The 144,179-nt window shown below is 45.8% G+C and overlaps 3 pseudogenes; all 3 read right to left on the bottom strand.

Annotated features, from left to right (window-relative positions):
- Positions 1 to 42,585: 42,585 nt before the first annotated feature.
- Positions 42,586 to 48,421, bottom strand: LOC144129429 (uncharacterized; annotated as a pseudogene).
- A 734-nt stretch (positions 48,422 to 49,155) lies between these two features.
- Positions 49,156 to 110,189, bottom strand: LOC144129424 (uncharacterized; annotated as a pseudogene).
- A 7,368-nt stretch (positions 110,190 to 117,557) lies between these two features.
- On the bottom strand, positions 117,558 to 122,121 carry LOC144129415 (uncharacterized; annotated as a pseudogene).
- Positions 122,122 to 144,179: the final 22,058 nt, after the last annotated feature.

Here is a 144,179-nt window from a genome sequence, read left to right as displayed (position 1 = left end):
CCGTGTTACTGCGCTATACAGTTTCAGTCTGAAAAAATAAGCAAACCCGTAGGCACCATCGTATAATATTCAAACGCGCTGGGAAGCTCGTGTATTAACAGCACGGAACTGAAATTTGGGCACATTTCTCAGCTAACTATTCATTATACAAATCCGTGAAGCATTTTTTGTAGGTATTTTTGTTCACATTTTACGATTTTTTTGTACCCCTTCCCTTTCAGTTACGCGCCCTGCCGCCGCCACTGCCGGCAGATGGCGCAAGTAGTAGATGTGCCGGAAAGCTGCGCATGGCGGCGGAGGCCTTACCCTCCCCCCCCCTACCCCCATCTCCCCGCACGCTGATAGCGCGACTGATCAGCACCATCCGGGGAACTTATGGCAGCAGTCTGTTTCTCCCCACCCCCCTCGAAATACGCGATTCGAAAGTGGCCTAAAGGGAAGCTCCGTACAGCACGTCCTGAAGCTACGAAGAGGTGCGCTTGTGTTAAAAATGACGCTAGAAAGTTATACATTGGTTAACCCCATCTATTGGACAAGTCCGAGCGTTGACGACAGCAACGGCCATGTCATCTGTTCTGGAAAAACGTTAGACTTCCTTGATAGCCTGGCTTGCCTCGACATGCATCCGAACGCACTTTTTTTCTGGACCCTGACAGTGCATGTAGAGCCTACGCCTTGTGCTGTTTAGCGGTTGTGTGTCCGCGGAGTGATGTGCTAGTGTCTTCACTGGAGCGGGCTGTGGATCACACTCATCTCAGGATATGCTTAACAAGTACTGCCTGACCAATAGCCGGAGAAATTACAAATCGAGGCCCGAAAATCAGGTTTTCAAGTCTCGCCAGGATGAAGAAGCACAGAATGGCTGGATTAGGGTGCTATCACGAGCGAACGTCGCTGTATCAGAGCACTCCAGGGTAAGATGTCGGAAATTGTTTCAAATACTTGCCTTTGAAAAATATTATTCACTCATATTAAGCGCTGTATTATAAAAAATTTTCTTTAAATCAGGAAGCCTTTAAGAATTTTAAGCAGCAAATGCAGCCTTTCAAAATGTAATTCTCTTCTTAAGTTACACCTTCTCTTTATTCAAAGTGTAACATCCCCCCAGGCTTTCGAACTTCACATCATTGATGCCGAGAATGTGCAAAATGCCTCCCACATTAACGAGCTTACAAGCGCAATGCTATCGAAGTTTCAAGATTGCTCATGCGATCTTTCAAAGCCAAGCACCTCGAGGGATGACCCCAAGTCGAAGCGCATGCGTGTTGACCAGCTGCTTTAAAGAAAGCGTCTGAAGAGTAGACCAAAGTAGCCCGTAAAGAGCAAGAACAGTGGATGACATTCTAAAATTGAAAGACTTGATGGAATAAGTAGCAAGATAGAAGTTACATTGTGGCATGCTATTGAAGAACATGAACGTCCTATTTTACTGCACATCATTGAAGACGAGGCACCATGCTCAAATAGACAGGTGCCATAAATGCTTGCATTTCCATGACAGTATCCTTTGTAAAGACGTCGATAACTTAACTGGCAACCAGTTAATCCATTCCAACTGTAGCGAAACACCATGAAAACGGAGGTGGAGTTACTTGTGATGCATTGAAAACAGCAGTGTCAACCGGAATCAAAGTCCCAAATCCGCAAACGAAGGCATCTGCAAGCAAAATATTCTTCTTGCTATAGTGTAAATAAGAGGCCTGTGGAGGCCTATATATCTCTCTTGAAAGCGAAATTATTTAAAACAAAATCAAGATGATAAAAGATACACGTGTCCTCAATAAAACTGTACGTACAGCGCTGTGAAGGTATGAAGTGTTTTGCGGCGATAGCTACATCACGGCAGCATTTAGAGCCTTCAGCGTGGCGGCGCCGTGGCGGTGGTGGCGCCGCCACGCTGTCACGTGGTTGGTCAAGTGGTTCGGAGCAGCTGACAGAGCAGCTGCCAGAGGCGCGGCGCCTTGGCTGATCAGGTAGTTCGTCACGTGGTTGGTCACGTGACCAGCCACGCGGTACGGAACAGCTGCTGCTGCCGGCGAAACCGAGCTGCCACAACTGTGCGCATGCGCGGTGTCAAATGGGAAGAAGATGAGAGAACGCCCAGCGAAACGGAGCCGCGAAAGACTGACTGCAATTCAACTTAACAAGTTCCACTTGGCTAGCTGTAGGCCGCCGCGGTGGCTGAGTGGTTATGGCGCTCGGCTGCTGACCCGAAAGACGCGGGTTCGATCCCGGCCGCGGCGGTCGAATTTCGTTGGAGGCGGAATTCTAGAGGCCCGTGTACTGTGCGATGTCAGTGCACGTTAAATAACCCCAGGTGGTCGAAATTTCCGAAGCCCTTCACTACGGCGTCCCTCAAAGCCTGAGTGGCTTTGAGACGTTAATCCCTCATAAACCATAACCCAAACCAAACTTGGCCAGCTGTAGCTCTCGCGTCGCTCCAGGTTTAACCAGAGCTAAACCACCATCAATTTTTTTTTCATTTTTTTTATGGCTAAGCCTCATAAAATTTTAGGGAGAAAAATAAGGAAGTAAAAGTTCTAAAGCATAGGAAATTATACCTAAAGTAATGCATTAAAGGAAAACATTGACTAAGAAAGGCGAGAAAGCGCAATGCGATAGTGTTGCTGCCATCAGTAGCTGTACAATATTATAAAGCTGGTTTGCGGCCAGCACATCTAAACAAACGCCGTGCAAAGTACCTGCTCTTCATTGTAGCGTTTTAATGGAAGAAAAAGTGCTGATTTATCAATGGAAGCTTGCTGCTGTTAGGTGACCCCAGCCGCAATTCCTTCACCTCCGCTATAAGTGGCGGCTATATGCTGTGGTCCTCTGTTCGTAACATCAAGGCAGGAGTACTCACGCCTTCTCAAATTCTCTACATGTTGGACTGAAGAGCCACTACAGAAAAAGTGGGGAGAGTGGCGGAGGCTCGCGCCACCACCGGTAGTCCGGCCACGGAGCAGCCTCTTTCCACGTATTCCCTGTTTAGGTCTACCCACCGCTGCTTGCCACCGGAAACGGCCCAACAGACTCTTCGCCTTTCGTCGCCATTACGCTCCGCCGTCTCTGCGCGCGACGACCGAGAGCCATCGGTCGGCACCGGAATCACGCCGCGTTCTTGTGTCAAACAAACCAACTCTTCAGGCACCGCGCACAATTGAGCCGCACATGTTGCAAGGCAAAAATCTGAAACGGAGAAGAAACGCCAGGGAGAATATTGCGCTATTGTGTTTGAGAATATGGCGGCAGCGTAGTGTGAAGCCTGTTTGAAGCTTCCAGCACCTCGCTGCCAATCGTAAACGGCTGTTTGCACTGAGACTGTTGAACATTGTTTAGTTGTGTGCATGCATATTTAGTTTATTATTTTATTAACTGAATTATTTATAGAATTTTATTTTTATGCCTACACCGCACCCACAAGGATGCTGCAATGTATTCTGCTAAACCTCGGTCACAAGGTTCGGATGGAAAATAAGATATACTTTCGCCAAGCAATGGAAATTGCGCGTGCCGCAGAGCGTGCCTCCAACCTCGGTGTAATAAGGTCTGCTGCAGTTGTACATTCCCTTGGACGAGGTTGCCGGAAGAAAATTAGCAACTCTTTTCATGAAGTATCTTTTAGATTCAATTTAAATAACGCATTCTGCGCCGAACGTGCTTAGTTTGCTCTAATAAGTGGGATACGGCGCACGACCTTAACAACGAAGTGGCCTCTACAAGGAATGATTTTGGAAGCCCTTAGCGCTTCGTTATCAAGGCATTCAAATGTACAACAAATCTTTCTTTATTGTTCTGACGCAGTGTTTGTATGTGACATCCTGCAGCGTTGGCAATACGGTTCTTTCCATTCTAAAAGAATTGTAAAGCGTGCCCCAGAATAAGTTGTGTCATCCATGAATAACATCTGCAAAACAAGGATGACAATGCGGAACGTCGACATTGATTGATGGTCAGCCTGACAGTATATTAAAGACGTGAGAAAATTTGAGGATATGTCAGCTAAAATGGCGCCTCTATTTGGCACATTTTGAAGGACTCTTTTGGAGGTCGTACAAACAGCGGTAATGGGGCCTCGATTTGGCCAAGTGTCGCTACAAAGACAAATGCAAAGGACGGAGCGAGCATTGCGAGATGTGTCTGACCAGTACCTTTTTCCGGTGCAAAAGAGATCGACCGCTGACAGCGCTGTGAGAAAAAGGCAACCGTCTTGCCTGAGTGGAATCCCGAATGTAGTACGCTGCGTCTTTAGAATTGTTAAAATTCTGCGGTGCAGCAACGATTACACTCTCTTTTTTGTTAGTATGGGGACACTGGCGTGTCAACTCTTCTTCGCCTGCACAGAGTCTTTGTGCACCTTCTGCAGAATCCGTATTGCGGTTTCCGAGCTGTCAGCTCTGTTAATCCGACTGAGAGCAGGTTGACAAAACACTGTTCATTATTTCATTGCACCGGTCGACCAGTACCACGCACCTTGTAACAACAGCCGCGACGACTCTGCGAACAGCGTCCTTCTTCCAACGCAATGTAGTTAAGCGCTTTGGCTAACATCGAGTCAGAGGAAGTACGCTGTTCGCTCAGTCGCAGCGGTTCCTTCGACTTGGTCGCTGCTGCTGCCAGCATCGCTTCGACACTGTCAACTGTTCCTCGTCGTCATCATGATCCAACGAATTGGTCATGACAGCGAGTCGCTGTTTGCTGTCATTTCCAGTTTCCAGGCGCAATTCACGTTGACTACAATCAAGGCAAGTCCACCACGTTCCGGACGGGAGCCTTGGAGTGCCGTGTCTTCAGGACATGCGTTCTCGTCCACTGCGTCGTGCGCTCTCTTGATCCGTCACGAGTGCCTGCGGGAAATACATCGCTCCACTTGCCACGTGCTTTTTCACCCGCGGTCCCTTTCGTCGTGGTGACCGGTCTTGGGCCGGCCCACACGACTCTGCTCATCGAAATGAACGATCTATCTCATCTTCCGCCGGTTCAAAGTGCAGTACTTTATCCGGCTCAGTATTTTATCTTTGTCGTGTGACTCAAGTCCCTGTTGATCAATTCCGGGACGTCATTATGGCATCATGGAGTAACTAGCGTTTAATTAGCAGGCGCAGCTGGGAGCCTTCTAGTGCATACGGCCCAGAGGCATAGGCGACGTCACAAAGCAAGGCCACGCTTCCATTTCAATTGTGTTCAGGAGCCATACTACGAAAACCAAGGGTCCAGACATCGGTTTGTTCATAGCCGACAGAACAGCTAGTGCTCATTTGTAGGCCACAACAAATGTCGCTGTGGTATACTAGAAAATACTATCTCCGCTCCCACTGGCTCAGAGCGTTGATAGCGGCAGAGAGCTTTATTCTAGCCGTACACGGCAAAGGACACTCAAGCAGGGACACAAAGCTTTGAAAAATAACTTCATGGTGTCTCGTTAAGGCATTTCCCGCTAGACGTTTCATTCTCATATTTTTCTGTCTCCAGCAATTATCACTCTCCAACCGTCTATCGTTATAATTTATTAGGCAATTATGCCTATATGAGCTTTTTTTTACCGTGATTACCTGAAGGAAACAGACAACTGCGCGCATACTGCCTTTCAGACAGCTGGCAAACTGCACCGTTTTTATCAATAGGTGCGGCACAATATTTAATTTGTTGGATCTACTGTATTTCGCTCGCGCATAAGATTCCGCAAAAAGGAATGGCAGTCGTTAACCCAACAACGTGGCCCACTCGGTCAGGGGACCACGTGAAACTGGACGGCTCAACATAAATATTTCAATGCGAGCAAAAACCTGCAAAAGCGCATGCGTGAGGTGCTCTTACTAGCCGCCACTCAAAAACCACTAATCGTGACAAATCTTTTATAATTAATAGAGAGGTAACTTGAGTGTATCTTATCTTCCTCCAAATTTGAGTTAGCATCCTCTGTCTCGGTTTTCTTTTTTCCGTTCTTGTTTTTTTTTAACATCGGGCATCCTGACCTATGAATGAAAGGCGATCGGCACAAGCATTGAGGAGCCCCGTTCGTGGAGCATAGGGGAGGCAAGAGGAAACGAACCAGAAGGTATTATTCTGGCGTTGTTAAGGCCAACGACCAGAAGAAGAATAAAGTTCTAGTTAAAGAGGCACATACCACAACGACCAGAAGAAGAATAAAGTTCTAGTTAAAGAGGCACATACCACAAAAATGCGTTACTGAAACAAAAACACCTACAAGAAAATTGTGGCCAACCAAACAAGAAACTGAAACGAAGCAGTGAAGATCTTAAGCGGTTAGAGGCTAGCTTTGTTGGGTTGCGGCTAAGTACCAGAGGGTGCGGCACTATTTCTTTAATTTTTCGCTTTATTTTCTTAGTTCTTTTCCTGCTTTCCAGTGCGACAGAACGCGGAAACTTGTTCTGATGTCCACAAGCTCTTCTGGCCAGGGGAGCTCGTAATGGTCCGCCTGTCTCTCCCCTGGTGAGTTGCCGCATGACTGCTGCTTTCGTGGCGGAGTAAGCTGCATTCCGGATGTTTTTTTTTCGTGCGGTTGGGGACTCCACCGTACTGAATAACCCCGAGGCTGTAGAGGCAGCTCTGAGATCCAGCAGCCCGCACTGCATGAGGATGACTGAGGTCCGGGAGTTCGGCCGCGCCGCATTTGTTTGCAGATAGCCAGACGAGGCATGTGTGCACTTCCTGCGAGAATAGTGTGCACTTCCTGCGCCAGTCACCCGATGAGCGCGCTTTCGTACCTCCTAATCTGGCGTGTTCAAAAGGGTGAGTACGCAGTGTACAACCCCTGCTGAGCGCGTCTGAGACACCAAAGAAACTATCTCCGTCGGCTGTGTCGCCATTCACCGGTCTAGACGAAAGGGGACGGGGCGAAGATACGAAACGGGTATGTTATAACTCGTTGATTCCAATATTTTAAAATTTAACTGTTATTTTTTTTAAATATAATATACACACATCACTCAGTAGGCCAGCAGTGAAGTACCTGTTGTGAAAATGCTAATATTTGAGGAGAAAAAATTTATATGTGGAATAAGATGGAATCCATAAAGATTTCATGATGGGAGTCGTTTCATGTCTGAAAGGAAACTTTCAATGGCGGAGAGGACATTATTGTTGCTTTGCCCAAGGGTAGAGGCACCAAGAGAGAGAACAGCCCCAGCAGACAGACATTGACTGATCTGTCGTAACGGGCGTTCTAGCAGCCGGCTCCGTAAAGGGGAGTTGCGGCGGCCGCTGTAGGCCCCGGCGGCTGTAGGAGCCGAGATGGGAACTGATCAATACGAAACATAAATGGCCACACCTTGACTTCCCATGACCAAATCAGCCCGACAAATGTAGCTGGGTGATTCCACGCGAGAATAATCTGCCCAAACTTTTCCAATTTTTAATAAGCTTGATTATTTTTAACAATGTGCACAGATTATTCAGCAGACCAGCAGAAAATTTTTGTTTGTGAAAATTCTAATATTTCAGGAGAAAAAATCCGAAACGACATCGTGGCAGAGGCAGTGCTTTCACGCGCAGCTCACTTTTGCAACTTTGCAATGACGTAATAATAGAGATATGAAAGCCATGATTGTTGTATTTTCCATGCTAAAGGTATAGGTGAGAAAGAATAGGTCAGGCTTTTAAGCGCCATTGTGAAGAAGATGTCGCTTACTTGAAAAAATTTCGAGCAGAGCACGTATCAAAATGACGCTATATTGAAGATTTTTCTTTATCCGCAACGATAAAGAATATCGTTTTAGAATTTCCACAATAAATATGCACCGAGGTACTAAAGAAGTGCACACATTTTTATTGCTATATAGTTTTGGGAAGTGCAAGAAGTGTTGCCCTAAATCTGCAATGTTTTAATAATGTATTTTTAAATAATCCAAAGAAAAGATACCCTATCCTCATTTTTTTAACTCCTGAAACGAGTCCTTAGCAGGGGGCGAAAAAGGACACGAAAAAAACAAGTTTCAGCATTTTGTTTCCAGCAATGTTATACAAGCTCAAACTTGTAGCTTCCAGAGCATTGGCAGGAGCGCCTAAATGAGGAGGTGGAAGCTGCAAACACGCCTTCCGCTTCTCTAAAGTTTCTTCACATACCAAGACAGATCTTTTCCATCAAAAGACAGCATACCTAATTACATTTCGGACACAAACAACGATCTGAGACGTAAACAGGGTTTGGTGGCGATGGTATACAGGAGTGCGGGTAAATACTGGGAATGTGGCCCACAGGAATGCTTGTAAACAAAAGATCTCTACATACTTTTTCTGCCGCACAGTAACCTGTGTGATTGTCCTGGATTACGAAAGGCCGACTATATAGTAGAAAGGAACGTGGAAGACTACAACTTCAATTCAAAGCCACTGTTTTTTTAAACATTACTATATGGGCTTTGCAGAGCCGTTTTACAAATCCACATTGTGTATTGTAGGCTCCTCTCGTCTTTTATTTATGCTCCACGACCTCATAAGCACATTTTAGAGTCTCTGTAGTAGCCAAAAGCTTAAAGACAATTGTAAATAAGATGAGCGAATGCCTATACGCTCTTGCATACCTTGAACCAATTAAGCATATATCGAGCATACGACCAGCATTACCAATAAAAATAAATGAACTGGGACTAAAAAAGCAACAAAACTGTATCTTAAAACAAATGCCAATTAAGAAAGACGATTAGCCACGGTGTGCCCGTAGTGGAACGACAGGGGACGCGCATGTCATCCTAGATCAACTGTGCAGTAAGAAAATTACATTCAAAACTTTTCTTTGCATGCATCTCTAAGGGCTGCACTCCCATAATTGTTAGCAGCACTCGGCGATAGAGGCACCACCAAATCCTGCTTACGTCTTATATAGACCCACAATATTAATTAGCTATGATCTGTCTTGGTGGAGGTCTCACTCTTGAGATTATCGAATAATTTAGAGCAGCGGAGGATGTGTTTGCTGCTTGCGCCCCCTCATTTATGTGATCCTGCCGATGTCCATGAAGCTACAAGTATGATCTTGTATAGCATTGTTGCCAGCAAAGCAATGCAATATTTAATTTCGAGTTTATTCTTCGCCTCCTTCTAGAGAGTCGTTTCAGGAGTTTTATGAAAAACTGGGATAAAAATTTTTTCTTTTCATTTTTGAAAACCACTACTTTATTCAAAAATTCAATATGCAGACCATTGCCTCTTGCACTTCCCTATTTTATATAGCAATAACAATGCGTGCCCTCTTTCAGTACCTCGATGTTCATCAGTTGTGCAATTTGGAGGAGAGATTCTGTATATTTGAGCAGAAATCAAATTCTTGAAATAGCCGTATTTTGAGACGTGTGCTTTTCAAAACTTTCTCCCAGTAACAGCAGCTTCTTTAAAATGGCGCATAAGAGCTTGGCGTATTCTTTCGACCAGTACCTTTAGCATACAAAATACATCCATCATGGCTTGCATGTACCAATTCTTAGGTCACTGCAAATTTCCAAATTTGAGCTGTGTGTGAAAACTGCCTCTGCCACGATGACGTTTAGAGCTCTTTCTCCTGAAATATTAGAATTTTCAGAAACGATTATTCACTGTCGGCCTGCTGAATAATCTGTGCACAATGTATAAAATAATCAAGGATATTAAAAATTGGGATTCTTTGGGCGGTTTAATCTCCCGTGGAATCATCCACCTACGTTTGTGTAGCTGACTTGCCCACCTGAAGTCAGAGTGCGGTCATTGATTTTTCGTCTTGATCAGTTCACATCATGACCCCTACAGCCGCCGCCGCCTACAGCGGCCGCCGCTACTCTTCTTTACGGAGGCGTCTGCTAGAACACCCATTAAGACAGCTCGGTCAATGTCTGTCTGCTGGGGCTGTTCTCTCTCTTGGTGCTTCTACCCTTGAGCATAGCAACAGGAAAGTCCTCTCCGCCATTCAAATTTCCTTGTAGACACGAAATGGCTCCATCATGAAATATATCTGTATTCCATCTTCTGGCTGCTCAATTTCACAATTCACCTGTAGGCAAAGCGTCTTAAAATCTGCACGTTTAGCTCAGTTTCCATTTGCAGCCACCGATCGCACCGCGTTTGACATTTCAACTCAAATCATGAAATCTGTATTCCTTTTTTCTTTTTTGGAAGGTGTTCTCAGCACGCGTCAGTCGCAGCTTGTGTCTTGGCCAATCTTTCGCTTTGGGTATACGTGCCTTTATCTTCTTGAGGACAACAACAACCACAACAACTGTAGCTGCACATGGCAGTTTCTCAGGGACGCTGGCGTTGAAGAAAATTGTGGTCTTCTTCGGACCCTATCAGAGCGGCGGGAGGATGTGCCGAGGCTCCTTGGTCGGAAGCGGAGTCCGTGAGGTGCGGCAGCCACCGATTGGAAGCGCCGGCAGCGCGCGCTGGGCGGTTGGCGCGAGGGGAGGCAGTGCAGCAGCGAGCGCGCCTGTGATCTACCAAGCAAGCCTTCTTCATACCGCCGCCAGAGCCAGCAGTGCCGACACCACTCTGAATGGCAGAGCGACAGTCCTCAAATCTCCCTGCCCCCAAGGCCGTTCAAGAGCGGCGGATGTGTTGCTGAATCTGAGTACTCTTGGCTTTTCCATCCCCGCCAATGTCGAGACGAGCTGTAGATATAGGCCGGTACCGACCCATCGTACGGACCAGCCCTTTATAATAGCGCGGAGACAAAGCACGGTAGGAGTGACGTGAACGAATCCCAGGCAGGAAGATCCTTCTCCGCAGACTCTCGAAACCTACACTCGGAGCCTTCCGACCCTTCAGCGCCTCAGCTAATGCCCCGTATCTTACACGTGTTCCGACAGACTGCAACAACGGATCTTCCACCTTTCGTGGTCGTGATTGGACCTCACCACACTGCGAACTGCCCCACAAGGATTCATGCTTGAAAAGGGGGAGCATATACAGCATCGCAACAAGCCGGCGCCGTGAACCTTTGTATCAGGGGTGGGAATGGCAAGCCATTAATAATTAACAGGTTTTGGCCTAATACTAGGCCCTCGTCAGAAAATCCTGTTGTCGAGGGAGGACATGTTATCTGCTCTGGTTCCTAGGATGAGACCACACCCCAGGCCTAGTTATACATTCCCCTAGACACTCGGATATATGTTCCTTTGGCGGAAAATTTCAGCAGCTTAAGGTTGGAACCAGGATCCTTTTTCGCGCAAAGCTGATACCCTACGTCTACAGCAATGCTCCATATCTGCATCGTTCGCCACCTTTATACACAATGCTTCATGTTATCGAGCGTACCACAGTCTTGGAAGAACGCTAACATTATCTCAATCCATAACAATGGAGCGTCTACGACTTGAAAAATTGCGGACCCATGAGCTTGTGTCCATTTCCTGTAGAGTATTTCTAGAGTAATCCCTCATAGGGTCAGAGTATCCTTAGACTTAGTTAACTCTATGACCTGGGTGGCTAGCATAAGGGCTAATTGACAAGAGAAGGTAATCGCATCATCAATGACGTGATATAACAATGCGCAGAGTTTGACCAACACCTGCATCAGAAGTTAATTTTTTTTTATAAATAAGCCTAATCGGAACATGAAATTTGTCAAGTTCAGCAGCCATTGTAAGTTCGTCCACAGATCTTTTCTTTGAAAAGCTATGAAAATCAAATTGGTTTATATAACGAGCATTTTAATCCATACTACATAACAGCATCAAATGCATTGCTGCAGATAAAAGCTTCCGCGTATTACTTGGTGACTGCGTGGGTGGATTTGCTATTCCGAAAAAAAAACTTGCATATGGACTTCACAGATAACGAGAAACTATTTGAAACAGTCGAAACCTCAGCAGTCAAGCCGGCAATACGGATCCAGGGTGTAGAAGAGGAGCATGGACAAGTAGCTACAGCACAGTCACCATAGTCCTCCTTAGAGAAAGCAGCTAAAGGCTAATGAAGAAGGCAATCAGAAAGGGACTCACGATCTACCCAATCCTGTTCACCGCGTGTTTATAGGATGTAATCGCGGTGTTTACAAGCGGAACAGTTCGCGATAAAAGTTAGTGTAGAGCACCTTACTAATCTGCGATTTTTTTTATGACAATGCACAGCTAAGTAACTCAGGGAACGAATTACAAATCATGACCGAGGACCTAGATATTCAAAGCAGAGCAAGGATTCACAAAATTGACATGCCGAAAACTGAGCAATGTTCAACAGTCTCGGAAGCAAATGGGAGTTTACAATAAGCAGCGAAGGGTTGAAAGTAGTCAGGGAATACATCTACTAACAGCAGATAGTGACCGCAGATTCGGAAGACGAGAGTGAACAACTTTGAAAATAACAAAGGGGTGGAGCGCATTTGGCAAGTAGTCTCTGATCATGAATAATAGTTTACGCATATCCCTCAAGAGAAAACAAAATAAAAGCTTTACCTTACCAGTACGCACCTATGGGGCAGAACCGTACAGAAGAACAAAAAGGATTAAGCTTAAATTGAGGACAACGCGGAGAGCTGTGGAAAAGAAAATAAGTGTAACGTTAAGAGACAGGAAAAGGGGACATTGGGCGACGGAACAAATGTGAGCTAATACATCCTAGCCGAAATCACGAAGAATTTGGCATGAGCAGAGAATTTGATGCGAAGCCAAGATAACCGGTGGTCCTTTCGGGAGACGTAGCGGATTCCGAGAGGACAGCGTAGCAGGGGTCGGCACAAAATCAGGTGGGCCGATTACATGACAGGGATAATTTGAGAGATAGGGAAGAGTGCTTTGTCCTGTTTTGGGCGTGGTTAGGCCGATCATGCTGCTGCTTAATTACTTCCCTCTTAGCCTGAACTCTTGCTGCCGTGTGAAACCCTCTTTATAGAAAGTCAGTCGATTCTTTCAAACAGATATGCCTGAAGTGACGTCGATCACGTGCATATATTTGTCAAATCATCCACCCGCGTACAGTTTTTGTCCGCAATGGTGGTGCGCACTATGGAGTGCGAGCTCACATTAAGTTCAAGCCCCTATTGCAGAATAGCCGCTGTATAATCTATCAGTAAAGTAAATCTCCGCCCCTCATTTAATGCGCTGGTCGAATGTTGGGACTTTCTCAGGGCATTCAGTTGTCACTGCTGCAAAAGCACTACTTCTATAACTGCATGCAAAATGCGCACACTGTAAGCATAGCACTGAGTGCTACCCAGTTTGGGTGACAAAGCCACCACGCAAGGGTTAACCGGCCTGTGAGCAGCGTGCACGCTTTCTTCGGTCTTCCGCATCCTGCAGGTTGTGCGTATAGCGTAACCTACTGCACACGCTTTGTTCCCGTTGCCAGTTATGGCCGCCGATTGCCACAGCTTAGAATCAGCAGCTCCCGTCTCGAGTGGACACTCTTTTGCTGCGTGTACATGCCACTCGAGGTGTTTTCTTGGAGGAGCCCTGAGGACCACTGCACCAAATTTCATTCTTAACAAGATGCAATCATATCGTTTTCTGCGTCTCTGTTTATGCTCGTTAGGCAGCGGAAGGTGCTTTCGCCTCGGAGAAATCTGAATTTGAAAATGGTGTATTTTATTGCCACTCAACTTAAAACTCGCGGCGTTCATGGTCGTGTTAGCAACGGCATGGACTTCGTGATCCTTTGTTTAAGTGAATATAGATTTGTGCGGTCCAGAGTCAGAGACCAGCTCAAAACATGCGTTCATTTCACTGCAGTTTGCTTGTGAAGATTGGCGCTGGTGGTGACACCTGTGTTTCACTTCTGGCCATTCCCAGCTCATAAAACAATGATGTGCAGCGAGAGTACCCTTTTGCATCTCAGTACGGTAATCAAGTGACGGAGGCCAACTCGAATTTGTCCTCAGTCAAACAAAAACCCATGGTGACCTAGCTGCACTTAAGTAACGACGCTGAACACCACCATGACGGTGGCAAAGAGCACGCAAGAGTCGCGCGTAACGTGCACGACTCCGGCGCTCTACCAGAGGGCGCGTGTGCTGGTAGCCACCGGGCCTTATCCGCGCCCCGTTCGACTCCGGGGCATTGAATCGACCCGCGCGAGCTTCGCCAATCGTGGGCTGAGTGCGCGCTACGTCACCAGACCACTGAGGCAAACTTACGTGATCAGACAGGCGTTTGTCTGCGCCGGGCCACACGCGTTCTGAACGCAACACGACGCATGTGGCGTCGAAGAGTTCGAGGCCGAGACCTGCACCACGTTGAAGACATGCTTTCGTATACGGTCGACCGCTCTCCGGCGCCGGCGGAACTGTTGACTCAGGTGCGGAAAAATAAGAAGGTTCTATGAATTCACAACATGTGAAAAGAAAATTGTTGTGAGCAAGTTTTGGGGAGTGTCAAAAGGCTTGACTCGCTCATCATGGACTAGACAATATTAGATACTAAATGACTAGACGAGTACATTGATAACAAACCTTGCACACCGAATTCATTTTAGTCACTTTAATACGCTGGTCGTCTTGGTGGATCCTCGCGTATAAACTCGTTCTTTGTCCCGTGAACTGGTGGTAGCAGCAGTAAAAATTAAAATAGAGCTCTTAGCACTTTGCGCAAGCTAAACCAAAAAATCAAACGAAACTTACTGCGGCGTTATTTCTATCAATCTTTATCTAGGTCAGTCTCGCAAGCATGATTTCTAATAGGTGAGGTAAACTGCCCATTGACAAAGACAACCCAAGATTATGCTTCGTAGTATTGTCTCGTCCTTGTCATTAGCGCAGTTTCTCTCTCTTAGCATCGCGCACCAAATGGACTGCCCAAACGACATCTTAATGTAAGCGCACGCGTGACGGTATCGTTCGTGCCAGCGTTTATAGACAGCATCATTCATTGTTGCTGAGAACACAGGAACGCAAGTTGGAATTGGATCCCAGCTCCGTGATGCTTCACACGAGAGTGATGCCCCCACTATTAGGTATACACGAAAAAAGCGCGGGAAAGGGGACAGATCCCCGCGATGCCTGTGCCAAGTTACTAGTTCGCAAGTATGCAACATATTGCACATTCACGTTCACTCTAACAAGACGACCGTGGGCTCAACAAAAGTTTTTTTTTTATGCGCAGACAGGCGGTAAGGCTATCCGAATACCATTGCGTGATTTGCGTATGTGCGCGCCTCTAAAGAATAGCCGCAGTAGGTTTTCCAACAAGCAAGACAATGTTGGTGCACAATAACGGATTTAATTCGGATCCCTGCACTGTACATACTCTGATGGAGGGAGACCGCACCCTCAACAGTGCAACGCGATAAAACGGCATCACGACGCAACAGCTTTCAATAAAGGGTGTGACTGCGTCTGCAAATTGCCACTCTCTTTCAATGATGCCAACCTTTATGGACGGTCTGTGTTAAGTGGCCCTAAGCGTTTTTTGTCGTTATGCTGTTCGAACTTTACGTATTTAACGTCTGTTTTCCAAAAAAAAAATTTTTCCAGTTTCTAGTGGCTCCTGTTCTGTGTTGCGTCTTTTCATCCTATCATGTTGTTCTGCTCCGGCCCCTGGGATGTACGCTCCAACTCGTACAATTCGGCTTTTTCACTCCAAACACTAATTAGGCTATATGGGAGTGAAGTGGGAGTCAACTGACCTCTAGCGCACTCCTTTTTATGGGCAGCGCATTCCGCCGAATCCCCGGGTATAGATTGCCGTGACTACAAATACGGGAATTTTACGTTTGCAACGGAAACAAATACCCTCTACAAATATGCCAATTTCAAGCAGGACCGAAGATTTAGCAGAGGTTTCAGTCTCGTATATCTGGTAACCTCAGCACCTCCTGTGCCGCGTTTAAAAGCGCCCTCCCATTGCTAACAGCGCTAAGTTACTAGGGTTTAGGCTTCGAATACGCCTCCGTAGCCAAGAGTAAGCATTCCGTGTATCTAGTGATCGAATTCTACTCCGGTACTTTGGCAGCATATCCAGCCTATAAAAGGGTGTGCGCAGGTGGAGAGCTCACTCTCTCTGTACTCTCATATACGCAATTCGTCGTATGCGACTATACTACACATGGCTCTAAACAGATATAGACCAGTGGAATACATAATGACCTGTACGTCAACGTCCGCTGATGTAACCATGCTTTCTTGTGTGAGTGGCCATGTTTACGCTATTTTTTTCGCCCGCTTGTAAATTTCTTCGTACAGAACTTTAGGCAACGGGACGCACTATAGTGGTAGCCTACTTGATAGATTTTCACCTGCCAAGGTTCTTTAAAGTTCACTGAAATCTAGTCACACATCTCTTTTACAAGCTTTCTTTCACCGAAATGCGGGAATCGCAACCACTGTCGAATTACCAAACAGTGATCGATAGCCGAAAAGTGCAACCACCTGCGAACAATGCAACTGGTTGCAGCGGTTAGACCCACACCGCAACTCGTATCGTGTCCTACTTTGCATTCGTGAACAAAAAAAAGGACTAAACCCTCTGTCTTTCGCCGGTACTGAGTTTAGGGCAAATGCTCCTTTTCTGGAACGTTGGTGTTTAGAACTAGAAAAAATTCGGTGGACGCACTTAGATATCTCTCATCTGCAAGAACGCGAAGGACGTTTGAGACTCATTGCTCTGATTTGAATTTGAGTGGCGACGTCACGTTGCGTATGCGCAGTTGTTGCTTGGTGGCGGATCACGCCACTCGCCACACTGGGCAGTTTGCTCACTGTCCAGCTGGCAGATTGTGATAAGTCCCTAGGTCACGTGACAAGTTCACGTGACCTAGGTTGTAACGGACGGCCAAGGTCACGCGACCTAAAAGATATCAGACGGACACCGTCACGTGACCTAAAATGCAACGGACGGGCACGGCCACGTGACCTAAAATGTGACGAACAAGCAAGGTCGCGTGACCTAAAACATATCGGACGGACAAGGTCACATGACCTAAAATTAACGAACAAGCAAGGTCACGTGACTAAAATGTAACGAACAAGCAAGGTCACGTGACCTAAAATGTAACGAACAAGCCAGGTCACGTGACCTAAAACGTAACGGACGGGCAAGGCCACGTGACCTAAAATGTAAGGAACAAGCAAGGTCACGTGACCTAAAACGTATCGGACGGACAAGGTCACGTGACCTAAAACGTAACGGACGGGCAAGGCCACGTGACCTAAAATGTAAGGAACAAGCAAGGTCACGTGACCTAAAACGTAACGGACGGGCAAGGCCACGTGACCTAAAATGTAAGGAACAAGCAAGGTCACGTGACCTTAAACGTATCGGACGGACAAGGTCACGTGACCTTAAATGTAACGAACAAGCAAGGCCACGTGACCTAAAATGTAATGATCAAGCAAGGTCACGTGACCTAAAACGTATCGGACGGACAAGGTCACGTGACCTAAAATGTAACGCACAAGCAAGGTCACGTGAACTAAAATGTAACAGCAAGCAAGGTCACGTGACCTAAAATGTAACGAACGGGCAACGTCACGTGACCTAAAATGTAACGAACGGGCAACGTCACGTGACCTAAAACGTATCGGACGGACAAGGTGACGTGACCTAAAATGTAACGGACGGGCAAGGTCACGTGACCTAAAATGTAACGAACAAGTGAGGTCACGTGCTTTAAAACATATCGAACGGGCAAGGTCACCTGACCTAAAATGTAACGAGCAAGCAAGGTCACGTGACCTAAAACGCATCGGACGGACAAGGTCACGTGACCTAAAATGTAACGGACGGGCAAGGCCACGTGAGCTAAAATCATATGGACGGATGCGAGTATGAGCCATTAAAACAGACTGGTGGTGCTCCTATTGTAGAGCCGCGCATTACGCTGGCTGGCGTAATAAATGTACGCGCGCCGATTTGCCGACATTATCCGGTAGAGCGCCCGTGGGCAGCGTCCCAAGCGCCTGCTGAGCATGCTGGACAGGCCGCAAGCATTCGGGTTCTCACCTCCGGGCTGCGTCAGGTGTTACCACGGCTTCTGAACCGCTCATTGCGATAGAGCTCGCACAGTGAAAGAAAACCTTATTCAAACATAGTGTCTTTCTCTGTAATTGGCTTGATATAAATTGCGAAGACACTGCAGGCAGCTCAAAGTTTGTCTTCGATAGGAAGAAAAAAATTCTGTCTCAACGGACCAGAAAAAAACATTTAAGACGACATTAGCATTCTACATATCCGAAACGCAATTGTTAAAAAATCTAACTTGAAAAAAAACCACGCTCATTCAAAGCAGATGTGGCCACTTATTTTTTTTTCGCTTGTAATGAGAGCATATGAGAATTGAAAATAGAAACTTTGTATTTGAAACATGGCCTCATAGTGCGGCGTAAAAAGCGCTAAATACCAATCAACCCTATCTAGTCATACCCTTCACGCAGAGCATAAGTGTACCCTAGAATTTTTTCTCAGTGTTGCCTCGTAATATAGTGTCCAGAACTGCCGATATAACAGCGTTCAGTATCTCACGTTCGTTCTGCAGCATGCCTCCCGGTTCGAGGTAAGATATACCAGTTTTAGGATATGGGACCGAACCCTCGTACCTCTTCACACCTGCGTCTGGAGACGCCAGTTCGTACGCGAGAGACGCTGACGCCACGCCGGGAAAGCGCTGGTTTTTGTTTCTGGCTTTGAAAGTGTGCAAAGCAAGAAGGAAACGCCGACGGAGACGCAAGGGCCGGCAGGACCTGGAAGTTCCCGCGTGCGACGTGGAACAAGGCTGTGAAATGCGCGGAGACTCCAAGGAGCGCGGTCAGACAGATGAATAAAGGAAATCTAAGAATGGGCGAATATTTGAAAATATGGGGAATCGAACATCACACTACTCTATTATTTGAAGAAATAAACTAGGGTATAATCATTGTTATTCAAAATTAATCAAATAAGTTGTGAACGTTTCGAATACTTTCCGAACAATGGCACGAAGTTCGAATAAGGCCTGCCCTCTAAAGTGGAAAGCCTTTAATGGCTCATGCGGTCTCCGTCCGTCCGTCGTGACACTCTTCAACTCCATAACAAAAAAAAAACACCTGTGTGCACCATGAGTTACGAACCACCGTCCTTCCGTTCCACCGCTGAGCGTTCTAACGACTACGCTACTTCCTGCCAACGCATAGGTATTTCTTGTCTAGGACGCTGGAGTGTTTGCAGAGAGGCGTCTAATCAGATGGATGCCTCACAAATGCCCTCCAGTGTCTCCAGCATTTCAGATTCACAAAACATTGTGTCCCTTATTAACATATTAACCACACATCAGTGACACAAGCCTCAACACCGCGCTAAAGGCTTTCGCCTCACCGTACTTTAGCTCAACAAAGTGCCCCTGAATTTTTATCTTCGACGACTTTTCGAAATGCGGGACTGACAGCGACGCCGTGTACCATTCAGCCGAGATTAGTATACCTGGGATGGTACACCTCACAAATTTGGCAGTGGCTTAGCTCGGCTATGCCATGATGTACGTATCGAAAGCTAAGGCATAGCATGATTAGCCTTGGTTAATCTTGATTGCAAGTTCAGGTTTGTCTGGTTGATTAGCTATGATGTTATCGCATTAAAGACGACACTACTGTCGTTGCGGCGCACGCGAGCTCTCCTTTTCATTCATCGGACATGTTATCAGGCATGCCACGCAGCTGGCGAAGCGAGCGGAGGCACACGCAACGTCGAGGAACGCGGTGTGACGTCATACCAAAGGGCGGCGGCGGTAAGCCGCGCAATGTGACATCATGCCAGATGGCGCGGCGAGCGCGCAAAGCACAGTAACCGTCTCACATATCTCGGTGGACACCCGAGCAGCTCTGTAAAGGAAGGGATAAAGCAGGGTGGTAAATAAGGAGAAAACTGAAAATTGAAAGCTGTATTTTGAGGAAAGGCGCGGCGCAGCGCAGTGGCAGCACACCTGTGGCTTGTTGCTACTGGTGGCGCATGCGCAGTTGTGACTAAGGAGCGAGGGAGAGAAATGCGCCGTATGTCGGCATTGCTCCTCGCGCATGCGTAGCACGGCTCTCCAGGAATCACGCGAAACTGTTCAACCTGCGGCCAGTAAAGCTTTCGCTTTAAAACCTCGAATGCTCACATATACCCTCCAACAGCGGACGACGTGGCAGGGCTGAGGCAATATAAGCAAACCCTGCTTTTTATGCCCGATCTCGGAGGCCATGGCTACTACGTAGCTGTCGACTGGTCCAGTTTTCGTTTCGTCAGCAAGCGGAAAATGCAGTTATCTTTTATGGATCACATTGAGGTCATACAGTTAATATACTGGATTCGTGGTACGATTGCTTAGTGGAAATTAGTGTTGCACCTTTTAATTATACCACCGCACGGCAGCAAGTTCTCTGGAGCTTTAGTGTTTCGCACGATTGCTCTGTTTTGAAAAAATATTCGCGCAAGTGGCGAATATTAGCCCAAAACCTTCGATTCGACTCAGTTCAATCACATGTCGATTCGTATTGTATTCCGTTTTTAATTAAACTATTCGTATTCAATTCGCTTTAGAGAAAGCACCGTTTGCCCACCCCCAAAAAAGTCAGTTAAAAAATCATGCGACCACCTAGAGCTCAAGTTCGTCTCTCCAGGGATGAGCATCCACCTTTTAATTAAACTCACCTTTGAAAAAAGCACTATTTGCACACCGCTAACGAAGTCAGTTAAGAAATCATGCGACCACCTAGGGCTGAAGTTCGACTCTTCAGGGATGAGCATCGACAGGCTTTTTTGTTTTGTAGGACTATCGAGAAATGTTCTCAAAATTAACGTGACGAAATACTTAACAAGGTTTGCTAACTTGTCCACGCACCAGTTCAGTTTTCGAGCTAGTTTTTCTCCTAGTTTAGCTTCAATACCTTCACCGACAAGACAAAAACTGCCATTGACCAAGGTTATTATGCTCGTAGTGTATTCATTGACCTCACGAAAGCGTTTGACTAAACTAATTATAAATTTTTATTTGCTACGTGTGATGCTATCCGCAACAAGTTGCGTGTATCTCGGGTCAACTTTCCAACTAGAGGCAAACTAGGAAAGCAGTTCCGCAAACATCAATCCTTGCCCCTTTAAATTGCAATTGATATTAATGGCAAGATTGCATTATAAAGTTTGTTTTAAGCGCCTTATGCTGGTCTAAAACTACACTATGCTCTTTTAAAATAATTATTTATGGTAAAGTGGGCGCTAATATTCACTGCACCTTATGCGGGGCCTCCGCTATAGCTCGCACATTAGCAGAGCTGAAGCAAATGCTATGGTATTGTGTTCGTATCCTAATGATTTTTCATGTGCTCTGGTGATTACTTTTGAACAGCGTTAGATTCCTGCAAGCTAATAAGTGTACACTTCTTCGTGTCATTGTTCACATTATTTTAAAGTTTGCGAACATACTCATACAACGTTTAAATGGTAGTACGGAATAAGAACAATTCTTCGGACGTGAACTATTTTGAACAGTGTATGGCAATTTTGCCTTATGCATTCATTCACAGCAACTTATCAAACTGTATCACGTTATGGGGAAACACCTACCACACAGATTTATCACTGTTTTTAAACACATCCAAAATCAAGCCAGTCACATTACAACCATCCGCATACATCGCAGTGATGCCTTTTGTGATCATTGTATTTTACCAATTATTTTTTTAGTTTGATGCCCTCCCATTACGATTATTTACAAGTATGGCAATAAGACAATTTCACTGGTCTTATTTAACAAGGATGGTCTGATTAATCGGAACCTGTCAAGGTTATCCAATTACATGTTTCTACTACCACCAAACCGCACAAATTAGTGCACAAATACGATTGTTTTTTACTGATTTCACTCTGTGGAACAGCTCATGAGAAATTGTCAAACACTGTTCGTCGTGGCATATATTCAAGGAGAGACTAACAACTGCATTATTTGAGGCTTATAGGTGCCCACTGAGATGATTTACGAATAATACACCTACTGTGGTCCATTTTTTGGCCTCCATTTGTACGGACCATTCGAGTAACACTTTTTGTATTTCTTTAGTGGTTGCTTAATTTTTATGCTTATGTGTAACAGTTTGCTTTATATAGCTGAAATATTATGATTTTATATTATGTCATTCTTGTACGGCACTAATAATTGTTTGTACTCATAGCTGCTAGTTTTCTATGAATATTATTTGCAACATTCATTAACTACTTATGCATGACAACCGCTGGTGTTATTTTTATTTTACTGTTTTTACAATTTCACTAAGAGAAGTTGCCGATGGAGCCTTGAAGTATGACACCTCTCCCTGTATATTCACTTATACAACGTTCTGATGCAGAAATGAACTTTTTTTTATTTTATTGTAGCCTCCACTAAATGGGGTCTGAACTGCTTGGTATTCCATGTTTTCTGAGGTTTTCAAAAGATTCAGCTGCCTAGTGTTATTCAGACTGCCAAACACCGCATTGCTATTCTGCATGCCACTTCAGCTTACAGAAAACGCTGCTTTGCGAAACATTGCCGCAGATTCGTTCGGGACGCCGACCAGCAATGACCATCCACCTGGCTCTAATTGAAAGAAAAAAAAAAGACAAGCGCTTGCTGTTACTGGAGAAGCGCTCCGATACGCAAGGCTCTGCAGATATCTCTGTTGTTTCTACATTCAAGTGTTCGGGTACACAACTCTGGATGGGGCAAATGCGAGGTGCAAACCACTTTCCACCTGCTATCATGCGTCCAGGATGGTGCTTTCCTTGTCATTCCATGGGTTCGTGCAGCGTGAGAAGATCCATAACATTGGCTCCAACAAGAGTTTCATCGAGACCATTTTATTCACAATTCCCGTGTTCGCAGTAATCAAGGCTCTCGTCAATATCTACTATGTAACGCTTCGCTCGTCAAGACTCCTCGAATTCTTCCAGAAACACGACGGGTCTCTGTCATCCCAGTCGCCACATTTTCTTCAGAAGCAGTTTCTTCTTGGCATTCCTGAGAGTCGCTATATTGGCCGCGACAACGGCCAGCTTTCTATTTCTTTTGGGCGCACTGTTCGAAACGCCCTTGACCCCCGTTCGAGAAGAGTGGGACGAAGCGGTTGTAATCTAGAGTCTACTGGCCGTGCCGTGTTCGTCTTTTACGAGTGTTATGTACCTCGCCCTGAGCTGCACCTCAGCAGTTCTAGCGTGGTATGTCCGATCCCAGCTGCGGGCATTACAGGTGTGTTAGTTTCCCTAAAGACTGGCGCATTGTGACACTGAGATTGCCCCGTCGCTCGAAGCGATACGCAGCAACCAGGCCAAGATCCCGAAAATTAAGGTATTCCTCAACGACCCCTGGAACCCAGCCCTCTTCAAGTCTTCCGCGTGCCTGTGTGGAAGCAGTGCATCGGCCTTTAGTGTCCCTTCGTCGAAGCCACTGGCCGCTTGGACCCGTGGCTGGCGCGGCTCTACAGCTGTTGCTGTTTCTTCCGTTTCCTCGGGCTAGCGGTGAAGAGCCAGGATTTGCCACCGAAGAGGGACGTACATTACAAAGAACTGATTTTAGGAGTGGTTACCTCACTTTAAATGCCGAGTGTGCTACACAACAACTGACTACAGCTGATACCAGATATGCCGAAACCGGATATTTCAAATTATTGACTATATCAGACACAGAGATTAGTATCTTGAAACTTGTGAAAAGTATAGGAAAGTGGCGCACTATAAGCAAAAATTTTCGCCGGTCGCTCATTATATTGAAATGCGCTCCGCGCCTTAGGGACGCCCTTTCATTAGGTTTCATGCACAGAGACGGGACGACTGCGCGGACTTAGGGCCCTGTTGGCAGCGTTAGTGCTCTGAAACCATGTGACGAGGTGAACGTGAGGTGTGCCTGAGGGTGGGTTTCGATCTCTTATACCCATTTTCCACGACACATCGCTGCCCTGCGGTGAAGCCTACTTCAGTAAACCTGTCGGCGGCCCTCGCCTGGAGTGCTTTGTTCCCTTCGCTGCCGAAGGCGTTGTTTAAGGTGATGGTGATGAATCTCAACGGCGTAAGAGCAGCTTTGGCTAAAGGCCGCCATGGTATGACGTATTTTTCTGTTGCACAAGCTTGGGACGAAGAACAATTTACTAAAACATTTCACCCGCGACAGACTGAGCGCCATGCCGGTAAAAAACTTGTACCCATTATACCACCTGTGGGTACCCGACGGCACTGGGGATCGAACCCTGCACTTCCCGCATGCAAAGCGGATGCACAAAAGCTGCAGCGTTTTGTATTGTTAACTGTCCCTTAATTTGACAACGGGTTATTTTATTCATATTGTACTGGTTACAGGATTAGACATCCTACGACAGGCAGTGGCTAGTTCTAAGGAACCGTCAGCTGCGGCTTCCATGCTTAGCACGTTAGACATACCAGCGCCTAGCGAGCGGTGCGATGCCAGCTCACTGGCGTCCGGCGCGTCGCTGCAAGATTCTCATCACAAGTGCTGGTGGAATGCATTCTTTCTTCTAGGTTGCAAGTAACTATTTTGGTTGCAACTTTTATATATTTACCAATTTCCTGATATGCTTCGTGTACAAAATATCCAGTTTCGACTGTATTACATTTTTTTTCGTCTTGATCCGGCTGATGTGAATTTAGCGCACTATTTCTACCACAATGCAGTTCAGAAGGTCAAGTCATCTTAGACTTCGTTCTTAAAGTCACCAGCAAGTGGACATGAACCGTCCTGACGCTGTGCACGCAGATTTGCTTCTTCTATTATTTTATTATCCGCAGTGTTATCCGCAACAGTTGAAAGATAATGCACTTAGCTCAGTTTCGCTGCCGCGATGCACTTCAGTGTAAACAATTTTTCGGGCCCAAAAGGTCACCGACGCTGCGAAACCTGCGACCGTCGTTTGAGCAACGGATAGATACTTACAACATATGTCTTTCTTGGTGATAAGTTACCAATACCACCACGAAAACACCGGTAGAACTTCACTTCACCCATTACTTCATGGAACAGAATGGTCTATAGTTGGCTCTTAAATACTGAACTGTCCTGAAATGCTAACAGGAATCAAAGCAGGAAGGAAAGAGAAAAACATGACAACGATAGAAAAACCTGACAAAAAGATCATTGGTGGAATACGGTGAACAGGAAACAAGAACGCACTAAACCAAAAGTGAGTACCGCAACGATTATTCCGAACTGTTAATTGGGATATTTAAGTGATCATCAGTGAAAATAGGGATCGTATAAATGCGTTTCTAAAATAATTCATCCAGCACCAAGCCACCTTAGACAAAATGTTGCGGACGCGTACGCATTTCGTTTGCAATCTTGAAATTTTAAGTATTACGGTAAACATATCTAGCCTTGATGTGCCTTCTATTCCTAGATAAGCGATCCCAACGCAAACGGCCACGGCGCCATTTATAAAATGACAGTCGCTGTGCGTAGACGTGACAGGATAGCTTTATTCGAGCTCAAGCCCACCGAGTAAATAGTAAACTGAAGGTACCAACATATGCCATAAAATCGGCATGATATGAGTGAACAAAATTTATTTTACCGTTCTCAGCAGTAAACGGCTGTTTTGCATTTGAACGGAGTAACAAAAAGACATATGGTATTATTGAAAGAACACAAATTCGTGGGTTTTATCCGCCATATCCCTCTGACGGGGTTACTGCATAAGTCAGGTGAGTGGAGCTGAGCGACACAATTGCTCAGGTGCGCTGCTCTTAGATTTGAACCATTCCTCCCTTACCCATGGTCCGTCTACGTTCGGCAATGAAAACATGCGTACTGTCCATGCAATTCAACTCACTGCCACTGGCGATGGGAAAATGCGGCTTCTATGTTGGTTTTTCATGTCTATTTTCGCCAGCCCGCACAGCGTTAGACGCTGTGATAGGCACCTGATAAGAGCCCTACAAAGGTTCGAGTTGAGACGCAACGACTGAAGAATGAAACGGCGCTTGTGGCCACGTCATGTTCTCTCACGTCATGGCTTTGACACTGTCATACTCGCGTTTTGCGAACAAATAAGTCCCCCTAAATTTTCGTTTTAGCTGAGTGTAATATGAGATACTTTGCAAATATTTTGCTCAAAATGATGTGAGATCGCGGGGCCAGCCGCATCTATAGATCTTACAGATCCAAGGTACTTTTTCTGTATTGCAGTTCAGAATTTCTGAGGCCCAGTGAGCGACGTTTATAAAAAGTTTTCGAGTGCTGAAGAATCTACCCTTTATCTCTGGATTCGGGCCAGAATAAGCTTGCCTTCCAAATTAAGTTTTTTTGCGGATGCAACAAAATCTACAATGTCACGTACCAGTGAAACAGATGCCATAACCGTAAAATAGCCCGAGTTGCGTGATGTGACCTAATATCTGACCAGAGGATTAAGACCTGGAACCACAAAAATTCCGTGGCTGCTGCTTTGAGCACAGTGAGTTACGCATTGTGTTGAACAATAATATAACAAAAAAGCCTGTACACAGTGATTACCTTACAGGCCCAGTTCCTACACGATGCCATCGAACCTCGAAGCATGTGCATTACCGGGGCAGGCTTGTACCGACTTGACAGGCCTTTTCTTCATTCGGTAAGCGCTTGCTTGAAGGGAAGGTATGGCTGTCCGTTTTAACAGCAGCTAACTTAACGTTAGGTTTGAATCAGTTTGATAACACATTAGAAATGAAAGAACAACGAGAATTGGGAAATCAATCTCTCACAACCGGATGACACACGACGGATGACAATCTGCACGAGCACTCTCCTTCGTTCTTAGGAACGCGTCCGCCTTCGTGAGAGGCTCATTAATGAAGTGAAACAAAGCAAACTATAGTAGGGTGTGCGGGCTTAAGCCTGCATGAGCTTTATGAGGATACTTCAGATTGATTTCGATCATCTCGAGTTCTCTTATACGCGCTGACATAGAAAAGCACGCTGCTGATTTTGTTTGTTTTTTGCAATTGGCACCCGTGGAAATCTGGCCCCCGCGTATACAATTTGATCCAATGAACCCGGCTTCAGTAAAGCAAAAGGAACAAAACTCGGGAGGGATAAATTACATGACGAAGCATAGTCATAAAAAAAATGCAAAGCTATAGAGCGGTAGCGTCTAGCCGGGTATGGGTTTCGCTAGGTGCGCTGTGCACGCTGCGCTCGTATTTTGAGAGTTGCCCCCGTGGCAAAAACCGCCGTGGTGGCTCAGTAGTTAGTGCTCTTGGCTACTGATCCAGTGTACCCGGGATCGAACCCGACCGCGGCGGCCGCGTTTCGATGGAGGCGAAACGCAACGGCGCCCGTGTTCTATGCGATGTCAGTGCACGTTAAGCATTCTCAGATGGTCGAAATTATTCGGGAGCCCTTCACTAAGGCACCTCTTTTTTTCTTTTCTTCTCTCAGTCACTCCTTTATTCCTTCCCTAACAGCGCTGTTGGGCGTCGGCCGAGATGTGAGATACTGCGCCATTTCCTTTCCCCAAAATCCAATTTAAAATTTTTCCGTCGCACGTGAGGATGTACCAGTACAGCCGAGAATTTCGAGAATTGTGGTTGATTCACCTTGGCAACACCATAAACGCTACGTGCCAGAGTGCAAGGACCGCACGGAAGTACGCGACTTCCGTTCGCTCAATAGCTCGTGCGTACCACCTCGAAAATCAATACACTGAGAGCGCTGAGTTTCCATGGAGGCGAAACGCTAAGGCGCCTGTGTTCTATGCGATGTCAGTGCACGTTAAACATTCCCAGCTGGTCGAAATTATTCCGGAGCCCTTCACTAAGGCACCCCTTTCTTCCTTTCTTCTTTCAATCCCTCCTTTGTCTCTTCCCTTACAGCGTGGTTCAAGTGTCCACGGATATGTGAGACAGATACCGTGGCCTTTCCTGTCCCTAAAATAATAAATTATAATAATAATTGTGTTTTAGGGAAGGAAATGTCGCAGTATCTGTCTCATTTATCGGCGGACACATGAACCGCGCCGTAATAGAAGGGATAAAGGTGGTAGTGAACAAAGAAAGAAAGAGGAGCCGCAGTGGAGGGCTCCTTAATAATATTGACCACCTTTTCCGGGTTCGAACCCGACCGCGGCTGCTGCGTTTTTATGGATGCGAAACGCTAAGGCGCCCGTGTTCTGTGCGATGTGAGTGCACGTTAAAGATCCCTAAAAACTTATTTTCAATTTTCTGAGAACGGTGAAAATAATATTGTTTTCTGCGGAAAAGAAAGGGTGCAGTATCTGTCTAACATCTCAGCGCACACCTGAACCTCGCCGTCAAGGAAGGAATAAAGGATGGAGTGAAACAAGGAAAGTAAGAAGGAGGTGCCGTAGCGGAGGGCTCCGCAATAATTTCGATCACCTGGGGATCTTTAACATACACTGATATCCCACAGCACACGGGTGCGTCTTGCATTTCGCCTCCATTGAAACGCTGCCGCCTAGGTCGGGTTCAAACCCGGGTACTACGGATCAGTAGCCGGGCACTTTAACCACTGAGCCACATTGGTGGGTCTGAGCCGGGGTACCCGGGTTGGAACCGCTGTTGGAATAGGTTTTGCCGGTTCGGCGCAGAGTGGATGACTTGAATGACTTACACACCGAATAATCAAGAATACTTCGCCGCCAAATCAGCGTCAGTGTGAATTGTGAGCCTTTCAGGGATTTACAGGAGTTCCATACCTTTGTCAAAAACCTTGTATATATTGTTACGGGGATGTTACGGCGGTAAGTCTATATGGCGGCTGCTCTGAGAAGGCCAGCACTCAGCTCAGAACCGAGCGCCCAGCTACCAACTGTCAACGTCGTCGTCGTTCCGCGCACCGCCACTTCTTCGTTCATGATTCGTCCACTTGTAACACTATCCCACTCGGCTGAAGGCAACGTCCCGGTGCGTGTTAGGCGTGCGATGTCGATGGTGGGTGATAGGGCTTGAGGCGAGCTACATGAACGACTTCGGACTTCAGTGGAGCGGACGTCGACTTTGGGTGCAGCGGCGTGATTTCATGCGTTACGTCGGTCACTGCCCGTAATACACGATAAGGACCTGTGTAGCGCGGCAGAAGTTTTTCACATAACCCCACACGACGGGATGGGAGCCACAGCAGGACGAGAGATCCGGCAGGGTATCGCACATCACGGTGCAGGCCATCGTAGCGGTGTTTTTGAGCCTCTTGGGAGGCGGAGAGCTTGTGTCGAGCAACCTGGCGGGCGGCGTCTGCTCGGGCGATAGCGTCCCGCGCATATGTAGTGACAGGGCCAGCTGTGGGCAGCAGAGTGTCGAAGGGCAGTAAGGGGTCTCGTCCAAAGAGAAGATAGAAGGGCGAGTAACCAGCGGTATCATGGCGCGAAGAGTTGTAGGCGAAGGTGACAAAAGGCAAGCTTATGTCCCAGTCCCGGTGGTCGTCGGATACGTACATGGCGAGCATGTCTGTCAGCGTGCGGTTAAGACGCTCCGTAAGGCCGTTCGTCTGAGGATGATAAGCAGTGGTGAACTTGTGACGAACGGAGCACGAACGAAGGATTTCGTCAACAACTCGGGAAAGGAAGCAGCGGCCACGGTCGGTAAGGAGTTAACGGGGAGCGCCATGGTGTAATATGACGTCGTGCAGAAGGAAGTCAGCGACGTCAGTGGCGCAGCTGGTTCGAATGGCACGAGTGATCACGTACCGCGTGGCATAATCGGTGGCGACGGCAATCCACTTGTTCCCCGTGGAGGACTCCGGGAAGGGCCCAAGTAAATCTAGCCCAACACGAGAAAACGGGTCGGTCGGGATGGGGATCGGCTGCAGGTGTCCAGACGGCAGGACAGCGGGCTTCTTTCGGCGCTGACAGACGTCGCAAGCAACGACGTAGCGTTGGACGGAGCGGTACAGACCAGGCCAGAAGAAACGCCGGCGCACGCAGTCGTACGTACGGGAGACACCAAGATGACCAGCCGTAGGTGCGTCATGCAGTTGTTCGAGGATAGTGGACCGTAGGTGGCGGGAAACAACGAGCAAGTGCTCAGCGCCATCAGGTCGCATGTTGCAGCGGTACAGCGTGTTCCCGTCCAGCAAAAACCGGGCCAGAGAAGTGTCGCGGCGGTCGGTTCTGAGGCGGTCGATGAGAGAGGTGAGGGTGGGGTCCAAGCGCTGTTCGTCGGCAATGTGGGAGAGGTCGGAGATGGAGAGGACACAGGCATCCGACTCACAGTCTGTAGAAGGAGGATCGACGGGATAGCGGGACAGGCAGTCTGCATCTTGATGGAGGCGACCGGACTTGTGAGCCACGGAAAAGGTGTATTCTTGCAATCGCAATGCCCACCGGCCAAGACGACCAGTAGGGTCCTTGAGAGATGAGAGCCAACACAGGGCGTGGTGGTCGGTTATAACAGTGAATGGGCGGCCGAACAAGTATGTGCGGAATTTTCCAATGGCCCAAACAAGAGCCAGGCACTCGCGTTCTGTGATGGAGTAATTCTTCTCGGCGGAAGAAAGAAGACGGCTGGCGTACGCAATCACGCAGTGCTCGCCGCGTTGTCGCTGAGCAAGGATGGCGCCAATTCCGTGACCACTGGCATCGGTGCGAAGTTCAGTCGGGGCAGACGGGTTGAAATGGGCCAATACAGGAGGGTTGGTGAGGACGGCGATAAGGCTGGAGAATGCAGTAGCCTGCTCTGGGCCCCAGGAAAAAGGAACGCCTTTCTGCAACAGATTGGTGAGAGGGCGAGCGACGGCTGCGAAGTTCGGGACGAACCGGCGAAAGTAGGAACAGAGACCGATGAAGCTGCGGACATCACTGGGCGAGCGGGGACAGGGAAAAGCACTGACGGCACGAACTTTATCAGGGTCAGTAGAGGATTTTCAGGTCGGGGCACCAATGCAACATCACCTCCGGGAGCTCCACTGGCTAGTTTCCCGCGAAGCGGCCTGCAGAGGACGGTGAGTAACTGCGGTGCGGAAGAGGTGAGCGGGAACGGTGGGCTGTTGGGGAGGGAGAGCGGCTGGTTCTACGAGGAGGCGGTGTGGACTCGGCGCTGGGTGGGTCATTCCGAGGCGTGAAGCGGCGGGGTCCATAGTCATAACGGCGGTCGACGTAGGGCAAAGGTCGGGGAGGTGCGGACCAACGGCTGCGGCGGTGGCGGGAGATGTGGCCTACGCGCGAGCACGTAAAGGAGATCGGCCGGTCGTCAGGGGTACGCCACTCATCCGGATTGCGATACCTTGTGTAACGTGGGACGAAGGTGTTGCGGGCCGTAGCAATAGCGACCACGGGAGAGATGGGGTTCGCACTCCGAGGTTCGACGGGACGATGGCTGGAGGGCATGCCCAAGTTGGCGACCTCCTGGCGGACGACAGCTTGAATAAGAGATATTGTGGCCAGGGTGTTGTCCGACAAGGGCGCGTTGGGCGTAACAGGAGCCAGCGCCTCCAGTTCACGGCGCACGATGCGAGTCAAGTTGTCGGGGTTGGAAGGCTGCCTTAGTGTCGGCAGATCCTCGCACGTGGAACTGGCAGCTGTGTTAGGCAGGCGGTCGAAGCGGTGTGCAATGCGCCGGTGCTTGGCCTGCTCGAAGCGTCGACACACCTGCAGAACGGAGTCAACCGTAGAGCAGTCCCGGCATAGAAGAAGGTGGAAGGCATCGTCAGCAATGCCTTTAAGAATGTGGCCTACTTTACCGTCTTCGGTCATGTTGGGATCGACCTTTCGGCACAGTGCCAAGACGTCCTGAATGTATGTAATATATGATTCAGTGGCCGTTTGGGCGCGAGCTGCAAGTTCTTTTTTGGCAGCAAGCTGACGGCCAACTGGTTTTCCAAACAGGTCGCGGAGCTTTTGCTTGCAGGCATCCCACGTGGCAATCTCTTCTTCGTGGGTTTCGAACCAGACGCGTGCGGTGCCGGCGAGATAAAATATTACATTGGCCAGCATCAGCGTGGCGTCCCACCTGTTGTGCTGGCTAACACGCTCATAAAACGAGAGCCAGTCCTCGACGTCCACGCCATCTGTACCGCAGAATGTGCCCGGGTCGCGAGGGTGGGCTACGACGACAGTTGGCGTGGCAGGCGCAGACGGAGGGGCCGGGTCGGTAGTCATCTCGCCGGTTCGGCCCGTCGTCTCGTCGGCTCGTCGGGTCGTCGGCATGTCGGCTCGAACCCGCGACCTCCACCAAAAGATGTTACGGGGATGTTATGGCGGTAAGTCTATATGGCGGCTGCTCTGAGAAGGCCAGCACTCAGCTCAGAACCGAGCGCCCAGCTACCAACTGTCAACGTCGTCGTCGTTCCGCGCACCGCCACTTCTTCGTTCATGATTCGTCCACTTGTAACAATATTCATCTTGCTGTGAATTTGATGACTAAACATGCGCTCCGAAACTGGACAAATTTATTCTTGGGAGACTAGGCAGGACTGGTTTGTTAGCCGAGAGAGTCAAATTGCTTACATGCGAAGATTGATTTAATTGCAGTTAATAATGTTCCTGTGTGGGTGGCCTTGCATTGCGAGTTCCATGTCACATGTCATCACAATTCAGCGCGGGAGATACGAAGAAGTGCCTGTCGTATGCGGCGCAGTCGATAGAAGTAATTTGCTGCAACAATCCTTCCGTGGCCCTGGCCAGCATTGCGCGCCTATGGGCTTTCTTTGTGAGATTAGCTGGGGTTGTTAGCAAATTGTGTTCATGCTCACGTAGGAAGCCTTTTGCGGAGGATTTGAATTTTAAAAAAAATTCTTCTGCGGGATTGAAAAACGGGCTGTATGGAGGAAGCCGCCTCACAGAGTGGCTTTTCGCAGCGAGGATTGCTCGTTCGGCGCGGCTGTGCGCTGGCGCGTTGTCGAATATGAACACTGCCTGTGTATCGGGGTCCTGCTCGCGTACCTTTCTGGAAGCCTCACCAAGGAAGTCGTTGAATGTGGCCCAGTGAACTTTGTCCACTATGCTGTAGTCGAGCAGTCCTTCTGGAGACGAGTCTAGCAGCTGGCACGCCGCGCTGGGCTCTCGAGAAGCTTCGTGTACACAAAACATTGTAGTTCGTTCCAACCACATAGTAGCGGGCCAGAGCGGTTCCTTGGTTCTGCAGCCATTGCGCGTAATTTCTGCCGTCGCGCTTCAAGTCAAGGCGGTTTATTTAAACTGGCCTGGACGTTGCAAGTTTCAGTGTGCAGCCTTGCCCGTCGAGAAGGCGGTCAACAGTGGACTTGCTGATCTGAATCTCCGAGAACCTCTCAATTAGCGAGTTTCCTATCTAATCCAGTGTAGACGCAGAATTGCTGTCAACAATGTCGCACAAAGTCTTCTTCACAGTCTAGCCGAACGTTTGGGTTTAGCCTCCGCGTTTCTTTCCCTCTTATCTATCAGTCGCTGCAATCGACCGGACAGTCTCTATAATTATACCAAGTGCGGCAGCGAGCAGGTTGAGGTCGCCACCGCGCCCCGACACATCGACGATCCTCGCCCGGTCTGTTGCGGACACCGGCCGGTAGTTCTTCTTCTGCTCGCCAGGCCGATTTCTAGGTCGTCCTCGTTTCTTCACTCTCTCCATCTCAGTCGACTGTGGAGTGTGCTTTCTGTACCATCGTGCGAGGAGTTGGCTTGAAGCTTCACCAGAAGACCGCAACAACGGAGCATACACGTTGCGCAGCCAGCGGCAATACTGTAAAATCATCCACTCTGCGCCAAACCGGCAATACCTATTGTGGAACATATTTGTGTTGCCTCCACAAAAATGCTGTGGTGCAGGCCTATCGATAGTTTATTTACTCTCTGAAAACAGATTGATTTCATGACAAGTATACTAAAATTGCAAATGTGACGTGTTATGGCGCACGATGCCACATGTCACAGAGTTGCCAATGTAGGGTTACATAGTGACGTGTGGTGATTCACGATACTCCACGTCACGTGACCCCGCATGATGACTCGGTTGAAACTGCATTGTCTCCAAGACAGACTTATTCCGCACGAAAAACCGATTGTTTTGACACTCAACTTCATAGGGTTGACAAAGTGACATGTCGTGATGCATTACACTGCAAGTCACTGAACCCGGGTGATGACTCGGGGGAAAGGTGTCATCTTGAATACTGCCTTATTACGCCAGAAAAACTGATTCGTTTCATACCCAACATCAAAGGGTTGCCAAAGTGACGTGTCGTGATTCACGATCCTCCAAGTCACGTGACCCCGGATAACGACTCGGCGAAAATGAGTTACCTTCACGACAGCTTTATTACACCATGAAAACCTATCGTTTTGACACCCAACTTCATAGAATTGACAAAGTGACGCGTCGTCATGCATGACACGGCAAGTCACGTGACCACGGGTGATGACTCGGGGAAAAGGTGTCATCTTCACAACAGCCTTTTTGCGCTAAGAAAAAAACAGATTCGTTTCATACCCAACTTCATAGGGTTGCCAAAGTGACGTGTCGCGATTCACGACACTCCATGCCACGTGACCCCGCACGATGACTCGGCGAAAATGTATCGTCTTCACGACAGCCTTATTAAACTGGGAAAACCGAACCCTTTGATGCCCGTCACTGCAAGGTGGGAATAAAGAATCGTCATGATTAAAGTCGGTCCATGGGAGGTCACAGCTCATAGTGCCGCATCAAAAGTGTTTTCGACCTAACGAAAGGCTTATTCCGCACGAAAAACCGATTCGTTTCGTACCCAACATCATAGGGTTGCGAAAGTGACGTGTCGTCATTCATGATATTGCAAGTCACATGACGCCAAATGATGACTTGGCTAACACGTATCATCATCACGACAGCCTTACTACAGAGGGAAATCCGATTGGTTTGATAGCTATCACTGCAAGGTTGCCATAACGTCCCTTCATGATGAAGGTCGCTCCTTGTTGCGTCACAACTTGTAATGACGCAGCGAAAGAGTTTAGAGTTAGCGATAAGATTGCAATAGTGACTTGATGTGATGCATGATACTGCAAGTCCCGTGAGAGCGGAGAGTGGACTCAACGAAACAGCTGTGTGCAAAGGATAGCCCTATTGTCGAGGGTAATCCGATACCAATGTTGTTGGGTCGAGAAACAGCCTCCCCTTTGCTGAAAGTCACTTGATTTTATAAGGCAGGGGAATTGCACATCTTTGCGCAGTTTATTAATTTCATGTAGGAACACACTGAATGTGCTAGCTGAAGGTGTGTCGGAGTGATAGCGTCATTACATTCGATATAATGTTTCGTTCCATACCCCTCATAACTTTGGTTCAGAATGTGGGACGTCATGTTGCAAGTGATGCGAAGTCATGCGAGTGTACTATCGGCTGATCACAGGGAGTTTATATCAGTCATCACCTTAATGTGGGTCGCTCATCTTCTCAGGATATTCAAGGTGTGACATGATGATGCAAGTGGCAGGACACCACAGATGCATATCTGCAATGTGCTTCACGCTCACCTAGTACCTCGGTTGACGTGGTGGGTGGTATAAATACCCGGCCCTTATTTGTTATGATTAAAAAGTTATTACTTGCTCATTGGGTGTCTAATGCTTCGTCAGTAACAACTCATCAATAACGCGTCTGGGATTTGTAGACCGCGTTTTAAGTTTGAGGGGTCCAGTGTGAGAATGCATGAGGATTAAATTCGCTGGCGTTTGGATTAAATGCATCGGCGCTTGGATTATTTCTGTGGCACCTGGATTAAACTGAATGGCACCAAGATTAAATATTTTCGCGTTTGGATTAAATTGGGTGGAAAATACTGCAGTTCTCGGAGAGCCAAGAGATGTCGATGCGCATTTCGGATATCGTCTATTCCGTTCGGCGGCTTTGAATCTTGGCTGAGCTTCACTGATAACTGGAGTTGTACTTATCAGGTAGTAGTGTTTGGGTACAGCTGCAGTTTATTGAACAACAGAACACAGTGCTTCAGAAAGCATCCCTCGAACAATAAATGGACTAAGGGCTGTTGTGCCCGGACAACCAGACCGGACTGCACTTTTTCAAGATGCACAATTTCTCCAGCGAACGCCCTTGCACAGGCCCCTTGGACTAGCCCGGTGAGGCGCCGCAAGGCAACCGCGCCCTAACGCTCCCTTGTCAAGCAAAAATGCTGCGCCACTAGGCAGCGGCATCTTATGGAGAAGCATCGGTGAGCAACATGTCCAAACGTGTTGCAACATTGCTAGATAGCCAGGCGCCGGTTCCCCTTTCCCCCTGGGAGTCAATGCGCGCGGCAAACTTGAAGCGGGTGGCCAGCGCGGTCGCTGGTTGGACCTCTCGGACGGTTGTCAAGTGCTGGATTTTTATTCGTCCGTTTGTGTGTCGACCGTTTCTCGGGGCTATATAAGCCCCAACGCTGCCGCCTGGAGAAGACTCCGGACTCCGATCTTCCGAGCTCGTGCTGAGTGTGCCGCTCCCGAGTGGAGTGTGATGCGTGACGCGTTGGAGCCTCGCCGGACGTCGCCGTGCGAGAACAGTCGCGTTTGCTGTTAGTTCTCGGCCACCGTGCCGATCTCGTCCTGTATAATGCCCTGTACATAATGTATAAAATCCCTTACGTTGTTCTCACCGACACCTGACTCGGAGTCTTCGCTACCGACTGAGAACTGGCGACGCTCTGTCACAAAAAACGGGTGGCGAGCGTTACGGGACCATCTCAAAGTCACAACATTAGTGGCAGCGGTGGGATCGCCAGTCTCAACATTGGATGGCAGCTACGGGATTGACCGACATCAGCTACCTCGGCGCGGTGAGTGCCTGAAGTTTACCTCAAACACCAGACTTTCTCTGACACAGGTTATAGTAGCCTGAGAAGGACTTGGTGTAGCATTGCGTTAACCTTGTGTGTTCCAAGCCTAGTAAGAGTGTTTTGAAAACCAAGGGATGCTGAGGGGGTAAACAGGGCAGTGTGTGAAATACTTGCGCGTGTGTTACTAGTAACGTTATAGTAGCGTACGGCAAGAATATTCAAAAAGGGTAAAGAGCAAGAGGACAGTGTGACCGATGGAGAAGTACAAAGTCAAAGAGCTTCTACAAATTTGTGAGGAGTTGGGCATTGAGTTGGGCTCAGCAAAAAGAAAGAATGCGATCCTTGAGGTCATGAGGGCTGAGGACGTAACGGCTGAAGAAGCCGAAGAGGCCTGGGCGGATGATTTTCGAGAGCGATGAAACGTTATCTGTTCAGCTTGAGACTAACCGTCAGAACTCGAGTCACAGGCTGCGGCCCTTCGTGATCGCCGAGGATATGGCGAAGTATCTGGCGGATTTTGAGAGCAAGTGCGAGAAAAAGCGCATTGAACGGAATGGTTGGGCACAAGTGCTGGTCGCCCTTCTTTCCAGCGAAACGTCTGAGGAGGTCAAAGATTTGTTAAACGGGACCATAGACAGCCACGATAAGCTCAAAGTGATTTTATTGGGTAGGTATCGGATGTCACCGCTGGATCTCCGGGAAAAGTGCCAGTATGAAGGTCGCAAGTCGTACTTCGATTTTGCGTACCAGTTTAAAGCCGATATTTTAGAATGGCTCGATAATGCAGAAAGTCCGGACGACCGTGGCGAAGAGGTACAGTGCGTAGCTGTAGAGCAGTCCTGCCAGTACGGCACAGAGGAAGGTAGTCCGTACTTGGCAGATCTAGGTGCTGCTCTATCAGTGGGAGACGCGCCACAATCTCCAACGGAGGAAACCTTTTTACCTTTGGATAAGGTAGCCACAGCATCGGGCAACGGTGAAATCACAGACTGGCTCGATAATACGGAAGGTCCGGACGACCGTGGCGAAAAGGTAGGTGCGTAGCTGTAGAGCAGTCCTGCCAGTATGGCACAGAGGAAGGTAGTCCGTACATGGCAGTTGTAGGTGCTGCTCTATCAGTGGGAGACGGGTCGCATTCGCCAACGGAGGAAACCTTTTTACCTTTGGATAAGGTAGCCACAGCATCGGGCGACGGTGAAATCAACGACTGGCTCGATAACACGGAAGGTCCGGACGACCGTGGCGAAGAGGTAGAGTGCGTAGCTGTAGAGCAGTACGGCACAGAGGAAGGTAGTCCGTACTTGGCAGATGTAGGTGCTGCTCTATCAGTGGGAGACGCGCCGCATTCGCCAAAGGAGGAAACCTCTTTACCTTCGGATAAGATAGCCACAGCATCAAATGACGGTGCAGTTACAGCGGTATTGCTCACTGACACGGGAGAAGAGTTAAATGAAACTCGATCTCATAGCGTGCCAAAAGCTGAGGAAAAGGTTTGCGGCCCCGCCAACCGTTGCAAAAGGACCGGCGATGGTTTTGTTGGGCACGCTGGCAATAAAGAAATGTTTCAGCGGGCAATTTCAAGCCCCCAGATCAATGCCAGTTTGAAAGGGAATCTCGTGGTGCAGGCAGGCTGCAAAACATCTCAACAGAATACAGCTGGTGAGACACCCGAGAATGGCTCTTTGAATGTAGGCGACGGCAGAGTTGCAGCGGCCCGCGACAGATTGCCAGAAAGTAAGGAACCGAGCCCAGACATAATCGCAGAGGTGTCCGAAATTTCCGAAGAGCTGCTACCTGGCATTGACGGCAGGGCTCAGGGTGATTTGAAACGCAAGGAAAATCGCGAACACAACTAGCTTTTGGGAAGCCATGGTTTATGTTTTGATGTTGCGGCGAGAGCCGACAGCTTCGCATTTGACGGCACCGCTATAACTGGAGGCGCGGGCGCGCGGAAGAAAGCCACTAGGGCTGCTTCGAAAAGGCAACGGCGCTCAAAGAAAACTGATTTGGGCAGTCGCGCTAAGAAGAAAAGGGGTCGGATCAAGACGCTTCTACGTTTACGGGCCAGCCAACCGCGTAACTGCCCGAAACCGACACCGCGGCTCTCAAGAATTTGGGGGCGTCGTATGAAAGCCAATTTGACTAGGCGTCCCTTTTCAGTGCGGAAGCCATTTCCGTCACTGTTGGAGCACCGTAGGAGTAGTCCTGGTACAGGTGACGAGCAGAGTGGGCTGCAGAGAAGTTCGCGCGGCCGCCAGACAAAAGGGCGCCACAGAACGCGCGCGAGTGGGAGGGGGACACGCAACCCCCCCTTTGGGACACCTGCAGGGAACCATGAGAGGAAGAAGCGCCCCTACCGACTTAAGCTTGCCAAGCGCTTCCCTGGCTTTGGGCACATGTCCTGGAGAGGCGGAACTAATCAGACTCTGAACTTTTGCGAGGGGTCGGCAGGTAGAGCGGCCTTCTGATCGCGACCGCGCCGGGCGCGATCAGAAATGTACTGTTTGCTTTTTAGTTTTCTCAGCCGTTGAAAGATGAAAGCAAACCAGGTTTTGAGCCTTTTGCCTAAGCGTATTTTTGTACTTTTCGTGTTTTCTTGCCCTAATGATAGAGCCTAAAAGCGTCTGCTCATGTAACCTAAGTGCTGCACAGTTCAGAGTGCAAACGAGTACTGTAGCAGAAATCAGTTCGTTCAGAGCGGTTATCTCACCCGCGCGATTATCTTACGTTTCGTTCTGTTCATCGCATCGCTTATCTTGAGGTTCGATGCAAGTTGTGTTCCATCATGCACTTGCGCATACGTTTAGCTGAGCTGCTCATTTTGAGGGCATGCGCTGACGCGTGGAAGTAGCCTCGTGTATGCTTTGGGTTATTTTTGTTAGCTTTGTTGCGTGTTTTTCAAATAAAATTACTTGCCGTATTTGTTAGGTGCTACTATCCGCAGACATTGAAACATGGGCGAAGCCTCTGTTGGGCATTGTAGCTTAGGTAGCTGGCGTAAGTTCCTAGAGATGCTACCCTTTCCCCTGTATTAAGCATTCCAGTATGCTCCTGCCTCGGCACTGTTTTGTGGTGCAAGTTTGGCGCATTAGAACCGCTCTCGTAGTATCTGCTGCTGCGCAGAACAGAAAGGAAGAACGCATGGTCAGCTGCGCTAATTGCGAACAAGAAGAGCTTGGGGCAAAATTGAATGACCTCATTTGCTTCCTCAAATAGTGTGTTTTCGGTCCAAGTGATTTCAAGGGGACCATACTACTTTCATTCGTATTGCTGATTATAATGGTTCCTGATATTTTGGCGTTTTGTTGATTTGCAAAATTGTTGTTTGAACCTTGTGTACCAGATCGTACACCTGCCTCTCGTTGCAGCGGGAGCAAAAAGGGGAAAGCAATTCAGTTAGGTTGATTTGGATTATGGCCTTGTCTGGTGTTTGACGGGGGACAGAGGGCACTTGCTTGTGTTGGGTGTTGCCTTTTGCCGGTCGGTTCTTTCAAGCTGCAGAGCGACCGACTATGACCTGTGGCGAGAAGCAAGGGCATCGAAACGACCTGAGCGAAGCTGCTCGAGGTGCCTTGGCGACAATTCTGTGAGCAGCGATCCTGGCCCGGCGAGTGGGACCTGGGCACGTGAAGCTGCATGGCGTCCGGATACTGGACGTGAACATCGAAGAGCCTGACGAACGTGCGCGCCTGGCATCCGAGCCACGTGGAAGCAGCTCGTCTTCCCGGCGTCTTATCTGAGGGCAGGGATGCGGTTGTGCCCGGACAACCAGCCCGGACACCACATTTTCAAGATGCACAATTTCTCCTGCGAACGCCATTGCACAGGCCCCTTGGACTAGCCCGGTGCTGCGCCGCAAGGCAACCGCGCCCTGACGCTCCCTTGTCAAGCAAAGATGCTGCGCTGCTAGGCAGCGGCACCTTATGGAGAAGCGTCGGCGAGCAACACTGCTAGACAGCCATGCGCCGGTTCCCCTTTCCCCCTGGGAGTCAACGCGCGCGGCAAACTTGAAGCGGGTGGCCAGCGCGGTCGCTGGTTGGACCTCTCGGACGGTTGTCAAGTGCTGGATTTTGATTGGTCCGTTTGTGTGTCGACCGTTTCTCGGGGCTATATAAGCCCCAACGCTGCCGCCTGGAGAAGACTCCGGACCCCGATCTTCCGAGCTCGTGCAGAGTGCGCCGCTCCCGAGTAGAGTGTGATGTGTGACGCGTGGGAGCCTCGCTGGACGTCGCCGTGCGAGAAGAGTCGCGTTTGCTGTTAGTTCTCGGCCCCCGTGCCGATCTCGTCCTGTATAATGCTCTGTACATATTGTATAAAATCCCTTTCGTTGTTCTCACCGACGCCTGACTCGGAGACTTCGCTACCGACTGAAAGCTGGCGACGCTCTGTCACAAAACGGGTGGTGAGCGTTACGGGACCACCTCAAAGTCACAACATTGGTGGCAGCGGTGGGATCGCCAGTCTCAACTGGGCATAATCCAGTCGGAATGAGACGGGAAGCTCAAAATTATGGTATCTGGTGAAGAACGCTACAGCCATCGCGTCATAAAGCAAGAAACAAAAAACTTTATGGATATTACCGGAAAAGCATTTTATGAGCAAATAAAAACAAAAGAGGCTCAGACGATTGCTACGTTGGCAGCGAATGTGGGGAGCGGGTATTGGCAAATGTGCTCATTTATGCACAGTCACTTCACATAAATTACTTTCGCTGCCTCTCTGTGTATACGGATACGCACAACAGTCTCTGTTCATTTATCAGCTTCTTGTAGAAACTGATCTGGCGTTTCAAGCCTTCAATGCGTACCTCAGCTTCTCTGCATATCTGATCGGCCCAGTCGCTCGAAAACATATCGCACTGGACAGCCTTGTCTGCACGACTTATCTGCGAACGGGCATCTTCACCGGCCTCTGGTCTGCCAGTCTCGGTATCGTGGTGATGTCCATCATAGAGGGATAGCAGAGTCGAGCAAGGAGAGCATTTGCAGTCGTCCTCCACAGCATTGGATCTGCCACTCTCCGTAGGGGGCCCCGTATAGCTGTTGGCGCTGCCACCAGTGTCCCTGTGACGGCCACCATGCGAGTGCTGCCCGCAGTTCACACCAGCCGACGCCTGCCAGACGTCGCCTTCACTAACAGCGCACAACCCCGTGGCGCTCTCGTTCACGACTCCGACCTCCGCGTCTCCAATGTGGAGCTCCGGTTCCACCTGAACGGGCTCCGGGTCTTCCGCGGTGCCCGCACATTTCTTCTTGTGAGCGGCAGCCATCGGCGACAAACCGGCGTGACGTTACCCTACACTGAAAAAAACCGAACGTTGCAAGCTGAGTCGGTTCAGCGATAGGCCTCGCTACAAAATCGCTTCTCCTACGTTACCATTAAAACGTGCAATTAAATTTTGAGCTTTTGAATCTGTGCACGTATGAGCAGGACCCTATGAGAAAGCAATTCAAACACATCATACACACGACACGCGCTATATCTGCTTAAAAAAGCCAGAAGTATGATACTCTTCCTGGAACTTCATTCTTTCGCGGAGAAATACAGCTCGCAGCTGCGCTACGGCGCACTCCCGCTCACGAGGAGTGAGCGACGCATGCGCAGCAGCGTCGTTTTCGGCGGTCGTGGCAGCGGGAAGCGCCTGGTGCGTGTCAGTGCTGTTCCAAAGACGTTTGACGTGGGCCATGCCGTGCTGGATGCACACCTTTGGGCTGCAAATGTCCTCCTGTCTTTCCAGGCACGTATACATTATGAATACCATTATTAGAGACCGCCTTACTTTAATGCTCTCGTGTGTAACGCTAGGCCTTCGCGCCCACGGAAGAAGTGCGCAGCTTTTGCTAATGACAAAGCGAAAGTTTGTTCTTCTAAATTGTGCTCGTGTTATAGAAGCGCCTCGCTTCGAACGCCGGCGCACCTTGTAAGCACTGCACGAACGAATGCAGATCTCCGCTGCTGCAGGTCGCGTGTCTCGCCTGCCCAGGTGAAAATATTCAACTGGAAGTTCAAATGGGAGTAACTGGTTTAAACTGGGAGCAACTGGACCCTGTTGGAAACCAACTGGTACCAGTTGGACACCAACTGGTCCCAGTTGGAAGCCAACTGGTTCCACTTTGAATCCCAGTTGGAAGCCAACTGGTCCCAGTTGGAGACCAAGTGGGAAGCAAATGGTGCAATTCCCACCAACTGGTTCCACTTTGAATCCCAGTTGGAGCCGAACTGGTCCCAATTGGGGACTAAGTGGAAGGCAAATGGTCAAGTTCCCACCAAATGGGAAACATCAATTCCCACCTGAGAGCCAGATGGATGAAACTGGCGGCCAATTAAGTGGAAAGTGGTTCCATTTGTGGGTCAAGTGGAAAGGAAAAATTTCCAATTGAGGGCCATCTGGGCAGAACTTTTCGTGGGTAAAAACCAAACGGCCAGTTTCTTTTACTGGTTCGAGGGACGTCATGGTGGAAATATGCTGCTGTGGCTCAGCATATTGTACATTAGTGTGGGCAGAGAAAAGGAAAAATAATGTTGCCCAGCCCGCACCGCCCATGGCACAACGGGCTAGCACATTGTAGTCATAAGCGAAGTGAACTTACTGTTAAATTAGATGGAAGTTGGCTTATCGGTGAACATCAATCCAATTGCATGCACTGTGTGCACTGCGAAAATGCCCATAGGCACTCCCCGGACGAATAACATCACTTCCCTCAAAACTCTGCACTACGTATTTAGCATGGATCGACACGCTGCAGCAAGTATCATGTACCTGCGTTATTAGCATTACAGCAAATTTTTTTCTTATTAAGCTTGGTCCATTATTGCTCTCTCCTGCTCGTTATGACATTGGCACTTCGGGCAGGGTGACATTATATTTGTTGCTCGCCCGACCACCGGTCTACAGACTTATCCCAATAACTGGAAACATTTAGGCACAAAGGACACCTATCAAAATTCTGATTAAAAACAAGACGGATGTGGCATTAAGAACAGAGGCACAAGAAAACAGCTCGAATGCAGAGTTTCTTGTCGAAGTTGAAATAGTAATTAGGGCTATCATAGCAGAACATTACTTATTACATCGTGCATAAGTTGTTCATCTTATAAATCCATGGGCAGTCAGAGTATGTGAGCTAAGGGAATGCTATGCAGTGCATCAGGTGTTTGAACTAGTGCACCCTGAAAAAAGGTTATCATTCGCACCTTTATCAATCTAAAGTGCTACATGCTACAAACTCCGAATACTGCATAGTGTTCAAGTTGATCAAGAATTCTCGATTTGTACACCCTCTACTTTCCGCACTGCCGAGCAAACAGGAGCAAGAACCTCGTCAAGCTGCTCATAGCAGCTTTTTTGTTCTTGTAGCTAGCATTTGTCATGAGCGGAAGAATGCTGAATAAAGATTAATTGATTGATTGGGAAGCCATATTCAAATCTGGTGGCAAGGATTACACTATGCTTTGTATTTATGTCTCTAGAATAAGGCTTGTAAATGTAATAAGCAGTTGAAAAACTTGTAATTAAGGCAGCACAAATGAAAAACATTCAAGATGCTTTATTTCATTTTTTCAAAACAAATAAATCACTGTACACAAATTCAAGACTGCACTGGTAGGTGGCTCCTTTTACAATATCCGAGCTGCTTGCAGCAATAGATGAGGCTAAACGAAAGACATCGCCCGATCTGGATGCAATTCCGTTTGAGGATCGCGGAACAAGGTAGTCACCTACCCCGTGGATCAATTACTATACTTGTTGATGCCAGTATCCAGGGCTGTGAGACGACTGCAGTTTACTGTCCCTGCAAGCCTGCACTTAACAAGACGGCCAGGTTCCGATTCGCAGAACCCCCTTCTTTCTTCTGTGCCGAGCTGGTTGTTATACAAGACGCGCTTCGCACTGTAGTGGCAGTTATCTTTCTCCCTACAGCCAACATTATCATCCGTTCAGATGCTCTTCAAGCAACACGTCTACTCCGATGCGTCAGCCGCAGCCCAGAAGTCTGCCAGGATATACATCGCCTGGCGGCTCACATCCCGCAAGCCATTTGGATTGAGTGGGTCCCACGTGACCTGCTGAATTCACAAAGCTCCGAGGATTCTGCAACTCGCTTGGGGGCCCAACCCACATCAACGCCTCAATTCCTCAGCATGGGTGATGCTACCCTCCTTCTCATGAGAAAGAAACACCTCCGGTACCGCACACGTGCTCTCGTCCCTCCATGTGCGATAGCCCTCTCCCACGGTCTTACCCGTGCAGAGGAGGTTCTGCTCCTAAAGATGTGGGTTGGGGCTGCCCTCACTCCTGTCGTAACTGGGACGTGGCCTTGGCCACAATTTTGCCACTTATATCGCCACCTAGGGTGTCCAGTCTACAACTCACAAGGTACTGAGGCTGACATTCACCACTTGTGGGTTTGCCCGGAGCTGAAGCCAACCAAAATTCGCCGCCTGGCAGCAGCGGGTCTCCAGCCAGACAACCCGTCCTCATATATGGCTTGGACGCAGGGCCCACATCACCGCGCCCTCCTCAGCCCGCCTTTTCTCCTTCATTTAACACCCAGCCACTCTTTTTTTGCTAACTGCGCTTATGCCCAGAGGCAATAAATAATGCTATCAAAAAGCAAATCAAGAAACTCCTGTTCCGAAGTGAAAACTGGCATACAATGAGCACTCTGTGCAGCACTTGGTAAAATGTGCAGAAAGTGGTGAAGTGGGTCCCGGGTTCAAACTCTATACCAGGATGAACTTTTAACCACAAAGTTTCTGCGGACGATGCACAGCTTTCCTTTGCAGCATGTATGACTGCACGTCAGTGGATGCAAATGAATAATTAGTCCATTAGTCAGGGAAATATTAGGCGTGTAGTAGAAAAGCTACAAGGCAAAATACAGTATGAAGAAACAATTTTGTAAGACAGCAGGAAAATCTGTAGATATTTCAGATCTCCACAAAAATCACTGAAAAGTTCAGTGACTGTAGGAAACCACATCTACAGCAAAACAAAATTACCTGTTAACAGAGTGTCAACAGCTTTCAAACATCAGCCCTAAGGCCTCTACCTCAACACTTCTTACTGCTTGGAAACACTTTCTATAAGTATCTTAAAGCCACCATGGTAGATCAGTGGTTACAGTACAAGGCTGCTGACCTGAAAGATGCAATTTTGATCCCGGCTGTGGTGGTTGCATTTCTAAGAAGGCGAAATGCTAGAGGCCCGTGTGCTGTATCATGTCAGTGCACATTAAAAAACCTGAAATTGTCGAAATTATCCAAAGCCCTGTGCTGCGGTGCCCCTCATAACCCATGTCGCTTTGGGACATTAAACCCATTAAGCCATCAAAGGTAACTCAAAAACAAAAAAACATTCCCTGATCAAACTTACAAGACAAAACAATTAACAAGGCTGCAGAAATAGGACCTGCCTTCGTATTCAAGCCAAACACATGCTCTAGCATTCACATTAATGTCTTTAACCTTCAGTGCAGCCCACCTTTGTACTATAAAGATGTGGGTAGCACCAAAACAAGGAGAGCCAACATAGTCCCTATATACAATAAAAAATGTCTTACTGTCACTGCAGTCAGCCAATACAATGTGTTGTATTTTTGTGCACACGTTGTCAGACATTGCTATGGCTCTACAGTGGCCTCTTGTATTGCTCTCTGTCATGTTCCACGACAGCGCCAGTGATCTTCTGAGGAACGTGGCTCTCAATTAAGTTCAGGAGGGCCCCATCTAAAACCTGTGGCTTGCCCAGAAGGGCTACAGGCTCTTTCTTGAACACGACTGTATGGCGGAAAAACTTGAATTTCAGGCCTTGCCGCTAACTTCAACGCATTTACATGTTGAGCCATGACCACACAGTTCATCAACTGGTGAGGCACACCCTTTGCTGATGTTATCAGCTTCTTCAGCCTTCCTATACCTCCCTCAAAGCCAAAGCACGAATGTGCCCATAAAGGCCCTTGCTGCACAACACATTTTGCGAAGTGCTGCATACAGTGTACATTGTACGTCATATCCTTCTCGGAGTACAAAAACTGAACAGCAACAAAAAACTCGACAAGGAATTCGGTACTGTCATCAATATCGCTTGAAGACACCTCATTCTGAAACAGGAGATATAATTTTTTTACTAGAAGGCTGAAATTCTTGATGTACTGAGGTGGCAAGAAGCCATCTAAGCTCACCAAACTAAAGTACAGCAACCACTGTTGCCACTCAGTGGCCTTCCAGATCTTTCGTAGCTGAACTGATCTAGGCAGACGAGTCATGCACTGCGGTGGCTTTAAGCTACACAACCGCTCATCAATATCTTTTAGCCGCTGTGTTGACCCCATATAGTACGCAGCACCAACATCTGACAACCACAGCTCCATAAACTGGCGTGTCACACCAAGCAGAACAGCATGCATGTAGTCCACGCTGAAGCTCCATACAATATCGAATCCAGCCAGGTTGATGAGCGGGGATGGGCCTTTCACACCACGAACATATTCAGCAGTACGATATGCCTCAGTCATGTCATTCAGCATGCTCTTCTTTGCTCTGTCATGTGCAGGCACTGCATTCAGAGGATACTTGACTGTTCCTGTCAAGTAAACAAAAAAGCACACATGTATGAAGACCTTTAAAGTGAAAACCTTTCAGCATGTTCAATGAATAAAGAAATAGAATTACGCATATACGTTCCTCTGCCACCCTCCTCGCCTTCATTAGATCGGCCCACCTTTTCTCCTTCATTCAACACCCACCCAATCTTTTCTTTCCATTCTCTTTTCTTCCAACTCCCCTTATGCTCAGAGACAATTAATAACGCTATCAAAAAAACTCAGAATGCTAGCTTTGTAGCAAGGCGGCATTAGAATTTCAGACAAGAAAATGTATAAGCAACCAAAAAAGAACAAGTAACATGACTGAAGAGAAAAATTGCAGTTGTGTTCTGTACAGGCAGCACACCACAATTAACGTGAGGAACATATCTGAAAACGCAATGAGCAACTACAGAGGCTTTAAAACATGGCATATAATTATATTTTCTTAACTCCAACTGACTTGCCAGGGTGCAAGCACCAGCCACATCCGAAGTATCCATTATACTGGACTATATTTTGCATCAGTGTTTTAGCTGGAGCTTCGGCTGCACCATTGAAACAGTAGACCTCCAGCAATGACACAAACCATAAAATCATTCGGTACAAAATTAATGCAGAAAACAAACTGATGTCATGCAGTACACTAAAGGCTGTACCTGCAAAAGTAGTTTTGTTGCTTCATGGCCTAAAAAAACGGCGATTTTCAGTGCAGTTGTTTACTGCATTTAAATGAGAGACAAAATAGAGTGATTACATGCACAACCGATGCATCTCTCCAGCGTGTGTCAATCTCTAAGTCCATCTCATTTAAACACACTAAAGAAATGTGTTGATGGTACTACAACCAATTAGCTAGTCTTTCTACATTAGCAAAAATCATTGCATTGCATGCTTGCAGCACAGAGTGAATGCCTAAAGAATGTAAAGTACACTTTCAAGAAAGTTGGGCGTAACTCAAACAGTGCTGGCCAATAACAGGTAAAAACAAGAGTGCAGGATACCCTGAATAACTTTACCAATTAACCGCATTAGAGACAGCAATGCTTTGTTCAAGTTTTTCTTCTGCCAATTCGCACTGATTTCGAATGTAATTTTCTTTAGTTCTGCTTTAAAATGTGTAAGTACAGAACTATATAAACCACTTAATGTTTTTTCTACAAATAACTTGTCTTTACCTTTGAATCACAGACCTCTCCATCAACTTCCCAGTTCACACCAGTCTTGGAAAGAGACGTCATTTGTTTTACAAATGCCTGCAGCAGCAGCGCCATGTCTGGATGGCCTGTACCATACCAGAGCATGGCAACAGTAGAATTTCTGTGGCGTTGTGATGGCCAGTACCACACCAGAGCATGGCAACAGTTGAATTTCTGTGTCGTTGGGCAGGAGGCAGCTCGTTAATAGTGAGTTGCACGGGCCAGATAGAAAATTTGAAAGAGTTGAAGACAGGACTACCGTCGGTGTTCACAGTCATAGATAAGTCCATGTCATACAAGTACAGTTCTTTTCGCTGCTCGCCATTAAAATCCCCATCTGTGACGTCACATTTTGAGGTAACGTTCCGGCGCCTGGCTATTTTTTGCAGACAGATCTTCAGCGACTTCGCAACTTCTTCTGCAGAAAGAATTGCATTAAGCTGTTGCTCTATGGGCAGAATTACAAAGAATTTTCTCTGCGCTGTCAGGGTGTCTGCTGAGTATGAACATTTGCGCAGTACACATGCTAGCTGCAGCTTATTCATAGTCTTCAGGTCCCCTTCACGCTCACCCAAAAGGCGCGTACAGTCCGGGCAATAAAAATGAAAAAAATTGGTTCCCTCCGAAATACAAGCAAACATTTTGAAAAGAAACTTAGTATCCGGAAGGTCCTGCCGTTTTTAAATGAAAGCCATGAGCTTCATCAGGTGTTCCACTTGTGTTCACGTGAGAGCATGCGTGACAGCGAAGTCCATCGCTAATGTTACTATGTCCTGCACCGAAAAATCAGAACAAGGAGGCGACGTGCATCAGCGCTGCTCTTCTTGGTTGTCTTCCTCTATATAGCTGTTTCCGCCTGCCCAACCGCCACACGTGCCAACGTCGTCAACAAGCTCCTCTGACAAGCCGTCAGCAACACGCTCCTCTAGTACATCGTCCGCAACACAGTCCTCTGGCACGTCGTCGGCAACGCGCTCCTCTTGCGAGTCGTCGAAATCGCTTTGTGAGTTCTGTTTTGCGTCTTTGTCTGCACAAGACGACCTGTATTCCGTCGTTCTAGGAAGATCCACACCAGGAAACAAAGGCTCCAAGTACAGCTTACGGCGCTTCGGTAGTTCGGACATTTCGACGATGTAAAATGTGCACAAACTTCACAATCATGGCAACCAAACAACGCCACAACTTTGCTGAGGAAGTCAATAAACTACACGCGCTTCGAGAACCACCGCTCTCGGCAACCGCCTCTAAACAGAAAGAGACGTCTGCGGATTTGGCTTGCTTTGGATTTTTGCTCTAACAAAATTTACATATTGTTACGTGGCGGCCAGCCGAAGAAAGAGACATGATGATCGATGGCAGTGAGATGATTTAATGGCTGCTTGCCTCGCGCGAGCGCTCCTGCCCGCGCCACTGCACAGTTCGTCGTCTTCTTCGTCACACCGCCGTTGTTCCCCCGCCCCGTCCCCCGCCCAGACCACTCAACACGACGAACTGAACGCGACGAAAGGACCTGACCTATCGACCCCATCGACCCGAGACGCCGCTGACATCTGAAGACACCGTTCCCCTGCCCAGGCCGTTCGGCGCGCCCGGGGCCTCGACCGTCGGCTCTTGGCCACCAGCGACCCGGAAGCTTCAAGACCAGGAATCATTCAGCCATCTCATTCATCGTGGCAGCAAGCACTTCACCACTTTCTCGTTCCTGTCCAACCATCCTCTTAAGCCCGTAACCACATCGTGCGTATCTCACCGATCGGGACGATCGCTCGGTGGCCCCGGGTAGTGTGACGAAGAAGACGACGAACTGTGCAGTGGCGCGGGCAGGAGCGCTCGCGCTAGGCAAGCAGAAATTAAATCATCTCACTGCCATCGATCATCATGTCTCTTTCTTCGGCTGGCCGCCACGTAACATTATATTGTTCGAGCAGAACAAAAAGCAGTAACGCAACTTCTTGTTATACAGTAAATCATTTTAGAACTGTGGTTGCATTGTCATTTGTGCAAAACATTAGAGATCGATGGTGCCAAAAGGGCTAGCGCCACAAACGCGGCCCGAATCTTGGCAATTCGGCTGGCTAAACAGCCGCATCAATCCAAGACAGGCTTCATTCCAATCCTGCGTGCGGCGTGCTCGTGTTCTGTGCCGGTAGCGAGCAGTGGTGCCATATTTAACGCGATTTGCTCATATAGACGACGAGATGTTCGCTATGGTACGCTTTTTAGTGGACGGGGACAATCGTCGCCACGTTGTTCGTGTTCATGACATCGTCGACTTTCACCCCGTCGACAACATGGACTTCGACAAGAAGGCCATTTATACAGTTTATTTAGTCGACGAGGTTGACAATGAAAACACCGGAGATTACGCTGCACAGATTCTCTGACTTGGTGGTAAGCATGCACAAATCATTTTTGCGGAACATTATACGCGAGTCGGTGAGCTGATGATATTCTACTGCATTTTTCTTAGGCACTGAACAAGAAGCGCGCGATGCGCCGAGTAGAATTTCGGCGCCCCGAATAAACTTCGAGGAGACATGCGACGTTGACATGGCGCCGAAAAAGAGCTGCGTGGTTTGTGTGGACCAGGTTTTTTTGCGCAGAAATGCATGAAGTTGTGTGAATTCCACTTAAATGTACCTGTGCACAATATTTTTTTTTCGGCGCGGTGAGCCATATTCAATTCTTACGCGTTAATTATATAACAGCGAAAATTAATGCATGGGAAATTTAATTTTACGTTTTGTATATAAAGGCAGGCAACATTTTTATTTCAGTCACGCTGAATGCCGAAGCGTGCATGCTCAATCCGTATTTTGCCCGCGATAGTACGATATGTGTAATGAATATATATGTAGATCGATAATCTACTAAATTGCTGGGAGCTCAGCCATTGATTGTCAATACATATATTGGGAACTTTTTCAGGCAGCAAAAGTGAAAAAGATATAACCAGGCGTTTGCACGCAAGGACGCCTATGAGGCCATACTTAAAAAACAAGTGGCACAAGCCCATAAGAAGAACAGCGAAGGAAAGGTAAGTAAGCATTTCTCAGTGTAGCGGAAGCCTACTGAACTTTTTATGATGTGTAAAAACCTTCTATGCGGCGGAAAAGATGGACATCAGCCTCAAGCACCAATACTGGTTCGGACGAGTCCTTAGTGGCAAAGAAAGAGGTGCTGGAAGAAAAGAAAAAAGAAAATACTGGAAGGAAAGATGTATGGACCTCCAGGCCCACAATTCATTTCTTCAAAAGCAAGTGTGCCACCTACAGTCAATGCTGCAGGCTAAGATTCTAAGGCGTGAGTGCATATCTGTTTTTTAAACCGCATTTTAAGTGTGTGGGCCGAATTGGCGACTGTAAATGCGCACGAAAATTTTTTCTCTACATCAACCTATTCCTTTGTATCTTCACTGTCAGCAGTGCGTGGTAATCATCCCCCCTCAGTAAGGGGGGAAAAATATATTTCCGGTCGCCTTTGCCAATTGGGTTTTATACTTTGTTGTGACAAGCGCTCAAATTGATCATATGTATCACTACAGTGGACAAAGAGAAAGCCAGTGAAGCAGTGCCAGAAGGAGGCTGTGGTAATTTAGGTATGAAAATTTGGTTATACTATGATATGTTGAGTTTTCATTTTCACAGTGCCATTTTGCAATGTGCTTTTTATTGATTCATGATGATGGCCATGATGTTACATGCAGTCTTTGTATGTCTGAGGTGGCTTTGCACCATTAAAGCTGCTGTTGTACGTAGTAATTGGTTTGATCATAGAAGGTACGTAGTAAATTCTAGACACTGCATCAAGTATGGTTAACATGGGAGGTACCGAAGTGATGAAACATTTCCAAAATGAGGCTTAGATCACAAGAAAGATTATATTTATAGTGACCATGCACTTTCTTTGGAATGCTCAGTTTTGTATTTCCTCTTCACAATAGCATCTCAAGCTTCATCCCCAGAGCTGCAAGCAGATCTGCCTAGAACAGGTAGGCCATTGTTTTTGTCTATTCACTTTGCACTTAGCGATTTACTGACCAAAATTTAAAGCTTCTGCAGAGAATTCAAGTTATTTTTTTTCCAGCCGAGCCAAGTCAGCTTTGCGAATTGGCGAAATCATCTCCAGCAGGTTCGTAATAAATTTGCCCTGCTGTGTGCATTTTCTTTTATAAAATTCAGGGTAGTAGTACACGCTGTGAACAGAGTTTTGCATTCTATGTTTGTACAGCCCAGCCAACTACCCACAGTGAGCCATCTGCACCTCGTAAGTAACAGTTGGATTCACACTGAGTAGGGCTGTGTTGAAGCTATGCCATACTTGCACAGTTTTCAAAAGCAGTAGTGTGGGGCTAAATGGTGGGCTCATGATAACCTTGCCATGCTGTATATGCATTTCGTTTTAGGAAATTCTAGGTTGTATACTCTGTGAACACCATTTTGCATTTTCTGTTTATACAGCCTAGCCAACAACTCAGAGTGAACCATAGGCACCTGGTAAATTACAATTTGATTAACACTATAAGCACTACTATTAGCGCTGTTTTGAAGCCAAGTCATACTTTCAAACGTAGTGCGGTGCTAAACAGTGGACAAGGGCATAAGAAAGACATCTGATCTGATCCCATAGTTACGTGTCCAACATTTTCACCACTATTCTATTTTATATATGGACTAAAAACTGGAAGCTATGAACTGTGCTCTGCAAGTTTATGTATAAACTTGCAGAGCACAATTCACAATTCAGTTTTAACTCATTTCAGAACATCAAGGCCTGGTGGACTTCAGTTACTCTTCTGACGGCTCTGTGAGTCCTTGATCTCTAATTTGTATAGAGGCAATGAAAAAGAATTCACTATTGTATGCATGTCATGAACTGCCGTTGCAGATATTTTCTTAATACCAGCAGTAGTGATTTTCAGCAGAGACAAAGATGTGCATCTGCTAATTTTCAGCCCTTCTTAAGCATATCAAGGGGTGAGTGCATGTGCACTCTCTTGTAAAACCCTTTTTATGAATTCTCACTTCGTGTTCCTCCCTGCATTTTGTTCACTTGGTTATATTACTCTTAGAAACAACTATTGCCTCCTTTGATTGTCATTCTGTATAATTGTGCTGTTCTATGTATCTTTTACAGTTCCACCTGCAGAAGGGAATTTTGTTTACTGCAGTACAGGCAAAAAGAATATTGATGCATAAAAAATCAAGCCTTGTGGTAAAAGAGAGTGCACAGGCAGTGTAGACGCAGGCAGAGCTGGCTGCACGGAGCGTAAAGGGTGTAGTTGCACCCCAGAAAAAACATTTGGGTGTCTCCCAAAGCCAGCACTGACCCCCGAAATAGTGGCTGTTCTGGAAAGTAGGACTGGGTTAGTTTATGGGGGTTTATCGTCCCAAAGCGACTCAGGCTTTGAGGGACGCCGTAGTGAAGGGCTCCGGAAATTTCGACCACCTGGTGTTCTTTTACATGCACTGACATCAAACAGCACACGGGCCTCTAAAAGTTCGGTTCCATAGAAATTCGACCGCCGCGGCTGGGATCGAACCCGCCTCTTTCGGGCCGGCAGACGAGTGCCACACCCACTCGGCCACCACAGCGGCTGGAAGGGAGGATGCAGGATTGAATAACAGCAGCATTTAGATGCATGTGACACGCGAGTCTTTGTGCAGTGTGATGTCAGTGAATGGGAAAGTGGTCACCAGCGGCTTAACTTAAATTTATCCTGACTGCCGCCCAATTACTACCAATGTATTTTGCCCGCGGGATGTGCTAGCTTATGGTCGCCTGTAAAAAATTAACAATTCTGTTTTGTTTTGCAGCAACCCTGACCTACTGTTCTGAACAGAAAGGAATAGACGCCACTGCAGCGATTGCAAACCTTACAAATATTCCGAGCGAGAAAATTCAAGATTGCATCAAAGCACAACAGCGCAAAGCGGAATAAACATTGTTCATGCTCCCAAGTGTCATCTGCAGTGTTATGGGCTCCTGTGATGTCCATGTACTCGCTTGCTCAAGTGTATTTGAGCTAGCTGGAGTGCTTGGACGCCCCGATGCCCCGTTATGAACATCTGCGACAGGGATAGAGCAGATCCCAGTTGCATCTGGGATTGCAACTGGTACCCGTTGCATCTGGGATTTCAACTGGTCCCAGTTGCATCTGGGATTTCAAACTGGAACCAGTTACAATCCCAGATGCAACTGGAAATGTGTTCCTTAAACCAGATGGATTGGGACCAGTTAGAAACCAGTTGGAAACGAGATAGAAAATTTTCACCTGGGACATGTCTGCGCAGCGCTGCATGCTTGCGGGGACACGAAGGCGTCGAAATGCGCCGCCACCATCGGCTTCCTGAGCCGGTCGGTCTCGAAAGGAGGGGCGCAGCGAGGATGCGCCATGCGGGAAATCGGAGACAGTAAAGAGGATCATTATTTGGTATCCATAGCACTTGGTGTATCGTGCTTGGTTTGTGCTAGTCTCACCCAGCGCGTCTACCTACCAAGCTACAGAGCGAACGGCGGTCGTCTTTGCCGCGCCGCCTCAACGCGTCGCTTTTTCTTTTTCACGCCTATGGAGCCTTCTCTTTATTCGGCAGGTATTCTAGCTGCAAAGAAATGCTCTTAAACAGCCAGCTGGAGATTCAACCGCGCTGCGATTGTGTCGAGATTTTCTGTAACGGGTTTTGGGTTGAAATTGGAAGCTGGAAGAGTGTGGCATAAAGTGACATTTTTTTTCAACCACGAAATACATGGAGTGCTTTGTCCTGTGCACGTGTGTTTTCCGTATCTGGGTATTTCGCGCTTCCAAATAATATAAATGTTGTTTAGACCTCGAGCACATCTTGCAGATGCATTAGTAAATCAAAGTGCAGTTCATTGTATGATTCTCATTTTTCATTAGGTCTTATACAAATACAAATATGATGCTCTTTTTTTAATAGTGTATCTCCTCCATACACTGTGCATGTTGATCGCAATTCCTTTATTGTTACTATGTTAACAGTTTTTAAGAGCTGTTGACAGTCTCTTGTCTTTGTTGCAGCCGTTAGATTTTAATTGATGCACCACAACGTTTAGGCTGTGACCATTTACTGACTTCAGCTTTAGTTTTCTTTTTTTCCTAACTGCAATTTACTTTTTTGAGTCAAGTTTCTCGTCTTGAGTTATTGTGATGAATGGATATGTGCAGGTCGTAGGTGGGCACTAGTGTCAAAGCCGAAGTGTAGCTTGGCTGAAACGAACAATTAATATGATCTCTAAGCAATCGAAAGGATCACTCAAGTGCCCACCTCCCTGCAAGTTTGCTACAAAATGCTGGATCCCATTGCAATGGTGTGTGTTTTGCTGCTTCATGGAGCTAGCGCTGGAAGGAAAGTGCTACCTACAGGCATCGATTCAATCGTTTACTTCCTGCATTCAACGAATGCACTAACTCATTCAGGTTTTGCACTGCAAAGTTCGTTGGTGTGTATTGCTTGTGTACGTCATTGTCGCTTTTTCAAAAAATATGAGAAAACCAGTTTCATCGCTAATGCCAGCTTTGTATGCAGATTCCTATGGAGGCAGCACCGCGGATGGGATTAAGCATTGTTACTTGGTGTAGCTGGTTCTCTAGAAGTGATAATGTATCTCCTGAGGTATTTTTGCAACATCGTAGTAGCAGGAGCCTCAATTTATGCTCCCTTGTTGGAGGCACTATTATAGACGGCTTCCTTGTGATATCGGTGGCTCCATTCTTGGCTCCCATGAAGCTTTCAGAGTGCAGTTGGGAGCAAACAGATTAGACGAAAGAACAGGCATTTGACACTCTTTTGGCCCACCGTTATGGCAGTCAGTGTGCTGTAGGTACAAGCCATGTACTGTGAAGTAGGATGCCTGCATTTTTGCTGAGGTTACTATATATGTTGAAGAACCCCACGGGATGGAAGATAATGCGGAGCTCTGTACTCCGGCCTGCCTTGTACCAGTGTTGATTTAGTATGAGGATATTAACCATTTTGGCGATAGACCGCACACTGCTTACACAATTGGCACTGTAGGGAGCACAGCGGCACTACAGTGAAGACACTTATCCAGGAGTGGGTTGGGTGGGGAATGCGGTGTAGATGCTTGCAGGACCACTGATAGCCATCGAAATGCCTACCTTGTACTTATTGTGTAGTGGATTTTGAACCATGTATGTGGCGTTTTTAATGGCGACTTCTATCATATTTGATACAGAATTCTTAGAGGGGAGAGGCATTTCTGTCTGAAATTACCAGTCATGATATGTGATGTTCTAACTTGAATGGTAATGCCACGAAAACTAAGTAGTTCGAATTATTTTTTGTTTGACTTTTTCTTAGTGTGTTTGTTTTTTTAGTAGTGCATTGGTTTTTAGGAGGGTTTAAGCATCTGTGTGCATGTCCGTCTACCTGACTGTTTGATTTTCACATTAAGTTTCTAAGGCATATTTCTTTTTATGATTGCTTTTTGGGGGGTGCCTTACCATTGCTCTGTTGCTCACTGTGGTCGACAAATAAAGATGCATATTGCCGCGAATATTTGCATTGTTTGTTCGTTTTTGAAATCTGCCGCCACACCACCTTATCGCTTTCTTTGCGATGCAAGGCGCGAGTAGATTTATCTCGACTACTCTCAACCAGGCAGAGCTGATTCTACGTTGTTCCGGAATGTTCTAGTAACTTTGCACGCTTAATCGCAAAAGTTCGCTATCAGCTTTAAACTGAGCACGGCCGACAGTGGCGGGCAGTCTGTAGACGACCGCCTAGCACGCTTGTCGCTTCGCCGCCGCTGAGTGATTCAGCCCATTTTGAGTGCAAGTCAGCCCAATAAACAGTTTTCTTTTAGAAGACCCTTTCGTCCGTCTTCAACGCTGCTTCGACTGCCGTCGCCTCTACGTGACATCTGGCGGAGGTGCGGGGTAACCTTCCATGTTCCGGACGCCCCCTTCAAGTCGTGAAGCCAGCCCTCAGCGCTTCGCACCCGAGGACGAGCCAGCAGCTCGGCGAGCCAGCCGACATTTCCAGGGAGAGGAGCCTGAGTTCGGGAAACAGCCGGACCGCACCAGACAGCGAAAAGACGCTGCTACGAGCACTGCAACCTCGCCGAAGATGTCGACACCGATCAAACTACAGCAGCCGCTGGTGCCGCCAACTTTCAATGGATCCCTAGGCGAAGACCCTGAAGAATAGTTGGATCAATTTGAGCGCGTGGCGTCATTCAACAAGTGGGATGATGCGGAAAAATTGGACGCGTGTTCTTCTCATTGGATGGCTCCCAATGCATGTGGTACGAAAACTACGAGTCGTCCCTTACGACATGGGAGCTATTCAAGAGAGAACTATTGAAGGTATTCACCAGTGTCGTGAGGAAAGAAAGTGCCGAACGACTCCTCGAGTCCAGGATCCAGCTTCCGAATGAGCCAGTAAGCGGTTACGTCGAGGAGATGAAGCGCCAATTTTGCCGTGCCGACCCACGTATGAAGGAGGAAAAGGAAGTTCAGTTTTTAATGCGCGGCGTAAAAGAACAACACTTTGCCAGCCTCATCCGCCAGCCGCCAAAAACAGTCGAGGAATTCATGCAAGAAGCCTGCACGATTGAGAAGACCCTCGACGTCCGAGCTCGGCAGCACAATCGCCCTTCCTCTGCATGTGCAATCCGTTCGGACACGCCGGCCACCACCAGCGACAGCTTGCGGGAAGTTATCCTCGAAATCGTCCGAGAGGAGCTACGCCGATTACTGCTATCTTCACTACAGGCACAAGCAGCGACTCTGATGGACGTGGTACGGGAAGAAGTGCAACAGGCACTTGGCACCTCGACGCCCACAGAACCCCAGGCCATTACCTACGCCGCTGCAGTAAGGACTGCTCAGCCCCAACGACAACCCCTGCATCCTGTCCGACATGAACACCTTGTTCCCGAACGCCACCTCCCTGCCCCCGCCCGCCCAGCCTATGACCGACCCTCAAGCCTCAGGAAATGCGACGCCTGGAGGACTTCCGACAACCGGTCGTTGTGCTTCCATTGCGGTGAGGCCGGTCATGTTCTTCGTCACTGCCCGTACCGACGTATCGGCTTTCGAGGAATTGCCGTTAACGCCCCACGACCACGCTACGGACAACGTCCGCAGGAAATCGACGAGTACCTGCGTCGAGAAGAGTACACGCCGAGCCGCTTTTCGCGCTTGGGTAATCTTGGGTATGGATTTCCTTAATGAGGATCAGGCGATCATCGACCTCCGATCCAAGCAGATCACGCTTTCGACGGACAAAGCCATCGCTGCGATGAAAACGGGAAAATTACATTGCCCTGAGTGTCCTGGAGGAAGAAGTGAGCGTCCCACCCGATCAAGCGTTATTCATACTATGCGCTAAACCTGGCATCATTCAGGATGTGGCCGTCCTCGGAAAGGTGCGTTGTAGCGACCACAGAATGGTAAGGTCTAGAATTAGCTTAGACTTGAAGAGGGAACGGAACAAGCTAGCGAAGAAGAAGACCATTAACGAGTTAGCCGTAAGAGGGAAAGCAAAGGAGTTTAGGATAGCGCTGCAAAACAGATATTCGGCTTCAACTGAGGAAGATGATCTTGATGTTCATTCAATGCACGATAATCTGACATCAATAATTACGGAGTGCGCAGTAGAAGTAGGCGGTAGGAAAGTTCGAAAGGATACCGGGAAGCTATCTCAGGTAAAAAAGATCTGATTAAGAAGCGCCAAAACATGAGGGCATCTAACCCTACCGATAGAATAGAACTAACGGAGCTATCAAAGTTAATAAATAAGCGCAAGGTAGCCCACATAAGGAAGTTTAATATGGAGAGAGTAGAGCATGCTATAAAGAACGGAGGTAGCCTAAAAACAGTGAAGAGGAAACTAGGCATAGGTAAAAACCAGACTTATGCATTAAGAGACAAGCAGGGCAATGTCATTAGCAATATGGATAAGATAGTTAACGTAGCCGAAGAGTTCTACACAGACCTGTTCAGTAGCCAATGTAATCAGAGCGTTAATGAGAAAGACAACAGTGCACAGCAATGCGTCATCCCGCCAGTAACGAAAGATGAAGTAAAGAAAGCCTTAGAAGCAATGAAAATGGGGAAAGCAGCTGGGGAGGATCAGGTAACAGCAGATCTGTTAAGAATGGAGGGTACATCGTGCTAGAAAAACTAGCCACCCTGTATACGCAATGCCTTATGACCTCGACTGTACCAGAATCTTGGAAAATTGCACACATTATCTTAATACATAAGAAGGGAGACGCCAAGGACTTGAAAAATTACAGGCCGATCAGCTTACTATCCGTTGCCTACAAAGTATATACTAGGGTAATCGCTAATAGAGTCAGGGCAACGTTAGACTTTAATCAACCAAATGATCAGGCAGGCTTTCGTAAAGGATATTCCACAATAGATCATATTCACACTATCAATCAGGTGATAGAGAAATGCGCAGAATATAACCAACCTCTATATATAGCTTTCATTGATTACGAGAAAGCATTCGACTCAGTGGAAACCTCAGCAGTCATACAGGCATTGCGTAATCAGGGGGTAGAAGAGCCTTATGTCAAAATACTGGAAGGTATATAGCAACTGCACAGCTACTGTAGTCCTCCATAAAGTCAGCAATAAAATTCCAATAAGGAAGGGCGTCAGGCAAGGAGACACGATCTCGCCAATGCTGTTCACCGCATGTTTACAGGAGGTATTTCGAGGCCTGAATTGGGAACAGTTGGGAATAAGAATAAATGGAGAATACCTAAATAATCTGCGATTTGCTGATGACATTGCCTTGCTGAGTCACTCAGGAGGTGAACTGCAAATCATGATCAATGAGTTAGACAGGCAGTGCAGATCGATGGGTCTAAAAATTAACATGCAGAAAACCAAGGTAATGTTCAACACCCTAGCAACAACAGTTCACAATTGGCAGCGAGAGCCTAGAAATTGTGACGGAATACGTCTACTTAGGGCAGGTAGTGACAGCTGATCCGGATCATGAGAGGGAGATAACTAGAAGGATAAGAATGGGGTGGAGCGCATATGGCAAATTCTCGCAGATCATGAGTGGCAGTTTACCAATTTCCCTCAAGAGGAAAGTGTACAACAGCATAATCTCACCGGTACTCACCTACGGAGCAGAAACGTGGAGGCTAACGAAAAGAGTTCAGCTTAAGTTAAGGACAACGCAGAGAGCCATGGAAAGAAAAATGATAGGTGTAACGTTAAGAGATCGGAAGCGGGCAGAGTGGGTGAGGGAACAAACACGGATTAATGACATCCTAGTCGAAATCAAGAGAACGGAATGGGCTTGGGCAGGGCATGTAATGCGAAGGCAAGATAACCGCTGGTCCTTAAGGGTAACGGAGTTGGTTCCAAAAGAAAGTAAGCATAGCAGGGGGCGGCAGAAGGTTAGGTGGGCGGATGAGATTAAGAAGTTTGCAAGCAAAGGGTGGATTCAGCTGGCAAAGGTTAGGGTTAATTGGAGAGACATGGGAGAGGCATTTGCCCTGCAGTGCGTGAAGTAAGGCTGATGATGATGCTGATGATGATGATGATTTTGACAGGAATAACTGTTTAACAACAATTCTATCTCTAACTTCACGCAGCTGTCATCTCGGATGTTTACATTCATGTCACCGCCATGTATTAATTATATTTTCTTGCATTCACAAATTAAAAAAAAGAATGGAGAAAATAAAAAGACAACTGGACATTCGTTGAAGGAGGGTGGTAGCATACAAAGCATACTGTAGTACCACATATATCACAAGCGTTTCATAAAAGGGAGTAATAGAGCAAACTCCAGACAGCAATTCAGAATCAATTGAACTTAAGACGATCACTGCTATATCCACCCCTTTTGTCACCACGATTCATGTAATACGATTTGTGTCAGAAAGGGGCGCACATCCGCTTCCAATGCGAACCAAATTTCAGAAAACATTACAGCGTCAAATCGTATCTGCACTTCAGTAAGTAGATAATTTAGTTCATTTCTCTTATACCTTCCGGAGCGAATGCTACCGCGAATACAATTAAGACATCGCGGGCCATTAGCATTAAGTAGGTCATGTTATGATTTCAAAACTCTATTCTAGAGGTGAAAAAAGTAAGAAATATGGAAAAACCCAGCAGGGAATACGAGGGCAAAACGTATCGCAGCCTGTGCAGGTCTATGGCACAGCAAATGACGGGCCTTATAGCCTTCCTTTTCCTTATACGAACCTTGCCATTAGAATGCCATGAAAACATATAATCATTGTCCATTGCCCAATCTCTTTTGTGGCACAACAGTTGACTGTTCTGGTGAATCATGTTTTTGGTGATTGACACACCCGGTGCATTACTTCTGAGTTCTTTTCGTGCTTCCAGCCACAAGTTATGCATTGGTTGCTGGGCAAATCAGGTAATATTTCTAGGGATTTGGCTTTGCTTCAAGGAAGTCTGTAAGTGGAGCCAACATCATTTTTCGTCAACTCTGGAAGATGAACGGTCTTAGCTGCACCATTTAGTTTACACATCGGGACCTCTCTTTCCGTCACTGGGATAACATGAGCTTCTAGACTGAGTTTTCCGCTGCGCCACTCAAGTTCATTTACGGTCAATTTTAGATGTTCAATATCACCTGTTATACAGCCAGACTCGAGCTTCCTTACACATTTGTTCAGGTTACCTTTCTCCTTTTCCTGCTGAACTTGTCTATTAAAAATTTCATCATACTTTGCTGCCATCAGCTCAATTGCAGACTTAATATTATAACATGAACAGCCAGTTCCGCAAGGGCATCAAGCCTCTTATGTCTGCCAGACTGACTACCATATCAGCATCCATGACCGCTTCGTCATTATCTTTAGCCTTTGATGAACGACAGGCGGTGCACCGCCATGTCTTGTGGCCTTTCGCTTTAAACGTTGAATCCTACCAGCCAGAACAACTCCCAACGTAGAACTCATATTTGCAACACATGAGGACATGTCTGTCGCCTAGCAGTGGCTTACTGCAGGCTTCACATGTTGTTGCCATGGTCAGTGGGACACGCACAAGTATATAGCAGAAACCAGCAGACCCACTCACACAAATACAGAGCATGCAGTGCTGCAGCAACCATTCACGGAGGCAGAGGCAGTGGCAAAAACAGCGTTAAGCAGGGAAAAACTCAATAAGAGTTCACCAACCTGGATAGTCAAGAAGAAAAAAAAGCAAGAGACAAAGGGAGCGTCGTTCTATCACCACCGCTGCCGCCGAAACGCCAACCAAGAATGTAAAAATACAACCTCTCAGAACCTGCTTGGTTCGTTCATCAGTTGCGCCTGCAGGTGAGTTTAATCTATCCTTTTAAACCCCACGTTTAGTCTGCTGCCATGTAACTGACCATTCCAGACAGAATTCCTTTCCCAACCAGACAGATCTGTGTCGAATGCTTTCTTTTGTGACATTTTCTACGTTATCAGCGAGAAATATTTTTGAAGTCCGCTGTCATCAAATTTAAAGCTTAAACATTGCTCTTGTATCAATATTTTATTAAAGACGTATGCTTCCTTTTCGCTAGACACTAATAGGAGCAGAGTAGGGAAAACTAAAGCATGAGCTATGTGAGCTATATGATGCTTTCAGAGGTGGAAGTGTTCTGAGAAAGAGAGACACATGAACTCAATAACCAAGAGAAAGAAATTAAATTAAAGATGCCAAAAAAGCTTGACAGTACTCGCATTTCCTGAAAAGTAAATCATCACACAAAATTCTGGATAATACTGCTGTGCTGCGGGAACATGTGAGCCAAACTACCCATGCTGTCTGTGACGAACACTACAACACCACAGAAGAAAGCTAGCCGATCGTGCTTTTTGTGCCAATATTACAATCATTCAAGAAGAAGGTCCAAACTATTCGTCATATAGGTCTGGGCATCAGCCATACAGAGCTCGTCTATTACAGTTTGCTTCTTGGGCACAGCTAGTGGCAAGGTCCATGTACAGAAACATTTCATCCAGTTTAGAGCAATCAGAGGCACCACTGAAGTGAGCCTCACTGCGAGTGCACTATCAAGGGCTCAAGAGTCGGTATTAAAACTGGAAGACTTGTTGCCTTGCCTCTGAAAATGGCGCGACTTGAAGGAGAAAAGACACAAGGCGCAAGAAAACATTCTTGGGCTGAATCTTGCCATTGGGGATGCTGCAGCATCTTCAAGAGGATTTTTCGCTCTTTATAAAGAGGTTCGCAGAAAATGTGGCCATTCAGGATGCGCCGTGTACGTTTGTACACACTTAAATATTTCTCATCATTACATCATACTTGTTACACTATCGTAAAATTAAATAATATCAATTAAAATATTTAGTGTCAGAATGATAGTATTTACCAATGTGAGGGCAGGACAACAACAAGAATGAGTACTCGCATGCAGACCAATAAAATATGGAGGCATCCATTTTCATCAGTTTTTGTTGTTGAAGCTTCTCATTGCTAAGGCGAGATAACCATGGTGGTTTACTTTGATGCATCTGCGAATTCCTACTGGGCGTATTAATGTAGAAAAACGCAGTTTAGAAACATTTAATGTTGCTAGAAGTTTGTGCGCACATTTGTTGACACCACCACTGAAGGCGATGAATGGAAAAAAGTTGTACATTCGTGTATGGGAGGCCAAATAGAACTGCAGTTTTTACAATATGTGAGTTTAGCATTGCGGGATTCTACTCTGCAAACAAAAAGTACTTGAGATGCCAGTCTAGTGATTTCTAGAAAAACTGCTGCTTATGATGCTAAGCAGCAGTAAACAAATCATGGTGGGATTCATAGAGCAAGTCTTATATTTCTCTGTTCTGGGTTGGGTTTTTTCCGAGTGGTTTTCCGCATGCTATCATCAATGTTGTGCTGCCGGCGCTCAGCGATGCGGACAACAGTTGGAAAACGTACATTTGCTGAGTTTCACGCCAGCTGAACCGCATCTTTGCTTGCTGCACGAAGTCTTATTGCCAATATTTTAAAAAGTCATGAGATGATGCTTCTATTTCAAAAAGCCTGCTTTTGTGCAAACTGCCATCAAAAAGGTCGACTTGTGCAAATCTGTCTCTTTTTTGTCCACCCAGAAGGACGCCTTGAACTCCTAGGTTAATAGAAAATATAGAAATTTTGGATGCGAAATATTCTTTGAAGCATTTTGCGACGCATGCAAAAACAACCCGTGTATGTAATGGGGTAGCAGCATAACCTAATCTTAGTGGATGATGGTACTGATACCACTGACGTCCACAAATCACCCCGTATGTTTGTGAACATGCCTGGGTCTCTAGTTGCAGGACCAGAAACCTGTTCATTGCGTGCATGTGGCTACTAGTGGAATTGCTCATAGCTTTTTTCGCCCTTGATTGATTGCTACTTTTTGTCTTTTAGCAAGGTCCATTAAGTCATGCAGGTATCCATATTAATAAATAGTTTCAAATGTGCTTAATTTTGTAGGATGTTACTTTCCCAAATGATAGTGGGCGCTGAGAGTTGTTTAGAAACGCAAGCCTTTTGATTAGTGGTCAGGTACTCAAAGTGTCTTGGGAATCAAGGAAATGGCATTTTATCCATGGCCGTGGTGGCTCAATGGGGCGTTCCATCCCTGCAGAGGCAAAGGCAAATTGAAAAAAAATGTGTCGTGTCAGTGCAACTCCAGGTGTTCTAAATTAATCGTGTTTTCCACTAGGCATCCCTGACAAGCCCCCATGTGTCGCTTTCGGATGTCCTCTCTGTACAACCTGTAGGAAGAACCCCAAGAGCATGCTTTTGGACGAGTGGCTGAATCTTGGCTCCCAGAATCCTGCCACAGGCGAGAGACCAAGCTACATGAGAGGTAAAGAGCTGCCTATTCTCGTTATTCATTTTCTGGTTCACAGTGGGAGAGAATGGCGCATAAGATTGCCTGAGTTCGAGCTTTTGTGGAGTTGTCCTGACTCCGTCTTTTTTCTTGAGTCTGAACTTGCCTGGGAACGGACAGGCATTTGTCTCAGATTTTGGCTCACATGCACTGAGACCTCATTGTACCCGTGTTTATCCCAGATATCAAACTCTAAATACCACATGAAAGAATTCTTTTTATTAGGGGACGCTCGTGAAACTTGAGTCGCATTGGCTAGCGAAGCTGTTGGCTATTTCCATCAAATCGATGCTATTAACTAGTCCAAGAAGGATCAGCATGCACTGAACCACGTCGCTTGATTCGTTGCCTGAGCAGTTCGTTGGCACATTCAGGCCTTGTTTTTCAGCGCTCTGCTGTAAAAATATACCTTAGAAGCACTTCAAGCAAATGTTGGCGCTCCAATGAGATAACAGAGCCATGAAGTGTCTCTTGTGAATGTTACAGAGAGAACATGGGAATAACAAACTTCCGCGCTCTGGTGGAGTACACGCAGGACCACGACAGTGCAGGTCTTCTCAGGCACACAGTGTGAACTAAGCACTACTTGTTAGATCAGAGAACACACATAACTAGGCATGTGCGAATATTAGATAATTTCAAATATTCGCTCGAATAGAGTATTCGATTTGATCCGAATGCTTGTTTTGAAAATTCAAAAAAATCGTCTCAAACCAATAACGTTTCTGGAACTTGTGGTGCGTGTGGTTTCTGCTCAGCTACCTCCACCGCGATGGCGGCACGGTGCGCGATGCGTGCTACGCTCCTACGCGCATCCCGAAGCTGGTCTGCGCATGCTCCTGGCAACAAACGCTAGCAGGCGGTAGCGCAGCGCCCAGATCTCTTCCAGAAGTTCGCACCAGCGCTACCCGTTGTGCACACGTCGCCGTAGCTGGCAGAGCGGCGTGCATCAGTAGAGAGATTTAGCATAACGCAATCTGCTTTCACGCACCTCCAATGTGCTCGCGCTGATTGGTCCCAACGGGCCAGGCATGCAAACAGCTGGGCAGCGCCTTGTGGCATTCACAGGGCGATCTGCGCCTGCGCAGTGGCTCCCAGAAGAAGCGGATCACGCTATGCCAAATCTCTCTAATCAAAGCATGCACATCTTCTTTGAATAACACCATCTGCCGGGCTAGTTGGTTGCGATCCATATGTATCAGCAGCGCAAACACAAAAAGGAAGAAGAAGGAGAAGATAGTACAGAGCGCTGAGGCTGTTGAGGCAGGTGTTGAGGCTGACGCAATCAGGGTACCCGCAATCTCTCTTGTCATCAATAGCAAAAAAAGTCCTGAGAGGTATGAAGCATGATAGGGAAGCCCCGGATGACACGCGACAGCGGAACAAAAGGGTTGCCGTTTTGCCGTATCTTATCTCATAATCTTAAGCAAATTGGTAAAAAAGCAGGTGTAGACGTTGTCTTTCCAGCCCCACTGTGCTTGTCTAGCCTGTGCAACAAAGTGAACAAAATGAAAACGAACAGTAGCTGTACAACCCGGCACCGAGACCCTTTTGTGCCTTGTGTGGAGGGCGCCCTGTATTCCATCCCTTTACCTTGCGGTAAGGCTTACATAGGCCAAACAGGAAGATGTTTAAATGAAAGGTTAATAGAACACAAGAACGACTTAACTGGGGCGCCATTGAGGAACTTGCCCGCACATTGCCTGGTATGTGACAGCAAAAAGAAATGCATTCCTAACTTTAAGAAGGCAACTGTCTTTAAAAAACATAAAAACCAAATAACGCGCGAAATCATTGAAGAAGCCCACATCTCAGGGCTTAAGGAAAGTTGCGTTAGCACCCCTTCTATTTCATTATCTCAAAAAGAAATCACCTTCCTGTCTGATTTTATCGGATTTTACCCGGTTTTTAGCGGTTTTAAGAGGCACACTTCACATGTCGCTTTTTCGTTCTAGCCGTGTTAATTTTTTGGCGCTCATCCTTCGTTTAGCTATTTTTTTCGTATTCTCGCTCTCTCATGTTTTTGGTTTTTTAGCAAAATCGCGCCCTCACTCTGTTTTGTCACTCGCGCATACTCATCCCTGTTTTCCCATTTTGTTTACACAAGTCATTCATGCTCCACACCTTTGATCTCATTGTATAGCGTGATTCCTGTTATCTTTGTTGCACTGTAAATTCGTGTGTGTCCCAGTTTGTTCGAGTGGCTTGATCACTCCCTCTGGTGGGCTTTTCTTGGTGTGTGTATATAAGCGCGGGTTCAGTTTTCGTTCAAATAAAAGTTTGAAGTTCAGCGCTCTGTACTATCTTCTCCTTCTTCTTCCTTTTTGTGATTGCGCTGCTGATACATACGTCTCCCTTGACTTCCGCGGAACGAGTCTCAGCTGATTGTTGATTCCGCAGCTGCCCTTCTCTGCGTGAAATTGGCTAAAAAACCGCGATGGCACGAGCGTGAAGGGGAGATAGCATGGGACATATAGAGATCGGAGCCCCATTCAGACGCCTGACACGAGGAGCCATGATACCTGCTCCTAGCAGGTGTCATGGAGTCATTGCTTAAAAGCAACAGCTACGAAACGACGCAATCGCAATGAAAGACAGCACTTGGAGGCCCCAGTGTAGATCTCTCATCCCACAGATGCGTCGGCACCGCATGTATGTTGGCTGCCCAGTCCGCCTTTTTTCATAAGATGGGCTTTCTGGGGAGTGGCGACAATTTATCTGCTGCGGGTTGAAAACAAACGCACATCGGAGACGCAGGCGCGATCTGGCTCCACGATGAGGCAGCTGCGCCTGCGAAGTGGCGTGTGCTTGATAGCTGGCGCCATCTATCTCATGCGTCTCGCGCTATCATCAACAGCGCATGGGCAGCAGGAGCTGGCTGTTTAATTTTCAAACAGTGGAGTCTGAGCACGCATGCGCAAGCCTCTTAAAAAGGCGCATTTCTGATTGCCATTTTTGCAGAAAGTCGACAAACCTTTAATGAGTGCTACACGGCTTCATTGAGCGTGACAGAGCTTCAGTGAATTTTTTTTGCTGCTGTGGTCTTGAGTGTATTAAAAATACATGATTACAAAAAGACCTATCCTGCCGTTCAACATTTTATGGTGTACCAGTAGTCGAATTAGTATTTTCTTTGAAATTATTCGAAGGAAATTGCTGTTCACTTCGAAACCACTATTTGCACATGCTTACACAAGACCAGTGGCACATTTCATGCACCAACTCCTTTTTGCATGCCTGTTTTTGTAAATGCAGGCCTTAATACAGCATTCGTGTTTGGTGATATGGTGCTTTCTTAGCACAGAGAGCGTGGAGTGGGGGGGGGGGGAGGTGCAGGCTGATGTAATGATTTCATACAAAGTTCTTTCCTTTCTCATTTTTTTGCACTTTGATTGCCCTGTGCCTTCATTGTCTCTGGAATCAGTCAGACAGACAGATTACTGGTAAGAATGGAATGGAATTTGCTGAAAAGAATTGTATCACAATGGTTTTGCATTCATTATATGCCTTCCATTCAATGCTTCCAAGCAAACTAAGTGCAAGAGATGTAATTAATACACTGAAAAGGCAGTGCACAAAAAAAAACCCTCATTTTCATCACTTTCCACCAATACACGAGAGTAGAAATCAATCTTTAAAGCAGCACACGGTCAATGATGAAATTTATGAGTGTGAAAAAAGTGTACAGGGACACAGCTTTATCAGTTAAAATTCAAGTGGCCAGTGGCTGGAAAACTTTTCTAGCTTGTTTTATTGACAGCGACAAGGTTCTGCTTACCTTCAACGTTAAATGCTCAAGATTGTGCTTCTAGATTTGCCTTCAGACTCGATGTCATAAATTTAAAATTCTCTCCAAAGCGCAGGTTTGGAATTTCCTGCTCCGACCTCTCGCTGGTCATTTTCAAATGGCACACAGTGATGTTCCTTCACACCCTCGAGAAGTGAGACTGCTTGTTTCACACAATGCTGACACTATCGCCAAAAAGCGTATTTCAAGAAATTTTACAGGAAGTGCGGTGCTGCCTAGGCTGACCCCAGAAGCTAGTGCTCGGTAACTCCACCATATTGGACCAATTGAGAGTGCCCCCTCTTGGTCGTCAAAAACTGCCGATAGTTTTCCTCTAAAAGAAAGCAAGGGTCAAAGCCACGTACTCGGTGAAGAGTCTCATAGTAAGCTTTAAACAGCGCAAGTAAAAGCGAATTTCATGCCATAATATGTCTTGCATAAATTTTTTTCTAGTCAGTGTCAGTGTTCCAACATGCAGTATAAGAGTGCACTTGCAGATGTGTAGCCTTTGCTACAGGCAGGTCTCAATGTGGGATTTGGTGTTTCAGTGTTCTCTTGATGGAACGCTTATTGCAAGATGTTGTGGGCTAAATACTGCTGCAGAGCCTGTGTTAGAGCGACTCTTAGGGGCTGTGCATTGTTTGTAGTACACGAAGAGGTGCACTAGTAGGCCCAAGGTTCGCCGTCTCGCATCACGTTGTGCTGAAATGACATTATACCAAAAACCGCACTGAGCGAGGTTTAAACAGAAAGAAAACGTGAGAATTCGTTGTTAGCTCTTTTCCACCAGTGTCTTTAAAACAGAAAATTTCCAAACACTTGAAATAAATGAAGCTGTGCCTAAACCAGAGCTGACACCACTCTTCCCTTAGCTGTGTCCTTGCTTTAAGTAAATGATTTTGTTCCTCCTAATCAGCTATTGCAGGTGTCTGTGGTTTTCCTAATTGAACAGATTGCTTGTGCTGGCTGGTTTGCTAGCACATACCTGCACTTGCATGTACTAGGCAATAAATAGAATTTTACCAGGACTAGTTATCACTGTGTAGTTTTGAAACACTACTAGTAGACATATAGCGGAAGGACTTTAGTGGAGAAAATGCGTACTGCATATCCACGAGATTACCATGCGGACATGTTGGTTGTGTTATAAATAGAAAAATCAGGTGGTGTTATGAGTTCGAATGCAGGACAGCTTTTAGGGTTGGACACTTCTGTGTGTTGATACGTACCTGCTCCAGACAGTCTTGTCTGAGATGATGTGTCTTGTTGCTTACAACGTGCCTAACGTATGAATTGTGCTGAAAGGCTTTCATTTTGTAATTGGTGACTGGGTGCAGTGGATATACACGTAAAACGCTATCATTAATATTGAGTTACGCAGGTTTTGCAGTGGTTTTATTTAATTATGTGTCATCCACACGAATATTAACCTTGCAGCTAGAATCTTAATTACCAGTTAACCTTTATATTCATTTCTTTACACAGACTACTTTGCACTCTTCAATTGTTATGGTAAAGAAGACGTCCAGTGTTGAAATTGATGTGCATTGTCCAAATACTTTTTCACGTGTACCAATATACCTCTGCCACTTCAGTCACTACAAAAAAAAAGGTTGCTTGAACACTTGGTTAAAGCCATTCATTGAAGAGAGCAGAATTGCTGTAGTGTTATATAATGCTACTAAAAGAAAAAAATACACAATAAATGCGGCTTCATGGCTCATGGTAGCCTCCGAAAGGCGGTGAAGTAGCGTCAGCCAGCACCGGTTGCTACTTCATAAATTCTACACTACGTAGGTACTGCGTAGATTAACGCGTAGGTATGCGTGTATGCATAGATGTCTTCGCTGACGCCATTTCGAATGATAAGTCTTTCATGCCAATTCGCTGAGCCGAATGTCATGCGATACCTGCCTTCGCTCCAGCCCTTAACATGCACTACAGTGAGTGAGGGTAAACTGAAGTGGTTATGTGGCCATAAATGTGTCATGATAGGTACTGTGTTACTCGATGAAGAGTTTAGAGATGACGCAACTTGTAGCACGAGAGCTCGAATTTAAAAATCTTTTTCTCGCTTTGAACAAAAACCACCTCAATTAAAACTTCAGAAATTAAAGCCAATAACTTGTTCTACTAAACCTGCCATCATCTGTATTTTGACTTCGACCACCTCAAGGTGAAATAAAAAAAGTATTTACTTATGCTCCGAAACACTTTTCTCCAACTTCAGTATTTTAATTCACTTCGACACATTCAGTTTAATCAGCTATAACAACTTTTATTGGTAATAGAAATTTAGGTAGGCAAGAAGGCCATTCTGAGAGGAAGTTGATATTTTTTTAAATGTCAAAATAGTAAATTTCTAAATTTTATTTAAACTTAAAACTACTTATAGCATACAAAAATACAGGATCTGAATCATATCAAAAACCAGAATATGTGCAAATGCCATTAGAAAATTTGTGCAGTGTTTTCTAAATATTTTGATTTTTGATCATTATTGAGCAGTGCCTGGTTTTTTAGCCTTTCAGAAATGTTCAAACTCACAACACCTCACAAACTTTTTTGGCAAAATTTTAGCTTAGATAATGCACGCTAGGATCAGCTTGAATGAATTTTCTTCAACAAACTGGTGCTGGTAGAGCGCAATATGTGGGGCATTTGGAATGCAGTGACGGATTCATAAATCTCACTTCTACCCAGTCATGCTAATTAGAATCTAAATAGTGTACTTGGTACACTCTCTGGCTCTTTCTTGGCACATTAATGTTTGTATGGCAGCCTGAACCAATTTAGGACGGAGGTAATTGAATTTTGATATTTCCTAATACTTGATTCAAACTCGTGATCCAAATACTCGATTCAAGCTCCTGACATACACACCCAAAGACTGGTTGCCATCGTTCTCAAGTGAATAACAGTGTAGCAAAGCCTCTGCTATCCCTGCCAAAAACTAACTGTAGACACGCACAGTTGCTAACCCGGACGGCCATGGTAACACTAGTATTTTGTTGTTTGGTCATCGCTAGTTTACAAAAGCTTCACTTTTGTGAGAGTGGTCTCATTGTGTTTATAATTACATAGGCTTTATACAGGTAAACTTTAATTTATTGTAAGTGTCCCTATAAATCTTAAGTGAACACTTTCACAATCACAGAGGGATAAAAAGCTGCAGAATCCAATATTCATAAACTGTGAATGACAGAACACAAACAGTTTTTAGTCTATATGTGCACAATATTAGTTCACCCTGCTATGAGTTTATATCCTCCATCAGACCACGGTACTATGGGAGTACATTACAGTACTGGAAAAATTACAGGGAATAAGCAACTGGTACTGCTACTGCGAACTTTCCATCATCCGTTACAAGCTGGTAATGCAGGACCATGCTCTAATGATTATTCTGCTGACATAGCGACAACAGAAACAATAGTTTTTCAGTCACTCTGACCAAAGGGAAGCAGGAATGCTGGGTTGTGTAGTCCAATGAGCAGTTCAAAAAGGCATCTTCTACAATAAATCGGCAAGCAGAAGTCTTCACATACAAACATCAGAACATTGCTCATTTCAAAAGAGAAGTGTTGAATGTGTTAATGACATCTTATATGTTCTTAAATCTATAAGAAAGTTCTAAATGATGCACTCACTGAAGCAATCACAGCTTTCGCAGCTTTTCAAAGCGGAAAAAGGGCAGGGCCTGGACCAGTGTGGCAGTGACACTGCTTGTAGGGCAAGCAGCAAAACCATCTGCTGGCAACCTGCATTAAATATGAACAGGATGATGTAGGTCCTCCTCTGAAAAATGCATACCATCTTTTTATCACCATAGATATGTAACAATATAATGCAAACAGGCCTGATCATATAAATTTACTGCACAGAAGTACTGTCTACGAAGCCACAGCATTTTATTTCACCGGCAACACTGAAACAGTTAGAATGACATCATTATAGTGAACTAGAACATATTACAGTGGCTCGACCGGTAGGGCGCGTCTACCTTTCCGGCAGCCCGTTACGCTCTGGACTGCCACCAGAAGCGCTGCGGCTCTTTCATACTACATCGCGGCAGCTGACCCGACTATGCATCACAGAGCGCAGATAGGCAATAGTCTTTAATGAATGCTTTCGCCTGTTGGAATCACGCCGGGTCCTTGTGTCAAACAAACCAGCTCTTCAGGCACCGCGCACAATTGAGCCGCACATGTTGCAAGGAAAAAAACTGAAATGTAGAAGAAACGCCAGGGAGAATATTGCGCTACTGTGTTTGACAATATGGGGGAAACGTAGTGTGAAGCGTGTTTGAAGCTTCCAGCACCTCGCTGCCAATCGTAAACGGCTGTTTGCACTGAGACTGTTGAACAATGTTTAGTTGTCTGCATGTTTATTTAGTTGTTTTTTTTATTTTATTAGCTGAAATAATTATAGATTTTTATTTTTATGCCTACACCGCACCCACAAGTATGCTGCAATGTATTCTGCTAGACCTCGGTCACAAGGTTCGGATGGCAAATTATACTTTCGCCAAGCAATGGAAATTGCGCGTGGCACACAGCGTGCCTCCAACCTCGATGTAATAAGGACTGCTGCAGTTGTACATTCCCTTGGACGAGGTTGCCGGAAGAAAATTAGCAACTCTTTTCATGAAGCATCTTTTAGATTCAATTTAAATAAAGCATTCTGCGCCGAACGTGCTTAGTTTGCTCTAATAAGTGGGATACGGCGCAAGACCTTAACAACGAAGTGGCCTCTACAAGGAAAGATTTTGGAAGCCCTTAGCGCTTCGTTATCAAGTCATTCAAATGTGCAACAAATCTTTCTTTATTGTTCTGACGCAGTGTTTGTATGTGACATCCTGCAGCGCAACAAGATATAATAACTCCGTTGGAAATACGGTTCTTTCCATTCTAAAAGAATTGTAAAGCGTGCCCCAGGATAATTTAATTGTGTCATCCATGCATAAAATCTAGAAAACAAGGATGACAATGCGGAACGTCGACATTAATTGATGGTGAGCCCGACAGTATTTTAAAGACGTGAGAAAATTTTGAGGATACGTCAGCTAAAATGGCCCCTCTATTTGGCACATTTTGAAGGACTCTTTTGAAGGTCGTACAAACAGCGGTAATGGGGCCTCGATTTCGCCAAGTGTCGCTAGAAAGACGAATGCACAGGACGGAGCGAGTATTGCGAGACGTGTCTGACCAGTACCTATTTCCAGCGCAAAGGAGCTCGACCGCTGACAGCGTTGTGAGAAAAAGGCAACCGTCTTGCCTGTGTGGAATCCCGGATGTGGTACGCTCCGTCTTTAGAATGGTTAAACTTCTGTGGTGCAGCAACGATTACACTGTCTTTTTTGTTAGTGTGGGGACACTGGCGTGTCAACTCTTCTTCGCCTGCACAGAGTCTTTGTGCACCTTCTGCAGAATCCGTATTGCAGTTTATGAGCTGTCAGCTCTGTTAATCCGACTGAGAGCAGGTTGACAAAACACTGTTCATTATTTCATTGCACCGGTCGACCAGTACCACTCACCTTGTAACAACAGCCGCGACGACTCTGCGAACAACGTCCTTCTTCCAACGCGATGTAGTTGAGGGCTTTGGCTAACATCGAGTCGGAGGAAGTACGCTGTTCGCACAGCCGCAGCGGTTCCTTCGACGTGGTCGCTGCTGCTGCCAGCATCGCTTCGACACTGTCAACTGGCCCTCATCGTCATCATGATCCAGCGAAATGGTCATGACAGCGAGTCGCTGTTTGCTGTCATTTCCAGTTTCCAGGCGCAATTCACGTTGCCTACAATCAAGGCAAGTCCACCACGTTCCGGACGGGAGCCATGGAGTGCCGTTTCTTCAGGACATGCGTTCTCGTCCCCTACGTCGTGCTCTCTTTTGATCCGTCACGTGAACACGAGTGCCTGCCGGAAATACGTCGCTCCACTTGCCTCCTGCTTTTTCAACCGCGGTCCCTTTCGTCGTGGTGACAGGCCTTGGGCCGGCCCACACGACTCTGCTCATCGAAATGACCGACCTTTCACATCTTCCGCCGGTTCAAAGTGCAGTACATTATCCGGCTCAGTACTTTATCTTTGTCGTGCGACTCTAGTCTCTGTTGATCACATTTATGGCATCATTATCATTATGGCATCATGGCGTAACTAGCGTTTAATCAGCAGGCGCAGTTGGGAAGCTTCTAGTGCATACGGTCCAGAGGCATAGGCGACGTCACAAAGCAAGGCCACGCATCCATTTCAATTGTGTTCAGGAGCCATGTTGTCGTATTCTAGTACTACGACAACCAGGGGTCCAGATAGCAGTTTGTTCAGAGCCGACAGAAAAGCTAGTGCTCATTTGTAGGCCACAACGAATGTCACGGTGGTATACTAGAAAATACTATCTCCGCTCCCACTAGCTCAGAGCGTTGATAACGGCAGAAGGCTTTGATCTAGCCATACACGGCAAAGGACACTAAAGCGGGCACACAAAGCTTTGAAAAATAACTTCATGGTGTCGAGTTAAGGCATTTCCGGCTAGACGTTCCATTAACATCGATTTCTGTCTCCAGCAATTATCACTGTCCAACCGTCTATCGCTATAATTTATTGGGCGATTATGCCTATGTGAGCATTTTTACCGTGAATACCCGAAGAAACAGAGAAGTGCGCGCATACTGCTTTTCAGAGAGCTGGCAAACTGCACCGTTTTTATCAATAGGTGCGGCACAATATTTGATTTGTTGGATCTATTGTATTGCGCGCGCGCATAAGAATCCACAAAAAGGAATGGCAGCCGTGAACACAACAACGTGGCCCACTCGGTCAGGGGCCACGTGAAACTGGACGGCTCAACATAAATATTTCAATACGAGCAAAAACCTGCAAAAGCGCATGCGTAAGGTGCTCTTACTGGCCGCCACACCAAAACCACTAATCGTGACAAATCTTTTATAATTAATAGAGAGGTAACTTGAGTGTATCTTATCTTCCTCCAAATTTGAGTTAGCATCCTCTGTCTCGGTTTTCTTTTTTCCGTTCTTGTTTTTTTAACATCCGGCATCCTGACCTATGAATAAAAGGCGATCGGCACAAGCATTGAGGAGCGCCGTTCTTTGAGCAAAGGGGAGGCAAGAGAAAACGAACCAGAAGGTATTATTCTGGCGTTCTTAAGGCCAACGGCCAGAAGAAGAATAAAGTTCTAGTGAAAGAGGCAAATACAACAAAAATGCGTCACTGAAACAAAAACACCAACAAGAAAATTGTGCCCAACCAAACAAAAAACTGAAGCGAAGCAGTAAAGATCTTAAGCGGTTAGAGGCTGGCTTTGTTGGGTTGCGGCTAAGTACCAGAGGGTGCGGCGCTATTTTTTTTTAATTTTTTGCTTTGTTTCCTTAGTTCTTTTCCTGTTTTCTAGGGTGACAGAACGCGGAAACTCGTTCTGATGTCCACAAGCTCTTCTGGCCAGGGGATCTCGTCCTGGTCGGCCTGTCTCTCCCCTGGTGAGTTGCCGCATGACTGCTTCTTCTGTGGCGGAGTAAGCTGCATTCCGGATGTTTTTTTTTTCCGTGTGGATGGGGACTCCACCATACTGAATAACCTTGAGGCTGTAGAGGCAGCTCTGAGATCCAGCAGCCCGCACTGCATGAGGATGACTGAGGTCCGGGAGTTCGGCCGCGCTGCATTTGTTTGCAGATCGCCAGACGCCTGAGGCTTATGTGGCAGACTTAAGAGTGTGCACTTCCTGCGCCAGTCACCCGACGAGCGCGCTTTCGTACCTCCTGATCTGGCGTGTTCAAAAGGGTGAGTCCGCGGTGTACAACCCCTACTGAGCGCGTCTGAGACACGAAAGAAACTATCTCCGTCGGGTGTGATCGCCATTCACCGGTCTAGACGAAAGGGGACGGGGCGAAGATACCAAACGGGTCAGGTATTACTCGGTGCTTTCACTAGAGATCAAAATGTCTAAATATTTCAAATTTTATTTGTTTGTTTTTTTATTTTTTATATATTATACACACTTCACTCAGTAGGCCAACATTGAAGTTCCTGTTGTGAAAATGCTAATATTTGAGGAGAAAAAATTTATATGTGGAATAAGATGGAATCCATAAAGATTTCATGATGGGAGTCGTTTCATGTCTGAAAGGAAACTTTCAATGGCGGAGAGGACATTATTGTTGCTTTGCCCAAGGGTAGAGGCACCAAGAGAGAGAACAGCCCCAGCAGACAGACATTGACTGACCTGTCGTAACGGGCGTTCTAGCAGCAATCTCAATAAAGGGGAGTAGTGGCGGCTGTAGGCCCCGGCGGCTGTAGATGCCGAGATGGGAACTGATCAATACGAAACATAAATGGCCACACCTTGACTTCCCATGGCCAAATCAGCCCGACAAATGTGGCTGGGTGATTCCACGCGAGAATATTCTGCCCAAACGTTTCCAATTTTTTAGACGCTTGATTATTTTTAACAATATGCACAGATTATTAAGAAGACCAACAGGAAATTTTTGTTTGTGAAAATTCTAATATTTCAGGAGAAAAAATTTGAAACGACATCGTGGCAGAGGCAGTGCTTTTATGCACAACTCACTTTTGCAACTTTGCTATGACCTAAGAATATATGAAAGCCATGATGGTTGTATTTTCTATTCTAAAGGTAGAGGTGAGAATGAATAGGTCAGGCTTTTATGCGCCATTGTGAAGAAGCTGTCGCTTATTAGAAAAAATGTCCAGGAGAACACGTATCAAAATGACGCTATATTGAAGATTTTTTCATCCGCAAATGTAAGGAATATCGTTTTGTAATTTCCACAATAAATATACACCGAGGTACTAAAGGAGTGCACACATTTTTATTGTTATATAGTTTTGGGAACTGCAAGAAGTGTTGCCCTAAATCTACAATGTTTTAATAATGTATTTTTAAATAATCCAAAGAAAAGATACCCTATCGGTATTTTTTTAACTCCTGAAACGAGTCCTTAGCAGGGGGCGAAAAAGGACACGAAAAAAACACGTTGCAGCATTCTGTTTCCAGCAATGTTATACAAGCTCAAACTTGTAGCTTCCTGAGCATTGGCAGGAGCGCCTAAATGAGGAGGCGGAAGCTGCAAACACGCCTTCCGCTTCTCTAAAGTTTCTTCAAATACCAAGACAGATCTTTTCCATCAAGAGACAGCATACCTAATTACATTTCGGACACAAACAACGATCTGAGACGTAAACAGGGTTTGGTGGCGATGGTATACAGGAGTGCGGGTAAATACTGGGAGTGTGGCCCACAGGAATGCATGTAAACAAAAGATCTCTACATACTTTTTCTGCCGCACAGTAACCTGTTTGATTGTCCTGGATTACGAAAGGCCGACTATATAGTAGAAAAGAAAGTGGAAGTCTACAACTTCAATTCAAAGCCACTGTTTTTTTTAAACATTACTATATGGGCTTTGCAGAGCCGGTTTACAAGTCCACATTGTGTTTTGTAGGCTCCTCTCGTCTTTTATTTATGATCCACGACCTCATTAGCACAATTTAGAGTCTCTGTAGTAGCCAAAAGCTTAAAGACAATTGTAAATAAGATGAGCGAATGCCTATACGCTCTTGCATACCTTGAACCAATTAAGCATATATCGAGCATTCGACCAGCATTACCAATAAAAATAAAAGAACTGGGACTAAAAAAGCAACAAAAATGTATCTTGAAACAAATGCCAATTAAGAAAGACAATTAGCCACGGTATGCCCGTAGTGGAATGACAGGGGACGCGCATGTCATCCTAGATCAACTGTGCAGTAAGAAAATCACATTCAAAACATTTCTTTGCATGCATCTCTAAGGGCCGCACTCCCATAATTGTTAGCAGCACTCGGCGATAGAGGCACCACCAAATCCTGCTTACGTCTTATATAGATCCACAATATTAATTAGCTATGATCTGTCTTGGTGGAGGTCTCACTCTTGAGATTATCGAATAATTTAGAGCAGCGGAGGATGTGTTTGCTGCTTCCGCCCCCTCATTTATGTGCTCCTGCCGATGTTCATGAAGCTAAAGGTATTAAATTGTATAGCATTGTTGCAAGCAAAGCAATGCAATATTTAATTTCGAATTGTTCTTCGCCTCCTTCTAGAGAGTCGTTTCAGGAGTTTTATGAAAAACTGGAATAATGTTTTTCTTTTCATTTTTGAAAAACACTACTATACTCAAAAATTCAATATTCAGACCATTGCCTCTTGCACTTCCTTATTTTATATAGCAATAACAATGCGTGCCCTCTTTTAGTACCTCGGTGTTCATCTTTTGTGCAATTTGGAGGAGATATTCTGTATATTTGCGCAGAAAACAATATCTTGAAATAGCCGTATTTTGAGACGTGTGCTTTTCAAAACTTTTTCCCACTAACAGCAGCTTCTTTGAAATGGTGCATAAAAGCTTGGCATAATCTTTCTGACCAGTACCTTTAGCATACAAAATACATCCATCATGGCTTCCATGTACCAATTCTTAGGTCACTGCAAATTTCGAAATTTGAGCTGTGTGTGAAAACTGTCTATGCCACGATGTCGTTTAGAGCTTTTTCTCCTGAAATATTAGAAATTTCAGAAACGATTATTCACTGTCGGCCTGCTGAATAATCTGTGCACAATGTATAAAATAATCAAGGATAATAAAAATTGGGATTCTTTGGCAGTTTAATCTCCTGTGGAATCACCCGCCTATGTTTGTGTAGCTGACTTGCCCACCTGATGTCAGGGTGTGGCCATTGATTTTTCGTCTTGATCAGTTCACATCAGGGCCCCTACAGCCGCCGCCGCCTATAGCGGCCGCCGCTACTCTTCTTTACGGAGGCGTCTGCTAGAACACCCGTTAAGACAGCTCTGTCAATGCCTGTCTGCTGGGGCTCTTCTCTCGCTTGGTGCTTCTACCCATGAGCACAGCAACAGGAATGTCCTCTCCGCCATTCAAATTTCCTTGTAGACACGAAATGGCTGCCATCATGAAATATTTCTGTATTCCATCTTCTGGCTGCTGAAGTTCACAATTTACCTGTAGGCAAAGCGTCTTAAACTCTGCACGTTTAGCTCAGTTCCCCTTTGCAGCCACCGATCGCACCGCGTTTGACATTTCAACTCAAGTCATGAAATCTGTATTCCTTTTTCTTTTTTGGAAGGTGTTACCAGCACCCGTCAGTCGCAGCTTGTGTCTTGGCCAATCATTCGCTTTGGGTATACGTGCCTTTCTCTCCTTGAGGACAACAACCACAACTGTAGCTGCGCATGGCAGTTTCTCGGGGACGCTGGCGTTGAAAAAAACTGTGTTCTTCCGACCCTATCAGAGCGGCGGGAGGATGTGCCGAGGCTCCCTGGTCGCAAGCGGAGACCGTGAGGCGCGGCAGCCACCGATTGGAAGCACCGGCAGCGCGCACTGGGCGGTTTGCGCGAGGGGAGGCGGTGCAGCAGCGAGTCCGCCTGTGATCTACCAAGCAAGATTTCTTCATACCGCCGCCACAGCCAGCAGTGCCGACACCACTCTGAATGGCCAAGCGACAATCCTCAAAACTCCCTGCTCCAAGGCCGTTCAAGAGCGGCGCATGTGGTGCTGAATCGGAGTACTCCTGTCTTTTCCATCACCACCAATGTCGAGACGCGCTGTAGATATAAGCCGGTACCGACCCATCGTACGGACCAGCCCTTTATAATAGCGCGGAGACACAGCACGGTAGGAGCGACGTGAACGAATCCCAGGCAGGAAGATCGTTCTCCGCGGACTCTCGAAACCTACACTCGGAGCCTTCCGACCCTTCAGCGCCTCAACTTATGCCTCGTATCTTACACGTGTTCCGACAGACTGCAACAACGGATCTTCCACCTTTCGTGGTGGTGATTGGACCTCACCACACTGCGAACTGCCCCACCTGAATTCACGCTTGAAAAGGGGGAGCATAAACAGCATCGCAGCAAGCCTGCGCCGTGAACCTTTGTATCAGGGGTGGGAATGGCATGCCATTATTAATTAAAAGTTGTGGTCCAACACAAGGCCCTCGTCAGAAAATCCTGTTGTCGAGGGAGGACATGTTATCTGCTCCGGTTCCTAGGATGAGACCACACCCCAGGCCTAGTTATATATTCCCCTAGACACTCGGATATATGTTCCATTGGCGGAAAATTTCAGCACCTTAAGGTTGGAACCAGGATCATTTTTCGCGTGAAGCGGATACCCTACGTCTACACCAATGCTCCATGTCTACATCGTTCGCCACCTTTTTCGCAATGCTTCATGTTATCGAGCGTACCACAGTCTTGGAAGAACGCTAACATTACCTCAATCCATAACAAAGGAGAGTCAACGACATGACAAATTACGGACCGATAAGCTTGTTTTCATTTCCTGTAGAGTATTTCTACAGTAATCCCTCCTAGAGTCAAGGTATCCTTAAACTTAGGTTAACTGAATGACCTGGGTGACTAGCATACGGGCAAACTGACAACAGAAAGTAATCGCATCATCAATCACGTGACATAACAATGCGCAGAGTTTGACCAACACCTACATCAGAAGTTTTTTTCTCTTCTAAATAAGCCTAATCGGAACATGAAATTTAAGTGAAGTTCAGCAGCAATTGTAAGTTCGTCCACAGATCTTTTCTTTGAAAAGCTATGAAAATAAAATTGGTTTATATAACTACCATTTTAATCCATACTACATAACAGCATCAAATGCATTGCTGCAGATAAAAACTTCCGCGTATTACTTGGTGACTGCGTGGGTGGATTTGCTATTCCAAAAAAAAACTCGCATATGGACTTCACAGATAATGAGAAACTATTTGAAACATTCGAAACCTCAGCAGTCAAGCCGGCAATACGGATACAGGGTGTAGAAGAGGCGTATGTACAAGTAGCGACAGCACAGTCACCATTGTCCTCCTTAGAGAAAGTAGCTAAATGCTAACGAAGAAGGCAATCAGAAAAGAACTCACGATCTACCCAGTCCTGTTCACCGCGTGCTTATAGGATGTAATCACGGTGTTCACAAGCGGAACAGTTCACGATAAATGTTAGTGTAGAGCACCTTACTAATCTGCGATTCGCTTATGAAATTGCACAGTTAAGTAACTCAGGGAACGAATTACAAATCATGACCGAGGACCTAGATATTCAAAGCAAAGCAAGGGTTCACAAAATTAACGTGCAGAACACTGAGCAATGTTCAACAGTCTCGGAAGCAAATGGGAGTTTACAATAAGCAGCGAAGGGTTGAAAGTAGACAGGGAATACATCTACTAACAGCAGATAGTGACCGCAGATTCGGACCACGAGAGTGAACTATGAGAACAACAAAGGGGTGGAGCGCATTTGGCAAATAGTCTCTGATCATGAATAATTGTTTAGGCATATCCCTCAAGAGAAAACAAAATAACAGCTTTACCTTACCAGTACTCACCTATGGGGCAGAACCGTACAGAATAACAAAAAGGATTAAGCTTAAATTGAGGACAATGCGGAGAGCTGTGAAAAATAAAATAATAAGTGTAACGTTAAGAGACAGGAAAAGGGGACATTGGGCGACGGAACAAATGTGATCTAACACATCCTAGCGGAAACCACGAAGAATTTGGCTTCAGCAGAGGATGTGATGCGAAGCCAAGATAACCGGTGGTCTTTTCGGGTGACGTAGTGGATTCCGAGAGGACAGCGTAGCAGGGGTCGGCACAAAATCAGGTGGGCCGATCACATGACAGCGATAATTGGACAGATAGGGAAGAGTGCTTTGTACTGTTGTGGGCGTGGTTAGGCCGATCATGCTGCTGCTTAATTACTTTTTCTTAGCCTGAACTCTTGCTGCATTGTGACACCCTCTTCATAGAAAGTCAATCACAGATTTGCCTGAGGGGACGTCGATCACTTGCATATATTTGTGAAATCATCCACCCGCGTACAGTTTTTGTCCGTAATGGTGGTGCGCACTATGAAGCGCGAGCTCACATTAAGTTCAAGCCTCCATTGCAGAATAGCGGCTGTATAATCTGTCAGTGAAGTAAATCTCCACCCCTCATTTAATGCGCTGGTCGAATATATGGCCTTTCTCAGTGCATTCAGTTGTCCCTGCTGCAAAAGCACAGCTTCTGTAACTGCATTCAAAATGCGCACACTGTAAGCATAGAACTGAGTGCTACCCAGTTTGGGTGACAAAGCCAACACGCAAGGGTTAACCGGCTTGTGAGCAGCGTGCACGCTTTCTTCGGTCTTCCGCATCCTGCAGGTTGTGCGTATAGCGTAACCTACTGCACGCGCTTTGTTCCTGTTGCCAGTTACGGCCGCCGATTACCACAGCTTGGAATCAGCAGCTCCCGTCTCGAGTGGACACTCTTTTGCTGCGTGTACATGCCACTCGAGGTGTCTCCTTGGAGGAGCCCTGAGGACCACTGCACCAAATTTCATTCTTAACAAGATGCAATCATATCGTTTTCTGCGTCTCTGTTTATGCTCGTTAGGCAGCGGAAGGCGCTTTCGCCTCGGAGAAATCTGAATTTGAAAATGGTGTATTTTATTGCCACTCAACTTAAAACTCGCGGCGTTCATGGTCATGTTAGCAATGCCATGGACTTCGTGATCCTTTGTTTAAGTGAATATAGATTTGTGCGGTCCAGAGTCAGAGACCAGCTCAAAACATGCGTTCATTTCACTGCAGTTTGCTTGTGAAGATTGGCGCTGGTGGTGACACCTGTGTTTCACTTCTGGCCATTCCCAGCTCATAAAACAATGATGTCCAGCGAGAGTACCCTTTTGCATCTCAGTACGGTAATCAAGTGACGGAGGCCAACTCGAATTTGTCCTCAGTCAAACAAAAACCCATGGTGACCTAGCTGCACTTAAGTAACGACGCTGAACACCACCATGACGGTGGCAAAGAGCACGCAAGAGTCGCGCGTAACGTGCACGACTCCGGCGCTCTACCAGAGGGCGCGTGTGCTGGTAGCCACCGGGCCTTATCCGCGCCCCGTTCGACTCCGGGGCATTGAATCGACCCGCGCGAGCTTCGCCAGAAGTGGGCTGAGTGCGCGCTACGTCACCAGACCACTGAGGAAAACTTACGTGATCAGACAGGCGTTTGTCTGCGCCGGGCCACACGCGTTCTGAACGCAACACGACGCATGTGGCGTCGAAGAGTTCGAGGCCGAGACCTGCACTACGTTGAAGACATGCTTTCGTATACGGTCGACCGCTCTCCTGCGCCGGCGGAACTGTTGACTCAGGTGCGGAAAAATAAGAAGGTTCTATGAATTCACAACATGTGAAAAGAAAATTGTTGTGAGCAAATTTTGGGGAGTGTCAAAAGGCTTGACTCTCTCATCATGGACTAGACAATATTAGATACTAAATGACTAGACGAGTACATTGATAACAAACCTTCCACACCGAATTCATTTTAGTCACTTTAATACGCTGGTCGTCTTGGTGGATCCTCGCCTATAAACTCGTTCTTTGTCCCGTGAACTGGTGGTAGCAGCAGTAAAAATTAAAATAGAGCTCTTAGCACTTTGCGCAAGGTAAACCAAAAAAGCAAACGAAACTTACTGCGGCGTTATTTCTATCAATCTTTATCTAGGTCAGTCTCGCAAGCATGATTTCTAATAGGTGAGGTAAACTGCCCATTGACACAGACAACCCAAGATTATGCTTCGTAGTATTGTCTCGTCCTTGTCATTAGCGCAGTTTCTCTCTCTTAGCATCGTGCACCAAATGGACTGCCCAAACGACATCTTAATGTAAGCGCACGCGTGACGGTATCGTTCGTGCCAGCGTTTATAGACAGCATCATTCATTGTTGCTGAGAACACAGGAACGCAAGTTGGAATTGGATCCCAGCTCCGTGATGCTTCACACAAGAGTTATGCCCCCACTTTTAGGTATACACGAAAAAAGCGCGGGAAATGGGACAGATCCCCGCGATGCCTGTGCCAAGTTACTAGTTCGCAAGTATGCAACATATTGCACATTCACGTTCACTCTAACAAGACGACCGTGGGCTCAACAAAAGTTTTTTTTTATGCGCAGACAGGCGGTAAGGCTATCCGAATACCATTGCGTGATTTGCATATGTGCGCGCCTCTAAAGAATAGCCGCAGTAGGTTTTCCAACAAGCAAGGCATTGTTGGTGCACAATAACGGATTTAATTCGGATCCCTGCACTGTACATACTCTGATGGAGGGAGACCGCACCCTCAACAGCGCAACGCGATAAAACGGCATCACGACGCAACAGCTTTCAATAAAGGGTGTGACTGCGTCTGCAAATTGCCGCTATCTTTCAACGTTGCCAACCTTTATGGACGGTCTGTGTTAAGTTTCCCTATGCGTGTTTTGTCGTTATGCTGTTCGAACCTTACGTATTTAACGTCTGTTTTCCAAAAGAAAATTTTTCCAGTTTCTAGTGGCTCCTGTTCTGTGTTGCGTCTTTTCATCCTATCATGTTGTTCTGTTCCGGCCCCTGGGATGTACGCTCCAACTCGTAGAATTCAGCTTTTGCACTCCGAACACTAATTAGGATAATGGGAGTGAAGTGGGAATAAACTGACCTCTAGCGCACTCCTTTTTATGGGCAGCGCATTCCGCCGAATCCCCGGGTATAGATTGCCGTGACTACAAATACGGGAATTTTACGTTTCCAACGGAAACAAATACCCTCTACAAATATGCCAATTTCAAGCAGGACTGAAGATTTAGCAAAGGTTTCAGTCTCGTATATCTGGTAACCTGAGCACCTCCTGTGCCGCGTTTAAAAGCGCCCTCTCATTGCTAACTGCGCTAAGTTACTAGGGTTTAGGCTTTGAATACGCCTCCGTAGCCAAGAGTAAGCATTCCGTATATCTAGTGATCGAATTCTACTCCGGTACTTTGGCAGCATATCCAGCCTCTAAAAGGGTGTGCGCAAGTGGAGAGCTCACTCTCTCTGTACTCTCATATACGCAATTCGTCGTATGCGACTATACTACACATGGCTCTTAACAGATATAGACCAGTGGAATACATAATGACCTAAACATCAACGTCCGCTGATGTAACCATGCTTTCTTGTGTGAGTGGCCATGTTTACGCTATTTTTTCGCCCGCTTGTAAATTTCTTCGTACAGAACTTTAGGCCACGATAGTGGTAGCTTACTTGATAGATTTTCACCTGCCTAGGTTCTTTAAAGTTCACTGAAAGCTAGTCACACATCTCTTTTACAAGCTTTCTTTCACCGAAATGCGGGAATCGCAACCACTGTCGAATTACCAAACAGTGATCGATAGCCGAAAATGCAACCACCTGCGAACAATGCAACTGGTTGCAGCGGTTAGACGCACACCGCAACTCGTATCGTGTCCTACTTTGCATTCGTGAACAAAAAAAAAAGGACTAAACCCTCTGTCTTTCGCCGGTACTGAGTTTAGGGCAAATGCTCCTTTTCTGGAACGTTGGCGTTTAGAACTAGAAAAAGTTCGGTGGAGGCACTTAGATATCTCTCAACAGCAAGAATGCGAATGCCGTTTGCGACTCATTGCTCTGATTTGAATCTGAGTGGCGACGTCACGTTGCGTATCAGCAGTTGTTGTTTGGCGGCGGATCACACCACTCGCCACAGTGGGCAGTTTGCTCACTGTCCAGCTGGTAGATTGTGATAAGTCCCTAGGTCACGTGACAAGTTCACGTGACCTAGGTTGTAACGGACGGAGAAGCTCACGCGACCTAAAACATATCGGACGGACACGGTCACGTGACCTAAAATGTAACGGACGGGCAATGCCACGTGACATAAAATGTGACGAACAAGCAAGGTCACGTGACCTAAAACGTATCGGACGGACAAGGTCACGCGACCTAAAATGTAACGAACAAGCAAGGTTACGTGACTAAAATGTAACGAACAAGCAAGGTCACGTGACCTAAAATTTAACGAACAAGCAAGGTCACGTGACCTAAAACGTAACGGACTGGCAAGGCCACGTGACCTAAAATATAAGGAACAAACAAGGTCACGTGACCTAAAACGTACCGGACGGACAAGGTCACGTGACCTAAAATGTAACGGACGAGCAAGTCCACGTGACCTAAAATGTAACAAACAAGAAAGGTCTCGTGACCTAAAATGTAAGGGACGGACAAGGCCACGTGACCTAAAATGTAAGGAACAAGCAAGGTCACGTGACCTATAACGTATCGGGCGGACAAGGTCACGTGACCTAAAACGTAAAGGACGGGCAAGGCCACCTGACCTAAAATGTTAGGAACAAGCAAGATCACGTGACCTAAAAAGTATCGGATGGACAAGGTCACGTGACCTAAAATGTAACGAACAAGCAAGGCCACGTGACCTAAAATGTGACGAACAAGCAAGGTCACGTGACCTAAAACGTATCGGACGGACAAGGTCACGTGACCTAAAATGTAACGAACAAGCAAGGTCACGTGACCTAAAATGTAACGAGCAAGCAAGGTCACGTGACCTAAAACGTATCGGGCGGACAAGGTCACGTGACCTCAAATGTAACGGACGAGCAAGTCCACGTGACCTAAAATGTAACGAACAAGCAAGGTCACGTGACCTAAAATGTAAGGGACGGGCAAGGTCACGTGACCTAAAATGTAACGAACAAGCAAGGTCACGTGACCTAAAACGTATCGGACGGACAAGGTCACGTGACCTAAAAGGTAACGGACGGGCAAGGCTACGTGAGCTAAAATCGGACGGACGCGAGTATGAGCCATTAAAGGCTATCGCCTAAGAAAACAGAGTGGCGGTACTGCTATCTGCTATAATTGTACGCGCGCCGATTTGCGGACATTATCGGGTAGAGCGCCCGTGGGCAGCGTCCCAAGCGCCTGCTGCGTACGCTGGACTGGCCGCATGCATTCGGGTTCTCACCTCCGGGCTACGTGAGGTGTTTTATGGTTACCACGGCCTCTGAACCGCTCATTGCGATAGAGCTCGCACGATGAAAGAAAACCTTATTCAAACATAGTGCCTTTCTCTATAACTGGCTTGATATAAATTACGAAGACACTGCAGGCAGCTCAAAGTTTGTCTTCGATAGGAAGAAAAAAATTCTCTCTCAACGGACCAGAAAAAAACATTTAAGATGACATTAGCATTCTACATATCCGAAACGACATTGTTAAAAAAATTTAACTTGAAAAAAAAAACATGCTTATTTTAAAGCAGATGTGTCCACTTAATTTTGTTACCCTTGTAATGAAAGCAAATGCGAATTGCCAATAGAAACTTTGTATTTGAAGCATGGCCTCATAGTGCGGCGCAAAAAGCGCTAAATACCAATCAACCCTATCGAGTCATACCCTTCAGGCAGAGCATAAGTGTAACCTAGATATTTTTCTCAGTGTTGCCTCGTAATACAGTGTACAGAAGTGCCGATGTAACTGCGTTCAGTATCTCACGTTCGTTCTGCAGCATGCCTCCCGGCTCGAGGTCAGATATACCAGTTTTAGGAAATAGAACCGAACCTTCGTACCTCTTCACACCTGCGTCTGGAGGCGCCAGTTCGTACGCGAGCGACGCTGACGCCACGACGGGCAAGCGCTGGTTTTTGTTTCTGGCTTTGAAAGTGTGCTAAGCAAGAAGGAAACGTCGACGGAGACGCAATGGCCGGCAGGACCTGGAAGTTCCCGCGTGCGACGCGGAGCAAGACTTTGAAATGCGCGGAGACTCCAAGGAGCGCGGTCGGACAGATGAATAAAGGAAATCTAAGAATGCGCGAATATTCGAAAATGTAGGGAATCGAACATCACACTACTCTATTATTTGAAGGAATCTACTATGGTATAATCATTATTATTCAAAATGAATGAAGTATGTTGTGAACGTTTCGAATACTTTCCGAACAACTGGCACGAAGTTCGAATAAGCCCTGCCCTCTTAAGTGGAAAGCCTTTAATGGTCATGCGGTCTCCGTCCGTCCGTCGTGACACTCTTCAACTCCAAAACAAAAAAACACCTGTGTGCACGATGAGTTACGAACCACTGTCCTTCCGTTCCACAGCTGAGCGTGCTAACGACTACGCTACTTCCTGCCAACGCATAGGTATTTCTTGCCTAGGACGCTGGAGAGTGTTTGCAGAGAGGCGTCTAATCAGATGGATGCCTCACAAATGCCCTCCAGTGTCTCCAGCATTTCAGATTCACAAAACATTGTGTCCCTAATTAACATAGTAAGCACACATCAGTGACACCAGCAACAACACCGCGCTAAAGGCTTTCGCCCCACCGCACTTTAGCTCAACAAAGTGCCCCTGAATTTTTATCTTCGACACCTTTTCGAAATGCGGGACTGACACCGACGCCGCGTACCATTCAGCCGAGATTAGTATACCTGGGATGGTACACCTCACAAATTTGGCAGTGGCTTAGCTCGGCTATGCCATGATGTACGTATCGAAAGCTAAGGCATAGCATGATTAGCCTTGGTTAATCTTGACTGCAAGTTCAGGTGAGTCTGGTTGACTAGCTATGATGTTGTCGCTATAAAGACGACACAACTGTCGTTGCGGCGCACGCGAGCTCTCCTTTTGAATCATAGGACATGTTATCAGGCATGCGACGCAGCTGGCGAAGCGAGCGGAGGCACACGCAACGTCGAGGAACGCGGTGTGACGTCATACCAAAGGGCGGCGGCGGTAAGCCGCGCAGCGTGACATCATGCCAGTTGGCGCGGCGAGCGCGCAAAGCACAGTAAGCGTCTCACATATCTCGGTGTGCACCCGAACAGCGCCGTAAAGGAAGGGATAAAAGAGGGAGGTAAAGAAAGAGAAAACTGAAAATTGAAAGTTGCATTTTGAGGAAAGGCGCGGCGCAGCGCAGTGGCGGCACGCCTGTGGCTTGTTGCTACGAGTGGCGCATGCGCGGTTGTGACCAGGAAGCGGTACAGAGAAATGCGCCGTATGTCTTCACTGCTCCTCGCGCATGCGCAGCACGGCTCTCGAGGAATCACGCGAAACTGCTCAACGTGTGGCCAGTAAAGCTTTCGCTTTAAAACCCCAAATGCTCACACATACCCTCCAACAGCGGACGACGTGGCAGGGGTGAGGCAATATCAGCAAACCCTTCTTTGATGCACGATCTCACCCGCCGCGGTGGCTCAGTGGTTAGGGCGCTCGACTACTGATCCGGAGTTCTCGGGTTCGATCCCGACCGCGGCGGCTGCGTTTTTATGGAGGAAAAAGGCTAAGGCGCTCGTGTGCTGTGCGATGTCACTCCACGTAAAGATCCCCAGGTGGTCGAAATTATTCCGGAGCCCTCCACTACGGCACCTCCTCCTTCCTTTCTTTCACTCCCTTCCTTATTCCTTCCCTTACGGCGCGGTTCAGGTGTCCAACGATATATGAGACAGATACTGCGCCATTTTCCTTTCTCCAAAAACCAATTACTTGAACGTTACTTGAACTAGTGTTAATCCAAATCTTGTACCCAACACTTATGTAATATCCCTGAAATCGGGGGCCTTTAAGGAAAATAAACTGAACGGAACCGCACAGCAGGATCTTCTCTGGCGCTTTAGTGTTTCGCACGATTGCTCGTTTTGAAAAAAATGTCTGTGCAAGTGGCGAATATTAGCCCAAAACCTTCGATTAGACTCAGTTCAATCACTAGTCGATTCGTATTGTATTCTGTTTTTCAATCAAACTATTCGAATTCAATTCGCATTAGAGAAAGCACCGTATGCCCACCCCCAAAAGTCAGTTAAGAAATCATGTGACCACCTAGAGCTCAAGTTCGTCTCTTCAGTGATGAGCATCCACTTTTTAATTCCTGGAGAGCCGTGCTGCGCATGCGCGAGGAGCAGTGACGACACACGGCGCACTTCTCTCTCTCGCTCCCTAGTCACCACCGCGCATGCCCCACTAGTAGCAACAAGCCACAGTTGTGCCGCCACTGCGCTGCGCCGCGCATTTCCTCAAAATGCAACTTTCAATTTTCAGTTTTCTCTTTCTTTACCTCCCTCTTTTATCCCTTCCTTTACGGCGCTGTTCGGGTGCACACCGAGATATGTGAGACGCTTACTGTGCTTTCCGCGCTCGCCGCGCCATCTTGCATGATGCCACACTGCGCGGGTTAGCGGCGCCGCCCTTTGGTATGACGTCACACCGCGTTCCTCGACGTTGCGTGTGCCTCCGCTCGCTTCGCCAGCTGCGTCGCATGCCTGATAACATGTCCGATGATTGAAGAGGAGAGCTCGCGTGCGCCGCAACGACAGTTGTGTCGTCTTTATAGCGACAACATCATAGCTAGTCAACCAGACTCACCTGAACTTGCCATCAAGATTAACCATGGCTAATCATGCTATGCCTTAGCTTTCGATACGTACATCATGGCATAGCCGAGCTAAGCCACTGCCAATTTTGTGAGGTGTACCATCCCAGGTATACTGATCGCGGATGAATGGTACGCGGCGTCGGTGTCAGTTCCGCATTTCGAAAAACTCCACTTTGGAAAAAGCACTATTTGCACACCGCTAACAAAGTCAGTTAAGAAATCATGCGACCACCTACGGCTGAAGTTTGACTCTTCAGGGATGAGCATCGACAGGCTTTTTTGTTTTGTAGGACTATCGAGAAATGTTCTCAAAATTAACTTGACGAAATACTTAACAAGGTTTGCTAACTTGTCCACGCACTAGTTCAGGTTTCGAGCTAGTTTTTCTCCTAGTTTAGCTTCAATACCTTCACCGACAAGAATAATACTGCCATTGACCAAGGTTATTATGCTCGTAGTGTATTCATTGACTACACGAAAGCGTTTGACTAAACTAATTATGAATTTTTATTTGCTAGGTGTGATGCTATCCGCAACAAGTTGCGTGTATCTCGGGTGAACTTTCCAACTAGAGGCGAACTAGGAAAGCAGTTCCACAAAGATCAAAACTTGCCCCCTTTTAATTTCAATTGTTATTAATGGCATGATTGCATTATAAAGTTCGCTTTGAGCGCCTTATGCTGGTCTAAAACTATACTATGCCCTTTTAGAATAATTATTTATGGTAAAGTGGAGCGGTCATCTTCACTGCACCTTATTCGGGGCCTCCGCTATAGCTCGCAGATTAACAGAGCTAAAGCAAATGCTATGGTATTGTGTTCGTATCATAATGATTTTTCGTTTGCTCTGGTGATTACTTTTGAACAGCGTTACATTCCTGCAAACTAATAAGTGTACACTTCTTCGTGTCATTGTTCACATTATTTTAAAGTTTGCGAACATACTAATACAACGTTTAAATGGTCGTACGGAATAAGAACACTTCTTCGGACGTGAACTTTTTTGAACAGTGTATGGCAATTTTGCCTTATGCATTCATTCACACCAACTTATCAAATTGTATCACGTTATGGGGAAACACCTACCACACAGATTTATCACTGTTTTTAAACACAACCACAATCAAGCCAGTCACATTACAGCCATCCGCATACATCGCAGTGATGCCTCTGTGATCATTGTATTTTACCAATTATTTCTTTAGTTTGATGCCCTCACATTACGATTATTTACTAACATGGCAATAAGCCAATTCCAGTGGTCTTATTTAACAAGGATGGTCTGATTAATTGGAACCTGTCAAGGTTATCCAATTACATGTTTCTACTGCCACCAAACCGCACAAGTTAGTGCACAAATACGATTGTTTTTACGGATCTCACTCTGTGGAACAGCTCATGAGAAATTGTAAGCACTGTTCGTCGTGGCACATATTCAAGGAGAGACTAACAACTGCATTACTTGAGGCGTATAGGTGCCCACTGAGATGATTTACGAATAATACACCTACTGCGGTTCATTTTTTGGCCTGAAATTGCACGGACCATTCGAGTAACACTTTTTGTATTTCTTTAGTGGTTCCTTTATTTTTATCCTTATGTGTAACAGTTTGCTTTATATAGCTGAAACATTCAGAATATTTTATATTGTGTAATTTTTGTATGGCACTAATAAGTGTTTGTACTCATAGCAGCTAGTTTTCTATGAATTTTATTTGCAACATTAACTACTTATGCATGACAACTGATGGTGTTGTTTTTATTTTACTGTTTTTACAAGTTCACTAAGAGAAGGTGCCGATGCAGCCTTGATGTATGACACCTCTCCCTGTATTTTCACTTATGCAACGTTCTGATGCAGAAATTAACTTTTTTATTTTATTGTAGCCTCCACTAAGTGGGGTCTGAACTGCTTGGTATTCCATGTTTTCTGAGGTTCTCAATAGATTCAGTTGCTTAGTGTTATTCAGGCTGCCAAACACCGAATTGCTCTTCTGCATGCCACTTCAGCTTACTGAGAACGCTGCTTTGCGAAACGTTGCCGCAGATTTGTTCGGGACGCCGACCAGCAATGACCATCCACCTGGCTCTCCTTGAAAGGAAAAAGAAAAAAGACTGAAGCGCTTGCTGTTACTAGAGAAGCGCTCCGACACGCAAGGCTCTGCAGATATCTCTGTTGTTTCTACATTCAAGTATTCGGGTACAAAATTTTGGATGGGGAAAATGCGAATTGCAAAGCACTTTCCACCTGCTATCATGCGTCCAGGATGGTGCTTTTCTTATCATTCCTTGCGTTCGTGCTGCGTGAGAAGATCCATAACATTGGCTCCAACAAGAGTTTCACCAAGGCCCTTTTACTCACAATTCGCGTGTTCGCAGTAATCAAGGCTCTCGTCAACATCTACTGTGTAACGCTTCGCTCGTCAAGACACCTCCAATTCTTCCAGAAACACGACGGGTCTCTGTCATCCCAGTCGCCACATTTTCTTCAGAAGCAGTTTCTTTTTGGCATTCCTGAGAGTCGCTATATTGGCCTCGACAACGGCCAGCTTTGTATTTCTCTTGGCAGCACTGTTCGAAACGCCCTTGACACCCGTTCGAGAAGAGTGGGACGAAGCGGTTGTAATCTTGAGTCTATTGGCATATGCCGTGTTCGTCTTTTACGAGTGTTATGTACCTCGCCCTGAGCTGCACCTCAGCAGTTCAGGCGTGGTATGTCCAATCCCAGCTGCGGGATTTGCAGGTCTGTTAGTTTCACTAAAGACTGGCGCACTGTGACGCAGAGATAGCCCCGTCGCTGGAAGCGACACGCAGCAACCATGTCAAGATCACGAAAATTAAGGTATTATTCCTCAACGACCCCTGGAACCCAGCCCTCTTCCAGTCCTCCGCGTGCCTATGTGGAAGCAGTGCATCAGCCTTTAGTGTCCCTTCGTCGAAGCCACTGGCCGCTTGGACCCGTGGCTGGCGCGGTTCTACAGCTGTTGCTGTTTCCTCCGTTTCCTCGGGCTAGCGGTGAAGAGCCAGGATTTGAGCACCGAAGTAAGAGGGACGTACATTACAGAGAACGGATTTTAGGAGTGGTTACCTCACTTTAAATGCTGAGTGTGCTACACGGCAACTTACTACATCCGATTCCAGGTATGCCGTAACCGCATATTTCAAATTATTGACTATATCAGACACAGAGATTACCATCTTGAAACTCTTGTGAAAGCTATAGAAAAGTGACGCACTATAAGCAAAAATTTTCGCCGGTCGCTCAATATATCGAAATGCGCTCCGCGCCTTAGCGAAGCCCTTCCATGAGGTTTCATGCACAGAGACAGGACGGCTGCGCGGTCTTAGGGCCCTGTTGGCAGCGTTAGTGCTCTGAAACCGTGCGACGAGGTGAATGTGAGGTGTGCTTGATGGTAGGTTTCGATCTCTTATACCCATTTTCCACGACATATCGCTGCTCTGCGGTGAAGCCTACTTCAGTAAACCTATCGGTGGCCCTCGCCTGGAGTGCTTTGTTCGCTTCGCTGCCGAAGGCGTTGTTTAAGGTGGTGGTGATGAATCTCAACGGTGTAAGAGCAGCTTTGGCTAAAGGGAGCCATGGTATGACGTATTTATCTGTTGCACAAGCTTAGGTCGAAGAAAAATTTACTAAAGCATTTCACCCGTGAGAGACTGAGCGCCACGCTGGTAAAAAAACTTGTACCCATTATACCACCTGTGGGTACCCGAGGGCAGTGGGGATTGAACCCTGCACTTCCCGCATGCAAAGCGGATGCACAAAGCTGCAGCGTTTTGTGGTTGTTAACTGTCCCTTATTTGACGACGGGTTATTTTATTCATATTATACTGGTTACAGGATTAGACATCCTACGACAGGCAGTGGCTAGTTCTAAGGAACCGTCAGCTGCGCCTTCCAAGCTTAGCAGATTAGACATATCAGCGCGTACCGAGCGGTGCGATGCCAGCTCACTGGCGTCCGGCGGGCCGCTGCAAGATTCTCATCTCAAGTGCGGGTGGAATGCATTCTTGCTTCTAGATTGCAAGTTACATTTTCGGTTGTAATTTTTATATATCGACTCATTTCCTGACATGCTTCGTGTACGCAATATCCTGTTTCGCCTGTATTACATTTTTTTTCGTCTTGATCCGGCTGATGTGAATTTAGTACACTATTTCTACCACAATGCAGTTCAGAAGGAGAAGTCATCTTAGACTTCGTTCTTAAAGTCACCAGCAAGTGGACATGAACCGTTCTGACGCTGTGCACGCAGATTTGCTTCTTCTATAATGTTATTATCTGCAGCGTTATCCGCAACAGTTGTAAGATAATGCACTTAGCTCAGTTTCGCTGCCACTATGCACTACAGTGTAAAGACATTTTCCGGACCAAAAGGTCAAGGACAATGCGAAAACTGCGAGCGTCGTTTGAGCAACGGATAGATACTTACAACATGTCTTTCTTGGAGATAAGTTACTAATACCACCGCGAAAACACCGGTAGAACTTCACTTCAACCATTACTTCAAGGAACAGAATGGTCTAGAGTTGGCTCTTAAATACTGAATAGTCCTGCAATGCTAACAGGATTCAAAGTAGGAAGGAAAGAGAAATACATGACAACGATAAAAAAAACCTGGCAAAATGATAATTGGTGGAATACGTTGAACAGGAGACAAGAACGCACTAAACCAAAAGTGAGTACTGCAACGATTATTCCGAACTGTTAATTGGAATATTTATGTGATCATCAGTGAAAATAGGAAACGTTTAACTGCGGTTCTAAAATAATCCATCCAGCACCAAGCCACCTTAGACAGAATGCTGCGGACGCGTACGCCTTTCGTTTGCAATTTTGAAATTTTAAGTATTACGGTAAACATATCTAGCCTTCATGTGGCTTCTATTCCTAGATAAGCGATCCCAACGCAAACGGCCACGGCGCCGTTTATTAAATGACAGTCGCTGTGCGTAGACCTGACACGATTGATTTAATTAGAGCTCAAGCCCACCGAGTAGATAGTTAACTGAGGGTACCAACACGTGCCCTAATATCGGCATGATATGAGTGAACAAAATTCATTTTACCGTTCTCAACAGTAAACGACTGTTTTGAATTTGAACGGAGTTTACGCTCCTGAACTATTATTCTTCTACTCTGGGCCCTTTTCTTCGTGTTCAAGCATCTTCGGATGTTTTCCAGCGGTGTGGTGTGTGTACCTCCTTTTCTTGTCCTGCGTCTGTGTTCCGCTGGTTCCACCCTGACAACCTTATGAACCAACTAGCCCAGCAATTTACGCTCCTGGACAAAAAGACATATGGGATTTTTCAAAGAACACAAATTAGTGGGTTTTATCCGCCATATCCCTCTGACGTGGTTGCTGCATAAGTCAGGTGAGTGGAGCTGAGCGACACAATTGCTCAGGTGCGCTGCTCTTAGATTTGACCCATGCCTCCCTTACCCATGGTTCGTCTACGTTCGGCAATGAAAACATGCGTACTGTCCACGCAATTCAACTCATTGCCACTGGCGATGGGAAAATGCGGCTTCTATGTTGGTTTTTCATGTCTAATTTAGCCAGCCCGCACAGCGTTCGACGCTGTTATAGGCACCTGAAAAGAGCCCTACAAAGGCTCGAGTTGAGACGCTATGACTGAAGAATGAAACGGCGCTCGTGGCCACGTCATGTTTTCTCACGTCATGGCTTTGCCACTGTCATACTCGCGTTTTACGAGTAAATAAGTCCCTCTAAACTTTCGTTTTAGCTGAGTGTATTATGAGATACTTAAGGGGATATTAATAAAGAATCCAAATATTTTGCTCAAAATGATGTGAGATCGCGCGGCTAGCCGCATCTATAGATCTCACAGACCCAAGGTTGTTTTTCTGTATTGCAGTTCAGAATTTCTAAGGCCCAATAAGCAACGCTTATAAGAAGTTCTGGAGAGCTCAAAAACCTACCCTTTATCTCTGGAATCGGGTCAGAATAAGTTTGCCTTCTAAATCTAGTTTTTTGCGGATGCAACAAAAAACTACAATTTCACGTACCAGTGAAACAGATGCCATAACCTTAAAATAGCCCGAGTTGCGTGATGTGACCTAATATCTGACCAGAGGATTAAAACCTGGAACCACAAATATTCCGTGGCCGCTGCTTTGAGCACAGTGAGTTACGCATTGTGTTGAACAATAATATAACAAAAAAGCCTGTACACAGTGATTACCTTCCAGGCCCAGTTCCTACATGATGCCATCGAACCTCGAAGCATGTGCATTACTGGGACAGGCTTCTACCGACTTGACAGGCCTGTTCTTGAATCGGTAAGCGCTTCCTTGAAAGGAAGGTTTGGCTGTCCGTTTTAACAGCAGCTAACTTAACGTTAGGTTTGAATCAGTTTGCTAACATATTTGAAATGAAAGAACAACGAGAATTGGGAAATCAATCTCTCACAACCGGATGACACACGACGGATGGCAAACTGCACGAGCACTCTCCTTCATTCTTAGTAACGCGTCCGCCTTCGTGAGAGGCTTATTAATGAAGTGAAACAAAGCAAACTATAGTAGGGTGTGCGGGCTTTAACCTGCATGTGCTTTATGAGGCTTCTTCAGATTGATTTCGATCATCTCGAGTACTCTTATACGCGCTGACATAGAAAAGCACGCTGCTGATTTTGTTTGTTTTTTGCAATTGGCACCCGTGGAAATCTGGCCCCCGCGTATACAATTTGATCCAATAAACTCGGCTTCAGTAAAGAAAAGGAACAAAACTCGGGAGGGATAAATCAAATGACGACGCATAGTCATATAAATAAAAAGCAAAGCTATAGAGCGGTAGCGTCTAACCGGGTATGGGTTTCGCTAGGTGCGCTGTGCACGCTGCGCTCGTATTTTGAGACTTGCCCCCCGTGGCAAAAACTGCCATGGTCATTCAGTTATTCCTCTTCGCTACTGATCTAGAGTACCCGGGATCGAACCCGACCGCGGCGGCCGCGTTTCGATGGAGGCAAAACGCAACGGTGCCCGTGTTCTATGCGGTGTCAGTGTATGTTAAGCATTCTCGGGTGGTCGAAATTATTCGGGAGCCCTTCACTAAGGCACCTCTTTCTTCCTTTCTACTCTCAGTCTCTCCTTTATTCCTTCCCTAACAGCGCGGTTGGGCAACGGCCGAGATGTGAGATACTGCGCCATTTCCTTTCCCCAAAATTCAATTTTCAATTTTTCTGTCGCACCTGAGGATGTACCAGTACAGCCGAGAATTGTGGTTGATTCACCTTGGCAACATCATAAACGCTACGTGCCAGGGTGCAAGGACCGCACGGAAGTACGCGACTTCCGTTCGCTCAATAGCTCGCGCGTACCACCTCGAAAAAGAATACACTGAGAGCGCTGAGTTTAGATGGAGGCGAAACGCTAAGGCGCCCGTGTTCTATGCGATGTCAGTGCGCGTTAAACATTCCCAGATGGTCGAAATTACTCCGGAGCCCTTCACTAAGGCACCTCTTTTTCCTTTCTTCTTTCAATACCTCCTTTGTCTCTTCCCTTACAGCGCGGTTCAAGTGTCCGCGGATATGTGACAGATACCGTGGCCTTTTATTTCCCTAAAATAATAAATGATAATAATAATTGTGTTTTGGGGAAGGAAATGTCGCAGTATCTGTCTCATTTATCGGCGGACACCTGAACCGCGCCGTAAGAGAAGGGATAAAGGAGGTAGTGAAAGAAGAGGTGCCTTGTGGACCGCCGAGGGCAATGATGCCGAAATCGAGGAGAGACTACAGCATGCACTAGATACCGTGGGGAACTATGTAGACCCTAGGGGGCTGCGGTGCTCTCCAGCCAAATCTGAATTTCTCATATTCCGCAACATCAGATCCCTTGCGCAAACCCCACCGGCCATCGAACTCAGTATTCGCGGAGTCCCCATTCCTCGAGTGCCCAAAATTAAAATCTTGGGCCTAATTCTGCAAGAACACGGCTTCCATGGTGACGTAATTCGGAAGCTTCAGGGAACTTCAGAGCAAATTATGCGACTCATTCGCCGCATTAGTAATCGCCACTCGGGCTTGAAGGAAAGCAATACTCTCCGTTTAGTACAAGCCTTTGTGATAAGCCGCATAGCTTACGTATGCCCTTACCTACATCTCAAATCAGCTGAAAAAGAAAAAGTGGAGGCCATAATCAGAAAATGCGTCAAACAGGCAGTTGGGCTACCCATCCACACAGCGACTGAGAAAGTGTTAGGTCTCGGTCTTCATAACACCCTAAGCGAGATTATTGAAGCGGCAACCGTCTCGCAGTACGAACGACTATCGGCCACACCAACTGGCAGACACATTCTGTCTACACTAGGCATAACATACGAACGACAAAGTGGACCCACAACTGACCTTCCCAAACATATACGCCAGCTTCTGCTCATTCCTCCACTACCTCGGAACATGCACCCAGATTTCCACGCTGAACGTCGTACAGGGAGAGCCAAATCATTAGGCAAACGCTTTCTTAATGATACCTCTGTGGTATATGTAGATGCGGCAGATTCTTCGGCTGACAAGATGGTAGCTGTAGTCACCACGGAACGTGGTACACTCATAACTGGGGGCACTATACGCACTCAGCACACACATGTTGGAGAAGAAACAGCCATTGCTCTAGCCATTGTGGGATCCTCGGCAGAAACCATTGTCAGCGACTCAAAATTGGCTATACGTAACTACACGTTTGGAAGAATCTCCCCACAAGCAGCACGGATTCTGCTAAATTATCAGCCCACGCGGCGCATTCGCCTAATCTGGACGCCTGCTCATGCTTCCCTTGCTGGTAATGAGGCGGCTCATAACCTAGCTCGAGAACTGTCCCGCCGAGCTGGGTCGTGCAGCCCACCCGCCCTATACTCTGGCAAGGACAGGTTGTTTTCTTACGGAGAAATCCTGCAGCACTACAGGCTTGCAAGACTCAGATTCCCACCAGCAGATAAAACGCTCTCCAAGCAACAGGCCAAAGCCTGGCGTAAACTTCAAACTAACACCTATCCAAATCCCCAATTGTGTAGCTTCTATTCGGAAGGACTCTACTCAAACAAATGCAAAAATTGTGATGAGAAAGCCGATCTAAATCATATGATCTGGAACTGCCCGCAGTCCCTACCCGCGAGTCACTTCATTACCGACTCTGCTCATTGGGAGGCTCTATTGCTCAGCCCCGACCCGGGGATACAGATCAAGCTCCTCCAGCTGGCTGAAGACGCCGCCGCTGCCCAAGGGATAGCGGCCGCCGTTTAAGCGGGGGGCGACTTCGTGTCGCTCCTCTATGTCCGCTGGAAATAAAGTTTCACAACCAACCCCGCGTATACAATTTGATCCAATGAACTCGGCTTCAATAAAGCAAAAGGAACAAAACTCGGGAGGGATAAATTACATGACGGAGCATAGTCATATAAATAAAATGCAAAGCTATAGAGCGGTAGCGTCTAGCCGGGTATGGGTTTCGCTAGGTGCGCTGTGCACGCTGCACTCGTATTTTGAGACTTGCCCCCGTGGCAAAAACCGCCGTGGTAGTTCAGTTAGTCCTCTTCGCTACTGATCCAGAGTACCCGGGATCGAACCCGACCGCGGCGGCCGCGTTTCGATTAAGGCGAAACGCAACGGCGCCCGTGTTCTATGCGATGTCAGTGCACGTTAAGCATTCTAAGGTGGTCGAAATTATTCCTGAGCCCTTTACTAAGCCACCTCTTTCTTCCTTTCTTCTCTCAGTCTATCCTTTATTCCTTCCCTAACAGCGCGGTTGGGCGTCCGCTGAGATGTGAGATACTGCGCCATTTCCTTTCCGCAAAATCCAAATTCAAATTTTTCCGTCGCACGTGAGGATGTACCAGTACAGCCGAGAATTGTGGTTGATTCACCTTGGCAACACCATAAACACTACGTGACAGGGAGCAAGGACCGCACGGAAGCACGCGACTTACGCGACTTCCGTTCCTTCGCTCAATAGCTCGCGCGTATCACCTCGAAAATCAACACACTGAGAGCGCAGAGTTTCGATGGAGCGAAACGCTAAGGCGCCCATGTTTTATGCGATGTCAGTGCACGTTAAGCATTCCCAGGTGGTCGAAATTATTCCACAGCCATTCACTATGGCACCTCGTCGTTCCTTGCTTCTTTCACTACCTTCTTTATCCATTCTCTTACCGCGATTGCAGCGACTGATAGATAAGAGGCAAAGAAATGCGGAGGCTAAACCCAAAAGTTCGGCTAGACTGTGAAGAAGACTTTGTGCCACATTGCTGACAGCAATTCTGCGTCTTCACTGGATGCGTTAGGAAACTCGCTAATTGAGAGGTTCCCGGAAATTCACATCAGCAAGTCCACTGTTGACCGCCTTCTCGACGGGCACGCCTGCACACTGAAACTTGCAACGCGCAGGCCAGTTGAAATAAACCGCCTTGACGTGAAGCGCGACGGCAGAAATTACGCGCAATGGCTGCAGAACCAAGGAACCGCTCTGGCCCGCTACTATGTGGATGGAACGAACTACAATGTTTTGTGTACACGAAGCTTCGCGAGCGCCCAGCGCGGCGTGCCAGCTGCGAGACTCGTGCCAAGCACGAAAGGCGCCAACCTGAATATCTTGGTTTGCATGTCTCCAGAAGGACTGCTCCACTACAGCATAGCGGACAAAGTTCACTGGGCCACATTCAACGACTTCCTTGCTGAGGCTTCCAGAAAGGTACGCGAGCAGGACCCCGATACACAGGCAGTGTTCATATTCAAGAACGCGCCAGCGCACAGCCGCGCCGAAAGTGCAATCGTCGCTGCGGAAAGCCACTCTGTGAGGCGGCTTCCTCCATATAGCCCGTTTTTCAATCCCGCAAAAGAATTTTTTTTTTAAATTCAAATCCTCCGTAAAAGGCTTCCTCCGTGAGCATGAACACGATTTGCTGAAAACCCCAGTGAATCTCACAATTAAAGGCCATAGACGTGCAATGCTGGCCAGGGCCCCGGAAATATCCTTGCAGCAAATTACTTCTTCCGAGTGCGCCGCATACGACTGCCACTTCTCCTTCGTATCTCCCGCGCTGAATTGTGATGACATGTGACATGGAACTCACAATGCAAGGCGACTCACACAGGTCCACTATGAACTGCAATTAAATCACTCTTCGCCTGTAAGCAATTTGACTCTCTCGGCTAACAAACCAATCCTGCATAGTCTCCCAAGAATAAATTTGTGCAGTTTCAGAGCGCATGTTTAGTCATCAAATTCACAGCAAGATGAATATATAAAAGGTTTATGACAAAGGTATGGAACTCCTGTAAATCACTGAAAGGCTAACACTTCACACTGACGCTCATTTGGCGGCGAAGTATTCTTGATTATTCGGTGTGTAAGTCATTCAAATCATCCACTCTGCGCCGAACCGGCAATACGTATTCCAACAGCGGTTCCAACCCGGGTACTCCGGCTCAGACCCACCGATGTGGCTCAGTGGTTAGAGCGCCCGGCTACTGATCCGGAGTACCCAGATTTCGTACCCAACATCATAGGGTTGCGAAAGTGACGTGTCGTCATTCATAATACTGCAAGTCACATGACGCCGAATGATGACTTGGCTAACACGTATCATCATCCCGACAGCCTTATTACAGAGGGTAAACCGATTGGTTTGATACCTATCACTGCAAGGTTCCCATAACGTCTCTTTATGATGAAATCCGCTGCTTGTTGCGTCACAACTTCTAATGACGCAGCGAAAGCGCTTAGAGTTAGCGATAAGATTGCAATAGAGACTTGATGTGATGCATGATACTGCAAGTCCCGTGAGAGCGGAGAGTGGACTCAACGGAACAGCTGTGTGCAAAGGATAGCCCTATTGACCAGGGTAATCCGATACCAGTGTTGTTGGGTCGCGAAAGTGCCGCCCCTTTGCTGAAAGTCACTTGATTTTATAAGGCAGGGAGAATTGCACATCTTTGCGCAGTTTATTAATTTCATGTAGGAACACACTGAATGTGCTAGCTGAAGGTGTGTCGGAGTGATAGCGTCATTACATCCGATATAACGTTTCGTTCCATACCCCTCATGACTTTGGTTGAGAATGTGGAACGTCATGTTGCAAGTGATGAGAAGTCATGCGAGTGGACTATCGGCTGATTACAGGGAGTTTATCTCAGTCATCACCTTCATGTGGGTCGCTCATCTTATCAGAATAATAAAGGTGTGACATGATGATGCGAGTTGCAGGACACCACAGATGCATATCTGCAATGTGCTTCACGCTCACCTAGTACCTCGGTTGATGTGGTGGGTGGTATAAATGCCTGGCCCTTATTTGTTATGATTAAAAGTTATTACTTGCTCATTGGGTGTCTAATGCTTTGTCAGTAACAACTCATCAATAACGCGACTGGGATCTGCAGACCGCGTTTTAAGTTAGAGGGGTCCAGTGTGAGAATGCATGAGGATTAAATTCGCTGGCGTTTGGAATAAATGCTTCAGCGCTTGGATTAATTTCTGTGGCACCTGGATTAAATTGAATGGCACAAAGATTAAATATTCTCGCGTTTGGAATAAATTGGGCGGGAAATACTGTAGTTCTCGGAGAGCCGAGAGATGGCGGTGCGCATTTCGGATATCATCCATTCTGTTCGGCGGCTTTGAATCTTGACTGAGCTTCACTGATAACTGGAGTTGTACTTATCAGTCTGTAGTCCTTGGGTAATCCTGCAGTTTATTGAACAACAGAACACAATGCTTCAGAAAGCATCCCACGAACAATGAATGGACTAAGGGCATAATCCAGTGGGAATGAGACGGGAAGCTGAAAATTATGGTATCTGGTGAAGAACACAACAGCCATCGCGTCATAAAGCAAGAAGCAAACAAATTTATAGATATTACCGGAAAAGCATTTTATGAGGAAATAAAAACAAAAGAGGCTAAGACAATTGCTACGAGGGCAGCGAATGTGGGCGGCGGGTATTGGCAAATGTGCTCATTTATGCACAGTCACTTCACATAAATTTCTTTCGCTGCCTCTCTGTGTAAAAGGATACGCACAACAGTCTCTCTTCATTTAGTCAGCTCGTCGTAGAAACTGATCTGGCGTTTCAAGCCTTCAATGCGTACCTCAGCTTCTCTGCATATCTGATCGGCACAGTCGCTCGAAAACATATCGCACTGGAAAGCCTTGTCTGCACGACTTATCTGCGAACGGGCAATTTTCACCGACCTCTGGTCTGCCAGTCTCGGTATCGCGGTGATGTCCATCATTGAGGGATGGCAGAGTCGAGCAAGGAGAGCATTTGCAGTCGTCCTCCCCAGCATTGGATCGGCCACTCTCAGGCGTGGGCCCTGTATAGCTGTTGGCGCTGCCACCAGTGTCCCTGTGACGGCCACCATGCGAGTACTCCCCGCAGTTCACACCGGCCGATGCCTGCGAGACGTCGCCTTCACTCACAGCGCACAGCCCCATGGCGCCCTCGTTCACGACTCCGACATCCGCGTCTTCGATGTGGAGCTCCGGTTCCACCTGATCGGGCTCCGGGTCTTCCGCGGTGCCCGCACCTTTCTGCTTGTGAGCGGCAGCTATCGGCGACAAACCGGCGTGACGTTACCCTACACTGAAAAAACCGAACGTGGCAAGCTGAGTCGGCGCAGCGATAGACCTCGCTTCAAAATCGCTTCTCCTACGTTACCATTAAAACGCGCAATTCAAACACATCATACACACGACACGCACTATATCTGCTTAAAAAAAAACGAGAAGTGTGCCACTCTTTGTCGAACTTCATTCTTTCGCGGAGAAATACAGCTCGCAGCTGCGCTACTGCGCACTGCCGTTCACGCGGAATGAGCGACGCGTGCGCCGCAGCGTCGTTTGCGGCGGTCGTGGCGTCGGGAAGCGCCTGGTGCGTGTCAGCACTGTTCCAAAGACGTTTGACGGGGTCCATGCCGTGCTGGATACACACCTTTGGGCTGCAAATGTCCTCCTGTCTTCAAAGGCACGTATACATTATGAATACCATTATTAGAAACCGCCTGACTTCAATGCTCTCGTGTGTAACGCTAACCCTTCGCGCCCACGGAAGAAGTACGCAGCTTTTGCTATAGAGAAAGCGAAAGTTTGTTCGTCTAAATTCTTCTCGTGTTATAGAAGCGCCTTGCTCCAAACGCCGGCGCACCTTGCAAGCACTGTACGAATGAAAGCAGATCTCCGCTGGTGCAGGTCGCGTGTCTCTCCTGCCCAGGTGAAAATCTTCAACTGGAAATTCAACTGGGAGTAACTGGTTTCAACTGGGAGCAACTGATCCCAGTTGGAAGCCAACTAGTTCCACTTTGAATCCCAGTTGGAAGCCAACTGGTCCCAGTTGGAGACCAAATGGGAAGCAAATGGTTCAATTCCCACCAACTGGTTCCACATTGAATCCCAGTTGGAGCCCAACTGGTCCCAATTGGGGACTAAGTGGAAGTAAATGGTCAAGTTCCCACCAACCATCAATTCCAACTTGAGAGCCAAATGGATGAAACTGGCGGCCAAATAAGAGTAAAGTGGTTCCATTTGTAGGTCAAGTGGAAAGCAAAAGTTTCCAATTGAGGGCCATCTGGGCAGAACTTTTCGTGGGTAAAAACGAAACGGGCAATTTCTTTTACTGGTTTGAGGGACGTCATGAAGGAAATATGCTGCTGCGGCTCAGCATATTGTACATTAGTGTGGGCAGAGAAAAAATGAAAAAAAATGTTGCCCAGCCCGCACCACCAATGGCACAACGGGCTAGCACATTGCAGTCATAAGCGAAGTGAACTTACCGTTAAATTAGATGGAAGTTGGTTTATCGGTGAACATCAATCTAATCGCATGCACTGTGTGCATTGCGAAAATGCCCAAAGGCACTTCCCTGACGAACAACTTCACTTCCCTCAAAACTCTGCACTACGTATTTAGCATGGGTACACGCTGCAGCAAGTATCATGTACCTGCATTATTAGCATTACAGCAAAAAATTTTCTTATTAAGCTTGCTCCAATATTCCTCTCTCCTGCTCGTTATGACATTGGCACTTCAGGCAGGGTGACATTATATTTATTGCTCGCCCGACCACTGGTCTACAGACAGCCCAAAAACGGGAAACATTTAGGCACAAAGGACACCTATCAAAATTCTGATTAAAAATGAGGCGGATGTGGCAATAAGAACAGAGGCACAAGAAAACAGCTCGAATGCAGAGTTTCTTGTCGGAGTTGAAATAGTAATTAGGGCATCATAGCAGAACATTACTTAAGAAGCAGTTTTGCTCCAAAGCCGAAATTGAGCATAAGTTGTTCATCTTATAAAGACATGGGCAGTCAGTGTGCGAGCTAAGGGAATGCTATGCAGTGCATCAGGTGTTTGAACAGATCTGCACCCTGAATTAAGGTTATCATTCGCACCTTTATCAATCTAAAGTGCTACATGCTACAAACTCCGAACACTGCATAATGTTCCAGTTGATCAAGAATTCTCGATTTGTACACCCTCTACTTTCCGCACTGCCGAGCAAACAGGAGCAAGAACGTCGTCAAGCTTCTCATAGCAGCTTTTTTGCTCTTATAGCTAGCCTTTGTCATGAGCGGAATATTGGTGAATAAAGAATAATTGATTGACTGGGAAGCCATATTCAAATCTGGTGGCAAGGATTACAATATGCTTTGTATTTATTTCTCTAGAATAAGGTTTGTAAATGTACTAAGCAGTTGACAAACTTGCAATTAAGGCAGAACGAATGAAAAACAATCAGGATTCTTTATTTCATTTTTTCAAAACAAATAAAGCACTGTAAACAAATTCAAGACTGCACTGGTAGGTGGCTCCTTTTATGATATCAGAGCTGCTTGCAGCAAATAGATGAGGCTAAACGAAAGACATCGCCCGATCTGGATGCCATTCCGTTTGAGCATGGCGGAACAAGGTAGTCACCTACCCCGTGGCTGAATTACTACACTTGTTGAAGCTATAATCTAGGACTGTGGAACGACTGAAGTTTGCTGCCCCTGCAAGCCTGCACTTAACAAGATGGCCCGGTTTCGATTCGCAGAACCCCCTTCTTTCTTCTGTGCCGAGCTGGTTGTTATACAAGAAGCGCTTCGCTCTGTAGTCGCAGATATCGTTCTCCCTAAAGCCAACATTATCATCCGCACAGATGCCCTTCAAGCAACACGTCTACTCCGATGCGTCAGCCGCAGCCCAGAAATCTCCCAGAATATACATCGCCTGGCGGCTCACACCCCGCAAGCCATTTGAATTGAGTGGGTCCCACGTGACCTGCTGAATTCACAAAGCTCTGCGGATTCTGCAACCCGTTTGGAGAACCAACCCATATCAATGCCTCAATTCCTCAGCACGGGTGATGCTACCCTCCTTCTCATGAGAAAGAAACACCTCCGGTGCCGCACACGTGCTCTCGTCCCTCCATGTGCGATAGCCCTCCGCCACGGTTTTACCCGTGCAGAGGAGGTTCTCCTCCTAAAGATGTGGGTTGGGGCTGCCCTCACACCTGCCTTAACTGGGACGTGGCCTTGGCCTCAATTTTGCAACTTATATCCCCACCTAGGGTGTCCAGTCTACAACTCACAAGATACAGAGGCTGACATTCCCCACTTGTGGGTTTGCCCGGCGCTTAAGCCAACCAGAATTTGCCACCTTGCAGCAGCGGGTCTCCAGCCAGACAACCCGTCCTCGTATATGGCTTGGACGCAGAGCCCACATCACCACGCTCTCCTCGGCCCGCCTTTTCTCCTTCATTTAACACGCACCCACTCTTTTCTTTCTAACTGCGCTTATGTCCAGAGGCAATAAATAATGCTATAAAAAAACAAATCAAGAAACTCCTGTTCCGAAGTGAAAACTGGCATACAATGTGCACTCTGTGCAGCACTTGGTAAAATGTGCAGAAACTGGTGAAGCGGTGGTCCCGTGTTCAAACTCTGTACCAGGATGAACTTTTAACTACAAATTTTCTGCGGATGATGCACAGCTTTCATTTGCAGCATGTATGACTGCACTTCAGTGGATGCAAATGAATAATTAGTCCATTAGTCAGGGAAATATTAGGCGTGTAGAAGAAAAGCTACAAGGCAAAATAAAGTATGAAGAAACAATTTTGTAGACAGCAGGAAAATCTGTAGATATTTGAGATCTCCACAAAAATCACTGAAGAGTTCAGTGACTGTAGGAAACCACATCTACAGCAAAACAAAATTAGCTGTTAACAGAGTGTCAACAGCTTTCAAACATAAGCCATGAGGCCTGTACCTCAACACTTCTTACTGCTTGGAAACACTTTCTATAAGTATCTTAAAGTCACCATGGTAGATCAGTGGTTACAGTACAAGGCTGCTGATCTGAAAGATGGAATTTTGATCCCGGCTGTGGTGGTTGCATATCTAAGAAGGCGAAATGCTAGAGGCCCGTGTGCTGTATCATGTCAGTGCACATTAAAAAACCTCAAATTGTCGAAATTATCCAAAGCCCTGTGCTGCGGTGCCCCTCATAACCCAAGTCGCTTTGGGACATTAAACCCATTAAGCCATCCAAGGTAACTCAAAAACAAAAAAAATCCCCTGATCTAACTTACAAGACAAAACGATTAACAAGGCTGCAGAAATAGGACCTGCCTTCGCATTCAAGCCAAACACATGCTCTAGCATTCACATTAATGTCTTTAACCTTCAGTGCAGCCCACCTTTGTACTTTAAAGATGTGGGTAGCACCAAAACAAGGAGAGCCAACATAGTCCCTATATACAATGAAAACTCTCTTACTGTCACTGCAGTCAGCCAATACAATGTGTTGTATTTTTGCACACATGTTGTCAGACATTGCTATGGCTGTACAGTCAGTTTTGTCTGGTCTCTTGTATTGATCGCTGTGAAACGCATGCCCAGAGATACGAACTCTGCATGTTCCACGACAGGGCCAGTGATCTGCTCGGGAACTTGGCTCTCGATTAAGTTCAGGAGGGCCCCATCTAAAGCCTTTGGCTTGCCCAGAAGGGCTACAGGCTCTTTCTTGAACACGACTGTATGGCGTAAAAAATTTTGAATTTCAGGATTGCCGCTACCTTCAACGCATTTACATTTTGAGCCATGACCACACGGTTCATCACCTGGTGGGGCACACACTTTGCTGATGTTATCAGCTTCTTCAGCCTTCCTATACCTCCCTCAAAGCCAATGCACGAATGTGCCCATAAAGGCCCTTGCTGCACAACATATTTTGCGAAGTGCTGCATACAGTGTACATTGTACGTCATATCCTTCTCGGAGAACAAAAACTGAACAACAACAAAAAACTCGACAAGGCATTCGGTACTGTCATCAATATCGCTTGAAGACACCTCATTCTGAAACAGGAGATATATTCTTTTTACTAGAAGGCTGAAATTCTTGAAGTACTGAGGTGGCAAGATGCCATCTAAGCTCACCAAACTAAAGTACAGCAACCAATGTTGCCACTCAGCGACCTTCCAGAACTTTCGTAGCTGGATTGATCTAGGCAGACGAGTCATGCATTGTGGTGGCTTTGAGCTACACAACGGCTCAATATCTTTTAGCAGCTATGGTGACCCTATATAGTACGCAGCACAAACATCTGGCACCGACAGCTCCATAAACTGGCGTGTCACACCAAGCAGGACAGCATGCATGTAGTCCACGCTGAAGCTCCATACAATATCGAATCCAGCCAGGTTGATGAGCGGGGATGGGCCTTTCACACCACGAACATATTCAGCAGTACGATATGCCTCAGTCATGTCTTTCAGCATGCCCTCGTTTGCTCTGTCACGTGCAGGCACTGCATTCAGAGGATACTTGACTGTTCCTGTCAAGTAAACAAAAAAAGAGCACATGTATGAAGACCTTTAAAGTGAAATGCTTTCAGCATGTGCAATGAATAAAGAAATAGAATTACGCATATACGTTCCTCTGCCACCCTCCTCGCCTTCATTAGATCGGCCCACCTTTTCTCCTTCATTCAACATCCACCCAATCTTTTCTTTCCATTCTCTTTTCTTCCCAACTCCCCTTATGCTAGAGACAATTAATAACGCTATAAAAAAAATTCAGAATGCTAGCTTTGTAGCAACGCGGCATTAGAATTTCAGCCAAGAAAAAGTATAAGCAACCAAAAGAGAACAAGTAACATGACCGAAAAAAAAAATTGCAGTTGTGTTCTGCACAGGCAGCACACTACAATTAACGTGAGGAACATATCTGAAAACGCAATGAGCAACTACAGACGCCTAAACATGGCATATAATTATATTTTCTTAACTCCAACTGACTTGCCAGGGTGCAAGCACCAGCCACATTCGAAGTATCTATTATACTGGACTATATTTTGCATCAGTGCTCTAGCTGGAGCTTCGGCTGCACCATTGAAACAGTAGACCTGCAGCAATGACGCAAACCATAAAATCATTCTATACGAAATTAATGCAGAAAACAATCTGATGTCATGCAGTACACAAAAGGCTGTGCCTGCAAAAGTAGTTTTGTTGTTTCATGGCTTAAAAAACAGCGATTTTCAGTGCGTTTTCTCACTGCATTTAAATGAGACACAAAATAGAGAGTTTTTACATGCACAACCGATGCATCTGTACAGCTTGTGTCAATCTGCAAGTCCATCTCATTTACACACTAAAGAAATGTGTTCATCGTACAACCCACTAGCTAGTCTTTCTACATTAGCAAAAATCATTGCATTGCATGCTTGCAGCTCAGAGCTAATGCATAAAGAATGTAAAGTACACTATCAAGAAAGTTGGGCGTAACTCAAACAGTACTGGCCAATAACAGGTAAAAACAAGAGTGCAGGATCCCCTGAACAACTTTAACAATTAACCGCATTAGAGACAGCAATGTTTTGTTCCAGTTTTTCTTCTGCCAATTCGCACTGATTTCGAATGTAATTTTATTTAGTTCTGCTTTAAAATGTGTATGTACAGAACTATATACACCACTTAATGATTTTTCTACAATTAACTTGTCCTTACCTTTGAATAACAGACCTCTCCATCAACTTCTCAGTTCACACCAGACTTGAAAAGCGATGTCATTCGTTTTACAAATGCCTGCAGCAGCAGCGTCATGTCTGGATGGCCTGTACCATACCAGAGGATGGCAACATTTGAATTTCTGTGTCGTTGGACAGGAGGCAGCTTGTTAATAGTGAGTTGCATGGGCCAGATAGAAACTTTGGAAGAGTTAAAGACAGGACTACTGTCGGTGTTCACAGTCATAGATAAGCCCATGTCATTCAAGTACCGTTCTTTTCGCTGCTCGCAATACAAATCCCCGTCTGTGACGTCAGATTTTGAGGTAACGTTCCGGCGCCTGGCTATTTTTTGCAGAGAGATCGTCAGCGACTTCGCAACTTCTTCTGCAGAAAGAATTGCATTAAGCTGTTGCTCTATGGGCAGACTTACAAATAATTTTCCCTGCGCTGTCAGGGTGTCTGCTGAGTATGAACATTTGCACAGTACACATGTTAGCTGCAGCTTATTCCTAGTCTTCAGGTCCCCTTCACACTCACCCAAGAGGCGCGTACAGTCCGGGCAATAAAAATGAAAAATAATGGTTCACTCCGAAATACAAGCAAACTTCTTGAAAAGAAACTTAGTATCCGGAAGGTCCTGCCGTTTTGAAATGAAAGCCATGAGCTTCATCAGGTGTTCCACTTGTGTCCACGTGAGAGCATGCGAGACAGCGAAGTCCATCGCTAATGTTACTATATCCTGCACCGCAAAATCAGAAAAAAGGAGGCGACGTGCATCCGCCCTGCTCTTCTGGGTTGTCTTCCTCTATATAGCTGTTTCCGCCTGCCCAACCGCCACACGTGCCAACGTCGTCAACAAGCTCCTCTGACAAGCCGTCAGCAACACGCTCCTCTAGCACATCGTCCGCAACACAGTCCTCCGGCACGCCGTCGGCAACACGCTCCTCTTGCGAGTCGTCGAAATCGCTTTGTTAGTTCTGTTCTGCGTCTTTGTTTGCTCAAGACGACCTGTATTCCGTCGTTCTAGGAACGTCCATACCAGGAAACAAAGGCTCCAAGTACAGCTTACGGCGCTTCGGTAGTTCGGACATTTCGACGATGTAAAATGTGCACAAACTTTACAATCACGGCAACCAAACAACGCCACAACTTTGCTGAGGAAGTCAATAAACTACACCCGCTTCGAGAACCACCGCTCACGGCAACCGCCTCAAAACAGAAAGAGACGTCTGCGGATTTGGCTTTCTTTGAATTTTTGCTCTTATAAAATTTACATATATTGTTCGAGGTGAAAGAAAAGCAGTAACGCAACTTCTTGTTATACATTAAATATTTTTAGAACTGTGGTTACATTTTCATTTGTGCAAAACAGTAGAGATCGGTGGTGCCATAAGGACTAGCGCCACAAACGCGGCCCGAATCTTGGCAATTCGGCTGGCTAAACAACCGCATCAATCCAAGGCAGGCTTCATTCCAATCCTGCGTGCGGGTTGCTCGTGTTCTGTACCTGTAGCGAGCAGTTGTGCCATATTTAACGCGATTTGCTCATATAGACGAGATGTTCGCTCTGGTACGCTTTTTAGTGGACCGGGGCAATCGTCGCCACGTTGTTCGTGTTGATGACATCGTCGACTTTCACCCCGTCGACAACATGGACTTCGACAAGAAGGCCATTTATACAGTTGATTGGGTCGACGAGGTTGACTATGAAAACACCGGAGATTACGCTGCACAGATTATCTGGCTTGGTGGTAAGCATGCACAAATAATTTTTGCGGAACATTATACGCGACTCGGTGAGCTAGATATTCTACTGCATTTTTCTTAGGCACTGAACAAGAAGCGCGCGATGCGCCGAGTTGAATTTCGGCGCCCCGAATAAACTTCGAGGAGGCATGCGACGTTGTCATGGCGCCGAAAAAGAGCTGCGTGGTTTGCGCGGACCAGCTTTTTTTGCGCAGAAATGCATGATGTTGCGTGAATTCCACCTAATATGCACCAGTGCACAATATTTTTTTTCGGCGCGGTGAGCCATATTCAATTCTTACGCGTTAATTATATACCAGCGAAAATTAATTAAGGCATGGGAAAGTTACTTTTACCTTTTGTATATAAAGGCAGGCAACATTTTTATTTCAGTCACGCTGAACGCCGAAGCGTGCATGCTCAATCCGTATTTTGCCCGCGACTGTACTATACGTGTAATGAATATATATGTAGATCCATAATCTACAAAATGCTGGCAGCTCAGCCATTGATTGTGAATACATATATTGGGAACTTTTTCAGGCAGGAAAAGTGAAAAAAAATAACCGGGCGTTTGCACGCAAGGACGCCTATGAGGCCATACTTAAAGAACAAGTGGCACAAGTCCATAAGAACAGCGAAGGAAAGGTAAGTAAGCATTTCTCAGTGTAGCGGAAGCCTACTGAACTTTTTATGATGTGTAAAAACCTCCTATGCAGCGGAAAAGATGGACAACAGCCTTAAGCACCACTAGTGGTTCGGACGAGTCCTTAGTAGCCAAGAAGGAGGTGCTGGAAGAAAAGAAAAAAAGAAATACTGGAAGGAAAGATTTGTGCACCTCCAGGCCAACAATTCATTTCTTCAAAAGCAAGTGTGCCAACTACAGTCAATCCTGCAGGCTAAAATTCTAAGGCGTTAGTGCATATCTGTTTTTTAAATCGCATTTGAAGTCTGTGAGCCGAATTGGCGACTGTAAATGCGCATGAAAATTTTTTTCTCTACATCAACCTATTAATCTGCATCTTCACTGTCAGCAGTGCGTAGTAATCATCCCCCATCAGTATGCTCGAAAAAATCTATTTCCTTTCGCCTTTGCCAATTTAGTTTCATACTTTGTTGTGCCAAGCGCTCAAATTGATCATATGTATCACTACAGTGGACAAAGAGAAAGCCAGTGAAGCAGTGCCAGAAGGAGGCTATGGTAATTTAGGTATGAAAATTTGGTTATACTAAGATATGTTAAGCTTTCATTTTCGCGGTGTCATTTTGCAATGTGCTTTTTATTGCTTCATGATGATGGCCATGATGTTACATGCAGTCTTTGTATATCTGAGGTGGCTTTGCATCATTAAAGCTGCTGTTGTACGTAGTAAATTCTAGACACTGCATCATGTATAGTTAATAATAATAATAATAAATTTATTTCTGCCTCAAAGGTATATGGACAGAGGAGTTGCAGAAAAAGCTGTAAAAAATACACCTTGACAAAGCAGCAGCCCCATTTTTACAGGCAACAGCAGAAGACAAACAAACAACGACTCAACTTCAGGTGTCGTATAAAACGAAACAAAAGAACAAAAATGTAATGCTATACATCGCAAGAGCACTTCAAGCATACTGAGTAAACACAGGGATAAAAAGATTGTTATTACATATCACACTCTCATACATAAAATATGAGATACAGAAGCAAAGACTTATTTTGGCACAGCTGAGGATAAAAATTGTTCGTAGCTACCTTCTATATACATCCTACGCAATACCCTATGAGTACAGGTGAATAAGTCAAAATGTGCAGATGTATAAGCGTTCAGAAGGGAAGGGAGTGTGAATTGCAAACGTTCTTGCCCGGAGTTTAGGCGTGCTGTTGGCACCGTCCATTGTTCGGGTTGTCTGAAAGGGTAATTTGTGGTTTTCTCTTGCAAGTTTGCCAATCGTCGAATATGGTTGGTACCATTTTTTATTTCTGTTTTGTAACAAATGCTCAACCGGTATCGATATAATTCATAGATTTGGACCACACCGGCTGCAAGAAAGAGACCTTTGCTGGGTGACCCATAGCTAACATTGAAGGCGTAGCGAAGGGCCCTTTTCTGCAACATGTGTATTTTGCGAAGACAAGAATGTGTTGCAGTTCCCCATACAAGATGACAATAATTTACGTGAGAATAAAAAAGTGCGTTATAAAGAGTTAGTTTGAGTGACGTCGGAAGAATGTGCCGTGTGCAACCAATCATGCCCACTACTCTAGCCAGTTGTTTGACAACGTGAGCTACATGGTGTTCCTATGACATGGTTGAAGAAAATATAACTCCAAGGCATTTAAAATAATTAACTATTTCCATAGGTCGAGAATTATATAGAACATAACTGTGAATAGAAACCGGCTTATTTTTCGGGCGAAATATTACGGCTTTTGTCTTCTTTTCATTCACGCGCATATCATTAGATTTCGACCGTTTTTCCAGAGTGACCATTGTTGTATTGCAAGACACTATTAGATCCTGAATGTTTTTCCCAGCAAAAAAAATACTCGTGTCGTCAGCGTATATGATGAACTTGGCATTTTTGTTAATGTTGACAATGTCATTAAGGAATATATTGAAAAGAAGTGGGCCTAACACGCTGCCTTGAGGGACGCCAGAAAATATAGGTTTTACCTCTGATAGTACATTATGTAAGCTAACTGCTCGTTTTCTTTGCGAAAGAAATGATTAGATTAACAGGGCAGCCTGGCCTCGGATAACATGGGAGGTACCGAAGTGATGAAACATTTCCAAAATGAGGCTTAGATCACAAGAAAGATTATATTTATAGTGACCATGCACTTCTTTTGGAATGCTCAGTTTTGTATTTCCTCTTCACAATAGCATCTCAAGCTTCATACCCAGAGCTGCAAGCAGATCTGCCTACAACAGGTAGGCCATTGCTTTTGTCTATTCACTTTGCACTAAGCGATTTACTGACCAAAATTAAAAGCTTGTGCAGAGCATTCAAGTTTATTTTTTTCCAGCCGAGCCAAGTCAGCTTGGTGAATTGGCGAAATCATCTCCAGCAGGTAGGCCACATTTTGATTCGTAATAAACTTGCCCTGCTGTGTGCATTTTCTTTCAGGTAATTCTGGGCATTAGTACACGCTATGAACAGAGTTTTTCAATTTATGTTTGTACAGCCCAGCCAACTATCCACAGTGAGCCGTCTGCACCTCGTAAGTAACAGTTTGATTCACACTGAGTAGTGCTGTGTTGAAGCTGTCATACTTGCACAGTTTTCAAAAGCAGTAGTGTGGGGCTAAATGGTGGGTTCATGATAACCTTGTCATGCTGTATATGCATTTCGTTTTAGGAAATTCTAGGTTGTATACTCTGTGAACACCAGAGTCGAGCAAGGAGAGCATTTGCAGTCGTCCTCCCCAGCATTGGATCGGCCACTCTCAGGCGTGGGCCCTGTATAGCTGTTGGCGAGCCACCAGTGTCCCTGTGACGGCCACCATGCGAGTGCTCCCCGCAGTTCACACCGGCCGATGCCTGCGAGACGTCGCCTTCACTCACAGCGCACAGCCCCGTGGCGCCCTCGTTCACGACTCCGACCTCCGCGTCTTCGATGTGGAGCTCCGGTTCCACCTGATCGGGCTCCGGGTCTTCCGCGGTGCCTGCACCTTTCTGCTTGTGAGCGGCAGCTATCGGCGACAAACCGGCGTGACGTTACCCTACACTGAAAAAACCGAACGTGGCAAGCTGAGTCGGCGCAGCGATAGACCTCGCTTCAAAATCGCTTCTCCTACGTTACCATTAAAACGCGCAATTAAACTTTGAGCTTTTGAATCTGTGCACGTATGAGCAGGACCCTATGAGAAAGCAATTCAAACACATCATACACACGACACGCACTATATCTGCTTAAAAAAAACGAGAAGTGTGCCACTCTTTGTCGAACTTCATTCTTTCGCGGAGAAATACAGCTCGCAGCTGCGCTACTGCGCACTGCCGCTCACGCGGAATGAGCGACGCATGCGCCGCAGCGTCGTTTGCGGCGGTCGTGGCGTCGGGAAGCGCCTGGTGCGTGTCAGCACTGTTCCAAAGACGTTTGACGGGGGCCATGCCGTGCTGGATACACACCTTTGGGCTGCAAATGTCCTCCTGTCTTCAAAGGCACGTATACATTATGAATACCATTATTAGAAACCGCCTCACTTCAATGTTCTCGTGTGTAACGCTAACCCTTCGCGCCCACGGAAGAAGTACGCAGCTTTTGCTAACGAGAAAGCGAAAGTTTGTTCATCTAAATTCTTCTCGTGTTATAGAAGCGCCTTGCTTCAAACGCCGGCGCACCTTGCAAGCACTGTACGAATGAAAGCAGATCTCCGCTGGTGCAGGTCGCGTGTCTCTCCTGCCCAGGTGAAAATCTTCAACTGGAAATTCAACTGGGAGTAACTGGTTTCAATTGGGAGCAACTGGTCCCAGTTGGAAGCCAACTAGTTCCACTTTGAATCCCAGTTGGAAGCCAACTGGTCCCAGTTGGAGACCAAATGGGAAGCAAATGGTTCAATTCCCACCAACTGGTTCCACATTGAATCCCAGTTGGAGCCCAACTGGTCCCAATTGGGGACTAAGTGGAAGTAAATGGTCAAGTTCCCACCAACCATCAATTCCCACTTGAGAGCCAAATGGATGAAACTGGTGGCCAAATAAGAGGAAAATGGTTCCATTTGTGGGTCAAGTGGAAAGCAAAAGTTTCCAATTGAGGGCCATCTGGGCAGAACTTTTCGTGGGCAAAAACGAAACGGGCAATTTTTTTTTACTGGTTTGAGGGACGTCATGAAGGAAATATGCTGCTGCGGCTCAGCATATTGTACTTTAGTGTTGGCAGAGAAAAAATGAAAAAAAATGTTGCCCAGCCCGCACCACCAATGGCACAACGGGCTAGCACATTGCAGTCATAAGCGAAGTGAACTTACCGTTAAATTAGATGGAAGTTGGTTTATCGGTGAACATCAATCTAATCGCATGCACTGTGTGCATTGCGAAAATGACCAAAGGCACTCCCCTGACGAACAACTTCACTTCCCTCAAATCTCTGCACTACGTATTTAGCATGGGTACACGCTGCAGCAAGTATCATGTACCTGCATTATTAGCATTACAGCAAAAATTTTTCTTATTAGGCTTGCTCCAATATTCCTCTCTCCTGCTCGTTATGACATTGGCACTTCGGGCAGGGTGACATTATATTTATTGCTCGCCCGACCACTGGTCTACAGACAGCCCAATAACGGGAAACATTTAGGCACAAAGGACACCTATCAAAATTCTGATCAAAAATGAGGCGGATGTGGCAATAAGAACAGAGGCACAAGAAAACAGCTCGAATGCAGAGTTTCTTGTCGGAGTTGAAATAGTAATTAGGGCATCATAGCAGAACATTACTTAAGAAGCAGTTTTGCTCCAAAGCCGAAATTCTGCATAAGCTGTTCATCTTATAAAGACATGGGCAGTCAGTGTGTGAGCTAAGGGAATGCTATGCAGTGCATCAGGTGTTTGAACAGATCTGCCCCCTGAATTAAGGTTATCATTCGCACCTTTATCAATCTAAAGTGCTACATGCTACAAACTCCGAACACTGCATAATGTTCCAGTTGATCAAGAATTCTCGATTTGTACACCCTCTACTTTCCGCACTGCCGAGCAAACAGGAGCAAGAACGTCGTCAAGCTGCTCATAGCAGCTTTTTTGTTCTTATAGCTAGCCTTTGTCATGAGCGGAATAATGGTGAATAAAGAATAATTGATTGACTGGGAAGCCATATTCAAATCTGGTGGCAAGGATTACAATATGCTTTGTATTTATTTCTCTAGAATAAGGTTTGTAAATTTACTAAGCAGTTGACAAACTTGCAATTAAGGCAGAACGAATGAAAAACAATCAGGATTCTTTATTTCATTTTTTCAAAACAAATAAAGCTCTGTAAACAAATTCAAGACTGCACTGGTAGGTGGCTCCTTTTATGATATCTGAGCTGCTTGCAGCAAATAGATGAGGCTAAACGAAAGACATCGCCCGATCTGGATGCCATTCCGTTTGAGCATGGCGGAACAAGCTAGTCACCTACCCCGTGGCTGAATTACTATACTTGTTGAAGCTATAATCTAGGACTGTGAAACGACTGCCGTTTGCTGCCCCTGCAAGCCTGCACTTAACAAGACGGCCCGGTTTCGATTCGCAGAACCCCCTTCTTTCTTCTGTGCCGAGCTGGTTGTTATACAAGAAGCGCTTCGCTCTGTAGTCGCAGTTATCTTTCTCCCTAAAGCCAACATTATCATCCGCACAGATGCCCTTCAAGCAACACGTCTACTCCGATGCGTCAGCCGCAGCCCAGAAATCTGCCAGAATATACATCGCCTGGCGGCTCACACCCCGCAAGCCATTTGAATTGAGTGGGTCCCACGTGACCTGCTGAATTCACAAAGCTCTGCGGATTCTGCAACCCGTTTGGAGAACCAACCCATATCAATGCCTCAATTCCTCAGCATGGGTGATGCTACCCTCCTTCTCATGAGAAAGAAACACCTCCGGTGCCGCACACGTGCTCTCGTCCCTCCATGTGCGATAGCGCTCCGCCACGGTTTTACCCGTGCAGAGGAGGTTCTGCTCCTAAAGATGTGGGTTGGGGCTGCCCTCACACCTGCCTTAACTGGGACGTGGCCTTGGCCTCAATTTTGCAACTTATATCCCCACCTAGGGTGTCCAGTCTACAACTCACAAGATACAGAGGCTGACATTCCCCACTTGTGGGTTTGCCCGGCGCTTAAGCCAACCAGAATTTGCCACCTTGCAGCAGCGGGTCTCCAGCCAGACAACCCGTCCTCGTATATGGCTTGGACGCAGAGCCCACATCACCACGCCCTCCTCGGCCCGCCTTTTCTCCTTCATTTAACACGCACCCACTCTTTTCTTTCTAACTGCGCTTATGTCCAGAGGCAATAAATAATGCTATAAAAAAACAAATCAAGAATCTCCTGTTCCGAAGTGAAAACTGGCATACAATGTGCACTCTGTAAAGCACTTGGTAAAATGTGCAGAAACTGGTTAAGCGGTGGTCCCGTGTTCAAACTCTGTACCAGGATGAACTTCTAACTACAAATTTTCTGCGGATGATGCACAGCTTTCATTTGCAGCATGTATGACTGCACTTCAGTGGATGCAAATGAATAATTAGTCCATTAGTCAGGGAAATATTAGGCGTGTAGAAGAAAAGCTACAAGGCAAAATAAAGTATGAAGAAACAATTTTGTAGACAGCAGGAAATTCTGTAGATATTTCAGATCTCCACAAAAATCACTGAAGAGTTCAGTGACTGTAGGAAACCACATCTACAGCAAAACAAAATTAGCTGTTAACAGAGTGTCAACAGCTTTCAAACATCAGCCATGAGGCCTGTACCTCAACACTTCTTACTGCTTGGAAACACTTTCTATAAGTATCTTAAAGCCACCATGGTAGATCAGTGGTTACAGTACAAGGCTGCTGATCTGAAAGATGCAATTTTGATCCCGGCTGTGGTGGTTGCATATCTAAGAAGGCGAAATGCTAGAGGCCCGTGTGCTGTATCATGTCAGTGCACATTAAAAAACCTCAAATTGTCGAAATTATCCAAAGCCCTGTGCTGCGGTGCCCCTCATAACCCAAGTCGCTTTGGGACATTAAACCCATTAAGCCATCAAAGGTAACTCAAAAACAAAAAAAAATTCCCCTGATCTAACTTACAAGACAAAACGATTAACAAGGCTGCAGAAATAGGACCTGCCTTCGCATTCAAGCCAAACACATGCTCTAGCATTCACATTAATGTCTTTAACCTTCAGTGCAGCCCACCTTTGTACTTTAAAGATGTGGGTAGCACCAAAACATGGAGAGCCAACATAGTTTCTATATACAATGAAAACTCTCTTACTGTCACTGCAGTGAGCCAATACAATGTGTTGTATTTTTGCACACACGTTGTCAGACATTGCTATGGCTGTACAGTCAGTTTTGTCTGGTCTCTTGTATTGATCGCTGTGAAACGCATGCCCAGAGATACGAACTCTGCATGTTCCACGACAGGGCCAGTGATCTGCTCGGGAACTTGGCTCTCGATTAAGTTCAGGAGGGCCCCATCTAAAGCCTTTGGCTTGCCCAGAAGGGCTACAGGCTCTTTCTTGAACACGACTGTATGGCGTAAAAAATTTTGAATTTCAGGATTGCCGCTACCTTCAACGCATTTACATTTTGAGCCATGACCACACGGTTCATCACCTGGTGGGGCACACACTTTGCTGATGTTATCAGCTTCTTCAGCCTTCCTATACCTCCCTCAAAGCCAATGCACGAATGTGCCCATAAAGGCCCTTGCTGCACAACATATTTTGCGAAGTGCTGCATACAGTGTACATTGTACGTCATATCCTTCTCGGAGAACAAAAACTGAACAACAACAAAAAACTCGACAAGGCATTCGGTACTGTCATCAATATCGCTTGAAGACACCTCATTCTGAAACAGGAGATATATTCTTTTTACTAGAAGGCTGAAATTCTTGAAGTACTGAGGTGGCAAGATGCCATCTAAGCTCACCAAACTAAAGTACAGCAACCAATGTTGCCACTCAGCGACCTTCCAGAACTTTCGTAGCTGGACTGATCTAGGCAGACGAGTCATGCATTGTGGTGGCTTTGAGCTACACAACGGCTCAATATCTTTTAGCAGCTATGGTGACCCTATATAGTACGCAGCACAAACATCTGGCACCCACAGCTCCATAAACTGGCGTGTCACACCAAGCAGGACAGCATGCATGTAGTCCACGCTGAAGCTCCATACAATATCGAATCCAGCCAGGTTGATGAGCGGGGATGGGCCTTTCACACCACGAACATATTCAGCAGTACGATATGCCTCAGTCATGTCTTTCAGCATGCCCTCGTTTGCTCTGTCACGTGCAGGCACTGCATTCAGAGGATACTTGACTGTTCCTGTCAAGTAAACAAAAAAAGAGCACATGTATGAAGACCTTTAATGTGAAATGCTTTCAGCATGTGCAATGAATAAAGAAATAGAATTACGCATATACGTTCCTCTGCCACCCTCCTCGCCTTCATTAGATCGGCGCACCTTTTCTCCTTCATTCAACATCCACCCAATCTTTTCTTTCCATTCTCTTTTCTTCCCAACTCCCCTTATGCTCAGAGACAATTAATAACGCTATAAAAAAATTCAGAATGCTAGCTTTGTAGCAAGGCGGCATTAGAATTTCAGACAAGAAAAAGTATAAGCAACCAAAAGAGAACAAGTAACATGACCGAAAAGAAAAATTGCAGTTGTGTTCTGCACAGGCAGCACACTACAATTAACGTGAGGAACATATCTGAAAACGCAATGAGCAACTACAGACGCTTTAAAACATGGCATATAATTATATTTTCTTAACTCCAACTGACTTGCCAGGGTGCAAGCACCGGCCACATTCGAAGTATCTATTATACTGGACTATATTTTGCATCAGTGCTCTAGCTGGAGCTTCGGCTGCACCATTGAAACAGTAGACCTGCAGCAATGACGCAAACCATAAAATCATTCTATACAAAATAATGCAGAAAACAATCTGATGTCATGCAGTACACAAAAGGCTGTGCCTGCAAAAGTAGTTTTGTTGTTTCATGGCTTAAAAAACAGCGATTTTCAGTGCGTTTTCTCACTGCATTTAAATGAGACACAAAATAGAGAGTTTTTACATGCACAACCGATGCATCTGTACAGCTTGTGTCAATCTGCAAGTCCATCTCATTTAAACACACTAAAGAAATGTGTTCATCGTACAACCCACTAGCTAGTCTTTCTACATTAGCAAAAATCATTGCATTGCATGCTTGCAGCTCAGAGCTAATGCATAAAGAATGTAAAGTACACTATCAAGAAAGTTGGGCGTAACTCAAACAGTACTGGCCAATAACAGGTAAAAACAAGAGTGCAGGATCCCCTGAACAAATTTAACAATTAACCGCATTAGAGACAGCAATGTTTTGTTCCAGTGTTTCTTCTGCCAATTCGCACTGATTTCGAATGTAATTTTATTTAGTTCTGCTTTAAAATGTGTATGTACAGAACTATATACACCACTTAATGATTTTTCTACAATTAACTTGTCCTTACCTTTGAATAACAGACCTCTCCATCAACTTCTCAGTTCACACCAGACTTGAAAAGCGATGTCATTCGTTTTACAAATGCCTGCAGCAGCAGCGTCATGTCTGGATGGCCTGTACCATACCAGAGGATGGCAACATTTGAATTTCTGTGTCGTTGGACAGGAGGCAGCTTGTTAATAGTGAGTTGCATGGGCCAGATAGAAACTTTGGAAGAGTTGAAGACAGGACTACTGTCAGTGTTCACAGTCATAGATAAGTCCATGTCATTCAAGTACCGTTCTTTTCGCTGCTCGCAATACAAATCCCCGTCTGTGACGTCAGATTTTGAGGTAACGTTCCGGCGCCTGGCTATTTTTTGCAGAGAGATCTTCAGCGACTTCGCAACTTCTTCTGCAGAAAGAATTGCATTAAGCTGTTGCTCTATGGGCAGACTTACAAATAATTTTCCCTGCGCTGTCAGGGTGTCTGCTGAGTATGAACATTTGCACAGTACACATGTTAGCTGCAGCTTATTCCTAGTCTTCAGGTCCCCTTCACACTCACCCAAGAGGCGCGTACAGTCCGGGCAATAAAAATGAAAAATAATGGTTCACTCCGAAATACAAGCAAACTTCTTGAAAAGAAACTTAGTATCCGGAAGGTCCTGCCGTTTTGAAATGAAAGCCATGAGCTTCATCAGGTGTTCCACTTGTGTCCACGTGAGAGCATGCGTGACAGCGAAGTCCATCGCTAATGTTACTATATCCTGCACCGCAAAATCAGAAAAAAGGAGGCGACGTGCATCCGCCCTGCTCTTCTGGGTTGTCTTCCTCTATATAGCTGTTTCCGCCTGCCCAACCGCCACAAGTGCCAACGTCGTCAACAAGCTCCTCTGACAAGCCGTCAGCAACACGCTCCTCTAGCACATCGTCCGCAACACAGTCCTCCGGCACGCCGTCGGCAACACGCTCCTCTTGCGAGTCGTCGAAATCGCTTTGTTAGTTCTGTTCTGCGTCTTTGTTTGCTCAAGACGACCTGTATTCCGTCGTTCTAGGAACGTCCATACCAGGAAACAAAGGCTCCAAGTACAGCTTACGGCGCTTCGGTAGTTCGGACATTTCGACGATGTAAAATGTGCACAAACTTTACAATCACGGCAACCAAACAACGCCACAACTTTGCTGAGGAAGTCAATAAACTACACCCGCTTCGAGAACCACCGCTCACGGCAACCGCCTCAAAACAGAAAGAGACGTCTGCGGATTTGGCTTTCTTTGAATTTTTGCTCTTATAAAATTTACATATATTGTTCGAGGTGAAAGAAAAGCAGTAACGCAACTTCTTGTTATACATTAAATATTTTTAGAACTGTGGTTACATTTTCATTTGTGCAAAACAGTAGAGATCGGTGGTGCCAAAAGAGCTTGCGCCACAAACGCGGCCCGAATCTTGGCAATTCGGCTGGCTAAACAACCGCATCAATCCAAGGCAGGCTTCATTCCAATCCTGCGTGCGGGTTGCTCGTGTTCTGTACCTGTAGCGAGCAGTTGTGCCATATTTAACGCGATTTGCTCATATAGACGAGATGTTCGCTCTGGTACGCTTTTTAGTGGACCGGGGCAATCGTCGCCACGTTGTTCGTGTTGATGACATCGTCGACTTTCAACCCGTCGACAACATGGACTTCGACAAGAAGGCCATTTATACAGTTGATTGGGTCGACGAGGTTGACTATGAAAACACCGGAGATTACGCTGCACAGATTATCTGGCTTGGTGGTAAGCATGCACAAATAATTTTTGCGGAACATTATACGCGACTCGGTGATCTAGATATTCTACTGCATTTTTCTTAGGCACTGAACAAGAAGCGCGCGATGCGCCGAGTTGAATTTCGGCGCCCCGAATAAACTTCGAGGAGACATGCGACGTTGTCATGGCGCCGAAAAAGAGCTGCGTGGTTTGCGCGGACCAGCTTTTTTTGCGCAGAAATGCATGATGTTGCGTGAATTCCACCTAATATGCACCAGTGCACAATATTTTTTTTCGGCGCGGTGAGCCATATTCAATTCTTACGCGTTAATTATATACCAGCGAAAATAAATTAATGCATGGGAAAGTTACTTTTACGTTTTGTATATAAAGGCAGGCAACATTTTTATTTCAGTCACGCTGAACGATGAAGCGTGCATGCTCAATCCGTATTTTGCCCGCGACTGTACTATACGTGTAATGAATATATATGTAGATCCATAATCTACAAAATGCTGGCAGCTCAGCCATTGATTGTGAATACATATATTGGGAACTTTTTCAGGCAGGAAAAGTGAAAAAAAAAATAACCGGGCGTTTGCACGCAAGGACGCCTATGAGGCCATACTTAAAGAACAAGTGGCACAAGTCCATAAGAACAGCGAAGGAAAGGTAAGTAAGCATTTCTCAGTGTAGCGGAAGCCTACTGAACTTTTTATGATGTGTAAAAACCTCCTATGCAGCGGAAAAGATGGACAACAGCCTTAAGCACCACTAGTGGTTCGGACGAGTCCTTAGTAGCCAAGAAGGAGGTGCTGGAAGAAAAGAAAAAAAGAAATACTGGAAGGAAAGATTTGTGCACCTCCAGGCCAACAATTCATTTCTTCAAAAGCAAGTGTGCCAACTACAGTCAATCCTGCAGGCTAAAATTCTAAGGCGTTAGTGCATATCTGTTTTTTAAATCGCATTTGAAGTCTGTGAGCCGAATTGGCGACTGTAAATGCGCATGAAAATTTTTTTCTCTACATCAACCCATTAATCTGCATCTTCACTGTCAGCAGTGCGTAGTAATCATCCCCCATCAGTATGCTCGAAAAAATCTATTTCCTTTCGCCTTTGCCAATTTAGTTTCATACTTTGTTGTGCCAAGCGCTCAAATTGATCATATGTATCACTACAGTGGACAAAGAGAAAGCCAGTGAAGCAGTGCCAGAAGGAGGCTATGGTAATTTAGGTATGAAAATTTGGTTATACTAAGATATGTTAAGCTTTCATTTTCGCGGTGTCATTTTGCAATGTGGTTTTTATTGCTTCATGATGATGGCCATGATGTTACATGCAGTCTTTGTATATCTGAGGTGGCTTTGCATCATTAAAGCTGCTGTTGTACGTAGTAAATTCTAGACACTGCATCATGTATAGTTAATAATAATAATAATAAATTTATTTCTGCCTCAAAGGTATATGGACAGAGGAGTTGCAGAAAAAGCTGTAAAAAATACACCTTGACAAAGCCGCAGCCCCCATTTTTACAGGCAACAGCAGAAGACAAACAACGACTCAACTTCAGGTGTCGTATAAAACGAAACAAAAGAACAAAAATGTAATGCTATACATCGCAAGAGCACTTCAAGCGTTTTGAGTAGACACAGGGATAAAAAGATTGTTATTACATATCACACTCTCATACATAAAATATGAGATACAGAAGCAAAGACTTATTTTGGCACAGCTGAGGATAAAAATTGTTCGTAGCTACCTTCTATATACATCCTACGCAATACCCTATGAGTACAGGTGAATAAGTCAAAATGTGCAGATGTATAAGCGTTCAGAAGGGAAGGGAGTGTGAATTGCAAACGTTCTTGCCCGGAGTTTAGGCGTGCTGTTGGCACCGTCTATTGTTCGGGTTGTCTGAAAGGGTAATTTGTGGTTTTCTCTTGCAAGTTTGCCAATCGTCGAATATGGTTGGTACCATTTTTTATTTCTGTTTTGTAACAAATGCTCAACCGGTATCGATATAATTCATAGATTTGGACCACACCGGCTGCAAGAAAGAGACCTTTGCTGGGTGACCCATAGCTAACATTGAAGGCGTAGCGAAGGGCCCTTTTCTGCAACATGTGTATTTTGCGAAGACAAGAATGTGTTGCAGTTCCCCATACAAGATGACAATAATTTACGTGAGAATAAAAAATTCCGTTATAAAGAGTAAGTTTGAGTGACGTCGGAAGAATGTGCCGTGTGCAACCAATCATGCCCACTACTCTAGCCAGTTGTTTGACAACGTGAGCTACATGGTGTTCCCATGACATGGTTGAAGAAAATATAACTCCAAGGCATTTAAAATAATTGACTATTTCCATAGGTCGAGAATTATATAGAATATAACTGTGAATAGAAACCGGCTTATTTTTCGGGCGAAATATTACGGCTTTTGTCTTCTTTTCATTCACGCGCATATCATTAGATTTCGACCATTTTTCCAGAGTGACCATTGTTGTATTGCAAGACACTATTAGATCCTGAATGTTTTTCCCAGCAAAAAAAAAATACTCGTGTCGTCAGCGTATATGATGAATTTGGCATTTTTGTTAATGTTGACAATGTCATTAAGGAATATATTGAAAAGAAGTGGGCCTAACACGCTGCCTTGAGGGACGCCAGAAAATATAGGTTTTACCTCTGATAGTACATTATGTAAGCTAACTGCTCGTTTTCTTTGCGAAAGATATGATTAGATTAACAGGGCAGCCTGGCCTCGGATAACATGGGATGTACCGAAGTGATGAAACATTTCCAAAATGAGGCTTAGATCACAAGAAAGATTATATTTATAGTGACCATGCACTTCTTTTGGAAGGCTCAGTTTTGTATTTCCTCTTCACAATAGCATCTCAAGCTTCATACCCAGAGCTGCAAGCAGATCTGCCTACAACAGGTAGGCCATTGCTTTTGTCTATTCACTTTGCACTAAGCGATTTACTGACCAAAATTAAAAGCTTGTGCAGAGCATTCAAGTTTATTTTTTTCCAGCCGAGCCAAGTCAGCTTGGTGAATTGGCGAAATCATCTCCAGCAGGTAGGCCACATTTTAATTCGTAATAAACTTGCCCTGCTGTGTGCATTTTCTTTCAGGTAATTCTGGGCATTAGTACACGCTATGAACAGAGTTTTTCATTTTATGTTTGTACAGCCCAGCCAACTACGCACAGTGAGCCGTCTGCACCTCGTAAGTAACAGTTTGATTCACACTGAGTAGTGCTGTGTTGAAGCTGTCATACTTGCACAGTTTTCAAAAGCAGTAGTGTGGGGCTAAATGGAGGGTTCATGATAACCTTGTCATGCTGTATATGCATTTCGTTTTAGGAAATTCTAGGTTGTATACTCTGTGAACACCATTTTGCATTTTCTGTTTATACAGCCTAGCCAACAACTCAGTGAACCATAGGCACCTGGTAAGTTCAGTTTGATTCACACTATAAGGACTTCTATTAGCGCTTTTTTGAAGCCAAGTCATACTTTCAAACGTAGCGCGGTGCTAAACAGTGGATAAGGGCATAAGAAAGACATCTGATCTGATCCCACAGTTACGTGTCCAACAATTTCACTACTATTCTATTTTATATATAGACTTAAAAACTGGAAGCAATGAATTGTGCTGTGCAAGTTTGTATATAAACTTGCAGAGCACAATTCACAATTTAGTTTTAACTCATTTCAGAACATCAAGGCCTAGTGAACCTCAGTTACTCTTCTGACGGCTCTGTGAGTCTTTGACCTCTAAATTGTATACAGGCAATGGAAAAGAATTCAGTATTGTATGCATGTCATGAACTGCCGTTGCAGATATTTTCTTAATACCTGCAGTAGTGATTTTCAGCAGAGACTAAGATGTGCATCAGCTAATTTTCAGCCCTTCTTAAGCATATCAAGGGGTGAGTGCATGTGCACTCTCTTGTAAAACACTTTTTATGAATGCTCACTTCGTGTGCCTCCCTGCATTTTGTTCACTTGGCTAAATTACTCTTAGAAACAACTATTGCATCCTTTGATTGCCATTCTGTGTAATTGTGCTGTTCTATTTACAGTTCCACCTGCAGAAAGAAATTTTTTTGACTGTAGTACAGGCAAAAAGAATTTTGACGCATGCAAAGCCAAGCCTTGTGGTAAAAGAGACTGCACAGGCAGTGTGGACGCAGGCAGGGCTGGCTGCACGGAGCGTAAAGGGTGTAGTTGCACCCCGGAAAAAACATATGGGGGGTCTCCCAAAGCCTGCACTGACCCCCGAAAAAGTGGCTATTCTGGAAGGTAGGACAGGTTTGGTTTACGGGGGTTTATTGTCCCAAAGCGACTCAGGCTATGAGGGATGCCGTAGTGAAGGGCTCCGGAAATTTCTACCACCTGGGGTTCTTTTACATGCACTGACATCGCAAAGCACACGGGCCTCTAAAATTTGGGCTCCATCGAAATTCTACCACCGCTGCTGGGATCGAACCCGCATCTCTCGGGCCGGCAGTCGAGCGCCATAACCACTCGGCCACCATGGCGGCTGGAAGGTAGGATGCAGGATTGAATAACAGCTGCATTTAGATGCATGTGACACGTGAGTCTTTGTGCTGTGTGATGTCAGTGAATGTGAAAGTGTTCTCTAGTGGGTTAACTTAAATTTATCCTGACTGCCGCCCAATTACTATCAATGTATATTGCCCCGCGGGATGTACTAGCTTATGGTCGCCTGCAAAAAAATTAACAATTCTGTTTTCTTTTGCACCAATCCTGACCTACTGTTCTCAACAGAAAGGAATAGACGCCACTGCAGAGGTTGCAAACCTTACAAATATTCTGAGCGAAAAAATTCAAGATTGCATCAAAGCACAACGACGCAAAGCGGAATAAACATTGTTCATGCTCCCAAGTGTCATCTGCAGTGTTATGGGCTCCTGTGATGTCCATGTACTCGCTTTCTCAAGTGTATTTGAGCTAGCTGGAGTGCTTGGACGCCCCGATGCCCCGATCTGAACATCTGCGACAGGGATGGAGCAGATCCCAGTTGCATCTGGGATTGAAAGTGGTAGAAGTTGCATCGGGGTTTTCAACTGGTCCCAGTTGCATCTGGGATTTCAAACTGGAACCAGTTGCAATCCCAGATGCAAGTGGAAATGTGTTCCTTAAACCAGATGGACTGGGACCAGTTGGAAACCAGTTGGAAACCAGATAGAAAATTTTCACCTGGGTGTCTGCGCTGCGCTGCATGCTAGCGGGGACACGAAGGCGTCGAAATGCGCCGCCACCATCGGCTACCTGAGCCGGTCGGTTTCGAAAGAAAGGAGGGGCGCAGCGAGGATGCGCCATGCGAGAAATCGGAGACAGTAAAGAGGGTCATTATTTGGGATCCATAGCACTTGGTGTATCGTGGTTGGTTTGTGCTAGTCTCACCCAGCGCGTCTACCTACCAAGCTACAGAGCGAACGGCGGTCGTCTATGCCACGCCGCCTCAGCGCGTCGCTTTTTTTTTCACGCATATGGAGCCTTCTCTTTATTCGGCAGGTAGCCTAGCTGCAAAGAATTGCTCTTAAACAGCCAGCTGGAGATTCAATTTTGTGTTTTTTTAGCCGGGTTGACCTTATTGCTTGACCGCGCTGCGATTGTGTCCAGATTTTCTGTAACGGGTTTTGGGTTGAAATTGGAAACTGGAAGAGTGTGGTATGAAGTGACATCTTTTTTCAACCACAAAATACATGGAGTGCTTTGTCCTGTGCACGTGTGTTTTCCGTATCTGGGTATTTCGCGCTTCCAAGTAATATAAATGTTGTTTCGACCTCGAGCACATCTTGCAGATGCATTAGTAAATCAAAGTGCCGTTCATTGTATGATTCTCATTTTCATTAGGTCTTATACAAATACAACTATGATGTTTTTTTTAATAGTGTATCTCCTCCATACACTGTGCATGTTGATCGCGATTCCTTCATTGTTACTATGTTAACAGTTTTGAAGAGCTGTTGACAGTCTCTTGTCTTTGTAGCAGCCGTAAGATTTTAATTGATGCACCACAACGTTTAGGCTTTGACCCTTTTTACTGACTTCAGCTTTAGTTTTCAGTTTTTCCTAACTGCAATTTACTTTTTTTGAGTTATGTTTCTCAAGTCAAGTTATTGTGATGAACGGATTTGTGCAGGTTGCACATGGGCACTAGTGTCAAAGCCGAAGTGTAGCTCGGCTAAAACGACTAATTCATATGATCTCTAAGGAATCGAAAGGATCACTCAAGTGTCCACTGCCCTGAAAGTTTGCTACAATATGCTGGATCCCATTGCAATGGTATGTGTTTTGCTGCTTCATGGAGCTAGTGCTGGAAGGAAAGTGCTACCTATAGGCATCGATTCAATCGTTTACTTCCTGCATTCAACGAATGCAGTAACTCATTCAGTTTTTGCAGTGCAAAGTCCGTTGGTGGGTATTACTTGCGTACGTCATTGTCGCTTTTTCACAAATTTTGGAAAAACCAGTTTCATCGCTAATGCGAGCTTTGTATGCAGATTCCTATGGAGGCAGCACTGCGGATGGGATTAAGCATTGTTACTTGGTGTAGCTGGTTCTCTAGAAGTGATAATGTGTCTCCTGATGTATTTTTTGCAACGTTGTAGTACCAGGAGCCTCAATTTATGCTCCCTTGTTGGAGGCACTAATATAGACGGCTTCCATGTGATATCGGTAGCTCCGTGCTTGGCTCACATGAAGCTTTCAGAGTAGAGTTGGGAGCAAACAGATTAGATGAAAGAACAGGCATTTGCCACTCTTTTCGCCCATCGTTATGGCATTCAGTGTGTTGTAGGTACAAGCCATGTACTGTGAAGTAGGAAGCCTGCATTTTTGCGGAGGTTACTATATATGTTGAAGAACCCCACGGGATGGAAGATAATGCGGAGCTCTGTACTGCAGCCTGCCTTATGGGGCAGTGTTGATTTAGTATGAGGACATTAACCGTTTTGGCGATAGACCGCACACTGCTTACACAATTGGCACTGTAGGGAGCACAGCGGCACTACAGTGAAGACACTTATCCAGGAGTGGGTTGGGTGGGGAATGCGGTGTAGATGCTTGCAGGACCACTGATAGCCATCGATATTCCTACCTTGTACTTATTGTGTAGTGGATTTTGAACCATGTATGTGGCGTTTTTAATGGCGACTTCTATCATATTTGATACAGAATTCTTAGAGGGGAGAGGCATTTCTGTCTGAAATTACCAGTCATGATATGTGATGTTCTAACTTGAATGGTAATGCCACGAAAACTAAGTAGTTCGAAATATTTTTTGTTTGACTTTTTCTTAGTGTGTTTGTTTTTTTAGTAGTGCATTGGTTTTTAGGTGGGTTTAAGCATCTGTGTGCATGTCCGTCTACCTGACTGATTTTCACATTAAGTTTCTGAGGCATATTTCTTTTTATGATTGCTTTTTTGGGGGGTGCCTTACCATTGCTCTGTTGCTCACTGTGGTCAACAAATAAAGATGCATATTGCCGCGAATATTTGCATTGTTTGTTCGTTTTTGAAATCTGCCGCCACACCACCTTATCGCTTTCTTTGCGATGCAAGGCGCGAGTAGATTTATCTCGACTACTCTCAACCAGGCAGAGCTGATTCTACGTTGTTCCGGAATGTTCTAGTAACTTTGCACGCTTAATCGCAAAAGTTCGCAATCAGCTTTAAACTGAGCACGGCCGACAGTGGCGGGCAGTCTGTAGACGACCGCCTAGCACGCTTGTCGCTTCGCCGCCGCTGAGTGATTCAGCCCATTTTGAGTGCAAGTCAGCCCAATAAACAGTTTTCTTTTAGAAGACCCTTTCGTCCGTCTGCATCGCTGCTTCGACTGCCGTCGCCTCTACGTGACATCTGGTGGAGGTGCGGGGTAACCTTCCATGTTCCGGACGCCCCCTTCAAGTCGTGAAGCCAGCCCTCAGCGCTTCAGAACCTAGCATCACTCCTATGAGGGCCATGTTTTTGTGCTATCATCTTGTATGCAGTCATTGTTTCAAAAGTAACATGTGTTGTTTCTATTCGTTTCATTTTATCTTCCCATATTTTTCCACACCATGTTTCGTTGGCAGATAATGTAGCACTCCCCATCAGTCTTCTAGTAATGCAGTAATGCAGACAGATGCCATAGTTGATAAAACACATTTCAATATAGTGCAGAGACACGGGATAATGTAGAGAGCAGAAAAAATAATTCCTGCCTTGTCTGCAACCTCTGTTGGAAAGTCTTCCAACTAATCCTTACAATCATAAACGGTATATGAACACCATCAGGCTGGCCAATAGAATTACATGCACAAATGATACACATTTTCTGCACCCCACCTAGAGCGCAGACAATGAAGGTGCAGTGTTTGTCATGACAGGCTGCTTTTTAGCTGACTGACAGCTGACAAATGCACGAAAAGCAGACAATTTGCAGAGCACCATGGTAAAAATTTTCACTTTACACTTCTTTGGTACCCTTTTACATTATGTGACATTGCGAACTCTCTGTGTGCATATTGCAGTGGTTAGCCAGGCAAGTGGCTGTTTGATGTGCCAAAAACACTGCCCCTGACCATTCCCCACACTATGGCCATGTGTTACAGGGAAGACTAATTTTCAAAAATACGATTTTGAGGTAAAAATATGGCTTTTGCAGTGTGGTACTGACAGCAATGGCACACCAGAAAACTGTTGAGTGATCTTGGGTAGTAAGCAGGTTAATTAATTTCTAATAATTAACTTTTTAATTATTTGGCTGTTTTGACTACTTACGTGAACTGGAGGGGTTGCTTTGCCTGCATGCTCTTCAAATGTGCATGTATTTTGCACGATGTGCCAGTTGAGAGTGGCGCTTTGTCCTGTTCTCTTCTCTCGTGCGTGTGGTTGGTTGCGGCGTCTTTAAAGTAAAATGATCAAATGCCAACTAGCCCAAGAAGAAGTTCTCTTAAGCTGTATTTCTAATACAGGGGGCCCTTCTGTTTGTATGTCGTCTCCAAGCTTTATTGACGAATGGATTACACGTGTGGTCGCCAACACCTATCGCGGAAGACGCATCACCTTCTGCATGAAGAATTGATTGGTTCCGGTAGAAGTGATTGGCCTTTTTCGCCCAGTGTTACCTTCATGGGGACACGCTGAATAAAATATTCGTTCTGTCATGAGGTTGGCATTCAAGATCGCTGAACAACTCTGCATATGCATGCTCAAGTGTCTGCTGAAACAAACAAGAAAGGACATGAAGAAAGCTGCGAGTAGTTTGGTAGTTGTGGGGGGCATCGATCTGCTAGATACGATGACGTCCGTGCTTCAAAAACGACCTAAGTGTGGCATTGAGGCAAAAGTGCCGCCGCATAAACTGGTAGCCGTAAATCAACGTATCGCAAGGAAGGCCGATCCAGGAGAGCAAGAAATGTGCCTTCTGGAGGGCGTTGACTGTCTTCTTAAATCTGGGTACCCGAGGCCTACGCGACACATGGAAATATCAGTTGGAGCCATTGTGTCATACTTCAGCAATGGTTCATTGATGCTCCTTCAAGCAGATATGGAGGGCGGTTCTGTAGATATGTTTGAGGATAACTTCTCGATAAGAGCAGCTCAAGTGATTAAGAAGAATTTTGCACTTATCCCTATGAAGTCTACAAAAGCGAAAAGCCGCGCTGTGGCAATGTGTGAACATCTCGGTTTCGTCAGCATTGCTAAAGAAATTGACAAAAGCAAAAATATAGTGCTGAGAGTGTTCTTTGCTGTAAAAACGCACAAGCAAACCTTCCCATTCAGAACGACAGTTACGGAAAAGGGTTCGTGGCAGAAGCATATTAGTCTTTTCTTGTTAAAGCCCTTGAGCAAACTATATATAGGGGATCCGTTTTAAACGAAAAAATCTGAAGTTTCTGAATTCCTGAAATCTGATTGGAGGTTGGTTGTGCCGTTTCTGTGGATGTTGTTGATTTATTTTATTCTGTACCACACGCTGCCTTTTTACTGCAGTCAGGGAATGTAGTATAAGAAATGATCCAGTTTCGTTCCAGAACTCTGCCGGTGTTTCATTTGATGATTTTTGAAATGTTTTGAAGTTTAACTTGAAGTCCACAATTATAACATTTTACCAGCAGGTTTTTTTCTGCAGAATGCGGGCATTTGTATTGGATGGTGCGTCGCGCCGGTATTATGTAACATCTTTCTTTCACAAATGAACCAAGTTCTTCACCAGGTTTTAACATCTCACAAAGTTTTAAAGTTAGCATGGTAGATTTTTTGATTATTTTAACCAAGAACACAAGCTTGAACTTTGCTGAAGCTGCACGCAATGTTTTGCCCCTATTTAGACAACATGAAAAAGGCTTGGATTTTACATGTGAACTGCCATTGGACAGTTTTTTACACGTTTTAGATAATAAGATTGAGTTTTGTACGGACAATAAATAAACAAGGGCTTCTGTCATCTGATTCCTTGCATTCCAAGTTATTGAAAAGAAGCATTGCTTCACTGTGTCTGGAGTGTGTGCTAAGGAAGTCCTGCGTTCACAAGATGCGACCAAGTTTTGACAACCAATGGGCCAGGTGGGTTTCAGCCAGGTTCCCTGGTTCGCTCGTGACAGGGGTCGCTGAAAGCCTCTTGCAGAAGATGGTCTAAGGCAGTGAGAACTGAGGCGGAGGTCGCTCGAGAAGCGGTCAGACCTGTGGCGGTGTCGTATGAGCACAAGTTGTCCCACAACCTGAAAAAGGTTGCTTGCAGGCGTGGAGTTCCACTTGTCTTCTCAGCCCCCCCCTGAAGCTCGGAAGCGTCTGCCCTCGAGTAGAAAAAAGAAAGCAAAAAGAAAAAGAAAGAGGCTGCGGAACCAAGCATGGGCGACCATTCATGATATGTGCCGAAGGGGTAGTTTATGAACTTTTCCTCTCGTGCGGTCGTTAACATGTAAAATTCACATGCATAGAAAAAACCGGGCGCTGTGTCAATGAGCAAATCAGGGAACACGAAAAAAACGTGGAATAAAACAAAGAGGGCCCAAATTTACCTAAGCCTATTAGATCCTGCCCTTCACGCTGTTTTGAGCCATCTTTTTCAATTGTGCGATTTCTTGCCAGGAGTGGTAACGTAAAAGGCAGAGAACTGATTGAAGCGTATATATCAGCAAGAAAGGCCGTTTGTGCGTCAGCGAAACATCAATATCTTTGTACAAGGCAGAAACACAGTTTTTTGAGCGATGCTTATCGTGTACGACTTGTTGGGCGAATATGTTCCTTGCGCAGGCGCTGGCTGTCTGTATATATATGCATGTAGGTGGTTTCTGCAAATTAAACCAGTTGTGAGTGGCGCTCTATCCGCTCTCTTCTCTCGTGTGGGTGTGCGCGCGTGTTTGTGTCCTCTTCCGAAGAGCGCGCGACTTTACTCATTTTCCGTACATTCGAGAAATGACCACCAAGTGCACTCGTCTATATATGTGCGCTCCTCTGAACCACCTGTTGGGTGAGCGCTCTCCAATTTTCTGATTCCTCTCCTTGAAGACTGTAGCTCGAAGCTTAATGCACTTTTCATTTGCCCATTCAAACATCCGGTAGTTTTTTTGTTTTTTTTCTTGGGGGTTGCGGGTTCTTGAGTGATTTCTTTAGAAAGGGGTAGTTAATGCCACGGAGGCTTGGAGGTGCTCATCGCTCTCCGCTCCTAGGAGAAACGTGAGATTTCTTCGCCAGGACTGAGTTTACAGCACCTTCGCGTTCGTTGTAAGCGAGTTAAGCTGCCACCCTTGTTCGTTGTATCGGAGATGTAATGCCATTGCCATAATACATATTTTGACGGTAGGTCCTCATTCGATCGTAATAAGCGAGCGTTTGTTATGAATGTCCGTTGTAAGTGGGCTCAACTGTACAAATAGATATCAATGTCGCAAGAAGGATGCAGTTAATTTTTGTGCTGTCCCTCTAATCGCAGTAGTAGTCAAGTTTTTTAATGAGAATCTTGTAGTCATAAAGTGCAAAGGCTTTTGAGAAGTCGAAAAGAAGTCCAAGTACCGGGTTTTTGCATTAGAAGTTCTTCATAATGAGTTTTTGAGCTAATAGCACCACCTCTGTCGACCTGTTCTTGCAAAAGCCATGTTGGGATCAGTATTGAGGCTATTATGGTCATCAAATGACGAAATTTGTTAGGTTTGGGCAAACTAAAAACAATGTAAATGACGACAGACGTTTTAGATGTAGTTTCTTCAGGCCTTTTGTAAAAACAGGTAGAACCGATATATTATTTCTGTCGCCTTTATCTAATATAACTGTCACCTTCGCTGTCTGCATACTACATGGGACAATTTCTGTTGACAACGCTAGATTGAAAATATGAGTAAGGCAGGGTGCTATTACATCAATTACATATTTTACAGGCTTTGTGTGAATCACTCCGGCATTAGTTGCTTTGCTGCTATTTATCGCCCGAAACGTTGCAACGACTTCACTTTTCGAGACTGGCAGACTAGCAGGCTGGGTCTAAAAATATTTTCGCATTTAGGGCATTCATAAAAGTTAAATCAGGAATGCCTGTTGTGTCACCAAGAGACAGAGAATTAGTGCTGAAGGCATTAGCTAGTTCAGCACCTTGTAACTCTGCTTCGTCTCGCATCATTTTAGTTACTGTTTCTTACTGAGTTCCAATTACAGTGTTGAATGCTTTACAAACATTCTCTGTGCGTTCTGTTGAGTTGAATAGGTTCATAAAATACTGTGTTTTTGCAGCACTAAAGTGTTCGGTGACAATATTTCTGTACATCTTGAATGTTTTGAGGCCTTCTGTAGTCTTACTGTGTATTACCGCGCTACATGTTTGTAGTTTGTTCGTTCACTCTCAAAGACCCCGGCAAGTGGTTTTATCGTTTTTTGTGACCTCAGATGCGACCAGACGTATCTCGATTGATCGTTGATATGAACAGCCGCTTCCACATTTAACAGTGCCGACGTTAACCATGGCAACGACACCAGCCCCCATTATTTTGTATCAGCCCCAAATGCCGCCCACGTTAAACGGTTCATAGGGCGAGGATCCAGAATAATGGCTGGACCAGTTTGAGTGTGTCAGCTTATTCAAAAACTGGGATGACAAGACTGAAGCGAGGCACTTTGTCTTGAAAACCACGAAGGTTCTCTGGCGACGTGGGAGCCATTCATGCTTGAGTTCCTTAAGGCATTCACAAGCATCGTCAGGAACGAAAGAGTGCAGTTGCTTCTACAGTTACGCATCTGGCACCTAAATGAGACAGCGACCGCATACGCAGAAGACATGAAGCGCCTTTTTCGACATGCCAATCGTGACTTGATGAAAGAGAAGGTGGAGCTTTTGATGCGTCGTGCTAAAGAGGCACTTTTCGGTGGTCTGACCCGCAATCCACCAAAGACCTTTGCGGAATTCACAATTAAAGCAGCCACTATTGAGAAAACCTGGGAAGCATGGGCACGCAATTTTCCTCAACAGCTCCAAGTGACCCCAACAACCCTCTAGGATGGCACAGCATTTCAAGGTAACCTGCGGGACGTCATCCATGAAATTCTACGGTAAGAGCGGCGATGCTTGTTACCATCTTCCAATCAGCCTCAATTAGAGACCTTTGGTGGATTCGTCCGCGAAGAAATGCAATATGTGCTTGGCTTCCCGTCTTCGATTCCTCCAGCTGAAGCTCCACCCATGCCCTACACTACTGCAGTATGGATTCCTCAACCTCAACGACACACCCGAAGTCCTCTTAGACATAAACCAGCGGTTCCTGAACGCTGCCCCCCTGAACATGCCCGCCCATCCTAAAAACGACATTCAAGCCCCAGGAAATGCGATGCCTGGAGGGCTTCTGACAACTGCCCGCTATGCATCCATTGTGATGAAGCCGGCCATATCCTTCGTGACTGCCCGTAGCGACGTATCAGTCTTCGTGGTTTTGCTGTTGATCAACCATGACCGTGCTTCAGCCAACGCCCACAAGTCGATGACTACATGCGTCGGGAGATGCTTGTGTCTAACCAGCTTTCCTGCTCAACATCGTCATCTGTCTCATGCTTCACTTCCCTATCCCACAGCTACACAACGGATCTTCGCGGAAGGTTCTATAGCCCTGCAGGCTAAACTAAAGAAAGCAACCTGTGGAGGTGAGGCTGCTCACTAGCGAAATGACGGAGATACTCCCTTGACTACGCCGTATAAAAACACCGCACCTGAAATGCCAATGTCGCACATAAACACCAGCTCGACCACGACAAGATCCGACTTCGGAATGACGCTGCCAAGAATAAAAGCTCCGACGACCTGCCCGACGTGCAGTACAACAGACAAGACATCTGACTTAGCAATGGCTGTCGGCGGCTGCAAATTTACCCCTCTAGTCGACGCCCCAGCCAATTATTCGGTGATGAACGAAACATTCGCCGCACAGCTGAGGAAGGTCACGACCTCTTGGAACGCCCCACAAATCTGCACTGCAGGAGGCCACCTCATTACACCATCCGAATGATGCAAGCGCGAGTGATCGTCAAAGGACATACCTATCTTGCGGCCTTTGTTGTGCTACAGCAATGTTCCCGCGAAGTGATCTTGGGCATGGATTTCTTTATTGAGCATCAGGCGATCATCGATCTCCGATCCAAGTTGGTCATGCTTTAGATGGAAGAGGCCATCCCTTCAATGAGAAGTCTGGAATATCCCGTTGCTCTGAGTGTCCTGGAGGAACTTACCCGATTGTGGATCAAAGGTCAAAAGCGCACCAACGCCCAACAGTACAACCTACGCACAAGTCACGCGGAATGCAAGTCGGGTGATCATGTATGGTTGTGAACACCAATTCGCCACTGCGGAGTAAGTGAAAACCTTCCGCGTCGCTACTTCGGCCCATAGAAGATCATTCGTAGACTTGCAAAGCTTGACTACGGAGTGTCGCCCGATGGAGCGACAGCATCACAGTGGCGAAATTCATGCCCAGAATTTGTGCATGTCATGCGCCTAAAGCCTTATTATGGACGCCAACGGGTGTTGTGTACTTGCAGTTCTATCATTTTTCTTTTTCGTGTTTACTTCCTACTCTTTTGCATTATTTTCTTTTTATTGTAAAGCATAGAGTCAATGGTTATTTCAAAGGGGAGTAATGCCGCGCATCTGTGTAGTATGTTCGTTCGCGCTCAGAGCTCAAATGATAAAGCCACCTGCCGGTGGCTTTATCATTTTGTTTGTGGTGCAAGATGCGAACTGACTCATCTCGATTGAATGTGGCCACGAACAACTGCTGCCGAATTTTTGTTGTTGGTAACCTTCCCAGCTATAAATTGAGTGCAGCCATGAACTTCACGCATTCTGTTTCATGATCGCAGAGCACGCTTGTTGGTTTCACTGCCGGTGAGTCATTCAGTCGATGGTGGGTGCAGGTCAGCCCTGTAAACACTTTTCTTTTAGAAGAACCTTTCGCTATCTTCCTCACTGCCGGGACTGACATCACCACTACGTGGCAGTATTGTACAATTGGTGTTGTTTTTTTTGAATAGCCACCTACCAGCGCAGTGTCGTTTTTTTCAAAAGCTTTAATAATTCTTCACATATGCTCAGTTTAGCTCTGTTCAATTCTGTTCAATGTTCTAATTGTTTTGAAGAAAAAACACAAATGGTACCTGCCAGAAAAACTCATAAAATTGTGTTGTGTGCTCTATCTGGACCACTTTCTATGACCATATCGTTCAAGCAGAGTGCGGTTACGCGATCTCTAATTTGTAGAGCATTTCAAGATTGATCACTCGAAGAAAATGTGGAATGTGTTTGTTTTCCTCTGTTATGGGCTGATTCATTTACGTTACTATCGGCAAATGGTCACTAATACTACAAATTACAGCACCAACTCTGACTAAATACGGATCAAAGTTAGCTACATACACATCTAAAAGTGTCGTAGATAGTGCAGTGATTCATGTCACTTACCTTATGATATTTTGACAGGAATAACTTTTTAACAACAATTCTAGATCTAACTTCACGCTGCTGTTATCTAGGATGTTTATATTCAAGTCACCGCCAAGGATTAAATTATATGTTCTTGCATTTCACAACTTAAAAAAAAGAATGGAGAAAATAAAAAGACAACTGGACATTGGTTGAAGGAGGGTGGTAGCGTATATCAATCAATCAATCAATCTATCTTTATTTTGCATTTTTAATACAAATAAAAATGCAGGGAGTGAGGACAAAAAGCTGCTCTAAGGCAAGCTTGACTGGGTCCCCACCCCCTTTACATGGCAGTTTGTGCAGCAGTTATGCATGAAATGTTGAATGTTTAAAAGAGAACAATTCACAGCACATGCGATTTTCGCGCAGGAAATGAATAATGTTACAAATGCAGTCTTGTTACAATATAAAAAAATACAACAAAAATGCAACAAACACTCGCGTGATAGCAGACCTGAAAAATGACAATGTTAATAAACAAACTCGCCTGAATATAAAGGAAAAGAAATAGTAAAGACAAATACACACAACTACAGTACTCTGGGATGAAATGACGTGTTACAAAAAGCTCTGTTTTTGGTTATGAAGATGGTCGACACTGTTACACGCCATGAAACTGGTTGATGAAATGAAGTTTTATATTACATTTAGTGGCTGTTTGCAGGTCGATTTCCATCATTAATAATTTTTTCAATATTCTCGGAAGGCGATTTTCGACGCTATCTATCCCGTGTGTTAGCCTAGTGAATGGCACGTGCCATGTTCCTTTATTCCGAAATACATACCCCCGGTCAGGAAGGCTTTTTAAACTACATAAAGACAAAAATGCATTGTTATTAGTTTTTAAGCTATGTTTATATCTCATCGACAGGTTAAAGTCATATAATACTGGAAAGAGTATAATTTTGTATTCATAATAGGTATTATGTGATGGGCTTTCACTTGGAATGTTGACTACGTGACGAAGGGCTTTCTTCTGCAGAGAAAAAATCTTATGTTTTCTTTTGATGTTGTGCCCCATACAAGTCCGCAGTAATTTAGTTGAGCATAGAACAACGCGTTTATATATTAATAGCTTAAATTTCAGTGGTAAAATATAACGAAGCCTCCAGAGTACTCCTGATATTTTGGCAAGATGGGTTAATATATGGTGCACGTGTGAGTTCCATGATAAGTGCTGATGAAATGTCACACCAAGTGTCTTTGCTTCTGAAGCCACTTCAATAGGATTATTGCCGATATGAATGTTAAAGTTGTAGATAATTGGCTTTTGATAGGGTGTAAATAACACAGTTTTGGTTTTTGCACTGTTGATCTGCAGGGAATTTCTATTGCTTCATTCGTATAAGTTTTGTAGTGTCGAATTTACGTTATTGCACAAATCACTGGGATTATCTGACTGAACAAAAATACTTGTGTCATCGGCATAAACAATAAGTTGTGATTTCTCGGCTATATTCCCTATATCATTTATATACAAGTTAAAAAGCTGTGGCCCCAATATGCTGCCCTGAGGAACGCCTGCATTCAAGTTCATTAGAGAAGAAAAATTGTTATTTATAGCAACGCATTGTTTTCTGTTTCAAAGACATGACTTGAGAAATTCCAAGGCAATGCCTCGAAACCCATAAAATTCTAATTTTGCTATCAGCGTTTGGTGATTTAAGCTGTCGAATCTTTTTGTGAAATCTATGAAAATGCCCATTATTACCTTCTTATCCAAAAATGACTTAAGGATTATTTTTTTTGTGCTAGTAAGGCTGACTCTGTGGACATACCTTTCCGGAAGCCAAACTGGAAAAGGGAAATTAATGAATGCTTATTGCAGAATGAGTCGAGCCTTAGCAATACTAATTTCTCAAGCGGTTTTGAGAGAACGGGAAGGACAGATATGGGGCGATAGTTTGAAAATGCGTTTTTATCGCCTGATTTATAAATAACAGTCACTTTAGCACGTTTCATGCTATCGGGAAATACACCTGATGACAAACATAATTTGTATATGTGATTGAGCACAGGCAAAATGTAGTCTAAGACAAATTTGATCGGCGTAATTCTAAGACCATCAATATCTCTTGTGTTGCTATTGCTTAGTGATGTAAAGACCGAACGTACTTCATTCTCAAATGTTGGATAAAAAAAAGCCGTATGTTCGTTACGATTACGCAAGTAGCTCGTCACACGTTCACCATGACCACTTTTTACTAAGTTAACAAAATAGGAGTTAAATGCGTCTGCGAGTTGAAGGCCCTCGAGAGTTTTTCCGTTTTGTGTTACTTGAATATCGTCATTTCTCGATTTATTGCGGTTCATGATGGTATTTAGAGCGCGCCATAGCTCATCGGTGCGATTATTTGCCCTGCCAAGTAAGCTGTTAAAATAAACCTGTTTTGCATTTCGAAGAAAGCGCGTCACAAAATTTCTGTACTTTTTAAAATTAGCGAGGTCTGCTGGGTTCCTATTTTTTATGAATTGCGCATACATGGATGTATTCTTACGGACCATAGCAAGGCATTCGGCCGTAATACAAGGCTTCCGTACTCTTTTAGGTTTTTTAACATTTTTAATTTTGAAGCAATTCCTGTAAACGCGCTTGAAAATATTGAGGAAAATATCATATGCCTCATTTGCTTGGCGAGATTAGAACACGGCGTCCCTGTTTGTTAAGGAAATTTGAGTCCGAAAATTGTCAAGCGCATTAGGAGATATGTCCTCAACTGTGAACGTTTCTAGAACAGCTTTTCTTTTATTCTGAGTATCAGCATTCCAAAACATATATACTGGCAAGTGGTCGCTTATACTAGTCGCAATGACACCAGCCTTTATATCGTCTATGTAACGGTGGGTGATGAACATATCTACTAGTGATTCTGATTCTACTGTGATGCGCGTTGACTCTGTAATGACGTTCTTGAAGCCGTGTGACTCAAGGAGTAATGTGAAATCCTGTGATGCCGTACTATGTTTAAGGAGATTAATATTTAGGTCCCCACCTATAACTAGTTTTAATTGGTTGCTATGGACAAAAGAGAACATGTTTTCCAGGAACTGGTAAAAGGCATCTAGATTTCCAGAATGTGGGCGTTATTTAACTGTAAACATATTGCAGCCACAAACGACAGAAAGTGCCTCATAATTCTCATTTGAGATTGAAAAATCTGATAGTAAGCTAGCGGGCAAGCCGGCTTCCACTAGTTGTAGT

The sequence above is a fragment of the Amblyomma americanum genome, chromosome 1 (genome assembly GCF_052857255.1).
Source record: "Amblyomma americanum isolate KBUSLIRL-KWMA chromosome 1, ASM5285725v1, whole genome shotgun sequence".
In the NCBI taxonomy this organism is placed as follows: Eukaryota; Metazoa; Arthropoda; class Arachnida; order Ixodida; family Ixodidae; genus Amblyomma; species Amblyomma americanum.
This window is presented reverse-complemented; position numbering and strand designations above follow the sequence as displayed.